Below are 142,374 nucleotides of genomic sequence, written 5' to 3' on the forward strand. Positions count from 1 at the left end.
AAGCATAATCGGACTCGGTAGGCTTATTCTGCCGGATGGACGCAATCGGCCAGGGGGCTACATGACGACCGCCTCGGAAATCGGCAATACCGACAGCCGGTGGGATGAGTAAATGGGAAAAGGACCCCACCTAGAGGCAGAGCCGGATTAAATAAATGGACTACACTAGGCAGACTGTATTTTTTGGGCCCCCCTCCATCGATAACCTAACCTAACCCTAACACTTACCAAAGTTACTAATAAAAGTTAATTCACATTTTACATAGCGTAGTCTTTGGTTACAAGTTGGTTATTTGTACGCCAAAATAAGTCATGTGTTGTATATTAAACAGTCTATCAGACTATTTTTTGATTTTTATTATTTATACGTTATTACACGGCTCTATTAAATGCTATTAAATTATCCTTATCTTATCCATTGCCAGTGTCATTGTTAAGGCAGTAGTCCCAGTAAATCACCAATAGGTGTCACGGTGTCAGCATTGCTATGTAAACAGAGCAAAAAAGATAAATGTAGTAAGCTATTGCATTTTGCAGAAAATCTTAATTAAATGTGTTGATTAAATTGAAAAGTTAAATAAGTAGTCAAATATACAAAGACTAATAAAATATGCAGTCAGAGAAAGTGTGCTGTAGTGGTAAAGATGTTTATTTTCATGGACAAGCATCACCTATCTTCAATTTTCCAACACTCTCATTTAGCATGCTCCACTCAGGGATAATCTTCAGCCTTCCAGCACCACAGGCCTCCATTGCAGTAGAAACACATCTTGACAGCATCATCACGATCTTGTGGAGAAATAATAAAATGTATATATAAGCTGAAAGACAGCTGTTTGAATATACCGGTACTTGGTTTGTTCCTCATATTTCATTTCATTATAGTAGAAAGTATAGCCCTATATTATGCATTTCATTTATATGCATTCACTTTACTTATTAAGATTTAGATTTTTAAATGGAAAACTTACATTTACAGATGCTTTCTCCTGAGTTTTGATGAGGCAAAGTCCTCTATAATGTCTTCAAAATCCAGGGAGGTTGTAAATCTATTCTCAATTGCCAACAGGGTAAAGGCATTCTGTTTTTTTTCTGTTACTGTTGCTCTCCGGTATGTTTTCACTCGTTTCATCGTAGAAAATGACGGCGCTGATGTTGACGGCGCCACAGCGTCTTCCGCTGTCTTCACAGCTGTCGGACGGCTGCCCGACAGAAACTTCTGTAAAGCCCCCCGCTGTTTCTTCTTTTGTTCCTCTTCATTTTTTTCTTTTTATGTTTTGCCGCACCCGAAAGCATCTTGAATGTTAGCCTACACAAGAAACGACCTGCCTGCTAGCTTTATTGTTCCGCTTAGTCTTGACCCGCTGACCTCCTCTCGGACTTAACTGATTGGCGTTAATGTGACGTAACGTTAAGATAAACAACGTCACTATTTTTAGTTAATTAATATATATTGATATATTATCACTGAAATAAATAGTAGGCAGGACATTTGTATTGGCTATTTCATTTATTTTTTTTTATTTTTTATTTTTTTTATTTTTTTTACTTCTGTCTGGGCCCCCCCCCGCCGATCAGGCCCTAGGCACGTGCCTAGTTTGCCTTTGGGTTAATCCGGCTCTGCCTAGAGGTAAGGGGGCAATGCAGTCTGCCTGACAGAACAAATGTCACAAATACATAGGGGTATTCGGAACAATATCAACAAAATAATTTACAAGATATATGGGGAGGTCTGACAGTATCATTAAACATTGATAATAAGTTTGAAATGTACTCATGTGAAGAGAGAGGAGTTAAAACACGTCTTCATTAATTATAGCGCCCCCTAGAGGTCAATGGTCACCAAATTCATTGAGTGTCCCCATAATGATGTTATGGGTCTAGGTATCAAGTTTGGTTATGATTTGTCCAAGGGATACTGAGATATTGGCGTTTTTCCAGTTTGGCGGCTTCGCGGTTGAATATCATTGGCTGTCGCGGATATTTGTGCAAGTTATAATATACTAGCTATACGGGGAGGTCTGATAGTATCACCAGACATTGAAAATAAGTTGTAAATGTACTCATGTGAAGGGAAAGAGGTCAAAACACATGGACATTAATAACAGCGCCCCCTACAGGTCAAAGGTCACCAAATTAAATCAGTGTCACCTTTATGAGGCCATGGGTCTATATACCAAGTCTGGTTATGATATGTCAAAGGGATGCTGAGAAATCGGCTCACTTCCTGTTTGGCGGCTTCGCCGCCAAATTTGATTGGCTTTAGCGGGCAAACGGTTTGAATTTGACAAATCTATTCGATGTTTTTCATCAAGGATGGCCAGAAGATCATGTGTGCCAAGTTTCGAGATGATTGGACAAGATTTGTGATAGGAGTAGCATTTTGAAGGTTTTTGACATAAACCAAGATGGCGGACATATACGTCATGGCGCAATGACGTCATAGGGTTTGTTGAACTGGGCTTGGTTCAAGGAATCCAATGATACCTGGTTTGTGAAAATTGGTCGAATAGGTCAAAAGTTATGAACATGAATGCATGCCCAACTTTGACCTGTTGGTGGCGCTAGAGCTGTTGGGCTAGCGACCTTAGATTGGCTTAATGGGCTAATGGGGCAGTCCTGAACAAGTGTGCCAAATTTCACAACTTTTCGCCAAGCGGTTCTATGGGCTGCCATTGACTCCAATGGCAGCATAATAATAATAATAATAAATATAGCTGCGAGCAGCAATGTGGGTGTCAAGCATAATCGGACTCGGTAGGCTTATTCTGCCGGATGGACGCAATCGGCCAGGGGGCTACATGACGACCGCCTCGGAAATCGGCAATACCGACAGCCGGTGGGATGAGTAAATGGGAAAAGGACCCCACCTAGAGGTAAGGGGGCAATGCAGTCTGCCTGACAGAACAAATGTCACAAATACATAGGGGTATTCGGAACAATATCAACAAAATAATTTACAAGATATATGGGGAGGTCTGACAGTATCATTAAACAGTGATAATAAGTTTGAAATGTACTCATGTGAAGAGAGAGGAGTTAAAACACGTCTTCATTAATTATAGCGCCCCCTAGAGGTCAATGGTCACCAAATTCATTGAGTGTCCCCATAATGATGTTATGGGTCTATGTATCAAGTTTGGTTATGATTTGTCGAAGGGATACTGAGATATTGGCGTTTTTCCAGTTTGGCGGCTTCGCGGTTGAATATCATTGGCTGTCGCGGATATTTGTGCAAGTTATAATATACTAGCTATACGGGGAGGTCTGATAGTATCACCAGACATTGAAAATAAGTTGTAAATGTACTCATGTGAAGAGAAAGAGGTCAAAACACATGGACATTAATAACAGCGCCCCCTACAGGTCAAAGGTCACCAAATTAAATCAGTGTCACCTTTATGAGGCCATGGGTCTATATACCAAGTCTGGTTATGATATGTCAAAGGGATGCTGAGAAATCGGCTCACTTCCTGTTTGGCGGCTTCGCCGCCAAATTTGATTGGCTTTAGCGGGCAAACGGTTTTGAATTTGACAAATCTATTCGATGTTTTTCATCAAGGATGGCCAGAAGATCATGTGTGCCAAGTTTCAAGATGATTGGACAAGATTTGTGATAGGAGTAGCATTTTGAAGGTTTTTGACATAAACCAAGATGGCGGACATATACGTCATTGCGCAATGACGTCATAGGGTTTGTTGAACTGGGCTTGGTTCAAGGAATCCAATGATACCTGGTTTGTGAAAATTGGTCGAATAGGTCAAAAGTTATGAACATGAATGCATGCCCAACTTTGACCTGTTGGTGGCGCTAGAGCTGTTGGGCTAGCGACCTTAGATTGGCTTAATGGGCTAATGGGGCAGTCCTGAACAAGTGTGCCAAATTTCACAACTTTTCGCCAAGCGGTTCTATGGGCTGCCATTGACTCCAATGGCAGCATAATAATAATAATAATAATAAGAATTCGTACAATAACAATAGGTTGTCTCGCAACATAGTTGCTTGACACCCAATAATAATAAGAATTCGTACAATAACAATAGGTTGTCTCGCAACATAGTTGCTTGACACCCAAATATAGCTGCGAGCAGCAATGTGGGTGTCAAGCATAATCGGACTCGGTAGGCTTATTCTGCCGGATGGACGCAATCGGCCAGGGGGCTACATGACGACCGCCTCGGAAATCGGCAATACCGACAGCCGGTGGGATGAGTAAATGGGAAAAGGACCCCACCTAGAGGTAAGGGGGCAATGCAGTCTGCCTGACAGAACAAATGTCACAAATACATAGGGGTATTCGGAACAATATCAACAAAATAATTTACAAGATATATGGGGAGGTCTGACAGTATCATTAAACATTGATAATAAGTTTGAAATGTACTCATGTGAAGAGAGAGGAGTTAAAACACGTCTTCATTAATTATAGCGCCCCCTAGAGGTCAATGGTCACCAAATTCATTGAGTGTCCCCATAATGATGTTATGGGTCTATGTATCAAGTTTGGTTATGATTTGTCCAAGGGATACTGAGATATTGGCGTTTTTCCAGTTTGGCGGCTTCGCGGTTGAATATCATTGGCTGTCGCGGATATTTGTGCAAGTTATAATATACTAGCTATACGGGGAGGTCTGATAGTATCACCAGACATTGAAAATAAGTTGTAAATGTACTCATGTGAAGAGAAAGAGGTCAAAACACATGGACATTAATAACAGCGCCCCCTACAGGTCAAAGGTCACCAAATTAAATCAGTGTCACCTTTATGAGGCCATGGGTCTATATACCAAGTCTGGTTATGATATGTCAAAGGGATGCTGAGAAATCGGCTCACTTCCTGTTTGGCGGCTTCGCCGCCAAATTTGATTGGCTTTAGCGGGCAAACGGTTTTGAATTTGACAAATCTATTCGATGTTTTTCATCAAGGATGGCCAGAAGATCATGTGTGCCAAGTTTCAAGATGATTGGACAAGATTTGTGATAGGAGTAGCATTTTGAAGGTTTTTGACATAAACCAAGATGGCGGACATTTACGTCATGGCGCAATGACGTCATAGGGTTTGTTGAACTGGGCTTGGTTCAAGGAATCCAATGATACCTGGTTTGTGAAAATTGGTCGAATAGGTCAAAAGTTATGAACATGAATGCATGCCCAACTTTGACCTGTTGGTGGCGCTAGAGCTGTTGGGCTAGCGACCTTAGATTGGCTTAATGGGCTAATGGGGCAGTCCTGAACAAGTGTGCCAAATTTCACAACTTTTCGCCAAGCGGTTCTATGGGCTGCCATTGACTCCAATGGCAGCATAATAATAATAATAATAATAAGAATTCGTACAATAACAATAGGTTGTCTCGCAACATAGTTGCTTGACACCCAATAAATATAGCTGCGAGCAGCAATGTGGGTGTCAAGCATAATCGGACTCGGTAGGCTTATTCTGCCGGATGGACGCAATCGGCCAGGGGGCTACATGACGACCGCCTCGGAAATCGGCAATACCGACAGCCGGTGGGATGAGTAAATGGGAAAAGGACCCCACCTAGAGGTAAGGGGGCAATGCAGTCTGCCTGACAGAACAAATGTCACAAATACATAGGGGTATTCGGAACAATATCAACAAAATAATTTACAAGATATATGGGGAGGTCTGACAGTATCATTAAACATTGATAATAAGTTTGAAATGTACTCATGTGAAGAGAGAGGAGTTAAAACACGTCTTCATTAATTATAGCGCCCCCTAGAGGTCAATGGTCACCAAATTCATTGAGTGTCCCCATAATGATGTTATGGGTCTATGTATCAAGTTTGGTTATGATTTGTCCAAGGGATACTGAGATATTGGCGTTTTTCCAATTTGGCGGCTTCGCGGTTGAATATCATTGGCTGTCGCGGATATTTGTGCAAGTTATAATATACTAGCTATACGGGGAGGTCTGATAGTATCACCAGACATTGAAAATAAGTTGTAAATGTACTCATGTGAAGAGAAAGAGGTCAAAACACATGGACATTAATAACAGCGCCCCCTACAGGTCAAAGGTCACCAAATTAAATCAGTGTCACCTTTATGAGGCCATGGGTCTATATACCAAGTCTGGTTATGATATGTCAAAGGGATGCTGAGAAATCGGCTCACTTCCTGTTTGGCGGCTTTGCCGCCAAATTTGATTGGCTTTAGCGGGCAAACGGTTTTGAATTTGACAAATCTATTCGATGTTTTTCATCAAGGATGGCCAGAAGATCATGTGTGCCAAGTTTCGAGATGATTGGACAAGATTTGTGATAGGAGTAGCATTTTGAAGGTTTTTGACATAAACCAAGATGGCGGACATATACGTCATGGCGAAAAATGACGTCATAGGATGTGTTAAACTGGGCTTGGTTCAAGGAATCCAATGATACCTGGTTTGTGAAAATTGGTCGAATAGGTCAAAAGTTATGAACATGAATGCATGCCCAACTTTGACCTGTTGGTGGCGCTAGAGCTGTTGGGCTAGCGACCTTAGATTGGCTTAATGGGCTAATGGGGCAGTCCTGAACAAGTGTGCCAAATTTCACAACTTTTCGCCAAGCGGTTCTATGGGCTGCCATTGACTCCAATGGCAGCATAATAATAATAATAATAATAAGAATTCGTACAATAACAATAGGTTGTCTCGCAACATAGTTGCTTGACACCCAATAAGAATTCGTACAATGACAATAGGTTGTCTCGCAACATAGTTGCTTGACACCCAATAATAGGAATTCGTACAAAAACAATAGGTTGTCTCGCAACATAGTTGCTTGACACCCAATAATAATAGGAATTCATACAAAAACAATAGGTTGTCTCGCAACATAGTTGCTTGACACCCAATAATAATAGGAATTCGTACAATAACAATAGGTTGTCTCGCAACATAGTTGCTTGACACCCAATAATAATAGGAATTCGTACAAAAACAATAGGTTGTCTCGCAACATAGTTGCTTGACACCCAATAATAGGAATTCGTACGAAAACAATAGGTTGTCTCGCAACATAGTTGCTTGACACCCAATAATAATAGGAATTCGTACAAAAACAATAGGTTGTCTCGCAACATAGTTGCTTGACACCCAATAATAGGAATTCGTACAAAAACAATAGGTTGTCTCGCAACATAGTTGCTTGACACCCAATAATAATCCTTACAAAAACAATAGGGATCCAACCTGTTGGCTTGGACCCCTAATAAAAAAAATCCTTACAAAAACAATAGGGATCCAACCTGTTGGCTTGGACCCCTAATAAAAAAAATCCTTACAAAAACAATAGGGATCCAACCTGTTGGCTTGGACCCCTAAAAATCTTTACAAAAACAATAGGGATCCAACCTGTTGGCTTGGACCCCTAATAAAAAGAAAAATCTTTGCAAAAACAATAGGGATCCAACCTGTTGGCTTGGACCCCTAACTAGAACTGCAAGCAGTTATGCAGGGGTCCAAGAAGTGTGCATTTCGTCGGCACAACGCGAAGCATGTGTTCAAAAATTGAGAAACAGCGTATGCCAAAAGATGCAGCTGACTCCAGTGAATCTGTGGATATAAAGGTTTTGACTGTGGGAGCTTCGGTGTGGGAGTTATAGCCCAAAACGCGTTTTCAGAACATTCCATTGGCCAGTTAGGAGATATATTATTTCGTCGTTTATTTGCGACCCCTTGTGGCGAAATTTTCCAAGGACAATTTTCCTTTGCCAAATAACTCCCGCCCACATTAATAATTCTTGGCCATATTTTTTATATAGACTCGGGTTTGCCCCTTGATGGTTTCCTTTGAGTTTGAAGAACATTCCTTGGGCCAATAAGAAGATATACAATTTCCTCGTTTATTGCGCCCCCTAATGGCGAAATATTCCGAAAATTTTATTGAACGACATTAAGGTTAGCACCAACATGTCTGTAAAATTCGACGGACATCGGACTCGTTCCGATGTCTACTTTTGGATTTTTCTGGATTTTTGATTTTCCGGATCTAATTTAGCTAATATACCAATATTCAAAACGCTACCGTTTCGTCGTCGACGGTCGGATCAAAAAACTGTCCGATAATTTCTTTGCGTGTGCGTCTGAAGATGTCGTGTGCAAAGGTTGGTGTTGATTGGTCAAAAAATGTGGGAGGAGTAGGGAAAAAACTGTTTTGCGGTTTTCGCGATTTTGCGAAAAATATTCATGGACGCAAATGGGCGTGGCCTATGCCAAAAGATGCAGCAGACTCCAGTGAATATGTGTGTACAAGTTTTTGGACTCTGGGAGGTTCGGTGTGGGAGTTATAGCCCTAAACGCGTATTCCTTGGTATAGCGCCACCTAGTGGCCGGCGTGTCTGGATTTTGTCGTCTGCCTAGAACTCAGGGACCTGGATCTAGTCATGCAATTGGCATGTCGGCACCATTTACGGTTTGGGCTGTGGGCCCACTTCTAGGGGGGAATAATAACTAGAACTGCAAGCAGTTATGCAGGGGTCCAAGAAGTGTGCATTTCGCCGGCACAACGCGACAAGAAATGTGCATTTCGCCGGCACAACGCGGAGCATGTGTTCAAAACGCTACCCTGAACCTGTGGATACAAAGGATTTGACTGTGGTAGGAGTAGCGAGAAGTCAGTGTAGCGTTTTCGCGGCGAAATTTTGTAGAAGATATACAATTTCCTCGTTTATTGCGCCCCCTAATGGCGAAATTTTCCAAATTTTTGGTCGAACGTCATTAAGGTTAGCACCAACATGTGTGTAGAATTTGGACTCGATCCGATGTCTAATTTTGGATTTTTTTGGATTTTTCATTTTCCACGTCTAATTTAGCTAATATACCAATATTCCAAGAGCTACCGTTTCGTTGTCGAAGGTTGGATCAAAAAAGTGTTCGAATTTTATTTTTTGTGTGCGTCTGACGATGTCGTGTGCAAAGTTTGGTGTTGATCGGGCGAGAAATGTGGGAGGAGTAGCGAAAAAACAGTTTTGCGGTTTTCGCGATTTAGCGAAAAATATTCATGGACGCAAATGGGCGTGGCCTAGGCCAAAAGATGCAGCAGACTCCAGTGCATCTGTGCGTACAAGTTTTTGGACTCTGGGAGGTTCGGTGTGGGAGTTATAGCCCCAAACGTGATTTTCTTGTTATAGCGCCACCTAGTGGCCGGCATGTCTGGATTTTGTCGTCTGCGTAGTGTTCACGTACCTGGATCTAGTCATGCAATTGGCATGTCTGCACCATTTACAATAGGGATCCAACCTGTTGGCTTGGACCCCTAATAATCCTTACAAAAACAATAGGGATCCAACCTGTTGGCTTGGACCCCTAAAAATCCTTACAAAAACAATAGGGATCCAACCTGTTGGCTTGGACCCCTAACAAGAAGTGTGCATTTCGCCGGCACAACGCGAAGCATGTGTTCAAAACGCTACCCTGAACCTGTGGATACAAAGGATTTGACTTGTATGAGTAGCGAGAAGTCAGTGTAGCGTTTTCGCGGCGAAATTTTGTAGAAGATATACAATTTCCTCGTTTATTGCGCCCCCTTTGGCGAAATTTTCCGAAATTTTTATCGAACGTCATTAAGGTTAGCACCAACATGTGTGTAGAATTTGGACTCGATCCGATGTCTAATTTTGGATTTTTTTGGATTTTTAATTTTCCACGTCTAATTTAGCTAATAAACAAATATTCAAAACTCTACCGTTTCGTCGTCGAAGGTCGGATCAAAAAACTGTCTAAGATTTCTTTGCGTGTGCGTCTGAAGATGCCGTGTGCAAAGTTTGGTGTTGATTGGTCAAGAAATGTGGGAGGAGTAGCGAAAATACAGTTTTGCAGTCTTCGCGATTTAGCGAAAAATATTCATGGACGCAAATGGGCGTGGCCTAGGCCAAAAGATGCAGCAGACTCCAGTGCATCTGTGTGTACAAGTTATTGGACTCTGGGTGGTTCGGTGTGGGAGTTATAGCCCCAAACGCGTATTTCTTGGTATAGCGCCACCTAGTGACCGGCGTGTCTGGATTTGGTTATCTGAGTAGCGGTGCCGTACCTGGATCTAGTCATGCAATTGGCGCGTGTGCACCATTTACGGTTTGGGCTGTGGTCCCACTTTCAAGCCAGTAAGTATAATAATCCTTACAAAAACAATAGGGATCCAACCTGTTGGCTTGGACCCCTAATAATCCTTACAAAAACAATAGGGATCCAACCTGTTGGCTTGGACCCCTAATAATCCTTACAAAAACAATAGGGATCCAACCTGTTGGCTTGGACCCCTAATAATAGGAAAAATCCTTACAAAAACAATAGGGATCCAACCTGTTGGCTTGGACCCCTAATAATCCTTACAAAAACAATAGGGATCCAACCTGTTGGCTTGGACCCCTAATAAAAAAAATTCTTACAAAAGCAATAGGGATCCAACCTGTTGGCTTGGACCCCTAACTAGAACTGCAAGCAGTTATGCAGGGGTCCAAGAAGTGTGCATTTCGCCGGCACAACGCGACAAGAAATGTGCGTTTCGCCGGCACAACGCGAAGCATGTGTTCAAAACGCTACCCTGAACCTGTGGATACAAAGGATTTGACTGTGGTAGGAGTAGCGAGAAGTCAGTGTAGCGTTTTCGCGGCGAAATTTTGTAGAAGATATACAATTTCCTCGTTTATTGCGCCCCCTTTGGCGAAATTTTCCGAAATTTTTATCGAACGTCATTAAGGTTAGCACCAACATGTGTGTAGAATTTGGACTCGATCCGATGTCTAATTTTGGATTTTTTTGGATTTTTAATTTTCCACGTCTAATTTAGCTAATAAACAAATATTCAAAACTCTACCGTTTCGTCGTCGAAGGTCGGATCAAAAAACTGTCTAAGATTTCTTTGCGTGTGCGTCTGAAGATGCCGTGTGCAAAGTTTGGTGTTGATTGGTCAAGAAATGTGGGAGGAGTAGCGAAAATACAGTTTTGCAGTCTTCGCGATTTAGCGAAAAATATTCATGGACGCAAATGGGCGTGGCCTAGGCCAAAAGATGCAGCAGACTCCAGTGCATCTGTGTGTACAAGTTATTGGACTCTGGGTGGTTCGGTGTGGGAGTTATAGCCCCAAACGCGTATTTCTTGGTATAGCGCCACCTAGTGACCGGCGTGTCTGGATTTGGTTATCTGAGTAGCGGTGCCGTACCTGGATCTAGTCATGCAATTGGCGCGTGTGCACCATTTACGGTTTGGGCTGTGGTCCCACTTTCAAGCCAGTAAGTATAATAATCCTTACAAAAACAATAGGGATCCAACCTGTTGGCTTGGACCCCTAATAATCCTTACAAAAACAATAGGGATCCAACCTGTTGGCTTGGACCCCTAATAATCCTTACAAAAACAATAGGGATCCAACCTGTTGGCTTGGACCCCTAATAATAGGAAAAATCCTTACAAAAACAATAGGGATCCAACCTGTTGGCTTGGACCCCTAATAATCCTTACAAAAACAATAGGGATCCAACCTGTTGGCTTGGACCCCTAATAAAAAAAATTCTTACAAAAGCAATAGGGATCCAACCTGTTGGCTTGGACCCCTAACTAGAACTGCAAGCAGTTATGCAGGGGTCCAAGAAGTGTGCATTTCGCCGGCACAACGCGACAAGAAATGTGCGTTTCGCCGGCACAACGCGAAGCATGTGTTCAAAACGCTACCCTGAACCTGTGGATACAAAGGATTTGACTGTGGTAGGAGTAGCGAGAAGTCAGTGTAGCGTTTTCGCGGCGAAATTTTGTAGAAGATATACAATTTCCTCGTTTAGTGCGCCCCCTAATGGCGAAATTTTCCGAAATTTTTATCGAACGTCATTAAGGTTAGCACCAACATGTGTGTAGAATTTGGACTCGATCCGATCTCTAATTTTGGATTTTTTGGGATTTTTAATTTTCCACGTCTAATTTAGCTAATAATTAAATATTCAAAACTCTAACGTTTCGTCGTCGAAGGTCGGATCAAAAAACTGTCTATGTTTTCTTTGCGTGTGCGTTTGAAGATGCCGTGTGCAAAGTTTGGTGTTGATTGATCAAGAAATGTGGGAGGAGTAGCGAAAATACAGTTTTGCTGTTTTCGCGATTTAGCGAAAAATATTCATTGACGCAAATGGGCGGGGCCTAGGCCAAAAGATGCAGCAGACTCCAGTGCATCTGTGTGTACAAGTTTTTGGACTCTGGGAGGCTCGGTGTGGGAGTTATAGCCCCAAACGCGTATTCCTTGGTATAGCGCCACCTAGTGGCCGGCGTGTCTGGATTTGGTTATCTGAGTAGCGGTGCCGTACCTGGATCTAGTCATGCAATTGGCGCGTGTGCACCATTTATGGTTTGGGCTGTTGTATCACTTTCACCGCGGGAAGTATAAAAATCCTTACAAAAACAATAGGGATCCAACCTGTTGGCTTGGACCCCTAATAAGAATCCTTACAAAAACAATAGGGATCCAACCTGTTGGCTTGGACCCCTAATTAAAAACGTATTCGGAAAATATAGAGAAACTGAGAGAATTGGAAAAGATCACCACAATTCGGCTGACTTAGATACACAAAAGAAAACTAGAACTGCAAGCAGTTATGCAGGGGTCCAAGAAGTGTGCATTTCGCCGGCACAACACGACAAGAAATGTGCGTTTCACCGGCACAACGCGAAGCATGTGTTCAAAACGCTACCCTGAACGCTACCCTGAACCTGTGGATACAAAGGATTTGACTGTGGTTGGAGTAGCGAGAAGTCAGTGTAGCGTTTTTGCGGCGAAATTTTGTAGAAGATATACAATTTCCTCGTTTATTGCGCCCCCTAACGGCGAAATTGTCCGAAAGCACCATTAAGGTTAGCACCAACATGTGTGTAGAAGTTGGACTCGATCCGATTTCTAATTTTGGATTTTTTGGGATTTTAATTTTCCACGTCTAATTTAGCTAATAAACAAATATTCAAAACTCTACCGTTTCGTCGTCGAAGGTCGGATCAAAAAACTGTTGATGATTTCTTTGCGTGTGCGTCTGAAGATGCCCTGTGCAAAGTTTGGTGTTGATTGGTCCAGAAATGTGGGAGGAGTAGCGAAAAAACAGTTTTGCGGTTTTCGCGATGCAGCGAAAAATATTCATGGACGCAAATGGGCGTGGCCTAGGCCAAAAGATGCAGCAGACTCCAGTGCATCTGTGTGTACAAGTTTTTGGACTCTGGGAGGTTCGGTGTGGGAGTTATAGCCCCAAACGCGATTTTCTTGTTATAGCGCCACCTAGTGGCCGGCATGTCTGGATTTTGTCGTCTGCCGTCACCTCACGGACCTGGATCTAGTCATGTAATTGGCTTCTGTGCACCATTTACGGTTTGGGCTGTAGTACCACTTCTAACGAAGGAAGTATAAAACTAGAACTGCAAGCAGTTATGCAGGGGTCCAAGAAGTGTGCATTTCGCCGGCACAACGCGACAAGAAATGTAAGTTTCGCCGGCACAACGCGAAGCATGTGTTCAAAACGCTACCCTGAACCTGTGGATACAAAGGATTTGACTGTGGTAGGAGTAGCGAGAAGTCAGTGTAGCGTTTTCGCGGCAACATTTTGTAGAAGAAATACAATTTCCTCGTTTATTGCGCCCCCTAATGGCGAAATTTTCCGAAATTTTTATCGTACGACATTAAGGTTATCTACAACATGTGTGTACAATTTGGACTCGTTCCGATGTCTAATTTTGGATTTCTTTGGATTTTTGATAACTGCTTGCAGTTCTAGTTGATTTTCCACGTCTAATTTAGCTCATAAACCAATATTCAAAACGCTACCGTTTCGTCGTCGAAGGTCGGATCAAAAAACTGTCTATAATTTCTTTGCGTGTGCGTCTGAAGATGCCGTGTGCAAAGTTTGGTGTTGATTGGTCAAGAAATGTGGGAGGAGTAGCGAAAAAACTGTTTTGCGGTTTTCGCGATTTTGCGAAAAATATTCATTGACGCAAATGGGCGTGGCCTAGGCCAAAAGATGCAGCAGACTCCAGTGCATATGTGGGTACAAGTTTTTGGACTCTGGGAGGTTCGGTGTGGGAGTTATAGCCCCAAACGCGTATTCGTTGGTATAGCGCCACCTAGTGGCCGGCGTGTCTGGATTTAGTCGTCTGCCGTCACCTCACGTACCTGGATCTAGTCATGCAATTGGCGTGTGTGCACCATTTACGGTTTGGGCTGTGGTACCACTTCTAGCTGGGAATAATAATAATCCTTACAAAAACTAGAACTGCAAGCAGTTATGCAGGGGTCCAAGAAGTGTGCATTTCGCCGGCACAACGCGACAAGAAATGTGCATTTCGCCGGCACAACGCGGAGCATGTGTTCAAAACGCTACCCTGAACCTGTGGATACAAAGGATTTGACTGTGGTAGGAGTAGCGAGAAGTCAGTGTAGCGTTTTCGCGGCGAAATTTTGTAGAAGATATACAATTTCCTCGTTTATTGCGCCCCCTAATGGCGAAATTTTCCAAATTTTTTATCGAACGTCATTAAGGTTAGCACCAACATGTGTGTAGAATTTGGACTCGATCCGATGTCTAATTTTGGATTTTTTTGGATTTTTCATTTTCCACGTCTAATTTAGCTAATATACCAATATTCCAAGAGCTACCGTTTCGTTGTCGAAGGTCGGATCAAAAAAGTGTTCGAATTTTATTTTTTGTGTGCGTCTGACGATGTCGTGTGCAAAGTTTGGTGTTGATCGGGCGAGAAATGTGGGAGGAGTAGCGAAAAAACAGTTTTGCGGTTTTCGCGATTTAGCGAAAAATATTCATTGACGCAAATGGGCGTGGCCTAGGCCAAAAGATGCAGCAGACTCCAGTGCATCTGTGTGTACAAGTTTTTGGACTCTGGGAGGTTCGGTGTGGGAGTTATAGCCCCAAACGCGTATTCCTTGGTATAGCGCCACCTAGTGGCCGGCATGTCTGGATTTGGTCGTCTGCCGTCACCTCACGTACCTGGATCTAGTCATGCAATTGGCGTGTGTGCACCATTTACGGTTTGGGCTGTGGTATCACTTCTAGCTGGGAATAATAAAAATCCTTACAAAAACAATAGGGATCCAACCTGTTGGCTTGGACCCCTAACAATAGGGATCCAACCTGTTGGCTTGGACCCCTAAAAATCCTTACAAAAACAATAGGGATCCAACCTGTTGGCTTGGACCCCTAATTAAGCTTGTAAAATTAGAGATAGAAAAGCATCTAACAGAGGAGATAGAACGGAAGATGCTCTTCTATAAGCAAAGTTACTATGAGATAGGCCCGAGAGCCACTAAACTATTGGCGAGACGGACCCGCAAGCAACTCGCAACCAGTCAAATACATAAAATTAGGGACCCCCTTACGAACAGGTTAATAACAGAGCCAGAGGAAATAGAAAAAACATTCCAGAGATACTATGAGGAATTATATACACAGCCAGAGTCTGCACCAAGAGAGGAGATCAAGTCCTTTTTAAACACACTAGACCTACCAAAGATTGGACAGACACAGAACGATTCCCTAACGAGGGAAATTTCAATAGAGGAGGTGGTGGAGGCCATAAACAGATTAAAAAACGCGAAAGCGGCTGGGGGTGACGGCTACGTGGGAGAATGGTATAAGGCATTCAAAGACGAACTGTCTCCGCTGTTAGTTAAATCCTTTAATTGGACATTACAAAAAGGCAAAATACCACCATCATGGACAGAAGCAGTAATAACAGTCATACCTAAGCCGGGGAAAGATAGGGAAATATGCGGAAATAATAGACCAATATCGCTACTAAATTTGGATTACAAGTATACATCTATCATTGCGAGACGACTGCACGCCTTTACACGGGATTTGATCGACGAGGATCATACAGGATTTGTGAACAGGCGACAGACGCACGATAACATTAGGAGGACACTGCATATTATAGATCAGGCAAACAAACAGAAAAGAGGCACGATACTGGTTAGCGTAGATGCCGAAAAGGTTTGACCGGGTAAATTGGACTTTCCTTTTCACAGTGCTAGAGAAGTTCGGATTCAATGAGAAATCAATACAGATTATCCGGACGCTATATCAACGACCTACAGCTCGAATTAAAATAAATAGAAGCCTATCTAACAAGTTCGATCTACAGAGATCAACCAGACAAGGATGCTGTTTGTCACCAACCCTGTTCGCTTACTTTATTGAACCATTAGCCCAAGCCATACGCGAAAATAGAAGAATCCAAGGAGTGACAGTGGGCGGAGTAGAGCATAAAGTCGGCCTCTTTGCAGATTACGTCATTGCATTCCTTGAACGGCCTAGTGAGTCGTTGCCAGAATTTCTAGATTTCTTGAACACATAGGGACAACTATCAGGATACAAGATAAATATCACTAAAACCCAAATACTCACCATCAATTATACACCACCAAGGGAGATTAAAGAAAAATTCAATTTAAACTGGAATCTAAAGAAAATAAACTACTTAGGAGTAGAAGTGACTAGAAACATACCAGGACTATATAAGGCGAATTATGATAGAATTAACCGAGAATTATTAAAAGATATACATGGATGGACCACCCTAACATTGGATTTTAGCTCAAGGATTGAATTAATAAGAATGAATGTACTACCCAGACTTTTATATTTGTTCCAAGCATTACCGATAGAGATACCTCAAACGCAATTCGTAACATGGGACAGGATGATATCTAGATTTATATGGGGGGGGAAGAGACCAAGTATGAGATTCAGAACCCTCCAACTAAAGTTGGCCTGAGTCTGCCCAACCTGAGAGAACACTTCCACGCGGCCCAGCTAAGATATGTACATTGTTGGTGTAAACTAGATTATGAAGCAAAATGGAAAGAAATGGAAAAATCATTTGGAATGTGTCCGATACAGAGTATTATAGGAGATAGAGAAACATTTAAGAAGGTTAGCAATCAAATGGATTCGATCACAAAATTTACCTTGGAATTATGATTAAATTACTTAGACATAATAAGGCGGAGAAGGATGCAAATGTATTAAAATGGGTGGCTTTTGATAGCAGTTTTAAATCAGATGGGCAGCGTGGGGGACTCAGACAGTGGGCGGACAAGGGCATTACGGCATGGTGCACACTGGTGAAAAAGGGGAAGATAATGAGTTTTCAAGACTTGAAAACGACATATGGCCTGGATTGGCGGGATTTTTACAAATATCTACAGATACGGGATTATTATGGGAAACGGATTGGACAGGAGCTCTCACTAGAAATGAACCAGGTGGTACAAGTATTGGTTGATACATATAAAGGGAACCGGGTCAGGACTATAACTACATTATATAAGGCATTAATGGATGACAAAAGCACAACAGGATATATTAAAGAAAAATGGGAAAGAGAATTTGACATGGAAATACCTGACGATGAATGGGATAATATGTGGGAAAAACATAAGACAACAACCTGTTCACGAGCCTGGAGCCTGGGATACGAATTTCCTATGAACCATGAGCTGATGTATCTGTATATTTACTCAGAGGATATTGTACATGATGGAGACTCATATCTATTCAAGATACTTATGGTTGCTGGGAAAAAGGTAATTACAAGGAAATGGGGGGGTGATGATCTACCCACTCAGACCCATTGGGTGGACACAGTGGGGGAAATATATATGATGGAAAGACTGACACACAGGCTACGGCTGACAGGACCACAGATGGACAGTAAATGGAGGAAGTGGACCCTATGGCAGTTGACACAGAATTGACATGACAGCAGGTTTTTCTTTTCTTTTCCTTGTTTTTTGTTTTCTATTATTTATTTTATTCATTGTTTAATTTTCAATTATGGTCGTCGATGTTGTTGATGACTTGTATTTGCGTTCTTATTGATGAATAAAAAGAAAATTGTAAAAAAAAAAAAAAATCATCTTGCATATCTGTGGAAACACCCAAATATAAGCTTATCTCCACCATCAAAAATTAAAGAAACATCATGTTTCCTCTATACTACATAGATCAACTTACTTCAACAACAATGACACCACAGCTGCAACCATCCCTTTGCACTGGGTGGGGCATCACTCCTCCTTTCCACTTCACATCCACCCAGTCAGTTTTCCCTGAAGAAATGTGATACTTTTCTTTAAGTGCTACCAAAACATTGTCCATCCACAGATACAATTTAGCAAAGTTTGTATTCAATTATAAGGTATATGGAAATATCTTCAAAACACCACAGCTGCCATTGTAGAATAAAAGTAAACATGATTGACATTTTAATGTTTAGAATCCTAGCTTGAATATTTACTGTAGTCTCTGAGCCGCATGGGTAGAGTCCTCAAGCTCAGAAGATGCTGGTGAGGGATCCATTTGGTACACAGTACCAGACTTTGCATGAATGTACTGAGAAAAAAGAGAGGGTATTCTTTAACTAGAGATGCAATTCCCAGAAATAGCAGGGAGAGTGCATGCAAAGCAAGAAAAAAGGTGATGGTTCAAAGTCAACTTAGAATCAAAGTTTCCCTATGCAATTTCACAGTCGCCAAATGAGTTGAGTGGATGAAATAATAAGCCAAGTACAGTTTCGGAAAAATACTGTATTGAGAAGTTGATGAGTATCCATCGCTGCATGTGGCGATCGATACACATGCAAACCAAATTTACCCACGGGTATGAATAAAGCAACCTTGACCTTGACCTTGATACTCGCCGCAATACTTTATTTCACTATGTGAAAACCCACATTTGAATGAATGAATATTAATGAATCAACATACCAGCATGTTCCAGTGATTTTTGTTCACGTGGACAAATGACAGGATTCCGTCAAAGTTATCAAAGTTTACCTACAGCATGAAAAAAACAATGTTTCATGATGATTTTATGAACATGTTAGTTAGCTGTCCACCTATGATAAGTATAGTTAAGCAATAGATCACGACAGGCTGTGGTATGTGCTCATTATACCACTGTTAAGGGGTGTTGTTCGGCCCGACGCGCAGCGGAGGGCCGGCGACCCCCTTTGGCCATCTAATTGTAATAATGATTATGTCATCATGTCAAAAAGAGGTGGATTTTCTGTGTATGTTAAGTTTTCATGACAAAGTTCATGACAAGAGTCATGTCACTCTTATGTAGATACCTTCAAATAAAGTGTTACCTTCTCATCACAGTTATTTCATGCACTGTAGTAATTACCCATCACGCAACGCACCGTAAAATGCACAAACATACACTGAACATATTACCTTAGGTTAAGTGGGGCGACGTGTAGTAGCTCTGTCACCAAATAAAAGTACACCTGCGGTGTAATAATCCATTAAGTAAATGGTTTCCACCACGTTGTACGTGAAGGCACTGAGATGCATCAATCCCTGAATTATCTGATAAACACAACATAATGTTTGATTAGCATTAGCACACAGCATCACCATATGAACACAAACTAGTTTCTTTGGCCATTGAAATTAATAACGAAGTTATGGCCTACTGTTGGCTTATCATGAGATCAACACTGGCTTCATCTCAGTGGTTTTCCATGTACAACAGAAAGAAAGACAGGTAATAACAAAGAGGGATAGTATGTCCGTCTATCTGCCTGCCTGCCTGTCTGTGTGTGTGCGTGTTGTGATATCCTTAAAGGGCAACTTCACCCATTTCACATAAGCTTTGTATTTTTAGAACCCCCCGCATGTTTTTGAATGGTCTAGCATCATTCCCTTATTTTCTGGAGAGACTGGAGAGATCCGTATCGATCTCCAACACTTCCTGTTTTCAATGACGCAATATGACGATTTTTGCGTAAAAGAAAATAGGAAGTGTAAGAGGGGATGATTCTCGTAAGACTACAACCACTAGTGGGCACTAGTGGGTCCCACCCCCTAGAGGGGGGTGGGACCCACTGACGCTACAGACCTATTAGAGCAGTGCCAGTGGGTGGGACACCAGCAGAAACTAACATCCACAGCGTCTGAAGCTAAGATAACAGAGGCTGTTGATAAAACTGAAATACATTGGCGGAGGGTACTGGATCTGACATAGAAGATGGCTCCATGCAAAAGTTCACCATTTCGAAAGAAATACAAACGAGGACTACCGTATTTTCCGCATTATAAGGCACACCGGATTATAAGGCGCACCTTTAATGAATGGCCTATTTTAGAACTGTTTTCATATATAGGGCGCACCGGATTATAAAGCGCATAGAATAGAAGATACTGCAGTCAAACGTTTGACTGGGGTTGCGTTATGCATCGACTAGACCAAGCTGTGCTAAAGGGAATGTCAACAAAACAGTCAGATAAAGTCAAACTTTATTAAGCGTTCTGACAACTCCGGTCACTCCCATGGTAACGATGTTCAAACGTTAATGTGCAATATCTCTTAACAATAAGCTCACTTTTCAGTTCATTCCCCGTCTACGAATCCCTCGAATTCTTGTGTGTCCAAATTGAACAGTTGGGCGAGTACGGCATCCAACATGCCCGGATCCCTCTCGTCATTATCTGAGTCAGTGTCGCTGCTGTTGCCTGGCAGTTCAGTGATTATTCCTGCCTTCGTGAAAGCTTGGACCACAGTTGAGACTGTTATATCAGCCCAGGCATCCACGATCCATTGGCAGATAGTGGCGTAAGTCGCCTGGCGCTGTCTTGGTGACTTGGTGACGTGATGTTCGCCTTCTTGGCCCCGTCCACACGAAGCCGATTTTTTGGGTGAAACCGCATATTGCTACGGCCACACCAAACGCGTGTAACGTGCCTAACTTGACGCTTGATCATTGTGTGTCACAAAAATGGTTCAACGCGCCAACGCGCCTGTGGCTGCGCTGGATTTAGGAGTCCGTGGTAGGAAACCCAAACGCCGCCGTGTTTGGGTGCATGATAGAGTTTAGATCGGGTTAGATTAAATAATCTCGGATATAAATAACAATAATCGGGTTAAATAACTTCACATGGTGTGTCTGGTGTGTTTCCAGCATTCGTAGTGTTGATGAACCAGAGACGCTGTCCATGCAAGTGAATGGAGCGTTCCCTCTTCGTCATAACTATCAAACCAAACATCCTGATGATCAACGTGATGAAAGTATAATGCACATTTCTCGCTAAAAATGTTTACATAAACGCATTTAATGGCGTAACTATGTTACTATTTCCACCCAGAATAAAGAAAGATGTCGGCCGTATGCTTCTGTGCAAGCGTCACTACTCTCTGCCAGTGACGTCGGGTCAAGCTCCACGCTGATTTGTTCCATTAGTAGATGGAACAAGGAGGTGTCCGATAGGCGGAGATGATCAGCGGGAGTGGCCGCCAGCGAAGCTGTGCATGGTGGGAGTTGTTGTCTTCAATCCACAAGCGCCAAAAAGTCACTTTCTGCCTTTTCTCGGTCAAGACGGCACCAAATTAGAATTTTATTTTATTATTCGACTACATATAGGACCCAATTTCAATACATATTCATGCCTCCACCGGTGAAATGCTCCTTTAAGTGCCAAAGTATCACCACAGTTTTAATGTACTTCAACTGATGTCTTTATTCCAACTGTGGACAAACGCAGACAACAAGCTCTTGGCTAAACTTCTTGCTCTGCCTATTGTTCTGTACTAGCTTGTTTCTTCGCTCCAGAACGTTAGCCCCCTTTATAGGATATATTAATGCTTGCATGTTAATGCTTTTTCACATTGACATTATTACGTGTGTGTGTGTGTGTGTGTGTGTGTGTGTGTGTGTGTGTGTGTGTGTGTGTGTGTGTGTGTGTGTCTGTGTCTGTGTCTGTGTCTGTGTCTGTGTCTGTGTGTCTGTGTGAGTTAATGGAGGTCTTCAGTCCTCCAAATACATCAGTTTGAAGAACTACAAATTGAAAGACAGATAGACTAGCAGTGAGAGGAAGAGCTTTTAATATGCCTACCTCTCCTGTCAACCACAGGTGGGGTCGTAGACACCGTAGATCAGTGTGGTGGATGAAGAGGCTCCGACCCTTCACTTGGGATGGCAGGGTTGCAACAATTATCTCTGTTCCCCTCTTTTTCCACAGCAATTTTAACTGAAAGTCAGAATTAACATTGAAATCCATGTAGCAATTAAGGTCTATGATCTATGGTTTAAGTGTACGATGTGAAATGTGAGGTTCTATTAGTAATTATATTGCATCCTCATTGTCTCTACCTAGGCCCTAGGGCAATGAGGAGGAAAAAAACCATTTTCATTTCATGTCCTTTATCTTACACCTGTCATTTAAAAAAACGTCACATTACTTACTTGTGCATCTTCAACCCGTTGATTCTGCTCCACTTTTATGATCTTCTTGGTTTTGGTCTTGGTCTTGGGGTTTGGAAGGTTTTTTGGAGGATTGAAATATTTTGACTTGTGCTTTGAACTGCCAGAAGAGGTGTCCCTCTTACACCATTGCTCTTCTGGGTCATCTTCCAGCTTAACAGAGCTTTGAAGGTTTCTCTCAAGTACATCAATTGGCAGGCTTTGTTGAATCACGTGTTCAACATACCTCCCCTGCACTGAGGCAAACATTTTAGAGACAAACTCTGCAGGTCTAAGGTATTTTCTTTTACACAGAATGGTGTGTATCACCAACCTAAACCATAGTTCGACATGGCAGTTGGTTTCCCGTGTTTTGCAGCATGTTCCTCTTTTGATAGATCCTTTAGAGTGCCTTGATAGATCAGCGAGTAATACACCACTCCACAAGGGAAAGATGCCCATGTATGTCTTAAGCAAGACATTAATTATACCTGGGCAGTGGTAGTTGTTGTTTTTGTCTGCTGCTTCATCAGACAGGACGTCACATGTGGCTTGCTCCCTTCTTTGGTCAAAAGCCTGCATGAATGGGGACCTTGCAAGAATGCCATTGGAAGGGTCACTGGAATCACAGATCCTGCTCCCCTCTTGTGTTTCTTCAATATACATGTCTTGACTCTGCAAAATGCAGCCATTCAGGTACCTTTCACTGGTATTGATTGAGTCTGTGTGCTGTTCTGCATCAAACAGCACACACATGTGGTAGAAAACATCAAGCGCTTCTGGCAAGCTTGTACAGTTCAGCAGGTATGCAAAACTGTATGTTGCATACTCCTTTATGCCTCTGTCACTGGTTGTTCTCCCAAAGGCCTGGGAGACTGCCTTAAGTATATGTGCAGAGCACAAATGGAGCACAGTGAATTTTGGAATGTCTTTGAGTTGTCCCGACACAATTTGGAATGCTCTGCAAAGGTATGCAGAGACATCCTCTTGGTTAAAAGAGATGAGCACACTGTTCATCAACGCCCAGCTGTAATCTGTCTCTATTTGTGCAATTTTTCTCCCGGTAATGTGGGACAGCCTCCTATTGAACTCCATAAGCCAGTGGGATATTGATGGAACACTATGGCTGTTAGTCACGAACTCCGCGACTGGCAAAGGCGGCTTGTCCTTGCCCATTCCAGGCAGAACCAGGGCATAGTAGAGCACTCTTTTGGACTGATGGGGTACTTTCTGAACTACCCCACCTGTTGCATCAAGGTATAGGGTAGTGGGCATGGGTCCTCTCAAATGTTCAGCCAAAATTTGCAGGTCCGCATCAGTGTATAAGTGGGTTGCAAAAGGGTCAATCTGGAGGAGCTGCAGATAGCAGTTCGATGATGCATGCCGAGTTTGCCGACCACTCTCTCTGATAATCCTCTGAGTGAGCATTAGCTCCAACAATTGGTCATTGTGAAGCCTTGCAACGCTTCTGATCTCGTAAGATATGATTTTTAAGACGTCTTTTGTGAGGCTTCTGGTTATATTACCAGCCATGATCTCCTCCACAGGTGTGTTTTTCAGCAATTTGTAATAGCAGTTGCTCACACCACTTTTTACAGCTTTTGCTATTTTTCCTCTCCTGAGGTATCTTGCAGGCCTACATTTTCTCTGTGACTTAAGGTGTCTGACTTCCCCAAACCGTGTCACCATGACAGTAATCTTTTTTGCGTTGGATTTTGGTGGGCCTTTCCTGGTGAAAGTGTAAACCGCCTCACAACCTTCAAACGTGCACTTGGCTGTGGCGCGGAGGTATGGTGAATTTTTTTTCCGGCTGTCACGTGTTCTAATATTTTGGTATTTAAAGGCTAATGTGCACGATGGGTTGCTTTTCCTAAATTCAGTTGTCTTTTTCCTTTTTCCGGCTTTATTTTTATCCAATTTTTTCTTGCGACCTTAAATTTGAATTATTTTGGCCCGACTATGCACGTCCTGTACGTGTCCTCTTTATCATTTTTTTTTGTGTGCTCTTCTCCCTTTGTCTCCGAAATTTGTTTTTCTTCACTGTCACTTTCTGTGAGTGGTGATGGTTGATTTGTAATTTTGTCATCTCCTTCATTTGTGTTATCACTTTCTTCTCCAGAGTCAACAGCTGTTTTTACCTTTCTCCTTCTTGTCTTTGTCGCTGAAATTTGTTCTTCACTGTCACTTTCTATGAGTTCTTGAACTGTTGGTGATGGTTGATTTGTAATTTTGTCATCTCCTTCATTTGTGTCATCACTTTCTTCTCCAGAGTCAACAGCTGTTTTTACTTTTCTCCTTCTTGTCTTTGTCGCTGAAATTTGTTCTTCACTGTCACTTTCTGTGAGTTCTTGAACTGTTGGTGATGGTTGATTTGTAATTTTGTCATCTCCTTCATTTGTGTCATCACTTTCTTCTCCAGAGTCAACAGCTGTTTTTACTTTTCTCCTTCTTGTCTTTGTCGCTGAAATTTGTTCTTCTTCACTGTCACTTTCTGTGAGTTCTTGAACTGTTGGTGATGGTTGATTTGTAATTTTGTCGTCCCCTTCATGTGTGTCATCATCTTCTTCACCAGACTCAACAGCTGTTTTTGCCTTTCTTTCCTTTGTCTCCCTTGCCTCCGAACTTTCTTCATTTTCACTCTCATTTTCCTTGTTTCCGTCAACTGTCTCCCTCTCATTTTCCTCTCTCCCTTAATATAATAATATAATAGTAACGTTATTGATATATTAAAAGTTTCAATGTCATTCATCTACAAAAATACAAAAACAATATACAACAATATGTTAGTTTTCACCTACTACTGTAGGTGAAAACTAAATCCTGTTAGATACAGTAGCATCACGGTAAGCATCCCTTAACTATGAGGGGCCACCTGGGACAGAATTCATACTTGGTCTTACACACACTATTATAATCTTGCATATACACCACTATACTCATACACACACCCTATTATACTCCTTTTACATGCATGTATGAGAGTGTATAGTCGTGTATGTGAGAGGATAGTAGTGTATGTGAGAGAGTATAGTAGTGTATGTGAGAGAGTATAGTCGTGTATGTGAGAGAGTATATTTGGGTATGTGAGAGAGAATAGTAGTGTATGTGAGAGAGAATAGTAGTGTATGTTGTGTGTTTGAATGTGTATGGTTGAATGAAACGGACAGAGGTGGGACAAAGTCACTGTTTGGCAAGACCCAAGTAAGTCCCAAGTCTTAGTAGTCAAGTCCGAGTCGAGTCCTAAGTCAAGACAGGGAAAGGCAAGTCCAGTCCAAGTCAAAGTCACACCAAAGCAAGTCCAAGTCTAAGTCCCAAACTTTTCAAGTCTTGAACAAGTCACCATGTATTTTTCTTAATAATGTCATTATTAGACTATTGATCATAATTTCAACATATCACTTTAATGTACAGTGTCACAATGCTCTCGATTTTGTCGGCGGCGGCGGGGGGGGGGGGGGGGGGGCGTATATGAACATGTGACTGCATACAAATGTGTCCACAGACATGGTGACTAATGTATGATAATAAGCATTATTGGCCCTAAACTCTAATATTCAGAAACAACATTTCCTCAAAAGGCTATTGGCTTAAGCAAGACCAGTAGAGGCATATACTTTTAAACGTTGCAAACGTTGAAACGTGCAAAAACATAATTATATATTCACGTGGCATTCAGTCCAATTTCAAAAATATATCTGTGGAATTCACTGACCAAGTGTTTCTTTCTGTTCAATAGATAGAATTTTATCAATCCCCTGTAGGAGAATCTGAAGGCTCTACTTAACCACTCCCCCTACTCACTTCAACCAATGTAAAGTGGACAGCACTGAGTATGGGAGGGTGTAGCCTAACTGCTTTGTGAACGACCCAGAGAAACGCAACGCAAATTCAATGTGAACATGTATGAGGCTTTAATAAAATCCCGGACGATTTTGATATTCCGCCACACATAAAGCGTCTCAAAAGAGGGCATGTCCTGGCAAAAGAGGACGGCTGGTTACCCTATGTACGTGAAACCCATTTGATACCTACCTGTCCCAGTGTTAGGTAGCGGCGCAAATTGGTGGGCGCTATCCTGGTAATTTCTCTGCGTGAGAAATACGACGCCATGGGTTGAATTGCGTGTATCTCACGCCAAATGCGTGAGACTTGAGAGCCCATTTCTTATCAATAGTTATAATATGTTCATTGTTTCTGTCTTCAAATGGGATCCTTCTCTGTGCATTAATTATTAATGAGACTGTTCTGACCCCTTAGTTATGCTGCGTTCGCACCAAAAAATTATTTGTTTGTTTCCTCGCGTGGTCGAGTTTGAGAGAGGCTTCCTCTTGTGACAGACAATTCATTCTAAACCCGTCTCTACGTGTTGTGGAAGTACCAGAGACGTCAGAAAAATCGAAGCAGTCGTTTAGGATTCATAATATCATCCGTTCTATAAAATATTCGAATCTAGAACACTCCGAGAGCTCCGTCAGGAGTCCAGGTCCTCTATATCTAAATAATATAAGATGATATAATATAATATATTAATATCTTTATAATATAATATTGTAGCGTCACAGGCTTTGGGAGATGGGGGCGGGCCTTAGCACGCGCGGGGGGGGGGGGGGGGGGGAGCTCTCGTGGGGATTCGGCTTCGCCGGATTTGTTGTGGTTACCGGCGTTGTCGTGGTTACCGTTGGTCTTGTGTGTGTTCCAACGGTTTATTAGCGGTGGTATCTAATAAATCGCTGTCTAAGCACAATTACAATTGAACCACGACATGGAGGAAAAAGGGATCGTTGACGTTTGCAGACTCCCAGAGCTCCTCCGGCGAATGCGCACAGAGCTTTTGGCCGTTATATTATATATTATATCATACAAATATCTATATATTATATAATCTTAATTTATTTAGATATAGAGCTCCAGGATCCCCCGCCGGAACTCACGGAGTGCTCTAGATTAGAATAACGGTTGATACTATGAATCCTAAACGACTGCATAGGTGTTTCTGACGTCTCTGGTACTTCCACAACACGTAGAGACTGGCAGTGGTTGAGAATGAATTTGCGGTCACAAGAGGAATTGTTGAGAATAAAAAATGTAGATTGCCGAGACTACTGTAATGAATTAATGCCCTTAAATATGACTACTTTAATGCCTTTGAATATATAATGTTCGTTTCCCTGGGTAAAGGGACATTAGCACCCCTATCGCCTTTTGACAATTACATCAGGGAGGAAGGTCCTCCCTCAGCCTCCGTTGACTCCCATTCATTTCCCAGAAAGTACTGGCGGCCGGTGAATAACATGGGCTTCAATGGGAGAGAGGAGGTGTGAGTGGGTGTGACCTTACAGGCGTCTGATTCGCGCAAAAATCTAGTCGCGCTGCGCTATGAACCAATCAGCAGGATCCCTGGCTGGTGAGCAGCGTTGCCAGATTGGGCAGATTTCCCACCAAATTTGGCTACTTTTAACCGCTTTAGGCTGGGAAAAATATCATTGGGCGGGAAATGTACCCAATCTGGCAACGCTGTCGATAACAAACAAACTCGCTCTGCCTGCATTGCCGCTCAGTCTAACCCGGGGATTCCACCGGATGCGTTACGGCAACGTTACGGCTGCGGCACGTCTTGGCCGCGACTTTGCCCTGCTTGCATTTCCACCGGGCGCGTTACGGCAGTGCAACGCTGCCTTGCGAGCCAGCCGTATTCACGCGAGATCACGAGATCCCGCGATAATCCTAAACCTAATGTACTCACCTTCCACTCCCAAAACTACTGCAATTAAATGCCAGGCTTTGTCCTTTCTGACATTGTTCTTATAAAAAGGATGATTTGAGACCCTTTGATTGATTGACTGCTGACCTGGTGCCACCGGTCATGACGTAATAATGTTGGTGTTTTATTTATTGTGTTTTATTTTGAAAATTGAGCGGAATGCTCTATGGCTTTTACTTTTTCACTTCCTGCCCTGATCGATCTGCTCTGTTGAAATTGGCGCGGTTCAGCAGCGGCTCGCGGCAAAAATAGGAATGCTACGGAATGATAGCGCTGCGGCGCGGCACGCCGCGGCACGCCGCTCCTGGGACGCTGCTGAGACGTTCCGCAGCCGCGCCCGGTGGAAATGGTCTCATTGATTAGAGTGGAACCTATCTGCTGCGGTGACCGCGGCCAAGACGTGCCGCTACCGTAACGTTGCCGTAACGCGTCCGGTGGAATCAGGCCGTAAGAGACGCAAAGCAGGTGAAATCATCTGAAGGATAACGAGATTCTAACATTTGCGAATAAAGTGTGCAATGGAAACATTGGAAACAGAGGACATTATTCATGTTTAATTACACAAAGCATTCCATTCATTGAGTTAGCGACCAAAGGAAAAGGTAGACCACTTCGCAAAATCGAGATCACCAAAAGTAATGGCAACGTCAGTGTTGTGGGTGCTACATGGTTTGCTAGGTACTCATGGCTTACTGGTAGCATTACTACCAATCGACTGTATTGCTGGCCCTGTTTGCTAATGAATAATGGCAAATCTCCAACGTGGGCTGTTCATGGTTTCCCTGATGTGAAAAATCTTGATAGGGCAACCAAACACCACGACCAGTGTCAAGTTCACGTTGGTGCTGCTATGCGACTTTCCTTGCTAGGCACCATGCCTATAGATCAGGTTGAATCTGGAATAATGTTCTCGTTCTTTTACTAGTTTGCGCGCGAGAGGCTGTTTTGCGTGCGCAAAGGGAATTTGCGCTCGCTCAGAGATCATTTGAGCGCTCGCAGTTAATATCTACGCATATGGAATAATATAATACGCCCGAATGCATCTTTTATCACATTAGTGAATTATGACACTAATGTGTCGCCATACAAAACACCCTGAAAAAACTTGAGTCTCACATTCTTATGCCACCATACACCAACAGTGCAAGCAGGCCAATGGCAACCAAGCGCGCGGTCCTTCCTCCCTCACTTTAAAAACGACCAGCCGCCACTGGTATACACGTGTGTGTGTGTGTGTGTGTGTGTGTGTGTGTGTGTGTGTGTGTGTGTGTGTGTGTGTGTGTGTGTGTGTGTGTGTGTGTGTGTGTGTGTGTGTGTATATGAGTATACTGGTGTATATGCGAGATTCAACCCGGTATCACGCGATTGCGTGCTCCTGCGCACGAACGTTAATCTATTGAAGCGTGTTCCCGAGCACGATAGTCCGACTTTTTGCGTGTTACACAAAACGAAATGTAAACCAATGCATTCTGAATGGGAGTGTTCTAAGACAATTAACGTGCTCCACAAAACGGTACGAGAGAGAGAGAAAGAGAGAGCGGGAGGGACAGAGAGAGAGAGAGAGAGCGAGAGAGAGGCTTCAGAAAGGGTGTGCGCAGATAGTACAGTGCACCCTAGTTATGTTTATGCCAAAACCTATATATATAATTAGGCTGTGGAAATTGCAATAAGTTAAGAACACAACTTCGCACGTTGAGCACACAGCCGTGTGACTCGTTTATTTTGTAAAAAAGAAAACCGGAAAACAAAGCGTGCTGAAGGTAAACAAATCCAGCATGGTCTGTGACGTCATGAGACGCACGTAATCCTTAGGGACCGCGATCCCTGAACCACCAAGAACGTAAATGACATGCAGTAAACAACAACACAATTGAAAGAACAACACATAACGAAATACTGTAGGTGAATTATGTTACGGTCACTACAAGGCTATAATTATATTATTTAGCGTGTAATGAGACAATCTATAGCCAAATTGTCGAAGATGCCCGAGAATCTTCGGGGATATCAGCATGGGAAATCGGCGAATCAGACCCATGAAGGGGGGGGGGGGGGGGGGGGACACGTTAGTTGAAGGGGGGGGGGGGGGGGGGGGGGGGGGGGGACACGTTTGTTGAGGGGGGGGAGACACGTTTGTAGGGGGGGGGCACGCTCGACAACGAGAGTTGGTTTTTATTGAACGCTCGACAACGAGAGTTGGTTTTTATTGAACGAGACTTCAACACGGAACAGCTGCACGAAACGATGGTCACGTCACTCTCGGTGACGGTGTCGACAATAATGAACACACGAACAATGTTAATAGAACAACACACAACCGCATAAAATCCCGAACCCATTAACCCCACTTAATCCTAACAACAAAACAAGTTAACAAAAGGCCCATTTGTCAACTGAGAACCCCAATTCCCAGAATCCCCCGCGGCTCCGGAACACGGCGTAGCTTATATTAATCTTTATTATCTGAATGGGAAATGCAATATTTTAGGACAGATACACCATTAAACGCGTTTCTAATGACATTTCTAGCGAGAAATGTACATTTTCCTTACATAATCTTCAGTCAGTGAATGTGTATGATCTTTATTAATCTTTATTATCTGAATGGGAAATGCAATATTTTAGGACAGATACACCATTAAACGCGTTTCTAATGACTTTACAAACGTGTCTCCCCCCCCCTCAACAAACGTGTCCCCCCCCCCCCCTTCAACTAACGTGTCCCCCCCCCCCCCTCCCTACAATCGTGTGTCCCCCCCCCCCCCCCCTCAACAAACGTGTCTCCCCCCCCCCCCCCCCTCCCCGGTCAACAACAGTCTCCCCCCCCCCCCCCTAAACAATCGTATCCACAATTTGCCGCGAAAGCCGTGAAACCCAAACCCCGAAACCCGCCTCCACAGCGGCACACGTGGATACTGTAGGTATAACACGCTATTTTTTACGTTGAAATGCTACGTATCCAGTATTCATGGAAACGTACACCGTGGACGTTTTTTCTTGCCGACTGGGTTGGACACTAAGATAAAAGCAGAAATAGTCCTAATTGGCCCTCATCACTTCAGTGTGGATAATACTGTTGCTTATTTAAAATGATCATCAAACTTTAACTTTAAGAAGTAAGTTATTACTGTAGATTTCCATGTACTTTGGACATGGAAATTATTATTATTATTATTATTATTATAAATGAAAAGATTAAATTGGGTGAAATAGGTCAAGTTGAATGAGGTACTGTATAAGAATCCATAATGGATCCATACTTTTCTATGTACTCTGCGGGTGTGGTCACATTCTGTAATTATTTTCACTTTTTCGTTTAACAGTAAAAGAACATGGGAGCCGACGTGGGAGCCAAAGTCAGCCATTGCAGTTAAAAAAAGAAATGGAGTCTGAGGAAGAGACGGGGTGCAAGAGAACAGGGACACAGTGAAAGAGAACAGGGAGACGAGGTGCAAGGGGCCAGGGGGACAGGGAGAAAGAGGACAGGGGAACAGGGAGAAAGAGGACAGGGGGACAGGGTGCAAGGGGACAGGGTGCCTTGTTATGTAAAGGTAATCTTTGTAAATACAATTGTTTCAAAAATATTTGGTGTATCATGTTTAAAGTGAAATACTTTCATTGCATCACAATATGCCAGATGGGATACAGAAAGCAATCCTAAAGGAATCCCATTTTGCTGCAGTTCAATGTTGCCGCTGTATACAGCATTATGTAAAAAGGTCAATGTATTTCTCAAACCTCGCTAAGATCTGGCTACTTGCTTTCAGGTTATCTGGTAAACTTATCACTTATTGTAATGTAATATACCATGGAATGATATTTTTGGACCTATACACAGGATTGATTTAACCATTGTGCCATAATCCAAGATGAGCTTTCACAGAGGCATAATTCAGAAATTAGAATGATAATGAATCCCTGAAAATGAATAACATCTGTCATAAATAAACAGCGGGGGGGGGGGGGGAAACACGTTTGTTTATAAGGGGGGGGGGGATATTTCCAACACTTCCAAACCGGAAGTGTTCCAATACCCGTACTTCCATGAGTATACTTAAAGGAAGTATACTATATTGTACTATCTGAGTACGGATAGGTACTCAGATAGTACAGTGCCGTGTTCCAATACCCGTACTGTCCGCACTTACTAGCCAAAATTTGAGTACACAGTACGTTCCAATTCAGATCCGGCGAAAAAAAGTATACTTCAAGGACCTGGATGCCGTACTCAAAACGGGCTAATCGTGAAGTGTGGATCGAAGGACACTCCCCGTACTCAACGGCAGCCATCTTAGCTACGTAGCGGAAGAGGCGGAGCCAGGCTGAGCCAAAGTCGGCGCATTTTCCACATAGCCTGCATTAATAAAGTAATTTTGTAGTTTTTATAGTTTTTATAGCTTTTTATAGCTGCTAGGCGTAAAGAGTTCACCGTTCAAAGCGGGATGTTTATTGCTGGGGAGGAGCCACGGCGGTGTCACGTTAAAATTGTACCGGGGGCGAAAATTGTACCGGCCTACGTCATCGTTTGTTTACATCCTGACAACCTGACAACCTGCCCTGCAACAGACGACGCGATGCAGAAAACATGTTTCCAAACGACGAAATAACATAATACAGATAGCGGATCGCTATCTGTATTATGATAGATAGCGATAACACTTGTTTTTACTTTATATTTGTATTGTATTTAATTGTTTAATCGAAACAATAAAAAAATTTGCCCGCAAAACGGGCGATCGCGTCAAATGACGCGTCAAATCACGTAGGAAGGTTCTCGAACATTCTAGACTATGAAACCTGCTTAAAACACTCAGTTTACTAGCTGAATTCGATTAAACAATTCAATAAAATACAAATATAAAGTAAAAACAAGTGTTTTCTAGCGATCCGTTATCTGTATTATGTTTCAAGAACCCTCCTACGTCATTTGACGCGATCGCCCGTTTCGCGGGCAAAACATTTGTCATTTGACGCGATCGCCCGTTTCGCGGGCAATTTTTTTTATTGTTTCGATTAAACAATTAAATACAATACAAATATAAAGTAAAAACAAGTGTTATCGCTATCTATCATAATACAGATAGCGATCCGCTATCTGTATTATTTTATTTCGTCGTTTGGAAACATGTTTTCTGCATCGCGTCGTCTTTTGCTGGGCAGGTTGTCAGGATGTAAACAAACGATGACGTAGGCCGGTACAATTTTCGCCCCCGGTACAATTTTAACGTGACAGCGACAGTCGTGATCGTCATTTCCGGTAAGTGCACCACAGAGTTCTCGATTTGGAACAGCGCTCACACTATCCGTAAGTTTATAGGGGGGGGGGGGGGATATTTCCAACACTTCCAAACCGGAAGCAGGCTTTTGTTAACTTGTTTTGTTGTTAGGTTTAAGTGGGGTGAATGGGTTCGGGATGTTATGTGGTTGTGTGTTGTTCTATTAACATCTTCATTGTTCATGTGTTCATTGTTGTCGACACCGTCACCGAGAGTGACGTGTCCATTGTTCACGGCAGCTGTTAGGTCACGTGTTGAAGTCTCGTTCAACAAAACCAACTCTCGTTGTCGAACGTGTCCCCCCCCTTAAGAAACGTGTCCCCCCACCTCAAGAAACGTGTTCCCCCCCTCAACAAACGTGTCTCCCCCCCCCAACTAACGTGTCCCCTCCCCCTACAAACGTGTCCCCCCCCCCCCCCCCCCTCAACAAACGTGTCTGCCCCCCCCCCCCCCCCCTCCCCGGTCACTAACAGTCTACCTCCCCCCCCCCCCCCCCCTCAACAATCGTGTCCACAATCTGGCGCGAATCCCGTGAAACCCAAACCCTGAAACCTATGGAGGTAGATTTGTGTCTTTATTATGCAATCAAAAATAATAGGTTTGAGAGCAAAACTTTCCACACTGCAATCAAAAAATAGATTTGAGAGCAAAACTATCGACACTGCAATCAAAAAATGTTTTATTGCAAGATAAATTAATGTGATAAAAATAATATTAATGGGAATCCAAAAGTTTTGTTTGCAAACCCAAAAGTTTTGTTTGCAAATCCAAAAGTTTTGTTTTCGAATCCAAAAGTTTTGTTTGCGAATCAAAAAGGCAAGGCAAGGCAAGGCAAGGCAACTTTATTTATATAGCACTTTTCATACACAAGGCAGACTCAAAATGCTTCACATATAAACATTGTTATACAATAAAATAAAATAATAGATAAGTAAAAGAAAACATATGCAAAGAAATTAGTAAAATAGAAAGTTAAAAAGGCTTTTTAGTAAGTAAAATTGAAAGTGCAATGTATTTAAGAGAAAATTAAATTGAAAGTTATTTAAGATCAGATCAACAGACTCTCTGGAACCCAAGTCGGGACTACAACCCGACCTAAAGGACAATCTAATACAATATTCTAGGACTCTAGCCCAGAACCAAAGGCAAACAACAAACAAATATTCAGTTTTCACTTCGTCAAGCTCTTAATGACACAACTTCATTACTCAGCAAATGTCATGTATTTTTCTGGTAAAAATAGAAAATAAAAGTTAAAAAGGCATTTTAGTAAAATAAAGGTAAAGTATTTAAGATTTAGCAGAAAGCTAAAGCAAACATAAAAGTCTTCAATCTTGTTTTGAAGGTGCTCAGAGTTGGGGCAAGTCTTAAATCCTCAGGGAGTTTATTCCAGCTATTTGTTGCATAGTAACTAAATCCTGCTTTCCCATGTTTCGTGTTTACTCTGGGGATAATTAACAGATTGGTCTCAGAAGATCTTAGTGTTCTAGAAGGCTTATGTAATGGAAGCATATCAGTTAAATATTTTGGGCCTATACCATGTAGGGATTTATAGGTTAGCAACATGATTTTAAAATCAATTCTCTGACCTACAGGAAGCCAATGCAACGATTTAAGAATTGGTTTAATATGTTCAAATTTTTTGCTCTTTGTTAAAACTCTAGCAGCAGCATTCTGAACAAGCTGAAGCTTCCTTAGAGTTTGTTTTGGGAGACCTGTAAGGAGACCATTGCAGTAATCAAGCTTACTAGTGATAAAGGCATGTACAAGTTTTTGTAAGTCTTCGGTGGACATGAGCCCTCTAAGTCTTGCTACATTTTTAAGGTGATAATATGCAGATTTTGTAACTGATTTGATGTGACTTTCGAAATGTAAATCAGAATCCATGATAACCCCTAGGTTTCTGGCTTTGATTGAGGTTTTCAGGGACAGAGAGTGAAGGTGTTGGGTTACTTTAAGCCTTTCCGTTTTAGCACCAAATACAATTATCTCTGTTTTATCCTCATTTAGCTGAAGGAAATTTCGGCACATCCAGTCTTTCACTTGCTCAATGCACTGGCACAGCAGATCTATGGGCCGATAGTCATTTGGTGATAGCGATACATAGATTTGCGTGTCATCAGCATAGCAATGATGGTCAATATTGTTATTATGCATGATTTGCCCTAGTGGGAGCATGTAGATGTTGAATAAAGAGGGTCCTAAGATCGAACCTTGTGGGACTCCACACATCACTGATTCTGATGCAAAGTCGCCGATGGAAACAAAGTAGTTCCTATTTTGTAGGTAGGATCTGAACCAATTTAAGACTGTGCCTGAAAGCCCCACCCAGTTTTCTAACCTGTCCAAAAGTATTGTATGGTCTACAGTGTCGAATGCAGCACTGAGGTCTAGTAGCATTAGTATTGAGGTTTTGCCAGAGTCTGTGTTAAGACGGATGTCGTTTACAACTTTAATGAGGGCGGTCTCAGTGCTGTGCAGGGGTCGAAATCCTGATTGGAAGGTGTCATAACAACCAGTTGATGCCAGGAAGTGATTAAGTTGCTGGAGGACAACTTTCTCAATGATTTTACTTATGAAGGGCAGATTTGATATTGGTCTGTAGTTGTTAATAATAGAGGTATCTAGGCTCCGCTTTTTTAAAAGGGGTTTAATAACTGCAGTTTTCAGGGCTTTTGGGAAGTTGCCTGACTGGAGAGAGTTGTTAACTATCTGCAATATGTCTATTGCTAGGCAGTCAAAAACATTCTTAAAGAGGTTGGTAGGTAAAGAATCAAGGCAACAGGTGGATGGCTTTAGTTGTGTAACAATTTCCACAAGAGTTTTAGAGTCAATAACATTAAAGCATGCCATCCCTGCCACGTTACTTTTGCCTGAACAGGGTGGTAGTCCAACATTTTTGTTTGAAGTGGAGATATTGATGGCGCGTCTGATGCCTTCAATTTTATCAGTATAAAAAGCTGCAAACTCATTGCATTTCTGCGTGGAATGGAGATCAGGTGGAATTTGTGTTGGGGGGTTGGTCAGTCTGTCAACAGTTGCAAATAGGGTTTTTGCATTATTATTATTGGATTTAATGATATTGGAGAAAAATGTTTCTCTAGCACTTTTTAAGTCTGAATTGTAGGCACGGAGGCTCTCTTTGTAGATATCATGGTGAATATGAAGTTTTGTTTTACGCCAGATGCGTTCAACCTTCCTGCATTCTTTTTTCTGTGCTGTTACAGAAGCAGCTTTTCTCCAGGGTGCCTTTTGCTTTCCAGAAATCGTTTTAACCTTGTAAGGTGCAATGACATCCATGACTTTCAAAATTTTCAAATTAAAGTTTTCTACAAGATCATCAGCAGAACATGGGTTGAGAGGTGGTAGTAAGGAGATGGCCTTTCTAAAAAGTACATACGATTCTTCATTGATAAACCGTTTTTTGACAGTATTTGATTTTGTCTGTATGTTGGGAATAAAAGATATATTAAAGAAAACACAAAAGTGGTCAGACAAGGAAGGATCAGTCACAGAGAGATCAGAAACATTGAGGCCCTTTGTGATAACCAGGTCTAGAGTGTGGCCCTTACAATGAGTAGTCTCTTTCACATGTTGGGACAGTTCAAATGTGTCCAAAATGGTAAAAAGTTTTTTTGCACACTTGTCATTCAAATCATCAGTATGAAAATTGAAGTCACCAGTTATAACTAGACAGTCAAAGTCTGTGGAGATGCTAGACAATAATTCTGTGAATTCATCGAAAAGATTTGCAGAGTATGTGGGTGGCCTGTAAATAATTAATAGGAGAACTCTGGGGGAGCATTTCAATACAGCACAAAGGTATTCGAATGATGGAAAATCACCAAATAACATCTGTTTCCCCTGAAAATCATTTTTAAATATAACAGCAACCCCTCCACCTCTTTTTCCAGATCTACATGCATCAAAAAAGTTATAGTTGGGAGGAGCTGTCTCTATCAGAACGGTTGCACTGTTATTTTGTTCTAGCCATGTTTCAGTTAAAAACATAAAATCCAGTTTAGAGGTGGTAATAAAATCATTAACTAAAAATGATTATTATTAAGATTGTTATTGTTATTAAGAGACCTAACATTAAGTAGATCCATCAAGATGGTGTTGTTGATAGGCTTTAAGGTTGTTTTTGGTTTGGAGGAAATATGTATGAGATTTGTGAGGTTAGCAGTGTGTCTAAGTTTCCCTTTGTTTACTCTCTTAGTGGTTACAGCAGGAATGCAAAAGTTGCCATGTTTTGACATAGGCAACCTTGGGTTCAGCAGATTATGCGAAACGTCCTTTATACTTTGTCTACGGCTGAACCCTTTTTTGTCTCAGTAATACTCAGGACTACTATCAGTACAGGGGGCGGGGGGCTGGGGCGCCCTCCACTTTGGTGTTATCAGCCTGTGGGAATGACCTGGCGATGCTATCATTGACACAGATGCAAGTTTGATGCCTACATATTCCTGTTTCTTAAATTCAGCTGGAAAATCGCAAAGGGAGGAGACAGTGGAGCTGGAGTTGTTGTGGCTATGGGAGAGATGAGGAGGGGGGTGGCCGTTCCTCGCCAAGCCAGCATCGGCGATGGGGGAGGGCACGGTGTCCATGGTGTCGGGCAGGCTGTTGTCTCTCTTCAAGGTCTTTGGTCTGTAATGCAGAGGAGGGGGGTGGCCGTTCCTCGTCAAGCCAGCATCAGCGATTGGGGAAGGCACAGTGTTGATGGCGTCGGGCGGGCTGTTGTCTCTCTTCAAGGTCTGTGGGCTGTCTGCTATCTGTGTGTCAGATAGTGGCAGAGTAGATGTGTGGGGGAGGCTGTAGTCTCGCTTCTTCTCAAACAGTGCTCTGATTGTGGCCTGTGCGTCAGACCATGGCAAGATTGTGGCCTGTGCGTAAAGCGAGAAGAGAAAAAAAGCTTTGTTTGCGAATCCTAAAGTTTTGCTTGCGAATCCAAAAGCTTTGCTTGCTGTTGAGCTGAATCTCGTGGGTGGGACCTACGCCGAAAGATGTAAGACACGTCTCTATTGGCCAGTCTCGATCGGAGTGACAGCTTGGCAACATCCAAAAAGCCGCTGCCCCCCAACCGCCTCCAGAAGCAGATTGTCGGCCTGACGGACAGGGTGTTCGTTTGTGCCTCTCAATCCGCGGCGGCGGTCAACAACATCGCCCTGCTCTCCTCTGCCATGGTCTCCTTGTCGGCTGACAGGGAGGCCTACGGGATTTTCAGGGCTCGCAAGCGCGCGCACGGGACAAGCCCATAAGGCAAAGCCTAGACGGCGTAGCCTACATGAAATAGAACTCCCTCTCTCGTTACTAACTGTGGATGTTGCCAAGCTGTCACTCCGATCGAGACTGGCCAATAGAGACGTGTCTTACATCTTTCGGCGTAGGTCCCGCCCACGAGATTCAGCTCAACAGCAAGCAAAGCTTTTGGATTCGCAAGCAAAACTTTAGGATTCGCAAACAAAGCTTTTTGATTCGCAAACAAAACTTTTGGATTCGCAAACAAATCTTTTGGATTTGCAAACAAAACTTTTGGGTTTGCAAACAAAACTTTTGGATTCCCATTAATATTTTTTTTATCACATTAATTTATCTTGCAATAAAACATTTTTTGATTGCAGTGTCGATAGTTTTGCTCTCAAATCTATTTTTTGATTGCAGTGTGGAAAGTTTTGCTCTCAAACCTATTTTTTGATTGCAGTGTGGAAAGTTTTGCTCTCAAACCTATTATTTTTGATTGCATAATAAAGACACAAATCTACCTCCATAGAAACCCGCCTCCACAGCGGCACGCGTGGATAATGTAGGTATAACTCGCTGTTTTTACGTTGAAATGCTACGTATCCAGTGTTCATGGAAACGTACACCGTCAACGTTTTTTCTTGGCGACTGGGTTGCTTATCCAACAGCTATTAATAAAGATAATAAAAATAATTATATTTGTTTTACCTTGATAGGTGTCTGCTGTCTGGGAGCTAATTGGTATTGACCTGACCGGACCTCTCCCAAAAACTGTGGATGGCTTCCAGTACATTTTAACAGCCACAGATTACTTCTCAAAATGGGTTGAGGCTTTCCCATTCAAGAAAAAAACTGCAGCTGAAGTGGGGCGCCACATCTGCTCAATTATTTATACACATTTTTGTCCCAAAATAATCGTATCTGACCAGGGAAGAGAGTTTGTTAGTGAAGTATGTGCGTTTTAATAATGCTATTGTAGTAAATACAATTCAGGAATTATTCCTTTCTGCTTGGAATGTATTTTTTTTTTACATTAACTGATTTTATTTCAGCTCAACACCAGACTTTGCAGTATTTTGGCTATTCAAAGTAGTGTGACAGCTGCCTATCATCCCAAAACCAATGGTCTGGATGAGAACACATTGTTAAACATAACTATTTATTATTATACTACTTTATTTTAGTCGACATTTGTTCAGTGTTCAGAAGTTATTTATTTAGTTTAATTGATTTTTTATTTTTTTTTGGTGTTTATGTTTTTTTACATTATGTACATTGCACATACTGTACCGCTAAAACCTTCAATATACGTTATAAAACAGCATCAACAGTGTACAGGGTGAGTAGTGGTGTAAAATAACGTGATTCTGCAGGGGGAGCATTATTTGATAGAGGCGATTGGTCTATCCACATACGGTACTCCTGAAATCTTCAATAAAGACGTTATAAACAAGCATTATTTGATAGAGGCGGTTTGTCTATCCACATAGGCTACTTTACCCCTGCTATCTTAAATAAAGACGTTATAAACAAGCATCAAAATATGCTCCCCATATTCTTACAATGGGTGAGTTGTGGTTTAAAATAATGTGATTCTGCAGTGGGAGCATTATTTGATAGAGGCAATTGGTCTATCCACATAGGCTACTTTACCCCTTCTATCTTAAATAAAGACGTTATAAGCAAGCATCAAAATATGCTCCCCATATTCTTACAGTGTACATAGGGTGAGTTGTGTTTTAAAATAATGTGATTCTGCAGTGGGAGCATTATTTGACAGGCGATTGGTCTATCCACGCTTTACCCCTGCTATCTTAATTAAAGACGTTATAAACAAGCATCAAAATATGCTCCCCATATTCTTACAGTGTACATAGGGTGAGTAGTGGTGTAAATCACATGATTTTGCTGTGGGAGCATTATTTGATAGAGGCAATTGTTCTACAGATCACACGCGCCTTACGTCCCGCTTGTGACTTAAGGTAGCATTTTCTGATGGGTAGCATGATTTGATAGACTCCGTTATCGAGTCGCACTATGGTAGCAAAATCTGATAAGGGAACAGAAATTGGCAGAACACTGGCAAAATACAAAACCTCGGCAGTCATGAAGCGGAATTATGAATCAGGAAGCCATAAAGGAAAGAAGAGAAAGGAAGAGGAAGATAAGAAAAAACAAGAAGGAAAGTGATAAATTACACTGGATAAAAGAGCTCAACTTGTCAGCAGGTAGGCTAGCAAAAAAATAATTATGTTAGTATAGCTACCTGCCTGACGGCCAATGCTGCGTGTAACAAACTAAAACAGTTCAAATAGTGCAACTTTTTTTCGAACGGATGGAATATGGTTACATACGTTTATTAACGTTATAAGGAAGACGCAGATCAGATTCAGATTCAGATTCAGACTTTGTTGTCATTGTGCAAACTTGTACAATGAAATTGGGGTGGTGCTCAATACCCATAGTGCAAAATAAAGCACTGCAAAAAGCAAAAATACAAAGACAAACAACAGCAATAGGCACAATAAATATAAATATGCAGACATAACATATAAGTGTATTTTTTTAAATAAATAAATATGGTAGAGGATTTCACATGTCCATTGGGGGGGGGGGGTGTCAGGCGTTAAGTAGACAAACTGCCCAGGGGTAGAAGCCAAGTGCCCCTGACTGCAGCCCGCAGATCGAGGAGGAGCTAAATGTGGGCGGGGTTAAACGTTTAACCCCGCCCACATTTAAGGAAAATTCCGCGCAGCATCATGGACTCGGGAGAACGTATTTCCGTCCATGATACTGCGCGCTTTTCTGCCTAGAGGTAAGTTGCCGCTCTCTGTTCGTGTACATTATACACTAATGTATGGATAGACCAACAAGTTGATCATTAAAATATTCATGGAAGTAACATGCATAGGCCTCATGTTTATGTCATGAGGTCGTTTGAAAAATAGCATTTAGCAGTGTTTTTAAGCTTTTTTTAACGCCATGCCCTCGGGCGTGGCGTCCACATATGAGGACAATTAAATAAACTCCTATATTTTGCTTATCATGGTAATATTCTCCAAACCACATTGGTAAGATATGTTTTGTGAAACATTGAAACCTGATTTAAATTGTGCTTTTCCCCTCCAGATTTGCCTGCACATTGCACCACGACATTGCACCACATAACACACACATTACGAACCCAACAGTTCTTTTAAGAACTCCTCTCTGAAACGGTATTGGGCCATACTCTAGGGTAGAAACACACAGAAATATAGCGCATCTGTCTTTGTCTGACTGACTGACTGATGGTCTGTCTGTCTGTCTGACTGTCTGTCTGTCTGACGGACCGTCTGTGTCCTTATTTTCTCAGGTCAGGTAGGTTCACTGCAATGCTTAAAAAAAAATCATATTTCATATCCGGGTTTATAAAAACTGTTACTAATGCGCTATATTTGTGTGTGTTTCTACCCTAGAGTATGGCCCAATCCCGTTTCTTTGCTCACTGTCTCAACCCTAACCCTCATTGCTACCCCTCATTGCTACCCCTCATTGCTACCCCTCATTGCTACCCCTAACCGATCCCCTACCAAATGGGACAACCCTACCCTGTGACGTCATCATGGCCTCCCCGTGCCCCCTAGCAGATAACCAGACCCCTGGTAATGTTACAAGAGACAGACTGGCTGCCATTGTCTCGGGCAACGAGCAAGACACATTGTAAAGATGTTTAACCTGAAATGGTATTTATATTTTGTAATTGGCATGTTTAAATAACGTATAAAAAAAAATAAAAAAAATGAATACTATTTGTCCCTCATAATATACCTTTATTTTGAATGTCACTTAGCTACATGTTAAAGGTGGTATTAGGGTGCACTCACACTAGGCCATCTGGCCGTGGCCGTTGGCCGTTTTCACACCGTGCTCAAATGGCCCCATTGTTCTCTGGCCTGCACTCACACTAGGCCACCTGGCCGTGGCCGTTGGCCGTCGCAGCTGTGGCCTGGCCACGGAAGGCTCTTGTACATACGTCATCACGTCGTAACACGTCATCACCAAGCGTCCGCTGCATGGACCATAATAAAGTCTGCCGCCAGTCAGAGTTTTAACAACAATGGACAACAACACAGAGAACACACCAACAGTTGAACTGCTTGACGCGATGTTTACCGTTTAATGGGAAAGAAGGCTCGTCGCTTTTATTATGTCCGTGGTCGTCGCATTGACTATACGTCATCCAGCTCAGGTTGCGTAGCCGTGCGTGTGCGCGTGTCGGCTCATTAGCATCTGTACCGTAGCGGCCCGTGCCGTAGCAGCACACCTCTCCCAAGTGGCCAAATTGGCCCGGCCTGGCCAGACTGGCCACACTCACACTGGCAGATTTGAGCATGGTTAGGCCACGGCCACGGCCAGATGGCCTAGTGTGAGTGCACCCTTAGATAATAATCGGTTATGAACAAGAACACTTTAGAAGAAACACTTTATTTAAATAAGAAACACTGAACCACACATCTAAAAATACACACACACGCATCTAAAAATACACACACACGCACACCTAAAAATACACACACACACACGCACACACACTCTCTCTCTCAGCTTTTGAGAGAATGGTGGAGAATCACATCTTCTCAACCATTCCGCCAACTTTGCCTCGCTCTCCTCATGCCTTGCCTGCTCCCTGGCACTCTCCTCTTGGAAGGGGTGTCTGGGGTGGTGGAAGAGGTGCCTGGGGTGGAGGAGCATGAGGGAGAGGTGGGGGGGGGGGGGCTGGTGGCAGTGGACTCAACGAAGTCCTGAAAGAAAACGAATAAGAAGGAATTAGGAATTATATGCCAGAACGGGTTGATATGGCCATATGTTATGTACAATATATAATAGCTATGTACACAATATAGTACTGCCAAAAAATACATTGATTAACCATGTAATATTACTAATATAATATATTAGTATATATAATAATACTTATAGAATATTACTAATATAATACAATATATTAGTATATATAATATTACTTATATAATATTACTAATATAATATAATATATTAGTATAAATCTTATTTTTAACCTGGAGTCACTAGAACATGGAAGATCTGGATATCATACGACATGATATGCAGCCCGGTCTGCAGAGCCCGGTCGACGGCCGGGCTGCAGAGCCCGGTCGATGGCCGGGCTGCCGGCCGAGAACCGGGGTCGAGCGGCCCGCGAAAGTCGGCCTCGCGATCTTCCGCGAAAGTCGGCCGCGGACTTTCGCGATCTTCCGAGAGTCCACGGCCGGGCTTCGAAGAATATTACTAATATAATATAATATATTAGTATAAATCTTATTTTTAACCTGGAGTCACTAGAACATGGAAGATCTGGATATAATACGACATGATATGCAGCCCGGTCTGCAGCCAGGTCGACGGCCGGGCTGCAGAGCCCGGTCGACAGCCGGGCTGCAGAGCCCGGTCGACGGCCGGGCTGCCGGCCGAGAACCGGGGTCGGGCGGCCCGCGAAAGTCGGCCTCGCGATCTTCCGCGAAAGTCGGCCGCGGACTTTCGCGATCTTCCGAGAGTCCACGGCCGGGCTTCGAAGCCCGCGGCCGGGCTGCAGAGTATAATTAATAAAATAATTACTAGTTAATTACAGAGAAAACACTTACATTTGGGTTTTTCCAATCCTGTCGCATCTTTTCGCCCTCCATCTTGTCTAGGATATTTCTTGATTTTCAGTTTTCTCGCAAGGTATTGTGGGAGCAAGTCAGAACTGAAGCGCTTTGAGGGTGCCCATGGAAAATCTCAATTTTGAGGGAATGTTAGCCCTCCCCCTTACCCCTCAAGCTATCTTAAAGTGGTATTGGGACGTTGCTCCACGGCGCGTGAACGCGCAACAGCGAGGGTTAGGGTTGAGATTTTCTATGTAGCAAATTAATGAGATTGGGCCTAAGTCTGAGAGAAATAAAGAAGGTAATCAATAAATCATTCACTTGAATTCTAGTATGATAAGGCATAATAACAGGATTTGAATATCAACATTTAATGCATAGCCTTACTCTTTGTATAGTGCATTCCATTTTGATATTGGAATTCTGCATTGACAATGATCAAAATGAATGTAATGAAATACATTCATTTATTCATTCTTTGTTTCCGTTTGTTACATACATACAGCTGTTTTGATTGACCTTGTGTTGCCTTCGTACATGTGCGTGCGTGCGTGTGTGTGTGTGTGTGTGTGTGTATGTGCGTGACAGTCCCACTGCGGTACCCCCCGCTACATGGAGCCCTACATCCTGGGCTGGAGGCCTCTCATGCTCTCCATGGTCAAGCTCAGGCTGATGTACTTCCTCTTCCTGAGGCCATCCCTGATGACGTCAATGTGGTAAAAAAGATAAAAAATTTCAGCGTCAATTTCAGATGGTAAAAGTTATGTTTTAGCAGATGTTTAAGAGATGCTGTGCCTTTTAATGTTTATTCTTTTCCCCTCTGATATATAGAGACACATTAGTGTTATTTTGGATGGTGATACACCAAAAATTTATAACATCACCAACAGTGAACTGTTCCACTGTCCCTTCTGTCAATTTGTGGGTGCAAAATATAAGGTTGACAACCATGTAAAAGGCCATTCGTCACTGAAACACAAAGGTGCTTATCTAAATTATTAAACAAATGAATTAATTTGTATTTTTTCACAAGTATGAATCTTACTTCCTTAATTCCTCTCTTACAGAGTTCACAATAATAAAGTGTGGATTGAGTTGTCGGACGGCAACACATTTTCACTGTTGCTATTGTGCAGCAACACTTCTAAATCGAATGCAATTGGTAAGGCACCTTCAAATACACCAGGAGGAGTTAAAAGCTGCAGCCCCTACACAGCACTTTGTGGCCCCCGCTCAGCTCCCTCAGCTCCCTGTGGCCCCCGCTCTGCTCCCTGTGGCCCCCGCTCAGCTCCCTCAGCTCCCTGTGGCCCCCGCTCTGCTCCCTGTGGCCCCCGCTCAGCTCCCTCAGCTCCCTGTGGCCCCCGCTCTGCTCCCTGTGGCCCCCGCTCTGCTCCCTGTGGCCCCCGCTCAGCTCCCTCAGCTCCCCGTGGCCCCCTCTCTGCTCCCTGTGGCCCCCGCTCAGCTCCCTCAGCTCCCCGTGGCCCCCTCTCTGCTCCCTGTGGCCCCCGCTCAGCTCCCTCAGCTCCCCGTGGCCCCCGCTCTGCTCCCTTTGGCCCCCGCTCAGCTCCCTCAGCTCCCTGTGGCCCCCTCTCTGCTCCCTGTGGCCCCCGCTCTGCTCCCTGTGGCCCCCGCTCAGCTCCCTGTGGCCCCCTCTCTGCTCCCTGTGGCCCCCGCTCAGCTCCCTCAGCTCCCCGTGGCCCCCTCTCTGCTCCCTGTGGCCCCCGCTCAGCTCCCTCAGCTCCCCGTGGCCCCCGCTCTGCTCCCTTTGGCCCCCGCTCAGCTCCCTCAGCTCCCTGTGGCCCCCTCTCTGCTCCCTGTGGCCCCCGCTCTGCTCCCTGTGGCCCCCGCTCTGCTCCCTGTGGCCCCCGCTCAGCTCCCTCAGCTCCCTGTGGCCCCCGCTCTGCTCCCTGTGGCCCCCGCTCAGCTCCCTCAGCTCCCTGTGGCCCCCGCTCTGCTCCCTGTGGCCCCCGCTCAGCTCCCTCAGCTCCCTGTGGCCCCCGCTCTGCTCCCTGTGGCCCCCGCTCTGCTCCCTGTGGCCCCCGCTCAGCTCCCTCAGCTCCCCGTGGCCCCCTCTCTGCTCCCTGTGGCCCCCGCTCAGCTCCCTCAGCTCCCCGTGGCCCCCACTCTGCTCCCTTTGGCCCCCGCTCAGCTCCCTCAGCTCCCTGTGGCCCCCTCTCTGCTCCCTGTGGCCCCCGCTCTGCTCCCTGTGGCCCCCGCTCAGCTCCCTGTGGCCCCCTCTCTGCTCCCTGTGGCCCCCGCTCAGCTCCCTCAGCTCCCCGTGGCCCCCTCTCTGCTCCCTGTGGCCCCCGCTCAGCTCCCTCAGCTCCCCGTGGCCCCCGCTCTGCTCCCTTTGGCCCCCGCTCAGCTCCCTCAGCTCCCTGTGGCCCCCTCTCTGCTCCCTGTGGCCCCCGCTCTGCTCCCTGTGGCCCCCGCTCTGCTCCCTGTGGCCCCCGCTCAGCTCCCTCAGCTCCCCGTGGCCCCCTCTCTGCTTCCCGTGGCCCCCGCTCAGCTCCCTCAGCTCCCTGTGGCCCCCAATCAGCACACATTGGCTCCTGGAGAAAGTTCCACGGCCACTAAAGCAAGTGAGCTAAATAAATTCTGTTGTCCTCATTGTAAGTTGATGCTAAACAAAAGGAACTTCAAAATACACTGCAGGAGAAAACACACCAACCTCCTTGAGAGGATAACGAAGGACAGATTTTTGGCCTGTCAGTGTATTGATGGTACACATGGTGTGTTTGCAGTGGAAAAATCTTTTTGTGGTCCTGCAACACCCATATATGTCATCAAGAATATTTGGGGGCCAGCACAGAAGATCATTTGTGAGGTCGACCAGTGTCGTTTGAATGCTGACTTTGCTCAAAGGAGCGGGATGTTGCCTTTCGAGTGCCACCACATCCAGTCATTATTGTATTGCCCACGCACTGACGGTCAAACCGTGACACTACCAGGTGAGGCCTTGGAAAGAATGGTGGAAAACAAGTGGTTTGGTGAGGAGCGTAAGGTCGGCCTCTTGCGTTGCCAAAAAAATGCTGATGCTGAGGGTGTGCCTCTGTCAGTGCACCTGACTGTAGGTGGTCCACCATCTAAATTTCATGTATCCGTTTATGAAAAAAAGGTTACATACTACAGCAGGTTGGGGAGAGTTATTGTGGCATATGATGCAAAGCAAAACACCTGGCATTGTCCCTGCTCTAAAGCGAGACAATCCTGTATCCATAAAGCTGTTGCTAAATGGCATCTGTTTGTGACAAAGAGGGAGCTTTTTAGGAAGGTGAAGAGCACAGAGGAAGAGACACTTAATCTTACAGAGATCATCACAGTCCAATACGACAGCGACTCTAAAGAGGACAGTTATCCACCAGATGACAGAGAAATTGCAAGGATGCTTAAATACCTCCTCAACAACAAAAAGATCCCGGCAAATATACCCCAGGCTCTCATAGAGCAGTCGAGAGAGGGGAGAAGAGACGACAGCTTTCCTAAGCACCTTATCCCAAGAGAAAAAAAGTGTGTAGAATGTGAATACACACTCTGTGAACATCTGATAACAGCGAAAGGCAAGATCCTGACAAGCACAGGTGTAGTTGAAGGTTGGTACCATCACAGGTCTTTCTATTGTATTCTTATCAGTTAATGGGTGACATAATTTATATGTACGTGAGAAACAGAAAAAAATGTTTCTACTAATCTCAAATGACATACAAGCAATAATCATGATCTTTGGTTGGACAGTGTTTTTAGGAATATCAACATACAGGAAATCATGCCTGAACTGCGGCATGATTTACAGATACCAGGAGTGGGAGGAGGGTATCCACAACTTTGATGACCACATCATCCTGTCTCTGCACTTGTGCCTGATGGTCAGGAATGCACTACAGGTACTCTCTCCCTCTGCCTGTCTGTCTCTCTCCCTCTGTCTGTCTGTCTGTCTGTCTGTCTGTCTGTCTGTCTGTCTGTCTGTCTGTCTGTCTGTCTGTCTGTCTGTCTGTGTCTGTGTGTCTATCTCTCTCTCTCTCTCTCTCTCTCTCTCTCTCTCTCTCTCTCTCTCTCTCTCTCTCTCTCTCTCTCTCTCTCTCTCTCTCTCTCTCTCTCTCTCTACATACACACCCATACATACACACATACACACACACGAAAGAATTTGGGGAGAATAATAATGTCAACGGGTCAGGACTTAGATATGCTTTGCTACCGCAAGCACACTAATAATAAGATATCCTTGCCTGTTCCTCTTTTATTAAAATATATTCATTACAGATCATTTCTGTAAAATAGATGACGATTGCAGATGCAACTCTTACAAAATACATTCGTTTTATTTTGAAATGTTATAACATTGGAACACTGTTATTCATAATTTTCCAGACCCATACAGCTATCAGTAAAGTGATAGAAATTATAGAGACAACGGAAAAGGTGTCCTTTCCAAACAAGGAAAGAGTTCTGCAGGCATACCTCCACTTTGAGGCCCTTACCGACCATGAGTACATGTACAGTTGTGTGTCATGTGGAAACAACCCAGCAGTTGTTGTTATGGACCTCCACAAAAAAGGCGTTTTCAATATGCCAGGTGAGTTATGCTATTATTTCACATATTTTAGCTTCATTGTTTGTATAGGACCTCATCTGTCTCTGAATTGTGTAAGATCATATTGCCCATGCCCTTGAATATAGCTGCATCAAATGCCGTGTTCGGAGTGTTTTTTTAGGGATTGAGCTATGAATAACAAACTATTGTTTTAACAGTGAGTGACATCCCAAGCCCACCTGAAGGCTATGATGGTAATGTTGACATGGACCATTTCTGGAACACTGTGGCCACAGAAATGCTCAGTCGGGGATTAATTCCATGTAAGTCTTGTCAAAAGACAGAACAGCTAAAGAACAGTTGGAGAGAGAGTAAAGTATAATAAAATGTGTTTAATGTTGTGATAATAATAGTTAAACTCATCACATTTGTACACAAAGATGGACGGAAGAACCCTTTCGTTGTGCCCCCGAGCTATCATCACTGGGCCCCCTGGATTGGCCCACACACCCGGAGGTCAAATTCTGTGATGAACACAGAATTTGAAAAATTGCAAAGCCCCAAAGCAGATGGAGATGCTAACTTTAATGATGACGAAAAAATGAATGAGGAGCGGCTCACAGATGAGCTTGTGAACTTAAAGGTGAATGAGTTGATGAAATATGCCAAATCCACTTCTTTATGCTAACAAAAAATATGTTTATGCTATATTAACAATATCAACTTCATTGCATGTTCACGACAGGTACAGGAGGTCAGGGCACTGTGCAAACAGTGTGGTGTTGATGATAAGGGGTCCAAGATAGACATGGTTATGAGACTGTCTGACAAAATGTCTAATAGAGTCACCTACAACAAGGTGTTTGAGAAAGTGTGGGGTGCTTCTGGTAAGTGAAATGATATGGAATGTTGAAGATAATTTCACTTTGTTATGCATTGTTGTGTTAAAGAAATTATCATTATGTAGTAGGTTAGCTATACATGCTCCCAATGTCAGTTATTACTTTTTTTTTCTGTTTCACAGGTGGCTGGGCAGTTATCACTTGCCCATGTGGGGTTGTGTTTTCAGTAAAATTCAACCTTAGAGCAGAGAGTCCACGTGACTTTGTGGATCTCTTGCTGTCCTGGAAACTTCTCCCCAATGTGGCTGTGTATGATTATGCCAGGGGTCTGGCACTGCATGCCAACCGCAGGCAGCCAGGAATATTTGCCCCTTTTCAGGGAAGGTTACTGGATCTCACCCCAGAGAACGTGAAGCAGGCCTCAGAGGGAAAGGTCCATGTCAACTTGCCTTGGCTGAAATTAAAAAAAAAGCCAGCTGACAAAGATGGTCACCCTCTCACTGGATCCTCACAGCATTTTGCTTTGAACGATGTGTTCCACCAGGGGAACAGCAAAGACCAGTGTGAGGTTCTAAGAAAGCTGGAGCTTGTGCCTGAACTTGCTGGTCTTATTAACAGCCAGTGTGCGGAGCAGCTGTTTTCAGGGATGAGAAAAAACAACTACTTTTTAAATCAGACAACCCCATCAACACACATTTTTCTACAAAGAAACATTCTCCACCATTACAACATGGCAAGGAACCAAAAAATCAAAAATCAGTACAGCAAGATTGTTCCTCCAGATGTTTCATTGCAGTTTGACAGCTATGGAAGGGTTGTTTTAGGTATGGGATTGAATAATTATGCACATTTGTCGTCTTCATCTACTTCAGACAATGAAGTTTGTTGCTATTTTTCCTATAGCTCACTCCCCATCAGCTGCGATGTCAATTGGGTCATATGGGAACGAACAAGAAGACTCTCAAGAGTATGAGTCAGAAGTTGAAATGCAGTGTGACAGTCATGGAATGGTAGGTATGGGATTGAATATTTATGCACATTTGTCGTCTTCATCTACTTTAGACAATAAAGTTTGTTGCATGTTTTTCCTATAGCTCACTCCCAATCAACCGTGATGTCAACTGGGACATCAGGGAAAGAACAAGAGGAGTCTCAAGAGTGTGAGTCATGGCTCTATTTTGCACCTCATTCAAATGAGAAATGTGACATTTCACACTTAATTTCATTTTTCGGTTGCTTTCTACACTAGTAAATGATGACAGTGAGCAGAGACCTCATGGAGACTTCCCTAGTCTCCACAAGTTTTCAGCCCACAGAGCATGCTGGGGACAGAAACTCCAAGACAGCCAAGAACAACTGGTAAAGTTAACCATTGTGCCACTGTGGTTATCTATGCATGTCACTCATATAATCATACATGTATAAAGACTTTGTTTTCTTCCACTAGCTGTCTCATGTCTTGGATGAGACCAAAAGTCACACTCAGCACCTTGCAATGGTGAATAACATCATCCTGACCCGCTTTGACTTTTGGACTCTGGGTTTGCAGCGGGACATGGAGGGAACGGTAGGCATAGAGAATGTGCTGTGCTGATATGGTTTATGTAATATTTTTCAAAATCTTCCAATAATTTGTGTTTATGCGTTCTACTAGATCCTGAACTCTTGTCTCAAAATGATTGAGAAGGTAGTGAATCTCCTGTGAAATATTTAATTAAAAATTATTGGATAGTCTAGTTCAATAGTCAATATATTTTGACAGTAAGAGATTTAGCAAACTTTCTCTGTTATAGAGAGTAGAGAACCTGTTTGCTGCAGACAGCTATGTCATTTCCACTTGGTTCCTACCATCATCGAGGAACGCCATGGATCACCTTCCGGTAATTTGTTTAAAAGTTTTGCTTTATTGAGTGAAGTTTGAGCATTTAATATTCAGCTATTGTTGTCTTTTTACAGGATAATGCAGCCAGTCTACAGTGGATTATTCTCCCAGTGTCCGTACCTGGACATTGGACACTCTGTGTAAATACCTTTTATATTTTCTTCCTTTCTTTTCTTTACACAACAAGTCGCTCATTGCTGATTTAATGTTTTTCGATAATAATTAAATGCATGTCAGCTCTGTTGGGATTCCAGGAACATTACACAACTCACTGCAACTGGTTATATTTGAATTTGAATATTTAACAGATACTGAGGCCACAGGCTAGGGAGATTTTCTTCCTAGATTTCCTCTGGGGCAGCGGTTGGAGAGATGAGAGTAGAACCAGTCTATTCAGGTTTTTAGGGCACCTCGCATAATCCTTTCTGGACAGTGGTAGTTCTGTTTTAAACCACTTGTCCTTTTGTTTGTTTTAATCGATGGTTCTGTTTTTATTTGATCTAAAATAATCCATTCCATATTCCAACTACAGTATTTTGATTCCTTAAACAGATGGAAACAGAACTATTTATCTTTTTTGAGACAGGCAGTTCTTTTTAAGCCCGTTATGAAAACTTTTTTATTTGAAGTTCCAACCTCTTCCTTATTCAGTTCAGGCTTTGTTCCAAGCGTTTATGCATACTTTTCAAACAAAAGTTAATTGAAGTTGAGTTACTTTTATTTACTTCGCTTATTATTTGACAGACACGTTGCTCAAAGCCTCTCTTCTGGCCCCTGGAGAGAGCTTGGTGTGAATGATGTCCAGGTAAGACATTACATAATAGCATTTGCTTGCCATACTTTATTAAAATACATTGTTCACACCTCAGGGCCTAACAAAGCAAGGGTGCTCCAACAACTGTGGCGTGTTTGTTTTGATGGTAAGACCTAATCAGTGTGTTATAGCATTGCTGTTGTCTGTAAAAATGTTTGCTTGCTACATTAAAACCACATTAATTTGTATTGAAAAAAAATTATCCTTGGGAACACGCCTGACATTATATTAACCAGTACCTCTTGAATTTCAGTACACTCTGTACATTGTAATGGGGGCCAATTGTGATTTCAGAGAGGTATGTGTAAATCGTGACACATTATGCTTAGTGTACAAGGTGTTATTTATTTTTACAACATATTAACATCTTCCTGCATTTCCTTCTTCAAAGGAAAACATGCTGCAAATTAGGAGATGGTGGTGTCTCGCTCTCCTGCAGAACTTCCCCATGCCGTAAGAGCCATGAATATCACACTCTTGAATCAAATGACAAAAAAAACAGTTTTACGCGCTGCCAACAGACCGACGTGAATGTTTTCATAGTTACTGTATGTTGTCATAAAATCACTAAGGTCTGAGGAAGACCGATTGCAGGACAGAAAACGGCGACGAGTGCAAGGAGGGCTACAGGTGAGAGGTCATGTGATTAATTAGTCTTGTAGTCAACTATTGCTAGACTAAAGCGTAATCCCTCCACTTATTTAAATTATCTGTTTCACATCTTGCATTGTTATTGTGCTTATAAGAACCACAATCTGTTTCCTTTCTAGACGCTGGGAAATTGACGGACCTGGAAACCGGGAACAGGGTTGCTTGCTATGGGCCAGATACTTGATAACACCTTGATACTTGCCTTTGTCAAACATTTATGGAAGCTTTTTTTTTTTCTCCTTTACAGATCAAAATTTTTTGCCTGGGGTGAAAATAAAAATCAATGATGCAAAGTCTTCTGTCTTTGGTTTATTTGACATGGCTAATATAATTGAGTGTACGAAATAATATGTGTCTATACTAAAAAAGACATTTGAAATGACAAGTTAAAAGTAGGAATGTCTAAGTCTATCAAATGCATGAACTTCTTTCCATATTACCGGTAAGTCATCGTGCTGTGCGCTGTGCTGTATTGATGTTTGAGAATGTGCTGCCGGATCTCCGCCACCAGATGGCGCCCGAGAGGGTAAAACCATGGGTTAAACGTTTAGACCCACCCACATTTAGCTCCTCCTCGATCTGCGGGCTGCAGTCAAGCAGGCCCGGCGCCACGGGGGGGCGTGAGGGTCCCCTCACACGACAATCCCTGCTCTGTTTAGACGTAACGCGTAAGCACGTAAGATACATAACCCCCCCTTGCGCGGTAAAATATCCCCCCTTACGTGCTTAAGTGCGTCGCCAAAATTCCTGACTATGCGACTAAAACACTACGGCACTACGCAGCTCAAAATACTATTCCTGACACTCCTCTGCCCCGCTGTGTTCGCTCTGGCTGTGGTAGCTCCGCACTGTTTCGGCCCGTGGCAAAGCGGGTCATCGTCGCTGCTGTCCAAGGCATTTTGAGACGCAGCATTTATTTAATGCTCATATGACCTAGTGCTGAAAAAAAGTTATATGAAAAAGTGTGAGGGGAGCGGTGGTGCGCTAAACTTGTTCTGTGAGCAGCTGGATGTGAACCATGGTGTGAACACAACGATCGATTTTCAACTGTGCGCGCATGCACTGGTGTAATTGAGCTGCGCTGCTATATATCTTTTTTATCAATGTAGCGAGTTGCGAGTCTAGTCCAGGCTGAGTTTTTTTTTCCAGCACCCCCTGCTGAGAATACGTTCCCGCGGCTATGACTATAAATATAAACAAGCCAGCGATTTCCACTTCCACGCCCACAGATTCGTTCGTTGCTCCCCCTACTGTTCTGGCGGAGAATCCCCTTGCAACACGCGCAATCCTTAAGGAACCTTAAAGGAACCGTAAATCAAAACTTGTCTAAAACAAGTCCCTTGTGTAAATTACGTGCTTACGTCTCTGCGTCTAAAACGACCCTAAATTGGCCTTCAGTGGAAAGGAATATGAAGTATGTTAAAAAATAATTTATTTCACCTGCCAAACCGTATTTAATCTTATTTGACCCTACTCATTTTAATACAACTTCTTAGAAACAGTTTAGCCTACCGGTATTTGCAAAATAAATGTAATTGGTTATTGGGGTAGCTAGAATGAAGTTCCAAAATTTTCCCACGCGGCAAAGCGTGGGAAAATAGTCGTAGCTCTGCTACTGTGCTCTAGCTACTGACACTACTGTACTAGCCTAAGCTATACTGTTAATTTAAAAATGGATATCCGAAATTGGATGAGGAAAGGTGTTTCGGCATCTGCATCAGCATCATCAAGATCTACAAAATCAACTGACAGAGACACGCCACCACCTGTAGCAGAGCCGAGTCAGCTGCCTGCATCGTCGCTCACTTCTGGGATCCCTGCTAAAGTAAGAGCTGTTGACGGTAGTGCTAATGAGAGACTTCAACTTAGCGACCTTGGCCATCTGAGTCCCGCTCAGCCAGTAGGCTACTTAAGCAGTTCCCAAAAAGGAAATTAACCCAAAGCGACTGCTTCCGACTGATTCTAGGCTCTTGGTACAGGGGAAGGGAATGGCTGGAATATTCATTCGAAGCCGATGCTACATTTTGTTTTCCCTGTCGGAAATTTGGTGGCAGCGATTCGACTTTCACAACTGTGGGCTATACCAATTGGAAACATGCTAAAGACAAAACTAAGGGTTTTGCCAGACATGCGAACAGCAAAGAACATCTATCAGGTGTGGCTGCGTGGAAAGAGGGAGAGTTGCGATGTTCAACAGGCAGCGAAATTTCAACCCTGATCAATTCTGATCAACTCTCACGAAACCGTGTGTATGTGGCTGGGATTATGGACACAATTACATTCCTTGCATTGAATGAATTGCCATTGAGGGGTTCAATTGATGCCATAGACAGCAGTAATGAAAAGGGATGTGGACTTTTCCTGTCGCTATTTGGCTACACGTTGAGACAGAATGAGGAATTGTATCGTGCTGACAGTACCATCCCCAGAAATGCTACCTACACGTCTCTTGACATACAGAATGAAATAATTGAACTGATGGCTACGATGCTGACAGAGGAAATCGTCAGGGATGTCTGGGGCCGCGAATGTGTATTGACATTTAAAGGGAGAGGCGAAGAAGAGAAGCTCTGAATACTAGACCCCGAATATAAGACGACCCGACTTTTTCTGACCTATTTCGAGGGGATGAAAGGCCGTCTTATATTCGGACCAATACGGGTAATCAAAATTAACGCGTTAATTTGACAGCCCTACATAATCTATACATGATAAAAGTAACGAAACAACTTAATATCAGTAGTTTGTGGATTAAAAAAAACACTGCGAGTAACGCCCCCTCTCCACATTTCGTCGCCCCCTGATTGTTTTCAAGCTGGCGCCGGGCCTGGGTAGAAGGTATTCCTCAGCCTGTTTGTCCGGTGTAAGTTCCATATTGGCTCGGCTACCAGATCGGCTCGGGGTCCGTCGTCTGCTGATTACGTCACACAATACGCTATCTACAGCAATAAGGTCTTTTATGGCTTAAATTAAAGAGCCTGTAATGATCTTTCATTTTGAACATAGACCATTCCCAACCTATCTGTATGGATAGTTTTCTTCTAAAAACAAAACATCCCTCGGAATCATCTTGGCTGTTAAGATAAGCCGTCCGTGTAGCCAGATTGGGCACATTTTCAGCCTGATTTGGCTACTTTGAATCACGTTAGGCTGGAAAAACGGGATAGATGCCCAATCTGGCAACACAAACCGAAACTAGACAGACCTACTCGCGCTCACACATGTGCTCGCTGTGGTTGCTATGACGACAGCCAGAGCTACAGCACAAAACAGCCAATCACAACTGTCCCTTAGCAGCCAATCACAATGTAGCCTACGCCCATTCAAGCGTACAGCCAATGATATTGTGTAACGTAATCAGCAGACGACGGACCCCGAGCCGATCTGGTAGCCGAGCCAATATGGTACTTACACCGGCTCCCAAGGGACCTGTATCTCCTACCTGAAGGGAGGAGTTGGAAGACGCCATGGCCGGGGTGTGATGGGTCACTCATAATTATTTTTGCCCTATTCAGCCCCCAGGGGGTGGCAATGTCCTCCAGGGGCAGGGGGCAGCCGATGATTTTTCCTGCCGTCTTAATAACCCCCTGCAGGGTTTTCCTGTCTTTGGCTGTGCAGTTTGCGTAACACACCGTAATGCCATACACCAGTACACTTTCAACAGCAGAGTGGTAAAAGGTCTGCAGCAGCTTTGTCCCCACCTGGCATTTCCTCAGCAGTCTTAGAAAAAATAGCCTCTGCTGAGCTTTTCCGACCACCACAGCCGTGTTGGTGTGCCAGGTTAGGTCCTTACTGACCTGCATCCCCTGAAACTTGAAGGAGAAGACCCTCTCCACGCAGACCCCGTCTATCTGGAGAGGGGTGAGGTCACCTCTCGTCCCGCTCCAGTCAAATATCATCTCCTTGGTTTTGCTGGCGTTCAGCAAAAGGTTATTAGCCGAACACCAGGCTGTGAGCCTCTGGACTTCCTCCCTGTATGCTGTCTCGTTACCGTTGGAGATGAGACCCATCACTGTAGTGTCATCCGAAAATTTGACGATGACATTTGAGTGATGGGCGGGGACGCAGTCATGCATGTAAAGAGAATACAGGAAGGGGCTCAGCACACAGCCCTGAGGGGAGCCCGAGTGTCAGGGTGGAGACGTCCTTGTTCCGTCTGTGGACGGTCCGTCAGGAAGCTGTAAATCCATTTACAGGTTGGGGCAGGGAAATCCAGGTCAGTCAGCTTCCTGATGAGATCTCTTCCAGAATCACTATTTATCGTATTTAATGACATGATATTGCTATAGCTTTGTAATAGGTTTTGATGAAAGTGGCATAGTATCTCTGCTATACTAACTATTCCACCGTGATAATCTATTTACCAAATGGGTGAAAACCACACGATAATTTTCGTCCATCAAAGCAGACTGGAATATTCATGTCTAGTTGTATTCATGCACGCTTAAATGCCATGTTAAGCTACAAGCAGCGACGGACTGGACGGTCTGGCATTCGGGCAGATGCCAGAGGGGCTGCGGCCTCTCGTGGGCAAGCCAATCATGCTTGTCGGGTTCGCGCGGCCGCTTCGTCGCAGCGTGGCCCCAGCCGCCCCACATTATCTCTTGGCCCACTATCACGTATCTATAGTGTTAAACAGCTTCAAATTAGCCATTTGTCTCTAAATCCCCATTCATGCTATATAATAGGAAATGAATCAGTATTTATACCAGACATGAGTGTCTATATACTACAGTCATGGTTGCCCTTAATATTTACATCGGTCTACATTATTTTGTTGCCTTATTCAATCAGATGTTTAAAAAGTGCAGTGTTAGAAATTGAAATACAACAAATCTGCCTGTATTTTTAATTGTATTATTGGTTTACAAAAGTTATATGAATATGAACTATGAATCAAGGAATTAAGCGACAGAACGGAGGAGTGGAGAAAAAGAGAGAGAAATCCAGGAAATGACTGTTGGCTGACAGTGAAAAATGCGCGAAACTGACTGATTTGTTCTTTAAGCAGCCAAGTGCAGCTTTAGCTAGTAGCACCAGCGCTAGCACTAATGTTCAAGACACTGAGCAAACAGACCAGGGGCCGGGAGTAAGACAGGAGGACAGTGAGGAACAGTGAGGACAGTCAGTCTTTATGCATATTAAAGTTAGAGAGTTCATCACCAATGGGGCTACAAAAGTGTGTGTTATTTCCATGCATGCATGCATGTGAAGTTATATCTGTGTGTTGCGGGCACGCGCGTGCGTGCGCATCCCCGTGTGGGCCGCTGGTGGGTGAAAATGCCGGGGCCGTTTTTTAATCCCAGTCCGTCACTGGCTACAAGTAGGTCAATGTATAGCATTGGCTTGGGATGCCAAACATTTTTTATTTGAACTTAAACTGTATGGCTATGCTGTGGTTCCTGGGGGGGGGCGCCATGTCCATTTTGCTTGGGGCCCCGAAATTCCTTGAAACTGCCCTGTGTGTGTGTGTGTGTGTGTGTGTGTGTGTGTGTGTGTGTGTGTGTGTGTGTGTGTGTGTGTGTGTGTGTGTGTGTGTGTGTGTGTGTGTGTGTGTGTGTGTGTGTGTGGGGGGGGGGTGGGGGGGGTGTGTGTGTGGGTGTGTGTGTGTGTGTGTGTGTATAGAAGAGAATAAGAGTTTGAACCTAATCAACCATAAAACATCTCCTTCCCTCCGTACTCCGTTTCTCATAGCGCATTTTACTAAATGTTACATAGTATCTACTGCAACTTCAAAAGGATAATATATCATTAAACGATTGGAAATTGCTTTGCTGTCGTGTAATTAGAAATATGAAATATACTAATTGTATTTGTGTTGCATTGTATAAATACATATTATCATTGTATTGGTTGTTGTTCTTCATAATGTAATCTTTATTTAATACAGGCATGTTTGAGAACACTTTGTTTGTGGTCCTCTATGAGCGCCAGTCGCATTGATTGTTGTTAGCAACGAAGCTAAGCGCTAAATGTTGTGGTCGTAACATTTTCAGAGTTAATAGAAGGAATCTCTGATTGCAAACATGAATTTAGAGTTACTCGGTAAGCTATGTATATATGTGTTTTATAACATGTTGGGATGTGTCTGTGTCTGTTTCTCATCGATTACTGCGAAGTTAGCTATTCTAACCCATTAGCTACCTAGCTCCATACATGGATAATCAGGCCAACGATGACTTTAAAACGTCCGTTGCCTTTTAATTCATTAAACAGAACGCGTACTATCAACAGCTTCTTATTTATGGATGTGTATTTTAATTGCAACCATTTACTCTGAAAGGTTTACTCTAATGAAGGCTAATTTGCTTCCTTCCATACTGGGCTGATTGCTGATTTCTGTCTGAAGAATCGTTTGGTCAGAACTACCCTGAGGTAAGTCATCACAAGGATTCTGTACTGGACTTACTAACGTCATCACCAGGACTCTGTAGTAGTCCAACTAACGTCATACCTAGTCTCTGTAGTCGACCCATTAACGTCATACCCAGTCTCTGTAGTAGACGCATTAACGTCATCACCCGGACTCTGTACTGGACCGACTAACGTAATCACTGGGACTCTGTACTGGACCGACTAACGTAATCACCAGGACTCTATAGTAGACACACTAACGTCATACCCAGTCTCTGTAGTAGACAAACTAACGTAATCCCCAGGACTCTGTAGTGGACCGTCTAACGTCATCACCAGGACTCTGTAGTGGACCGTCTAACGTCATCACCAGGACTCTGTAGTGGACCGTCTAACGTCATCACCAGGACTCTGTATTGGACCGACCAACGTCATCACCAGGACTCTGTAGGGGACCCACTTACGTCATCACCATGACTATGTAGTGGACCGACTAACGTCATCACCAGGACTCTGTAGGGGACCCTCTTACGTCATCACCACGACTCTGTAGTGGACTGACTAACATAGTCCACGAGCCTCCTTATGACCCCACAGTACTCCGTACCCACCTGTGCTGTTGTACCAACCCTGCGTGTCGCATCTCCATCACCACTAAGTGATGAGCTTAGCCGTAAAGTGTTGCCATCTGGATTTATTCTTTCATCATTCATCGTCTTCTAGTATTTATACCTGTGACTAATTTCCAGCCGTGTTTTAAGTGAACATGCACATTACATACTCAGTGGATAAAAAAGTTGTCCCATGTCGGCTCAGATAAGGATATCCATGCCGAGTGCGCATATTAAAAACAAATACAATTAGCATTTTATCTCACGATGGGATCCCCATGTGACTGCACATTAGAATGTCGTTGATTGATTTGGGTGATTTGTCTTCACTTTAACTCATTCAGTCGTGTTTAATACTTTTGACAGGAGGCAGATGGCACCCTCGACTGTATCAGTATGGCCCTCACCTGCACCTTCAACCGCTGGGGAACCCTGCTGGCGGTGGGCTGCAACGACGGGCGCATCGTCATCTGGGACTTCCTCACGCGAGGCATCGCTAAGATCATCAGTGCCCACATACACCCCGTGTGCTCCTTATGGTAAAATACAGCAGACACAACTGTAGCTAGACTATTGTTTGTTACTTGTCACTTGGGAAATATGCGTATGCTCAAGCTCAATTTCGAGGACTGCCTGAAGCGCAAGCTACAGTTGATCAAATTAATTAGCGAGGGTGTTTGACACACACGTACGTGTGCCTGTGCGCGTCTTGCCCTTCTTAGTCTTACACAGTTGTTCTCTACCTACAGCTGGAGTCGAGATGGCCACAAGCTGGTCAGCGCCTCAACCGACAATATCGTGTCTCAGTGGGACGTCCTGACGGGGGACTGCGACCAGAGATTCCGGTTTCCATCGCCAATTCTAAAACTCCAGTATCATCCAAGAGACCTGTAAGTGGAGCAACATGTTCGATGACTCATCAATTATTATAGACGATGATATCTTCATTCAGACAGCACATGTTTGGAATACTTTCAGTGCCGTCGTTGTGTACGAGCAAGGTCGTACATGAATTGCTTCACACACTGGTGTTACAGTATAAGTATCCGAGAAGCATAACCCTCTTGGAAGCAGCAATCAACATCAACCAAAACTGCATAGATAACTATGTTCACACTAATTTGAGACTTATTACCAGGTTGTGGAGGGGGTTCAATGGCTCTTGAAAGGGATAAGTGTTTAGTTTTTTATGTGTATTTCCGTTACACATGCTGTCTGTGTTTCAGGGACAAAGTTCTGGTCTGTCCCATGAAGTCGGCCCCAGTGTTGTTGACGCTGTCAGATTCCAAACACGTGGTCCTGCCTGTGGACGACGACTCAGACCTCAACGTGGTGGCCGCCTTTGACAGACGGGGAGAGTTCATCTACACTGGAAACGCCAAGGGAAAGGTCAGTGCTATTGCTGTCATCTTCAGCATTGTTTACTAGCATAGTTTCTGAAGCTGTCCTCGGTTCTCAACACTCACTCTATGCACTCAACTCAACGTATCCAAAACCTGTAGTGCTATATTGACGCCCCTTTTATGCTCTTAATAGATTTTGGGATAAAACAGAGTTTTTATCACCAGGGTGAGTGATGGGTTTATGGAGGACAGTGAGGAAATGAAAAGTGCAGGTCATAATTAAATGATCTTCAAGATTTGGAGAACAAAATTGATAGAAATATGTTTGGAACCCCCAAGTAAGTGTTGGGGGTTTGTTCTCCAAATCTTCTGCGTAGATCCTGGTCCTGAACACTAACACCCAGGAGCTGGTAGCCTCCTTCAGGGTCACCACAGGCACCAGCAACACAACCGCCATCAAGTCCATTGAGTTTGCACGCAAGGGCAGGTAAAGTAGAAGTGACCTTCCTCAACTAAAGACCTATATATATATATATTAGTGCTGTCAGTCAAACACGTTATTAACGGCGTTAACCCAAACCAATTTTAACGGCGTTAATCTTTTTATCGTGCGATTAACGCATTTTTTTTATTTTTCTATTTTTTTTTTTCTATTTTTTTTTTTTAAGCACTATAGGCTTTTTGTTTGTATCGTCCTGTTTTGATCAGTATATGCCAATATACTTGTTATCATTAAAAAAACATTTGCACAAGGCAAGGCGATGCACTTCTCCATGTTGATAAGAGCATTAAAATGAGAAAAATTAATGGGACAAAGAAATCAAGGGATTTTTAGAATAGGAAATTGTTTGCGATTAATCGTGAGTTAACTATGGCATTATTGCGATTCATCACGATTAAATATTTTAATCGCTTGACAGCACTAATATATATATATAGCACAGGGCCGTACTGGTTGTTGTATAACACTAACCCCTGTGAATAGAGCTAACATTGAGTGGACCTTTCTCTGCTCCGATGCTGATTCTCCCGTGTTCCCTCCTTTGGTCTGTGCTGCAGTTGTTTCCTCATCAACACGGCGGACCGGATCATCAGGGTGTACGACGGCAGGGAGATCCTCACGTGTGGCAAGGATGGGGAGCCGGAGCCCCTGCAGAAGCTCCAGGATCTGGTCAACAGGTGATCAGTGGCCCCCAACATCACCCCCGGTCGTATTCTACAAACGCAAGCAGGCCTCATTAAATCATGTGGTTCAATTGTATTTGTATAGCCCTTAATCACCGTTACAGTCTCAAAGGGCTTAACAGGCCAAATATTTATGACACCACAAAAACTCCCTTAACTAGCAAAACATTTTAAATCAGTTCTGGCCGGTTAACCATAAAGAGAATCCAGGCATTCAGTTGCAGTCACTGCACTGCACTGAACCGACAGAATAGTGAATTAGAGGGGAAAGTGCCTACTGGAATTATAGACTGCTGCTAATATAGTAACAGCACAGACAAGCACAAACAGGCACGCATCGATGCAATCAGAAACAGAAACATTATCATGATCAGACAGACACTGACACACATCATCCACGTATTGGATGCTGATGTCGGTATCCTGCCCGACATCAGCATCGTCACTAACCCTTCATCACTCACCCGTCTGTGATCAGAACTCCCTGGAAGCGCTGCTGCTTCTCTGGAGACGGAGAGTACATTGTGGCCGGCTCCGCCCGGCAGCATGCGCTGTACATCTGGGAGAAGAGCATCGGCAACCTGGTGAAGATCCTGCACGGGACCAGGGGGGAGCTGCTGCTGGACGTGGCGGTAAGGACCTCCCACTTTTATCATAGTGCTGCCTGAGAGACGCTCTTCAGTCCATGTATAGAGCCCGCATGGGTACATACCTCACACATGTGGAAGGTCTATTTGATCCCTTATAGATGTGCTATAGATGTAAACACATCAACGCTCATTGCTCAGTGGTCCCTTTGGATGAGGAGGTATATGGTGTAGTTTGACCTCAACGGTTTAGATATTGAGATGAGGTGCAGCAGTAAACACCCAGACAACTGGTGAATGTTGAACGAGTGCAGGCACAACATTTGAACTTGTTTGGTTAGTATTTTGCAGTCATATTGTTTTACCCGGTATGAACTTTGACCCCTCTCTAGTGGCATCCTGTGCGACCAATCATCACCTCCATCTCCAGTGGCGTTGTGTCCATCTGGGCCCAGAACCAAGTGGTAAGGGAACTCTACTAATCCAGTCGGATCTGGTTGATTCCGGTGAAATGCCGCCATCACCTGATCACCATTTGCTTCTCCTGGTTAAAGGAAAACTGGAGTGCCTTCGCCCCGGACTTCAAAGAGCTGGACGAGAACGTGGAGTACGAGGAGAGGGAGTCTGAGTTTGACATTGAAGACGAGGACAAGAGTGAACCGGAGCAGACGGGTGGGCACACTTTGCATATCAGTACGGTGGGCTGCTACTGCTGCTCAGTGTGTTTTTGATTTGGCTCTGTTGGTGTGTTTCAGGTGGAGATGCTGCGGAAGATGAGGAGGTGGATGTCACCACTGTGGACCCCATTATTGCATTTTGCAGCAGGTCAGTGACTTCAATGTGATAATCAATTATTCATGTCTCGTATAACAAATGGGTATTCAAGCTTTCTTTTTTCTTCCGTTGTCTTATTTGTATTGGCCAATACTAGCTTTACAACATGTTGTCTGCATCAGCCTGATCTAAAAACAGGTCTCATGAGGAACACCATTGATGACCTGTTAATTAGGGGGGCACATTTAAAGACAGGGTGGCTGGTGTGTGAGTGACTCCCATCTAGGGCTGCAACTAACGATTATTTTAATAATCGATTAATCGGTCGATCATTTTTTCGATGAATCGGATAAAAAAAGAAACACTTGTAATCGCCAAATCTTTATCCAAAAACTGAACATTACTTCAAATTCATAGTGCAGACTGAAGTGTAAAAACGTCCGGTTGTGTGATTACTACCGCTGCTTTGAATGACTGTCGATGCACGCGGTGCCGACTCCGAGCCCGTCTGCACAACGTCTGCAGCAGCAGCAGCTGACAGTTTTCGGTTGGACTAGACGGATACTGAGTTGAAGGAGTTTTTTTATACACACTTATAAACACTTTTATATAGTCCAGTGTTAAGATATGACCAAAATACAAGCTGTGGTCGCTCACACTAAAGCTCGCTGTGGGCGTGCATGAACCATGAACCAACCTGTCGGCGGCTGGCTGTAAACAGTGCCGCGCCTACGAGTGACCTAAAAATCGCGCGACACAACGAATCGATGACCAAATTAGTGGCCAATGCTTTTAGTAATCAAAATCGATTTGTTGTTGCTGCCCTACTCCCCTCGCAGAGTCAGTTATTCAAACCTAGGCAACATCCTGTCCATCTTTATTTTAAGTTTATCGGCTATAGTTTACCAAACAGAAAGTTGACTCTCCAAAGTGTATCCCACACGGCGGTCCTCATTTCCTGCCCAATCCTCCAGTTGCTTGCTACAGATGCAACAGGCCAAGAAAGACCACGACTAGATGAATGCTTTGTTTCCATTTAATACATATAATTTCTGAGTGTCATGAGGGTGCAGCTGGCCAGGGGGAGTTACCCCGCCTTCGACCTTCTAAGATAGTGAACCAGCAGGAGTCTCCAGACTGAAGTGAAATATATAGCAGAACAGCGCTGTCGGGACCGTGTGCAAAATCCTTGTTTACTGTAAACAAGGATTTTATTTTAACAAGGATTTTTACATTTAAAAATTGTAATACAATTTTTAAATGTATTGGATATTCAACCGATCTTCATGCTCCGAATTACAGGGATCGTACACGGGTTACTAAAGACACGATCACTGCGATGAGTCCAGAGTGTTTACCAAAGAGTAGGATCGGTACTGCTCTATTAAACCTGGCATTGGGCGATAGGCAGGAGGATTCAGTCCCAATCTGCTACATCACCAGTAGAGGGCACCAGATCCCATTCACGGCCCCTTTAAACATTTAGGAGAGGCCAGACAGATCTGCAGAGGGAAACCAAAGGGAAGTTAGTGACATCAGGAGGGCTCAAAACTCTTTTGGAAATGGAACAATGAAAACCTTTTTTTTTTTTCGATCCCAGCCACCAGCGCAGCGAAAATGTAATCAAAGCTGGTTTGCCTCCTTCTGTGCAGTGATGAGGAGCTTGAGGACTACAAAGCCTTGCTGTACCTGCCAATCGCCCCAGAGGTGGAGGACCCAGAGGAGAACCCTTTCGGACCCCCACCCGAGGCCTCTGGTCAGGTGACCCCCACAGAGGAGGGCCTGGGGACGGGCGACAAGAAGCAGCGGCAGCCCTCGGCCGATGGAGGGCCGGCTAAGAAGAAGGCCCGCACCACGACCATAGAGCTGCAGGGAGTGCCCAGTGACGGTAAGAGATAGGGCTTGGTATTGCCAGGTACCTCACAATTAAATTAAATTCCATATTGATCCAATTGCTTCGATATCGATTTAATAATCGAGTAGATGACAAAAATACCTAAATATTATTACATATACCTATTTGTATTGGTTTAGAATAAAAAAAGTAACGATCATAAGATGGACTAATGTGAAAGTGTATACCTGTAGTGCTTTTTATGGAAATAATTGATAAAAAAAAAAATCTGAATCGAGAACAAATAAATTGCAGTGCATTGATGAATTGATATTTTTACCCAACCCTAGTAAGAGACCTGAGTCTCCTTAATCCTCCTTAATCCCTAAAGGAGATGATTGTAACTGCCCGAGGTAGTGTTCGCAGTTAGCCAAATATACGCACTTCCAGATCCCTGCCCGTGATCCAGATCTCTGTTCCATGACCAGACGATGCTGAAGCTAATTAAAGTGAACCGTTGCCGTCACCCGGTCGTGAGCTAGTCTGCTGTCTTTAGACTCATCTTCAGCCTGACCAGTGAGACATCATGAAGCCCAACTACAGCATAGAGAGGATACAGACCTGGGGCCGTATTCACAAAGGATCTTAGGGCTAAAAGTAGGTCCTAACTGGCGAATTAAGGAGTAACTCCTAAAAATAATGGGCGTGTCACTCTTAAATTTAGGACTCCTAACTTTATTCACTAAGAGCAATTCACAAAGTATTTTAGGCCTAAAAGTAGCACCTAAGTCTAGGAGAGCTTAAAAGTCCTCAAGAGGACTCCTAACTCAGTAAGACCTATTCACAAAGAATCGTAAAATGCCTGCGAGACGAAATGTTAGGGTATTAAACTTGTTGTGGAGTAGTGCGCGATGCATTAACATCCCCGACTAACAGGAATAATCAGATTAGTCCCGAAATAAAATGTTTGGCCACACTACGTTATTTAGCAACAGGGGAAATGCAACTTTGCAATGCCGACGATTTAAAAATATCGCAACCATTTAATGGTGTGCGGTCTGAGGCAGCTTTTTGAGATGTACCAGGTGTCACTTGCTGGGTGACAGTGACTATCCATGCAAGACGCGGCTCTAGACACCGTGGCTCTAGACACCCTACCTCAATCCACAACCGGTCGTGTATGTTTGTGTGCTCTAGCATATATGGAAGAAATCAGTAAACAATAATAAATATGGATTCAACAAATAAAAGGCATCAAAGAGCCAATACGATGTGTTTTAGGCATAGGACTAAGCGTAATCTGCGTAATCACTTACATCAGTGGTTTTCAAACTGGGGCGCGCCCCCCCTGGGGGGCGCCAGAGTTCTTCAGGGGGGGGGCGCGACGTGAGAAAAAAATAAACCCGAAAAAAAACCTGAAAGTCGATGATTCGAATCATCAGTCGTTCTTCTTCAACTGTAGAAGTAACATAACTAAATACATTTTCAATCATTTATCTTCGTGCAAACCATTTAACAAATCTACACACTTGTATCTTCAATAATATCTAAACAGAATTTCGATATCATTTAGAATTTCTTCAGAATCACAGTTTTAGTTTCATGCCGCTTCGTTTTCAGCTGTTTTCATTGAAGACGTCTGGCCATTCTGATACACCTACTTCTAGACATCGTAACTCATTCCTTTTTCAACCGTTTACCATCGTTCAAACCATTAAACAAATCTACACACTTGTATCTTCAATACTATCGAAACTGAATTTTGATAGCATTTATACTTTTTTCAGAATCACAGTTTGTTTCAAACCGGCATCGTTTTCAGTTGCTTATAATAATTTAGGTCACCATAGCAACGCCGGTAAACAAACCCCGCCGAATAGTCGAATCTCTGGACTGAAAAGGCAGATCTGATTCGACTCAGAGTCGGGGACAGCCCTAGAAAATAATATTGCTGGCTAACTTTCGCAAAATGGATCGGTTTTTAGTATCTAAAGCTACAGTGAGTAAGGAGACAGAGTCTGGGGCAAGCAAAAAAAGAAGAAAGTATGACCATGAATATTTAAACTTGGGATTTTCATGGACTGGATCTGAAGATGCTCCACTGCCACAGTGTGTGGTTTGCAAAGAGGTGCTAGCTAATGACGGTATGAGACCATGTCGACTCCGGCGTCATATTGAGACCAAGCACCCAAGTCTGGTGACCAAGCCCCGGGAGTTTTTTGATAGGAAGCCAAATGAACTGCGGTCACAGTAGAAAGTAATCCAGGGGGGGGGGGGCTCCGCTGAAATTTCTTCTCTGAGGGGGGGCTCACTCTCTCACACTTTGAAAACCCCTGATTTACATGTTATACTTTAATGTGGTGGAGAGAGGAATTGGGCAGATGAAACGTCGGTTTCATGTCCTCCACGGCGAAATACGCCTCACCCCAGAGAGGGCAAGCACAGTAATCACTGTATGTGCCATTCTACACAACCTCTGCAAGCGGAGGAACATTCCACAGCCAGACGCTGATGATGATGATGATGATGATGGCGATCAACATGACAAGGAATTTGGCCGTGTGGTACCGAGTGGACAGGCATTTAGGAATCACTTTGAAAACACATTTTAGGTAAACACCTTGGCACAAATCAGTCAACACTTAGGTAGTTCATAACATTTATTTTATTTTACATTTTACATATTTTTATTGTTTGCTTTCTCTCTCTCTTGAACGTGCAGGCTACAACGTCATTATCGTGGTCTGCACAAAATTGTCATCACGCGTGTATTCTGCTAACTGCACTATAACTACTTAATAGGAATTCATTTCTAGCCTAGGCTATTTCCTTGTTTTTCGGTGATTCAGTGGGCTCGTCTGAACAACCAATCACCGAACTGACCGCTTCTAAACTCGTGCACGAGAATTGACGTAATCCATAGCGACGGCACGTCACTCTTAGTTCACTCTTTGTGATTTATCCTTAGTAAGAGTAGGTCTCAGCGGCTTTGTGAATAACTTTTAAGAAAAAACTCCTACGTAAAATGTTTTAGCGCGAGTTAGGAGCACTCATAGCGGTAAGATAAAATGCTTTGTGAATACGGCTCCTGGACCAGCACTAGTGCTGAGCTACAACGGTCTGCACTGGTAGATGGCTGAAGGAGTGACTTCTACATCCATGGGAGCCATTGGTCTGACCTGCACTCTGTTGCTCTGTGTTCCCCTCTCAGAGGTGCACCCCCTGCTGGGCGTGAAAGGGGACGGCAAGTCCAAGAAGAAGACGGCGGGACGGCCCAAAGGCTCCAAAGGTAAAGAGAAAGACTTCTCCTTCAGGCCCAAGGCCTACCGTGCGGTGGACCGGGGGGGCGATCGGCCCGTCCCCTCCGCTGAGGCTCCGTCTGGGACGGGGGCTGCAGGAGGAGGAGGAGGAGGGACGAAGGGCAGAGTGGAAGGAGGCGTGGCCGGGGGTCAGGACGCTGCTGCCCACAGTGAGTCCCAGAACTAGTCCCGCTCATTGGCTCCCCTAGTGGCGGTGTCACGTTAAAATTGTACCGGGGGCGAAAGTTGTACCGGCCTACGTCATCGTTTGTTTACATCCTGACAACCTGACAACCTGCCCTGCAACAGACGACGCGATGCAGAAAACATGTTTCCAAACGACGAAATAACATAATACAGATAGCGGATCGCTATCTGAATTATGATATATAGCGATAACACTTGTATTTGTATTGTATTTAATTGTTTAATCGAAACAATAAAGAAACTTGACCGCGAAACGGGCGATCGCGTCAAATGACGCGTCAAATCACGTAGGAAGGTTCTTGAACATTCTAGACTATGAAACCTGCTTAAAACACTCAGTTTACTAGCTAAATTCGATTAAACAATTCAATACAATGCAAATATAAAGTAAAAACAAGTGTTTTCTAGCGATCCGTTATCTGTATTATGTTTCATTAACCCTCCTACGTCATTTGACGCGATCGCCCGTTTCGCGGGCAAAACATTTGTCATTTGACGCGATCGCCCGTTTCGCGGGCAATTTTTTTTATTGTTTCGATTAAACAATTAAATACAATACAAATATAAAGTAAAAACAAGTGTTATCGCTATCCATCATAATACAGATAGCGATCCGCTATCTGTATTATGTTATTTCGTCGTTTGGAAACATGTTTTCTGCATCGCGTCGTCTGTTGCAGGGCAGGTTGTCAGGATGTAAACAAACGATGACGTAGGCCGGTACAATTTTCGCCCCCGGTACAATTTTAACGTGACAGCGGCCCACAGAGCAACACTTTATAAGGGTCGTGCTGGCGCCTAAAAACAGAGCCCAAAGAATCTCATGTGTTCGTAAGAGTCGGCTAGAGAGAGCCCTCGATTGACATCAGCGTTGTCCTTTAAAGAGGCCGTCTGGGCATCCCCGGTAACCATGACAACAGTCATTGTCAATCCCAGTTATTGAGTCACTGATTGATGCTAAGGCTAATGTGCGTACTTTCATCATTAATATATGTGCTATTGTGGAATATTTTAATTCCAGATTATTGCTGTATAATACTATGCACAGTACTTTGTCTCATTCTGTCCATCCTTTTGTAGAGTTAATTTTAGATGTTGTTGCTTCATAAATTAAATAACCTCCTTTGAATGAGTGGTAGCTGGCTATACTTTTGTGGCTAGTTTCTGTCTATTTCCTGCTTGGCCTTTGACCCTCCTTCTCCTGCCTCGCTCCTCCCTGGGTTTGTGATGTTTTTATTATTATTATTATTATTATTATTATTATTATTATGTGCTTTAGTGGAACTTTCTGTGCTTTCAATATAAGCAAAGGTTGCCTTTATCTCACGTACTACTATATATCTCTGACGTACAGCTACTACTAAATCTATACATCTCTGACATACTACTACATCTATATATCTCTGACATACTACTACATCTATATATCTCTGACATACTACTACATCTATATATCTCTGACGTACTACTACCGTATCTAAATATCAATTACAAATGTGCACCTTATCCCATATGATTTTTTGGCTGTGGCAGTTCAAGTTCAACTTTATTCATTTTCTAATTACTTTTATTTTATCTGAAGTATAAGAGTGGTATTATGGCAGCTGTGTGTTTTTTAACCAGGATTTAACCAGTATCAATATTGGCAGTTAATAATAAACATGCTTCTGTTTATTAATATAAAGAAATAGCAACTTTTCAGATTTCCACAGGTTGCTTTTAATTAATGCACTTCTGCTGCTCTGGTTTATCGTCTGTATTTCATGTTCTAGCTTGTGAATATAGGTCTTGGCAGGAGATGAATAGTCTTATAAAGTGTTGCCACTGCAAATTCAATTGAATAAAAAAAGATATCTAACATAGACTCGAGTGGGGAAATGTATTTTTGGGTAGAATGTTAACTTAACAGCATTATTTTTTATTTTACTTTGCAGGGAGTCTGGTTTCACAGTCATACAAACAACATGATATTGGCGGTATGGATTGATCTTTGCACCAAAAGATCTGGAAAAACTACAGGCTGAACCATAGAGCTCCTCTCTACGTTTAGCCTTCAAACCCCCGGAAAACACAATTTAACTTTTTAGAAAAATCCTGTGAATAAAGTAAAAATAATTCTTAATTTGATTTCTGTTGAGCTGTGTGTGCGATCTCTTAATCTCTTTTATTGATAAGATAATCTGAACAGCCATTGTCCTTTTTGTACGTTTTTTTATAAGTATATATTAAAGCTGTGGTTATTATTTTGCTCTTGTGTGTAGTTTTGTTTAATCAAACTTAAAGGTCCTTGATTATTTTTGTAGTGTTAGCTCTGTGGCTAGTGTTAGCATTGGGCTAGCAATCCTTCTGACGCTGCTTCAATGACGTTATTCACCAAGCATAACAGGTGAATAACACGTTAAAACACATCAGATAAGCTCTAAACTGGAGATGTTAGAAACAAATTAGAGTAAAAACTAGTGTCAGAGATGTTAACTCGGATGCTAACTATTGTCGAAGCTGCTAGCATTGGGTTCTAAACCGGGTACAGCTCACGGGGGGGTGGGGGGGCAGACTCTGAACAGGGTATCAACCCCCCCTGCCCGCATCGAGCGGGAGCCTACGCCTGCAGCTCCAGACCAGAGGACTCCTCTGGTCTCTCTAGGGGGTCCTGATGGGCCCAGGGTCGACCTCGATGTCCCCAGCACGTCCCCCCAACGATCCAAAGGCCCCCTCAGTCCCCTCAGTCTGGTGATACCTCGGGCCGACCCAGACCGTCCCGAACCCTGCATTTCTTCATGTGGTCTGCAATTGATGAATACAATACAAGGACCGTGGATTCAATTCAAGGTCCATACTGCACTTTTGTTCCTGAATAGAGAGGTCATCCTTCACGGTGCCGTCGTCGTTACGCTAGGTTTGAGTGTACAGGTACATTACCGCTATAGTAATAATGCACATTACACTAGGTATGAGTACTGTACATACCGCTATAGTAATAATGCACATTACACTAGGGGTGAGTACTGTACATACCGCTATAGTAATAATGCACATTACACTAGGTGTGAGTACTGTACATACCGTACATACCGCTATAGTAGTGGTGCACATTACCCTAGGTGTGAGTACTGTACATACCGCTATAGTAATAATGCACATTACACTAGGGGTGAGTACTGTACATACCGCTATAGTAGTAATGCACAATACCCTAGGTGTGAGTACTGTACATGCGACAATAGTATTGCACGTTACCCTAGGTGTGAGTGTAGGGTACAAACCACTATAGTAGTGGTGCATGTTACCGTGGGTTGGTACAAAACTCTATAGTAGTAGTGCATCTCCAAAGAATCCAACACGGAATGCTAGATTTCATTAAACCTCTTTTATTAGAGCAGCTGCGACAAAATCCAAAATATTTTAAAATATTGTCCTCTATAACAATGTATTCTGGCTTTGAAAGTGTGCTTCAACCTGTCTCGTGTTTGTGTGTAAAGGAGGGCTGTGTACCAGGTGTGTGTTGTATGGCCCCTGGTGCATCGCATCAATCCACCAGTAACGATGGCTTAGCACAGAAGGTCTGTCGTATTTGAAAGCAAACTATTCAACTATGTACATGAAACTACTAAGAAAGGAGGTGAAACAAGGAGCATTAGTATTTCAAAGAGATAACTTCACATTGGTACATTATATATATATATATATATATATATATATATATATATATATATATATATATATATGTATATATATATACATACATAAACATATGTGTATATACATTTATGTATATATGTATATATATTATGTATATATATATGTGTGTGTGTGTGTGTGTGTGTGTGTGTGTGTGTACTCTACATATAGCTTGTATTTAACTGCGATAAACCAACATTATCCATTAACCTCATTAATCAGTGAGCATCCAAAACAAAACACTGTTGAATCTCTTTGCTAACATTCTGGATAGTAAAACAAATCAAATATGCACTTGGTACAATGACACCAGTAAAGTCAATAACAAATTATGTATAGTTCACACTTTAAAACAAAGTTTCTTACCTTTTTTGCTAATTGTTTTTCTGCTTTCAGAAAGTTATAAAAGTATAACTTACTAAATTTAAATTGCTAAATATAAAACAACACAGTTAATCATTCCATCTAAAGTCAGAACGGGGCTCCTTTTGGCGATTCAATAAAAATGTTACACTATTTTAAATAAGGTGATATGAAAAATATCTATAGTTATGAGAAGCTTCCATATCTACAGGTGTTTTTTCTTACTATTTTTTTCTCAGTGGCATCATGAGTTTTATTTGGGTAAACTGATTCGTATCACCATAAGATGGAACCTGACTTCAAGGGTGAATACTTTGTGTAAGGAGTTATGAACTACTGAGGTACTATTGCACATCCCAAACAGCTTTCTGAATGTGCAGGCCTTTTTAGAATGTAAACAAGCCCATCGTCTGAGATAATCCAACATGAGGAAAGGCAGTAAAGTCCAGTCATGTAGGGGTTCTGTAAACACGCTGCAGATTGTAGGGTCAAAGGGCCTGGCTCATGGTAGAAAGAAAGTCAACTTAGAAAAGGTCATGAAGAAGCAGCACATCTTGTAATATTTACAACACCAACTTAAGCAATATTTTGATTGTAGACAGTAAAACCTGCATCTTTTCATTTTGATCACACTTTTACTTTTCTCTTCCCGCCATATGCACCAAAAGCTTCATTAGTGAACGAAGACGTATAGCTCAGACAATTAGGCCACTTGGCATTGCTCTTGAGAATCCAATTATAGAATATATGGATTTATTTATTTATTCATCAAATGTGTGAAATATATGTAGAATAAACCATACGACATCAAGTTGCACAATACCCTAACATACAACACTTTCATTAAAAAATAGGGGTAGACCCTTATTGATTTGTTATAATCTATAGTGTCCAGTGGCGGTTCTACGTCCAGTTACGCCCCGGGCAAGACTATCTTCAAGCGGGGGGGGGGGGGGGGGGGGGGGGTAGTAGTCGTGAACCTACGGGCTTCAGTGGGGGTTTCATTCCGTCTGCTTTCATTCCATCTGCGCACGGCACCTTCTCAACGAGCAGGAGCGCCTGCAGCCAATTCCCCACAGTGATATGATAGATAATAGAAAACCGCTTCGCAGCCCAGATTATTATTTATTTATTTACTTGGTCGTTCCGCCCCCCACGTGGCTTGAAAAAGTGCCGCCCGGGTGGCCCGTGTCTAAAACCGCCACTGATAGTGTCTCACTACTAAGGGTGCTGTACAGATCATAACCAAAATCCTGAAAACACACACACACACACACCGGTACCCACACCCACAGATGCTAGGCTAAACTGAGCGGTTACCGTTAGACGGTAGTGACAGTCAGCAGGTTGCTGGGACAGACTTTGCTTTCCCTGCTGTCCATTCTGATTCCATGAGACAACAGCTCCTCTACAGTGGTCCAATCGTCGTACAGTTTCCTGTTCCGAAGATGATTCAACTTCCTCTGGCTGAGTTCAAGAACAGTGTTGCACCGCCCCTCCACAAAGAACTGGTCTTCGTCACATACTTGGTTCTCTGTGCTCCGGTCCTCCCCCACAGTGACTCCCCTGTTGTACTGTCCCTCTCTCATTGGTGCGCCCCTCGCCCGCTGCTGCTGCTGCTGCCTTTGCTCACGGGCAATAAGCAGATGTTCCCTCCTTTCTGTGCGGCTCCAGTACCGACCCTGGAGCATTTCTGTATTGGTCTCCTCATCGGTGCTCATGCCGCCACGCTCATCAGCGAGCCGTGAAGCCCTGTTCCTTAGTAACTGGTTTCTTGAGAGCCGAGTGTTTTGGTTTGTGTTGGTGATGTGGGTTGAGTGTGCGTGGGGATTGGATGTAGAGATTGTATTTGGCTTTTCATTGTCAGCCCACTGCGGCATGGATCCAGGCCCCGGGTTAGAGTGCAATTCAAGGGTGCTGTAGAGACCTGCACCACACCCACCGCCCTGAGACAATCGACTGGCTGGCTTCGGCCATGTTTCATTGATGTCCCCTGGCTGGGGAGGCAGACTCAGGGTGTGGAAACAGTGTGGGTCACTCTTGCTGTCTCCAACAAACTCCCGTTTTCTCTCTTCATCCTGGACCCGGTCTGCTTGCAGATCCTTGTCTTTCTCTGGGTCATTCTGCAGGCTGGCTTCTCGTGGTCTGGCTCTTCTGATTCTTTCTTCTTTGGGGACCACTAGCTCAGTTTTAATGCTTCTTTCCCGCGGCTGAGGCCAGTCATGGGGGGGTAAATGGGTGCTATAGAAGGGGCCGTGTGTCCCCTGGGGATGGCTCACAGCGGTCGGATGGGGATGGGGGTGGGGAGATAGAGCATGACTGGCATGGTTCAACGTTAATACACTTGGAGATGTTTCCCTTTGCTCCGGGGCCTGGGGTCCCACGGTCTCCCCGCTGTCAAGCGTTGCTGCGGTGTAGGAGGGGGACGCCGGATGGCTGGCCCGGCGGCGGTACTCGTGGGGGGCCGGACGATAGTGCAGGGTACGACTTCTCCTCAGAATCCCAACTGAGTTTGAGGCCTGATGCTGTTTCCCGAGCACCATCGGCCTGTGGTGGCTGGAAGGGGTACTGCACGTGGAAAGAATGGGCATCCCCATGGAGGTGTGGCCGTGTGATGGGTTGAAGAGGGCCCCGCTGCTGGAACTGTGACGGTTCAAACAGGGCTGGTCTTCTTTGCGAAATTGGACAGATGATACCCTGGAAATAAAGAACAGGTTAAGGACATCCACTATGTACTAGTTGTCAAACTAAGCTCTAATGCATCCATTCAGTCTTTCTTATGATAGCGTTTACCTGGAGAGACCGCAGGGGGAGAAGCCCATGGCTGGGTCACTGCTGTGCCCTACTCCCGCCCGGGGGTTCGGGAGCAGGGGCTGCATGGCCAGCGCTTCAGGAATGGCCTCCAGCAGCTCGCGGTGGCTCTTGGGACAGCTGTCGCGTCGCTCCCTCTTCTCGCAGGGCTCTGCCGGGTGGTGGAGCCGGGCGTTGTACAGCCGCATCCGCTTCTCCAGCAGCCTCTGGAAGCGCCGGAACTCCCCGGTGCTCACGCTGCAGAAGCCAGAGTCACTGAGCTCCGAGGACATGTAGGACTCTGAGGACGGAGAGCCGCGGCCGAAGCCGTGTCCCGCACATCCGCCCTGGACATAGCCCCTGCTGTATTGGTGGCATTCGTCCAGGCCTCCCTCCTCGGTCTCCAGCCCGGAGAGATCCCCCTGGTGGAGGGAGCCGTCTGTCCAGCCGAGGCCGCTGTCCAGCTCATGGTGAAGGGGGAGGTAGCCATGGGGATTCTCAGCCATGATGCTGCTGTCTTCCATCTGCTGTGGGAGTAGTAGTCGTTAACAACCCCATCTCAAACAAGGACAGGAGAAGGAGGACAGGTATGCACGCAGAGCTACCTGGGTGTAGAAGCTGCTGGGTTCTGCAGGGTTGTTGCAGCAGCCTAGCAAGCAGCTGGAGTTGTTTGGGTCTCTACTGGTTAAGTCTTTATCCTAAGAGAACCAATGATAGGAAAAGAGGTTGAGGAAAACTCCAGAAAATTTCTTAATTTCTATCTTCCAGCAAGCACTGGACATATTGACATAATAATTGCAGAACTTCCAGCTGCATCACTCAATATTTAAAGTCAGTAATTCCCAAAAAGATATGATTTTGTTTCAAAGAGTTGGTTTGTGTCCTATGATCTAAAACACAGCAGCAGTATGCCATTGTGTCGCTGTTACTAGAATAAACAAGAATTTAGGAAAAACATAGAATCCTCAATTTTTGCCATCCTCCTTCAACCAGCTTTAAAGGTTATACACTGCTGCTCCTTGAGAACATAAATTTTTCTGAATCACCTGGTAGCCAACAGGCCCCATGTCAATGGTGTCCTGCGGGGCGGTCGGTAGGTACTCATACATCCCCTCATCACAACGGTCCTGTTGGACCACGAGATGTCTCCAATGGCGCCTGGGTGAAATAGGGGCCGACAGAAGGTAAGGAAGAACTGAAGGCACCAAGCATCAAATCAAAACCTTCAGCAGGACAATAACATATGAATCCATATGAATGACAACACAATTAAACAAGGAGACAGGATGTGTGTCCTGACCTGTCCTGGGAGGCAGGGCTCCCCCTGGGGTCCGAGGCAGGGGGTCTCGGTGCCTTGAGGGGGAGGCTGAGGTTCTGCAGGCTGAGAGGGAGGGTCTCCCAGGAACGGCCATCGCCATGTGTGTTGCCATTCTGTCGAAAATGCCTCCGTGGCTTGATCTGCATTGTGATTGGCTGCTCATAGGCTGCCAGAATGCGCAGGGCATCTTGTTTGCTAAGCTGGGACACGTGCCTCCCACTCACCTGCGACACAGAGGGAGAGGCCGAGAGTATAGTGATGTCATCACACTGTTTAGGTCGGTTTCGTGAGCGGACATGTTCCAGTCACGACACAATGCTGCCTCAAGTAACATGACTTAGGAGAATAGGCTTATTATTGGTTATCAAATTATGCTTCACCAAGGTAATTAAAATGTATATGAGAGAGAGAGAGAGAGAGAGAGAGAGAGAGAGAGAGAGAGAGAGAGAGAGAGAGAGAGAGAGAGAGAGAGAGGCATAGAGAGAGAGAGGGAGAGCGAGAGGAAGAGCTGGGGAGATTGAGAGGCAGAGAGAGAGAGAACTCAAGATGCAAGTGACTGCACAGTGTGCTCAAAACACAAAATGGCCCCTGTGAGGAAAATCCAGGGTAGGTGGAGGAGGCAAATGTTAAAGCCAAGATTCAGCCAACCTCCTCAGCCTGTGTGTGGTAGTGATAAGGAGATGGTAGGAAATGGCGGGAGTTATATCGTCTCGGCTATAATTAATGCATGTTATGTAAGGGTTATTATTATCCCTTCAACTATGCGCAGTCCCTCTCTACTTACAAACACAAACACACACACACACACACACACCCACACACACACACACACACGCACACACGCACGCACACGCGCACACACACACACACACACACACACACACACACACACACACACATACACACACACACACACACACACACACACACACACACACACACACACACACACACACACACACACACACACACACAAACACACACACACTCAAAAATGAAAACGTGTTGTTAATAAATCGCTGTATCTTGTTTGGTCAAATCACACCTAGGCCTACATACGTCACAGTGGGATTGGTACCAGACGTCTCCCTGTGAATGACATCCAGCCGTGATGGACATCAAGCCGTGATTGCGGTAATGGGGGTCTCGTGCACATAACTACAGTATTTGAAGCATGCAGCCCACTGAGCATCCGCAGCATGCAGAGCAACACTCACCTCCGGTTCTCCTTCGATCCATGGTCCAGAAAAACGACAGCCCATCACTCCAGATGGTGTCCCCTCTTCTAGCTCCAGTGTCTCTCAGTCAAAAATATGAATCCGGCAGAATGGGGCTCGTAAAGGAGTATCCGATGCTTTTAAAGATCGGAATATATGTCCATCGGAATCTACGGTAATCATTTTCGCCTTTCCAGCGTAGGCCTACTATTCGTCGCTGTTTGCGATCCCCTCCTCCGCGTCATCCTCAGATGAAGGTTTCCCTCTTGCCTCTTCCTCTCCTCCCCCCCCCCCCCCCCCCCCCCCCCATCACCAGCACGGCGCTCCAGGGGGGGACGCGTCACAAGCGCCGGACCTTCTCGAGTCTTGGCTCACACTTCATCCAAGATTTCAAAATTGTGACTGTTTTTATTGAATTTGTGTCAGACTTTGGCGAGACGAAAAGCTCATTGATTTAATGATCAATCTCAGATGATCCCTCATTTATTCTGGTCCCCACCCTAATGTGTTCCGGTCCCTGTCATGTGTTCTGGTCCCCGTCATGGGTTCTGGTCCCCACCGTCATGTGTTCTGGTCCCACACCGTCGTGTGTTCTGGTCCCCGTCATGTGTTCTGGTCCCCGTCGTGTGTTCTGGTCCCCGTCATGTGTTCTGGTCCCCATCATGGGTCTGGTTCCTACCGTCATTCTGGTCTCACACCGTCATGTGTTCTGGTCCCCGTCATGTGTTCTGGTCCCCTTCGTGTGTTCTGGTCACCGTCATGTGTTCTGGTCCCATACCGTCATGTGTTCTGATCCCCCTCATGTGTTCTGGTCCCGTCATGTGTTCTGGTCCCCACGGTTATGTGTTCTGGTCACCGTCATGTGTTCTGGTCACCGTCATGTGTTCTGGTCACCGTCATGTGTTCTGGTCACCGTCATGTGTTGTTCTGGTCCCCGTCATGTGTTCTGGTCACCGTGTTCTGGTCCCCACGGTCATGTGTTCTGGTCCCCTCATGTGTTCTGGTCCCCTCATGTGTTCTGGTCCCCACGGTCATGTGTTCTGGTCCCCACGGTCATGTGTTCTGGTCCCCTCATCAAATCACGGTTGGACAGGTTCACTGCTGACGTGCAGAAATGTTTTCAATCACTAAAACATAACATAACAGATAACACCCATTAGCCAATCGCGTGTTACATGTTCATGGCTCAAACACCCCTCCCCTCCTCAGCAGCAGCCAGTATACGTTCCCTTGGCAACTCAAGAGTTTGAGTTTCAGCCTGCAGGTGCATTTAAACTTTGAAGTGATTTAGTTGGCCCTCACCGTGAAGTGAAAAGGTGAGTTTTATCTACACAAACCATCAGATTTTTCTTTTACAAAATATCTAAATCTGATTTGAATTGGCAACCATAGAAGGGACTTATTGAGTCGCCTGCTGACCTTCTAAGGTAGGACCATTAGTTCCTGTCCCAGTCAAAATAGGCTATGTTCTGAGGATGTCACTGACCTAACTGACACCAGCCCTCCTCTTGTGTGTTTATTTATAACCTTGGTTTGATGGTATCCACGGACACTGTCTTGTTATGGCACAGTACAGCCTTCAGCGCAGTGCTGTGACATGCCTCACATTAAGGCCCAGCAGGGGGCGTTTTAAGCAGCTTCAGGTTGGAAGCGGCATGTGAAGGACTCACTACAGAAGAAGAGCATCATACCCACAGCCTCCACCGCCCCGCTACCATAGCAACCGGAATAACTAAAATGGCGCCGCTTGCTGTATGCATGAAGTCCATATTACTTATTATTATTATTCTATCAAACGCATCTTCCATCGATGGGAATTCTTCAAGTTACAACTCCAGTGTCGAGTTTAACATTGACGGGAATTTTAAAGAAGAACTTCTCAATTCATCAACGACAGAGTACGAGCTTTCAGAAATCACGTCAACCCCCGGGTACACGATAACACAACCTCCAGGGACCGATGTCCCTACTCCAGGGACCGATGTCTCACCTCCAGGGACCGATGTCTCACCTCCAGGGACCGATGTCCCGTTAACAGTCCCTGAGCCGCTCCCGCTGTCCGGACGGCTTCCTACCGGGGTCCCCCAAGGTAACGATATAGCCACAAACCTGCTTCAACACAGCTGGTCCTTTCGGGATGGCGCCGGTGTCAAGTATTCTGGTCGTACACTATTTATACTAACATGTGGTCAGTTGGTAGGCTTTACTCTCTAACATGTGTGTCAGTTGGCAGACTGTTCTCACTAACATCTGTGTCAGTTGGTAGGCTGTTCTCACTAACATGTGGTCAGTTGGCAGGCTGTTCTCACTAACATGTGGTCAGTTGGTAGGCTGTTCTCCCTAGCATGTTGTCAGTTGGCAGGCTGTTCTCACTAACATGTGGTCAGTTGGTAGGCTGTTCTCTCCCTAACATCTGTGTCAGTTGCCAGGCTGTTCTCACTAACGTGTTTGGTCAGTTTGTAAGCTGGTCTCACTAACAGCTGTGTCAGTTAGCAGGATTTTCTCACTAACATGTGTGGGTTGGTATTCTTTTCTCACTAACATGTGTCAGTTAGCAGGCTTTTCTCACTAAGATGTGTCAGTGGGCAGGCTGTTCTCACTAACATGTGTGCCAGTTGGCAGGCTGTGTCCTTGTGACAAGCAGAGGGACGCATGTGACCTGAACTGCTGCTGTGACCCGCAGTGCGGTGGGGAGGCGGCCCTCTTCACCCACTGCTCCATCAGCACCGTCAGGCAAGTCCGACCTCCTTCAGTCCATCACTGGTCTGCACTCTGCTGGCCTCGTCCTCCTCATCACCCCCCAGTTTTACCTGCTGTGGTTCATTCTTTACATAATGCACAACCTCCAATGAGGTTTAAGGAGTTTACAACGCTGTTAAAATGGTTGGTTAATTGATATGTATTCCAACTAAGCTCGCTGTGTAACTCTCCTGTCCCCTTACCTTCATCTTTCTGTCTCTACAGTGGCAATCAGCAGCTATGCCAGCACGACGTTGTGCACTATTCTTTAGGGAAAACTGGAGAGGGCTTCTCCACACAGGATACCTTCACCCAGAAGTATGTTAATGCTGACATCTTCTGTATTCACTCACAGAACAGTAAGTTTACCAAGCCACCCTAGGATGCAGCTTCCTGTTACTTCCATACTTCTCACTGGTTTTTGCAATTCTTTCCAGAGATATATTTTTTCCCAGGAAAGATATTTATATTTGTTGTTAAATTGTAATTGATTGTTTTATAATTATGTGATATATTATCAAAGCATTATGATTGAACATGTAGCAATATAACAGGATTTGTGGGCCTGTTGAACATCAGGCTTGTGTTAAAATTTGCTCTTGGTTGTGAACATCAGGTTATGACCAGAGATCACTGACATCATCATTCGGCTCCACTAGCTGATGCACTCTTTGTATTTCAGTTCAATGGCCGACCCTGCCTGTGTTTTGTCTCTATTCCTCCTCTAGATGTTGAGAGTCTGTCCTACTCGCTGCCTGCCGTTCCAACCGACACAAACTTTGATTCCCTCTTCAAGGCGTTTGAGGACCTCCCCTCTAGCTCGGGGAGCGACCCCGTCTCCCCCGTCTCCCCCGTCTCCCCCGTCTCCCCCGTCTCCCCCGGTTACCAGGTGGATCTTTATTTAGGCTGTGAATTTCAAAGAAATAGCTTATTTGATTTATTACATCAAAGGTTTAAAATTCTCTGTTTTTTGTAGTATGGTGATGTGATAGACACTTTAGGAGAAAATGGAGAGCGGGGAATCCTGCAGTTTCCTGCTGCTGCTGTTAATACAAATTGCTTGGACACAAATCCTGCTGGTAAGTATCTTCCCAATGGTCTTTACTCTGGGCCCAAACAATGGATAAGGCTAGAAATGGGTGTGAAATGTTGCTTTCACCATTATAACTTGTGTGTCCCGTACAAGATACTTAAAAGTCTTTAATCTTTGAGGGCATCCTTTGTGGGAGCCTTGTGTCTAGCAAGATGGAGTGAATTTAGTGCCGATATTACGACACGTATTTTAAACATCCACAGATGTAAATAATGTTTTGTGATGTGAAAAAAACAAAACTCTACGCTTGTAAATTACGATTTGTGATCACACCAAATCATATTCTAATCTGTGAATATATATCGACAAATGCATGATGTCCTGTATTTTTAAAAAAATATTTTTAAGACCAATTTTTGAAAGTTGCATCCTTTTTAGAGGGAGTAACACAGGAAGGTATGGGAGATAGAGGGAGGACATGCAGTAAGGACTGGGCCTTAATGGTACGCGCTTTACCCGCTGAGCGCCCGTTGTCCTGTTTTTTAAATGTGAACCTTTTTTGCAAGGTGCGGATCTGCTTTCGCCAATTTGTCGATCACATCCTGTGGAAACTAACTGCTGTGGAGACACAAAGGGTTTTGGCACTATTTTGGACTATGGAAATAAAAACCCACAATTGTATCCACCAATAAAAATCCAGGGTTGTTATAGCCAACCACAACAACAGAATTATGATTTACTCTCCACAAGTCTTAATTTACAACTGAAAATGGAGGTTTTTACGTCCCACACTGTTAAGGGTACGGAACGTGCAGAACACAGGAAGGCAGAGACGGGGTAAAGGGAATGGGGTTTATTGGTAGGCAGGCGAGTAGTCAGACAGGCAAGGGGGTCCGGTAACAGGCGGGGTATCAGACAGTCAGGGGCTTGGCGACAGGCGGGTAGTCAGGCAGGCAGGGGTCCGGTAACGAGCAGGCAGTCAGGCAGGCAAGGACTCGACAACAGGCGGGTAGTCAGGCAGGCAGGGGTTCGATGGCGGGGGGAGTACTAGAGAGGAAGAGAGGTGGTTATCAAGGGGACAGGCTAGAGACAGAGTTTCGAGAATGCTGGTAGGACCGATACTGACTAGGTAGACGTAACAACGAACTGGCGCCGGCTGGCGGGAGATCCCCGGCTGAAGTAGGGAATGGTTTGTAGGGGTTGTAGTAGGGGTAAGTCATATCGGGGTTGCTTGTGTTCTTCTGCAGCTTTCCTGAAGCAGCAGGTCAGCCGTTGCACCATCAGCATGGTGGTGGATAGAGACTGCAGCAAGCTGCAGGCCCTCCACATGATCACCTACACAGGCCTACGCGTCCTCTCTGTGAGTCCTCACTCAGTCTGTCTTATGTACACCTACACAGGCCTCCACATCCTCTCTGTCAGACCTCACTCTGTCTATCTTTACTGGGAATTAGCATTATCTGATGGGAGTGAAAATTATTCAGCACATACAATTCATTTAAGGGAACTTGAGAAAAGATTAAACAGTTGCCGTGTCCATATATTACATATCCATTTAGGGCATTTATCAGAAGCTTTTATCCAAAGCATCTTACAAAAAGTACATTTGTCAAAAAAAGAGAAACAATTTATCGCTGTCGATATAGTAAGGATGTTCATAGAAACAAGTGAAAAAAAAGATAGCTAGGATAAGACGCTACAAAATACTAAGTTCTATTTATAAACTCAAGTATGTACAATGTAAAATAAGTGCGTACATTAATTGCCAGGATGTACATCAGACAATATGTGTATAAGAGGAGTGGGGGGGGGACGACGACGACGACCTCATTGTCTCTGTCCTGGAAAGCGTGTCTCTTCACCGTCTTCATTGGTGGCTTTCTCAGTAGCGTGCCAGAAGGACATGAGGTCCGTCCATTCACCAGTCCTGTCTGCTTCCCATCCCATAATATGACCCCACCACTAAATCCTTCTCATTAACTAATTCCAAAACAACTAATTGAAATCTTGGCATTCATTAACGAAATATTAATACAATTATTCTTTTCTTTTCTTTTTTATCAGGGGAAGAATGAAAATGCTACAGTAAGTAATATGCCCTTTCCTCTTTACTCCATAGCACAGTAATAAACAGTGAGGCTTGCTCAGTTGGAATGTTATTTAGCAGTAAAATCACAAAGTAGTAGTTCAACAATCCTCCGTGTTGCACATGTGAAGAACAGGCCAATAAACAGAGAACAGGGAGCTGCACTGTCCCTTGAATAATACATCTGCCGGTGACTGTAGAATCCATCTATACTGAACTATATGTGGCCTTGTTTTGAGGTGGTTGCCGTGGTCCTGACGTCAGCCAATCTCAATTCTTTAGAGGAGACTCTGTCTCCTGTGGAGCTCGGCCCGGCAATGAGCCTCGAGCCCACCCTGGTCAACTCCACCCTCTGTCTCAACGTGGTGCAGCAGGTGGGTCGCTGAGCACAAGTATACAACCCCAGCCTCTGTCTGTCTATAACCCCACCCTCAGTCTGTCTATAACCCCACCCTCTGTCTGTTTATAACCCCACCCTCTGTCTATAACCCCACCCTCTGTCTATAACACCACCCTCAGTCCGTCTATAAACCCACCCTCTGTCTGTCTATAACCCCACCCCCACCCTCTGTCTATAACCCCACCCTCTGTCTATAACCCCACCCTCTGTCTGTCTATAACCCCACCCCCACCCTCTGTCTATAACCCCACCCTCAGTCTGTCTATAACCCCACCCTCTGTCTGTCTATAACCCCACCCTCTGTCTATAACCCCACCCTCAGTCTGTCTATAACCCCACCCTCTGTCTGTCTATAACCCCACCCTCTGTCTATAACCCCACCCTCTGTCTGTCTATAACCCCACCCTCTGTCTGTCTATAACACCACCCTCTGTCTGTCTATAACCCCACCCTCTGTCTGTCTATAACCCCACCCTCTGTCTGTCTATAACCCCACCCTCTGTCTATAACCCCACCCTCTGTCTATAACCCCACCCTCTGTCTATAACCCCACCCTCTGTCTGTCTATAACCCCACCCTCTGTCTGTCTATAACCCCACCCTCTGTCTATAACCCCACCCTCTGTCTGTCTATAACCCCACCCTCTGTCTGTCTATAACACCACCCTCTGTCTGTCTATAACCCCACCCTCTGTCTATAACCCCACCCTCTGTCTATAACCCCACCCTCTGTCTGTCTATAACCCCACCCTCTGTCTGTCTATAACCCCACCCTCTGTCTGTCTATAACCCTTACCCTCTGTCTATAACTCCACCCTCTCTGTCTGTATATAACCCCACCCTACACTACATAATGTAGATATGTATATGATGATGGATGAAACGTGCTGTGTTTGTTCCACCAGGTTTCTCTGGTTGTGAAGTACAACCCTGCAGGAGAAATAGTGAATGTCTCCGCCGCTCTGGTGCTGGGGCCTGTGAGCGGAACCGCACTCTCACTGGAGCTGCAGTTTGGGATTACATTTGTCCAGGTGCTGAACTGAGTCTTTTAAGCAAAATGAATTGAACTAAAAAGTATGAATGGGATGGGATATGGAGGCAGTGTTGTCATTATCAATGTTATCCTTCTCACCACTGCTTTATGTAATGGCAGTTGGTAGTACCATTCTACAAAGGTGTTAAGCCCAAGGCCCACAGCCGTGTCAGACAGACTTGAGTGAGGCAAGCTCACATTGACCTGTTGTGTGGTCACATGACATCAATGCTAGCCTTTATTCCATCAGGACTGATTGTATGGCAGGAAGTCTGTTCTTGGAACTTTAAATAATGTAACTTAACCCACCTGTAGGAAGAAGACGGCCAAGAAGGGACAGTCCAACGCAGTGGGAATCCTGGTTATGTGACTGGGCTCCCAGTAATATCTGGGACGAAAACAGCAAAATATCCTTTACTGGTGTCCAGTGCATCTTATTATATTATATATACTGGAAGCATTCATATTTCAGACCTTTTCCTATGTTACAGCCTTATTATGATACCCACAAATTAGGTGAGTGCTGCATGCAGCGCTCAACTATTGTTCTTCATAAGTTTTATTATTTTTCTTTCTTTCTTTCTTTCTTTCTTTCTTTCTTTCTTTCTTTCTTTCTATCTTTCCTTTCTTTCTTTCTTTCTTTCTTTTCTTTCTTTCTTTCTTTCTTTCTTTCTTTCTTTCTTTCTTTCTTTCTTTCTTTCTTTCTTTCTTTCTTTCTTTCTTTCTTTCTTTCTCTCTACAAACTTTGGGACCTATCTCCTTCCTCAATTGCTCACCTAGAGACTCCATTCAAATTTTAAAAATATTCAGAATAGCTTGGAATCACGCGCTTCTTTTCGGATTTTTCATATATTTTATACTTTTTAAGATATTCTACTTTTAAAATGCAGTGTAGGGAGAAGGATAAAGCCATGCAAGCCAATCAGAATCCTCTGAATCAACAACAACGAATAACACGAGCGACTTGTTCCTTTCAAAACAACAGTTTAATTCATTTTGGCTGTATTCACATCTAGCGTTTTTTGTAATAGGGAAAAGTTGAGCCGACCGTTTTTTCAACAAAAAGAAAAGCTGGTAGCGTTTTTTTGCCCTAAAAGCGCCGAGAGCGTTTTTTCTATCGCCTAGCAACGAACCCATTCTAGACCCGACGTTACTCGCCTACTATGTATCCAGGATAGAGCCCATTAGACATGTCGTAGATCTCGACATGTTCTGTAATTACAGCTATTAATCGCTCCGACGGCACTTGCTCGAGTGGTTTGTCTTCCATTGTTTCTTATTTTGACAGTTGAGAGATTCCTTCGTCACGAAGTGTCAATGTTCCGCTTCTGATTGGTCAGTTGCCCAAAAGACGCCTGACGTCGGCCGCTTTCTTCCTGAAAGTTGAACTTTTTTCAACGCTCCGTATGGCAGAAAAAAACGCTGGGAGAGGCGTTTAAAAAACGGCCGTGACTTTTTACAGAAACCCTCTGCTCCATAGGAATATAATGTAAAACAAGCGCTGGCAGATTTTAAAAAAGCTAGATGTGAACACGGCCTTAAACAGTTGAAGTACCATAGGCGGCTCTGCCGTCCTCCCATTTACTTCCATGTTAAAAAATTATATTTTAAAAGTAGAATATCTTAAGTATAAGAAATAAAAAAAAAAATGAAAAGAAGCGCGCGATTCCAAGCTATTCTGAATATTTTAAAATTTGAATGGAGTCTCTCGCTGAAATTGAGGAAGGAGATAGGTCCCAACGTTTGTAGAGAATAATAAAGCAAGAAAGAAAGAATAAAACTTATGAAGAACAATAGTTGAGCGCTGCATTCAGCACTCACCTAATAAAACCAACCTTTCATTGCATTGCATTTTCAGGGACATGCTGTGTCTCAGCAGCAGTGTTATATTCCTGGTAGTGGGCGAGTAGGCTACGGCAGCAGCGGACTGATACCTAGGTTAAATTCCGCTGCTGCTGAAATAGTAGTCCTTCAAAATGCGATGATTCATGCAATGCGAGGTTAGTTTTATTTCTGGCATTATTCTATCAACACAGACATTTACATCTATAGCCTGACGTTATAAAAGATTTACCTCGGGTGTACTGTGGAGTGGGTAAGACTGTTTTATTAGCAGGCTAGTATTGCCCGTTGCCGTGCGCTAGCCTAGCACGAGCGAACTCTACAACTAGAAGGACTGAATAAAATGTGTTGAAAACTGTCTCCAATGATAAAGAACACCAAGGCTAACTTGGGAATCAGGCCCTATGTCCAAAATTCCAAACTACCCCTTTAAGCATTTTCTGGCGCATAATGTGACGCTTGAGAACCTAAAACCCTGTTTCTCCCAGTTGACACGACAACACATAACCGGCATTATCAGAAATCTCCACTTTTGTCGTAGTTTTTAGAAATAATCGTTTTCTGTGATCAAAACAGGTGTTTCGTGTGAACGAGATGCAGAACTGCATGGAAATATCTGCGTTTTCCCTTCGTGTAAACGGGGCCTAAGACGTAACTAAATCAATTTTCAACTGTTTATCTTCGTGAAAACCATTCAACAAATCTACGCACTTGTATCTTCAATAATATCTAAACGGAATTTCGATATAATTTAATCTTTCTTCAGAATCCTAGTCTTAGTTTCATAACGGTGTGGGTGTCGGATTGATCGACTCGGGGTCCTAAATGTTTAATAATGACGCACTTCCTGTAAACGCTGTCTTTTAAATGCGCATGCGCGTTCCATTCATTCCCATGTTATTCCCAAGTATTAACGATCTCCTTTTGTTTTCTAATCTATGATGAATAATAATCGAATGTAGGGCTGCAACTAACGATTGTTTTAATAATCGATTAACCTGTCGATTATTTTTCCGATTAATCGATGAATCGGATAAAAAAAAGAAACATTTGTAATTGCCGCATCTTTATTCAAAAACTGAACATTACTTCAAATTCACAGTGCAGACTGAAGTCTAAAAACACCAGGTTATTGCTCCAACATCCCGGAACTACTAAAAGTAATATTAAATAATAAAAAAATTAAAAGAACATAACTGGGATAACACAAAAAAAAACATACAATGTGTGATATACTTTTAAATGTATATAAGGGATGCCCATGGTTAACCGGTCAAACCTATTGATACCATTTTCGAGACTCCTTGAAATAGAACTTGTAATATTGCTTTAATTGCTGATAAGATGATGATAGCTCAAGAAAGGACATTAAACAAGTCATAATTCTATCTTTACTATCTATTTTATATTACTGGGAAATCAAGTTTTCACCAAAATCTCAATTATTATTATTTGACACTGTTTGTGACCATTGGTCAGTTTTTTTTTTTAAGCTCACTAGCTCTATATCCTGCCGATTTAACATGGATTTAAAAACGGCATTCTATTTTTAACTAACATTCTACACCGTCCGGTTGTGTGATTACTACCGCTGCTTTGAATGACTGTTGATGCACGTGGTGCCGTCTCCGAGCCCGTCTGAAGCAGCAGCAGCTGACAGAGTTTTCGGTTGGACTAGACGGATACTGAGTTGAAGGAGTTTTTTTAACCCAAAGACAACCCAACAACACTTTTATGTAGGCCTACAGTCCAGTGTTAAGATATGACCAAAATACAAGCTGTGGTTGCTCACACTAAAGCTCGCTGTAGGCGTGCATGAACCATGAACCAACCGGTCGGCGGCTGGCTGTAAACAGTGCTGCGCCTACGAGTAACTTATTAATCACGCGACACAACGAATCGATGACCAAATTCGTTGCCAATGCTTTTAGTAATCGATTTTTATCGATTTCGTTGTTGCAGCCCTAATCGAATGTACAAATTATTGTTGCCTATACTTGGGTTACATATAAAAGAAGAATCGGTTAACTCCATTCACTGAATGGGGCGATCCACTTTATTTCCAGCGCTCCCAACACAGAGTCAAAACAGCGACCCACACGCAGACACTTCCGTTCTCCTCCTACAGAATAAGAGTCCCTAACAGGAGCTGGGGACTATGCATTCATCAGTGCTTTTAGACGTGTTTCCAATGTTTTTTTTTTTTTTAGAAAGAACGGCCTGCGTTCAATGACATCAAAACCAAAACGGATTGAGCCTTCGTTTTAAGTCCATGATTGAGCCCCGTTTATAAACAACCCTTCCGGGTTTTTTATGTTCCGCTTCTGATTGGTCAGTTGCCCAAAAGACGCCTGACGTCGGCCGCTTTCTTCCTGAAAGTTGAACTTTTTTCAACGCTCCGTATGGCAGAAAAAAACGCTGGGAGAGGCGTTTAAAAAAACGGCCGTGACTTTTTACAGAAACCCTCTGCTCCATAGGAATATAATGTAAAACAAGCGCTGGCAGATTTAAAAAAAGCTAGATGTGAACACGGCCTTAAACAGTTGAAGTACCATAGGCGGCTCTGCTGTCCTCCCATTTACTTCCATGTTAAAAAATTATATTTTAAAAGTAGAATATCTTAAGTATAAGAAATAAAAAAAAAATGAAAAGAAGCGCGCGATTCCAAGCTATTCTGAATATTTTAAAATTTGAATGGAGTCTCTCGCTGAAATTGAGGAAGGAGATAGGTCCCAACGTTTGTAGAGAATAATAAAGCAAGAAAGAAAGAATAAAACTTATGAAGAACAATAGTTGAGCGCTGCATTCAGCACTCACCTAATAAAACCAACCTTTCATTGCATTGCATTTTCAGGGACATGCTGTGTCTCAGCAGCAGTGTTATATTCCTGGTAGTGGGCGAGTAGGCTACGGCAGCAGCGGACTGATACCTAGGTTAAATTCCGCTGCTGCTGAAATAGTAGTCCTTCAAAATGCGATGATTCATGCAATGCGAGGTTAGTTTTATTTCTGGCATTATTCTATCAACGCAGACATTTACATCTATAGCCTGACATTATAAAAGATTTACCTCGGGTGTACTGTGGAGTGGGTAAGACTGTTTTATTAGCAGGCTAGTATTGCCCGTTGCCGTGCGCTAGCCTAGCACGAGCGAACTCTACAACTAGAAGGACTGAATAAAATGTGTTGAAAAAAGCCTTCGTTTTAAGTCCATGATTGAGCCCCGTTTATAAACAACCCTTCCGGGTTTTGTCTGTTGGCTTGTGTCGATACGTCAAGTGTCGATACGTCATCTGTAAGCGCAGGACCCCGAGTCGATCTGGCAGCCGAGTCAATCCGGTACCCACAACGGCTTCGTTTTCAGTTGGTCTCATTGATTTATGTTGACGCTGCAGCGTGAGGACGTTCAGCAGTGTTGCCAGATTGAGCCGTTTTTCCCGCCAGATTTGGCTACTTTTGGAGGACGTTCAGGCAGTGTTGCGAGTTTGGGCTGTTTTTCCCGCTCTATTGGGCTACTTTTAATCACGCACCGGCTCGCTATTCACTTAAAGACACGCGCGCGCGTGCGCGCACACACACAATCTCACACACACACACACACACACACACACACACACACACACACACACACACACACACACACACACACACACACACACACACACACACACACACACACACACACACACACACACACACACACACACCAGTGCAGTTCATTTTACATTTCTGCATTTTTAGCAATACTTTGCGCTTTTAGTTAAGCTTCACTTGATTTGTTTCCAACCATTTACATTTTCTTAAATGGTGTGCATGTTTACCTTGTTTACTCCATTTAGACTTTTGCATTTTTGTTCTAGTTTGCAAACAGTATCCCATAATGTAAGTGTGTGTATGTATTGTTAGATCCGTCTACTATACCGCCTCATGGATCAACCTTTCTTGACACTATGTATATGTCTCATAGAGTACCTTGTGGAGCACCACGTCAGAGAGCCTTAACAGATCTCCACAGGGCTCGTACAGAGCAGCGACCCCCGAGGAACCCTGTCCATACTGCAGGGGGGCCGGGAGCAGGACTGTCTGCGTGGGCCCCATGCCCGCTCCCCCGTGTTGTTTGCTCAGGCCATGGTGTCCGGCTGCACGCTAAAGTACGTCCATCATCCCCTCTTACCTGCGGTTCTCCCACGCCGATAGGACAACCTGTAGATTGACGTTCATATGTCTTCTATGCCTAGGTTGGAGGAGGGAGCCAACTGCACACTGGTTTCTGACATGCTCCTGGAAGTCCTGAGAGGCTCAGCCAAGATGCAGTATGTGGCTGCTTTTGGAACAAGCACTCTGGATGGTTCACTGGACTGGGTTCCCCTGGAAACCGTGCTTATGTCTGGGGTGAGAATAGATTCTGTGAAGTTCTTAGAAACATATGTTACTAGTAAATTATGTTTCAGTTTCCCCCAAATAGCTGTAAAAGTCAAAAATCAACATTGAACAAGGTGTTGGATTCTTCACGTTGGCAACCATCAGCCATGTATTTTCAAAGCCTGACATTAGTCCCTCTTTACCTGAAGGTATATTGGAATATTAATACAATATGTGTTATAAGGACAAATAATAAAGAGACACAGAAACACAGAAAACGTGCTTTGATAAATACATATATTATATAATAACAACTAATTAACCTATGTATATGTCCAGTGTTTCCGCTAGAAGAAATTGGTGCCGGTCATGTGACCGGGAAGGTTTCATTTTACAGGTCAAATTGGAAAAAAAACGGTCGGATATTGTCCGTGTTTATTGCACTTAAAAAAATTGATGTGTGTGTGATCATATTTTGATTCGCCATGGTTGTTAAATACCGGTGCTCAGCAAAGCTTGCCGCCGGCTTTCGTTAGCTTGCCCCCGTTTAGTTCATAAACCTACGGTAGTCTATAGGGGAGCGTGTCTATGTTCCCCTCTTTGTATGAGACTGGGGAACATAGGACCCTTTCTTTTATAAAAAGGGTCCTATGTTCCCTGCTTTTCCAAAAAAAGTTGCCTATGTTCCCCGATATGTATGTGACCGGGGAACATGGGACCCTTTTTTTAAAAAGGGTTCTATGTTCCCCGGTCTGTTACTTTTTCCACCATTACTGCCAAATTCCGGCGGAGATAACTACCATTGCATGTCTTTACCTTTTGTGGAAGAGGGAGAGACGTCGGAGAACCTGACGCAGTATATTCATACGCCGGTAAACAAACCCCGAGAAGCCCAATCCCTACGAGAGCTCCCCGCGCTACGGCCATCCGGAGGCGCACAGAGCTTTTGGCCGTGATATTTATACAATTATATTATATACTATTATATAAAGAGCTCCGGCAGTCGCAAACGGCAACAATCACTTTCTCCTCCATGCTGCAGTTCACCCCAGACTGCACTGCACTGAGTTGGCCGGTTGAACACTGATTGGCTGTTACGTTAGACATGTCACTCTGTTGAACGCCGATTGGCTGTCATTACGCGAATGCCGCGTCAAAGTTTAAATATTTTTAAAGATTGATAGATTGCGGGGAACATAGGACCCTTTTCTGGGAAAGGGGTCCTATGTTCCCCGCTTTTCCCAAAAAGGGTCCTATGCTCCCCGGTATGTATGGCTACAGGGGAACATAGGACCCTTTTTGGGGAAAACCGGGAACATAGGACCTGCTCAATTTTATTTCTGATCAATGGTTGAATCTCCTCGTGACTGAATGTTTGTATACAGCGCGCATGCTGTATGAGCGCAGGGTTGATGCGCTCCACTTTTTTCTGTGGAGAACCAGCGCCTTGAACATTAAGCATAAAACAAAACCGGATTGTTTTTGCCCGTTTCGGCTCCGTGTGGACGGGGCCTAATTTATTATTTCATCATTCTGACCGGAGACATTTAGAATTTTCGGTCCTCCTCATTTTTTTCCGGTCAAAGACCGGTAATTACCGGACAACGGGAACTCTGTATATGTCTATACACTACATTATCAAAGTGATGACATCGGGATCTAAAAACCTGAAATAACCCAGAGGGATCTGTGAGGGGTGTGGTCTAAAGACTCAAGACTGTAGGGGTGTGGCCTGTTTCTCTGCCCCCCCTGCTGTTTTGTGTAGTTTGTACTTCTCCAAAACACCTTAAATGCGCACCGTTGCCGCCACATGACCAGGAGGGGAAATTAGTTGGAAATTCCATTTTCAGATGCATAATGCACACCTCGATAACCCTTCAACACAGTAAATTTTGGATTTATGTGGTAGATCACTTGAATTACATTTCAAGAATACTGTTCATGGAAAAACAATTACCATGTGTTTTGAATTGCCTTAAAAACAAGGCAAAGTCCTATTGACCCTTTACCAGAAATACATTACCAGAGTGTTCCTTGTGAAAGTGTTTCCCGCCTCATGTATGTTTCCATGTGTGTCTGTGCAGGAAGCTCAGAGTTGCATCATCCCACTGTCTCATCACCTAGAAATTCAATGGACCAAATATGGATCTCTCGAGAACGCTCAAGCCCGAATTGTCAGCATTAAAGAGTTCATACACAACAACTCCAGCAACATGGTGAGAATGATCAGTTGTTTTATTTGTTTGTAGGGAAGCTCTGCATGAAATAGTGACAACTTGATGATAACATTCATGTTGGATGTCCAGGGTAATTTGAAATATAACAAACAAAGCAACAGCATTTTGTACAAACAGAAGCACCCTGGCCAACCCAACGCAACCAATCAGGACAACAATAACTAATTGCCTCTAACTTGTGCCTTCCCCATATCCCCCCCCCACCCAGGCCTTGCTCTTTGGAGGAAGCACTTCTGTCACGGTCACCAGCTCAGTGAGCTTTGTGTCCGTTTCCACCCCTTCAGAGCCAGGGTTCCAAGCTCCACCCACCATCGACGCCAAGCTGCCTTTTGAATTCTTCTTTCCTTTCACATGATGCAAGCAGTTTGGTTCGGCTAAGCAGCGTACGAGCAGTCTCAGTAGGAAATCTGTTACATTGTTGTTTCAGGACTTTATTTCATATCGGTCAAAGATATCAGCTTAGCTATATTGATTGACAGTGAATAAAGTTCTAAATGTTGAGAATACATCTAGAAAGGCAGATGAAATGAATAACCACTGCATAAGGTTTGAACTACTAGAATTCAAATTCTATGCCATTTTGTCTCAGAAGGGCACAGAGTCTGTTGTTCTCTTGCTCCTGGGGATAAATGGAGGAGGGTAGTCTTTAGTATTGCACTGTTTGAAGGTTAATGAGATAGTTTAATCTGTTCAAAAGGACCCACCATCTTATCACTGCGTTCCTGCAGCTCAGTAGATCTTTGGACCAGATGATCGTAACTCTCCTTTAGTTTATGAAGTCGATGGTCAGCACGGGTCTTCAGGGAGACCAGGATTCCTGGAAAAGAGCGTAACACGTTAGTGTGAGGCCTGCTGTACACAGACACACCGTGGATATGATTTGGTCATTTTTGGTTTTGTTTCTGAATGAAATGTATATATTGTTTAATGTTCGATGCGGTCCAAATCTTTTTTTATCTGCGGGAAAATAAAGCTGAGAGGATCTTCTGGTATCATCTCTTTGTTTCCTCACCGTTTATGATCCTGGCCACCCGCCAAAGCCGCAGGAGAATGAGGAAGCCCACCCCGTCTAAAACATCCTCGCGAGCCACGAAGACAATGTCCAGGACAAACGACACCATCACCACCACGCCGTCAAACACCTCAAACTTGTGCTGGAAGAACTCCAGCCGGTAAGCGTATAGCTTGCCAACCAGCTCAATCATAAAGAACGTCAGCAGCGCCAGACTCAGGTAGTGGAACACCTTAGGAGAGAGCAGTGTGTGAGGTATGCCAAGGTCCAAGATATAGGCTTCATAGTCTTTAAAACTGGCTGTTTATCTCTTCACAAAAATACACCTTTTCTTTGGGCATTCTTACCTCAGGCAGAACATGATGCTCTTCCAGTTTTATGATGGCCAGATCTATCAGCACCTCGCCCATAACAAATATGGCATCCAAGACTACCAAACACACAACCACCACCTGAAGACAAAATGTTTCAAGCAAGTCATGCTCATAGCGTGTACAACAAACAGCTGATTGCAAGTGCATGTTGCTGGCCATTTGAAGGCAAGCAAACAGGAAGGAAAAAAAACATGATGCACCAGTTTGATCAAAGCTTGTTCTCATGATCAGCTTGTTGTTTTCACCCTTTTCCACCTGCCTGCTAAATGTCAGGTTTGCCCTATTTTAAGGCTTGACACAGGGATCCACACGCACTGGAGTATGTGTGGTTGATGGCTGGTTAAGCAGCCTCACCCAGCCCCAAAGTCTTATCAGCCTAACTCTGTAGCTAAAGGTTATGCTATTAACTTTGTGATGAAGACATAGCAATTATCTTCCTCATCCAATCATTATACCATAGCAAACAGAAGCAAACTAGAGCAGATGTGTTTAGACCACGCCCTACAGCCCTAAATCTTAACCCACTGTGTATATTAACCAGTCCCTACAACCCTGAGTCTTTACCCACTGACTATTAACCAGCCCTACAACCCTGAGTCTTTACCCACTGACTCTATTAACCAGCCCTACAGCCCTGAGTCTTCACCCACTGACTCTATTAACCAGCCCTACAGCCCTGAGTCTTTACCCACTGACTCTATTAACCAGCCCTACAGCCCTGAGTCTTTACCCACTGACTCTATTAACCAGCCCTACAACCCTGAGTCTTTACCCACTGACTCTATTAACCAGCCCTACAGCCCTGAGTCTTTACCCACTGACTCTATTAACCAGCCCTACAGCCCTGAGTCTTTACCCACTGACTCTATTAACCAGCCCTACAGCCCTGAGTCTTTACCCACTGACTCTATTAACCAGCCCTACAGCCCTGAGTCTTTACCCACTGACTCTATTAACCAGCCCTACAGCCCTGAGTCTTTACCCACTGACTATTAACCAGGCCTACAGCCCTGAGTCTCTACTCACTGACTCTATTAACCAGCCCTACAGCCCTGAGTCTTTACCCACTGACTCTATTAACCAGCCCTACAGCCCTGAGTCTTTACCCACTGACTCTATTAACCAGCCCTACAGCCCTGAGTCTTCACCCACATATAAACCAGGCCCTACACTGACTTTATGATCTGACTTAGAGATAGATTAGCATACTCTTTATGCTTTCCTTGAAAATAGATTTGCTAGGTGTGCAGTGGATATATCCCTCTAAACGTTGTGGTTATTTTGTATTTTCCGATCCTTTTGTCCTTCACTTTAATATCCTTATTTCAGCATTGACCAAAACCAAAACCATCAGTTGTGGGGCCAATAGGCCGCTATATAATGAGGCCTGTTCTGGTCCCATTCCCACCTCTCTCAGGGCAGAGGGGCTCAGCATAACATGCGTCCACGGGTCGTTTGGTATGCAGTGTCAGATGGTTGTTCCACATCTAAAATGCTGTACCTGAAACCGGGTAGAGCAGTAGAGCTGCTGAAGGGCCTCCCTGAAGCCCGGGCGGGGGGGAGGCTGGCCTGGGGAGGGACTCACTTCCTCACTGTCCTCCTCCAACTGTTCCCAAGTACCTGGTTCTGTCTTCTCATCCCCCACAGCAGTGAAGTGCCTCAGGTACCAAGACATGACGCTCTGGGAGGTGGTCCTACCTTCTCCTCAGACACAACCATGGATATATATATATATATATATATATATATATATATATGGATGTATACAGCTTAAGTGGACTTTCAAATAAAGACCTCCCTAGCTGAAATAATTATCTTGTTTTATTTTTATTTAGTATTTTTATTTCAACTGCTTCAGATTCAATAAAAAAACGGAATAACTAATGGATGCATAAAGAATGTGCATCCACACATTCAAACATGATTGATCATTCGTTATTTATCAGGTACATATTATTGGGCACACGCAGATCAATGTTGCAAAGTTCTTAGTTCAATCACATGAAGGTCTACTTACTTTATTGAAGTGAATAGGATGTCTTGTGTGTTGAGGATACTTAAGCTGACGCTGCTCTGCAATTCTGATGAACTTGGGTCAATATTATGACTTCTCCTTTCACATGTTGAAAACGGACATGTTGAAAGAAGGATGAAATATCCTTTTCAAATTTTGTAACAATTCTAAAGAAACGTATTAGTAAACATGATTGTGAAGCAAGGAGAGCAGTCTGCAGTCTACAAGCAATCGATCACATGACCCTGTCCTATTAGTGACACAAGGCTGCATGTGTCAATGTATATAGACTTTCATCATTTATCAAAAACTCGTTTTCATTCCACTCGTTTGGGTTACTGTGATGTGAACTCGTGATAATGTGCACTAGTTTTTTTTTGCAAATTCAGCATTTTCTTTTCAAAACACTATATTTATAAGTAAGTATGCATATAAATCATACAGTCGTTCAACACAGGATTGAGGATTAAATGCGAGTTACCTTGTTTGGTTTTCTCTAACTTGTTATCAAGTCCACTCAGTCAGTCCGTTGCATTCTTTAACTCCTCCTCTGCTTCCAGGCCGTTTCCTACGGAAGTCATTCCTCCGAATGTCCACATTATGTTCCTCCTGCTGTATCTCGCTCTTTTAACAAGATCCATGTCGACACCGAGAGAGAACCCAACTCAACCACATACCCTCCCACTAACCGAACCTGAGCTCCACAGACAGCCCAGTAGGGCCGAGCCCCGTGACTGACCAACGACGTACATCGCGACCTACGTGAATGACCAACGACGTGAGTCGCGAACTACGTCGCTGCCTCTGGTCGCTGTGCTGGAAGCCGGGCTGCTGGCGGAAGACTCAACAGCTCATAGCTAGCCTGGTGCGGGTCAGAATCGCCCCTTATCCAAATCAGAATCCGTCCAGGAGGTCCACGGGACCCAGAACACTCGCCCCCTAGGCCCCAGAACCTTGGCCCTCTCTGGCCCCAGAACACTCGCCCCGTCGGGCTCCTGAACCCTCGCCGGGTAGCAGGAGTGGGGTCCGCGCTGGGTTATCCTTGGATGACTCCCTTGGGGTTTCCCTTCATGGCGACGGGTCGAACGTGTTTTACTTTGATGCTTCTCTTTCTTGCCTTTTAACACTTATTCGCATTTATTTATGTACGTTTTTATTTAAGTATTTTACTTGTTTATTCTGGTTGGAGTTTTATCCTGTGGTGCCAAATGTGTTTATGGTTTTTTGTATATATATTTGGTTATTTATTTAATTTTACCATTTTCCCTTTTTTTTTTTACCCTTCTTTCTAATGTCTCCTTTTTACTACATGTGTGGACTTTTCTTGCGTTTACCTGCATTTAAGGAATATATATGCAAACAAAAATTCTCAGACGCACATAATTGCAACAGTTATCTTATATCGTTGTATTGTTCATTAAATTGAATATGCTAGTTCACAGGAGTCAAAGCAAAGGTGGGAAGGCATATGTTCCCCTCCTGGAAGCGCTGGGAACAAACGTGATCCGAGGGGGCGGCAAAGCGAGACACGCGTGACGATGCGTTGCTGTGGTGAAGTCGTTTTATTTACAAGAACGGAATGCAAAAGATATCAAATACATTCGACTATGTTGTTTTAACGACTTATTCTAGTGAAGATAATGCATGTAGCTATAAAATCCAAGTAATAAGCTCCTCATCCAATGCTTGATTTAGGGACCTACGTAATATCCCGTTGGAAATGTCGCTGCAAAAAAATAAAGTAAACTTTGGACGCCAACTTCGTTTACCGTTACCTAGTGTTTTTATCACATTGGTAATTGCGACATCACCTGCCTGAACCAGAGGCTGCGTCACCTACAGCTGACGACACTACCTGTCCAGACCAGTAGAGGGCGGTATTGCCCACATCTCACCTGTCCTAAAGTCCCTTCATTGGCCCGTCAGTTCTAGTCGAATATATTTTAAAATCCTTTTATTGGTGTCCATAACACTCAATGGATTGGCGACTAAATACTTGTTTCATGCCAAACTCTTGGCATGAGAAAGTATCATTTAAATCCACAAACAACATAAGTGTAATCCGGGGCATATAAAGACTGGGACCAGAAAATAATTACTTTCTCTCCATTGAAACCCATTCATATTTTACGATCTCATAGGTCCCATGGGCTCTAATGGAAGGGGCGTGACTTCGCCACTCGATAGGTAGGCACATAGATATATATATATATGTATATTAAGCTATATTAATATATCTATATATATCTATGTTTTGCACGAAAGGCGCTATATAAATAAAGTAAAATGTTATATTAATAAGTGTCCGGGAGAGGGCGGTCGTGTCCAGGTTTTCAGGAAGCAGTGTGATCAGAAGAAGAAGAAGAATTAACATTGTTGACGTCTTGCGTAAACACACTTGGTCAAGTGTAGCTTAATGTAGTAAATGTTGAAGGTAAAGTGAAGTTAAGTCCGGTTCACTAGACGTTACTAGACACACACTACGCGGTGGTTGTAGTGGACTAAAGGGTGAGGTAAGAACCAGTGAGAAGGAGACAGCTGCTGGTTCCTCTAGGAGCACAATGTTTGGTCGAGGTTCGTTGTGTAAACATTAGTTAGATTATCCTTCAAGGAGTGGATGTAGTGGTGAGGACGTGTTCAGTAGCAGTGTTTCTAGAAGTATGACTGGTAAGAAGCAGTAGAGGGGACACAATGGGCGCAGCGGGGAGTGAGCCCTGCATCTACGACAAGCTGTCGGAGAGCATCCACATCCTCCGGCAGTCCGGCTACCGCTACGGGATGTCCGAGGGGGAGATCGAGAAGTTCATCAAGCAGGTCCTGGAGACCAATGAGCCCAGGAGAGACCCTCACCAATTCCCGGTCCTGCGAGCCACCCTGAAGGTTTGCTTCATATTGTTGAAGAAGGCTTGTTAGTCTGCTGATTGACACTGATGGACAAAGTGATGCTCTATCTCTATATATAATATATACATATGTATAAATATTTCAGAGATATATTGTCTTCAGTTACAGTATTATCAGCAGCAGCCAAACATGCTGAGCTGATTGAACTTGATACTTATGGATCAGCCCTGTCTCTTTCGGCCTATGTCTTTTTTTAAGGGTTATTTATAACTTAAGTTCTTGCCTGCTGAAATGTACTGCAGGAAGAAGCAGGCGGTAAACCTTCATTACGACACTTCTACAGCCAGGAGGAAGCAGCCTGCATGTACTTCTCAACCCCGTTTAACTGCTCTGTCCTCTCCAGTTCATTGTGGCGGTGGGGTTTCTTCTGCTGGTGGTGCTGGCCTTCACCTACCCTCAGAGCGACCCTCAGCTGGGGCTTGCCTCCCTGGGCTGCAGCAACTGGTCATCACCGCTCAGCCACGTCCGCTTGTTGTCTCTGCCCATTGCCAAGAAGTACAACCTCCAAGGTGTGCAGCTCTTCTGTAATCGACCCGTTGGATAGATGTTGTGATGTTTCATGTTATCAAGTTAAGTTTGAAAGGCATATGTGTATCTTTATTCCATTAAAGGGCAGCAAAAGGCGGTTGAATGTCGTTCAAAACTATAAACCTTTTTCTAAAACGTTGTCAGACACAGTGTAAAAGTAGGCTTGTGGTTGCAACATGAACACATTTCAAGTAGGAGCCTGAAACTGTTGTGTCCTCCTCTTCCATTGGAGGTTTCCATGAGTGGTGGAGTGCTGGGACACTGCGACAGAACCTCGTCAACTGCTCGGCCTGCTCGGAGATCTCCTCTGTGCTGGAGGTCCCAGAGACCCTAAAGGAGACGGTTGCGTTACGCAGGGGCCCGCAGCTGGTCCTACTCAAGGTAAACAACCACACCAAGCATGTCGGCTTCAGGTCCATCTAGAGTCAACATTCCCCATTGATTGGGAAAAGGTGTTTGGTGTTATTAGTCAATTTGTTGTTAAGGTATGTAATGCTGGAAATCCTGCAAGAATTTAAGCCTGTCCAATGATTCCATTAAATTATTGGATGGCCTACTTGTCTGTCTTCATTTCTCCTCGGCTACCTCTGCGTGCTCTGATAATGACTGCTAGCGCATAACCAGAGTCTTCCACATGGCTTCCACACTAGGCAGAACTAATGCTAAACCTAGCAACTAGTAACATGTTTAGTGGCTTTGGAGGGAGGCCTGAAGGAAGGGGCGGGGCTTTTGCTGTTCGATGCTCTCAAAAACAAAATGACGAGCTGGTTTCTCCAGATGGCCTAGCTTGACTTAATGTGTGAAGAACTTAACCCATTCACTCGGCTGCTTTTCAAACACTCCCACACGCGCATTGGGGACATGGCAACCAGCCAACCCTCTTGTGGTCTCTCCCCCTCGCTGGTCTGCCAGGGCGGGCCGTCCCTGAGCCTGCAGCGGGAGCAGCTGGAGGAGCTCTACTCGGCCCACTCTGAGTCCATGTCTGTCCTGCTGGAGGAGGACGGCGCCCACACCACCGAGGACGGCTTTCCCCAGGGCCCGGCCAACTTCACCTTGCTCTGGTCTCTCTTTCTCACTGTCTCTCCATCTTCATATAATGTTTACAACACTGCTCTGGTCTCTGTCTCTCCATCTTCCTATCATTTATCCAACACTGTTCTCTGCCTGAGAACAGGCCATAATCTAACATGACAGTGATCTGAAAATCGTTCATGTTTCTAAAGTGGCAAATGTGAAATATTATAATAACCATTAATATTAATTCATAATATATTAATTAATTATTTTATGTTTAACCAACTCAAATATTTCTTAGATTTGATGCTTAATCATTACCATTATAAAGCATTGGAGTGTCTAGAAAACCTGTATGAATGAAATGTATTATTAGGGGTCCAAGCCAACAGGTTGGATCCCTATTGTTTTTGTAAGGATTATTATTATTATTTCATACGCCTTAGAAGTGGTACCACAGCCCAAACCGTAAATGGTGCACACGCGCCAATTTCATGACTAGATCCAGAATCGGCACCGCTACTCAGATAACAAAATCCAGACACGCCGGTCCCTAGGTGGCGCTATACCAAGGAATACGCGTTTGGGGCTATAACTCCCACATCGAACCTCCCACAGTCCACAAACTTGTACACACAGATGCACTGGAGTCTGCTGCATCTTTTGGCCTAGGCCACGCCCATTTGCGTCAATGAATATTTTTTGCTAAATCGGGAAAACCGCAAAACTGTTTTTTCCCTACTCCTCCCACATTTCTTGACCAATCGACACCAAACTTTGCACACGACATCTTCAGACGCACACGCAAAGAAATCGTCGGACTGTTTTTTGATCCGACCTTCGACGACGAAACGGTAGCGTTTTGAATATTGGTTTATGAGCAAAATTAGACGTGGAAAATCCAAAATCCAAAAAAATAAAAAATTAGACATCGGATCGAGTCCAATTTGTACAGACATGTTGGTGCTAACCTTAATGTCGTTCGATAAAAATTTCGGACAATTTCGCCATTAGGGGGCGCAATAAACGAGGAAATTGTATATCTTCTACAAAATTTCGCCATCAGGGGCCGCCATAAACGAGGGAATTGTTCATCTCCTAACTGGCCAAAGGAATGTTCTGAAAACGCGTTTGGGGATATAACTCCAGCACCGAATCTCTCACAGTCAAAACCTTTATATTCACAGGTTCACGGTAGCGTTTTGAACACATGCTTCGCGTTGTGCCGGCGAAATGCACATTTCTTGGACCCCTGCATAACTGCTTGCAGTTCTAGTTGTTATTGTTGGTGTGCTGCTGGTCACTGTGCCTGCCTCTGTATGAGACTATCAGATCTTAGACCGCTCCCAGCTCCCTCCGAGCAATCAGGGCATCGCGCACCTGATAGGTCTCAGGGAATCCTTGTTGCCTGTCAAGTGAGATTGCAATGCAATGGTGGAGAAATTAAGGGATGGAGGAATCTGGGAGGGATTTTATGTTATTTTCACAATCTTTCTCTCTTCTCCCTCACAACATTCAACTCGTATCTACAGCATGTTAAGTTGGAGTAAGAATTTGTGTGTTTGTTTTATGCTCTGATCACCAATGTCTGGCTTGTTTCTCCTGGGGACCCTGAAGGCGGTTCAGCTATGCCACCAGGGAGAAGGTTCTGCGCTGGTTGTTCCCCAAGGCAGAGCTCTGCCCCCTGCTGGACAGTGCGGGCACTACTCTGCAACGCTGCCTGGTCAGCCACAGCCCCAACTCTCAGAGCAGGGTGAGCTTTGGGGCCGACATGTTGGAAGGGAAAAACCTGTGGTACAACCTAGCAAAAAATATACTAAATATTAATCTATGAATAAATGAAGTCCTCCTTGCCCAGAAAGTAGAGACCTTATACTGTAGTAGAGTCTATACTATAAGTACAACATTGACGTTATATTGTGACCGGTAGACAGTGTGGTGTGTAACTCGTTACAAAGTAAGTAAATCGTTAATAAAGTAACATAAATACTTTTGCATGAAGAAAGTAAAGTTACGCGTAACTACTGAAAAAAATATGGTAATGAAACTTAGTTCCTTTTTCAATTCTGCGCAATGTTACTTTTTCCATGGACCGATTTGACAGCCATACTGCCTTCTCAGGCAGTATGCTATTGTGCGAGCAGGCAGGCGTGAGGCAAGCGCACCTGCATGCTTGCGCATTAGTCCCTTCACGAGCTCTCATTCCACACCGTGTGAGACAGAAGCTGGTAGCGTGAAACTGTCTCTGCATCTCATCCACAGACATTGTTTCCGCAGGCATTTTCCAAAGCCAGTCCTCACGACCACAGAGGCCAGCGGTGTAACAAGATAACAAACGCCGTCACTGTTTACCTGTGTAAGGGCATGGTTCCTTTTCAAAATGTCGATGGAAAGGTCTTGAAAGAGATGGTCAAAACACTCGATCCCAGGAACGCGTTACCTGCCCAGCCAAATTGAGATGCCAAAACTATACGGAAAGGTCCGCGAGCAAGTGGAGAAAGAAATCCATACTATTAAACATCAGTGTCTTTCGGAGAGTAACTTGAGAAAAGATTTTGCATTTTCTTTCATGCAGTTTGGCTGTCTAACTAATATTTTACCCCTTTAGAAGCATTTATATCGAAATTAGAAGATACAATTAACATACCGTGATATAATACCGTTACCGTCTAGGCCTCAAATCATACCGTGATATACATTTTAGTCCATACCGTACAGCCCTAGCTGGAGCCCTGGCTGCGCTATGAACCGATAAGCAGGAGCCCTGGTTGTGGAGCAGGGAGGGGTTATCCCCTCAAGTCTAGGCTCCGAGAACCAACAAACCTGCCCAGTCGTATGCCTCGTTTCCACCGGGCGGTGCCCTACTGTTCGGTGCGGTACACTGCGGCTCTGTTTACTTACATTGGCGTTCTTGTAGCCCGCTGCCGGGCTATGGAGCCCGCTGCCGGGCTGTGGAGCCCGCTGCCGGGCAGGGCTGCCCGCGGCCGTTTGTTATCTCGTTCCACTGCTGGCTTTTGTGGTCGTGAGGACTGGCTTTGGATGATACCTGCGGAAGCGATGTCTGTGGAAGAGATGCAGAGGCAGTTTCACGCTACCAGCGTCTGTCTCGTACGGTGTAGAATGAGAGCTCGTTAAGGGACTAATGCGCAAGCAGGCAGGCGCGCTTGCCTCAAGCCTGCCTGCTCACGCAATAGCATACTGCCTGAGAAGGCAGTATCGCTGTCAAATCTGTCCCTGGGAAAAGTAACGTTGCGCCGAATGAAAGAAGAACTACGTTTCGTTACCATATTTTTTCAGTAGTTGCGTGTAACTTTACCTTTCACATGAAAAAGTAGTAATGTTACTGTATCAACGTGTTACTTACTTTGTAACGTGTTACACACAACACTGTCTACCGGTCACGCGGTAACGTCAAAATCCATACCGTAGCTCAAATTCACACCGGTGTACGGTCTATACCGTTGGTACCGTACACCCCTAGCTCCAGCCTATTCGTGAATAGACAGCCGGGCAGCTCGGCCGTGGAGCCCGCGAGGAGGATTGACAATGAAGTCCCTCAAGCTTAATTGGCTTTACACCATGACCAACATTCTGAAACATCCATTAACATCCACATTTGCCTCAAACAATGTTAGGCTTACAGCCTATGTAAATAGTTGTGAAATAATGTTCTTCTTGTTCTTTTAATTGTTTGTTACTCTGACCGTTCTGTTTGATATTGTGGAAAGGATGTTAGTGAATGATTCAGAGCATGATGCCTTTTTAAATGGCATCACTTTTGGCATCATGGTCTTCAGCTACAAACAATTGTAGCTGAAAATAAACATAAATAAAAAACACCCTGAAACAACTTGAGTCTCATTGTTATGCCACCATACGCCACTAACAGTGCAAGCAGGCCAAAGGCAACCAAGCGCGCAATCCTTCCTCCCTCACTTTAAAAAACACCAGCCGCGACTGGGTTACATATAAAATATAACCTGCCACCCGGATAAGCGGTTTGAAAATTAGGAGAGGAACATCAATATCAGGTAAAACAGAGTTTCGGTCGCTCAAAGGGTAGATGATAGCTCTGAGTAGCAGCGGGCCTATACATGTGGGTCTCTAGCTTACCATCGAAGCCCACGTAGGTCACCTAGCTTAGCTGCACCATTTCAGCATGTGACTCAGAGCGCTGAAAAATACCTGGGGTATAGGAAGGAGGTGTTTCTGTTGAGGAGCCATGTTTAATTAGATCCCCTCATCCCCTTGGTCTCTGAACCATGTGGTCCCCTCTGTGTTCAGGGGGTCGGGGTGCTGGGGTGGCTGGTGGTGGGAGAGGGGCTGCCGTCTCTACGCGTGCTCCCAGTGCATCGCTGTAGGAAACACTGCGGCTCATTCCACATCTGGCTCCAGCCTGGGAACATCGGTCAGTCCTCCTACCCCTGGAGCCCACTCTCTCTCTCTCGTGGTTCCCCATGTCAAGGCTGGGGTTATTTCTTGCTATGTTTTAGTTATTGCCAAGCTATCTTCAACAGTAACGATAGGTAACCTCAGAGGCAACGCCATATCTGATGCCAAACAACATTAATTTGAGTTAATTAGTCCTGGTTTGCACAGAAAGCCTCTCTGAAGTGTCGCTTGTCTCCCCTTCCTCCGTCTAGTGTATGCTGATCCACGCTACTGGCAGATGGAGCTCTTTCCAGGGAGCGGACAGAACATAGTCTGTGATGGTTCTGCTTTCTAAGGTGTGCGTCCGGGGGGCGTCTCCCAGGCTTTCATACTGAAGCTCTCTCACCGACTCTACTATTCAATCTGCGATGTTTTCTTCAGACCTTTGTTCATCATAAGCACTTCACTGTTCCAAAAAGTACGTTCAAAATATATTTTGAACATGTGATTGTATATAATTGTAAATAATAATTTTAATTCAGGACATTACCCGAGCACAGAAATTAGATATGTGCTTTGATGTTTAAATAAAGCTTTGAATGGTTTGTGTGGGGAGCATACAGTGAGATGCGGTCATTTAACCCAAACACAGAGCAGGTCCTAGTAAGCATAGGTGTGCCTTGAAGAGGGAACAACTGTCCGTGGTTAATGACACACGCCATATAGCCCAGGATGAGGTCTCAACCTGTGAGGTTAGGGTTACTTTTAGGCGCTTTCAACTGTAACATACACACAGATAGTTAATTATTTCTGAAGCGCGCTAGATTTGTTCCCATACCAAACTAACCTTTTCTCCTGATCAGATGTAACAAACACAGGTCTGTGGTACAGGAAACCCCCGATTTAAGGCTTATTTTATTTTGGCGGTCACGACAGGGAAGAACATGGATATGTTCAGCATGGAGCTGCTGGCGCCCTGCTGCAGTTGAACACTGGCCAGTGGCACATGGGACATTATTAATTGGTATCAGAGACAAGAACGGGATTCTTACACTGTCACCTCCACACTAACAAACATGTGTTTACTACAAAGGATCCTCTCTAAGGCAAGCGAACAATGAGAATGGTTTTATCATGGGTCCCCTTTTTGCTTTTGTACATGGTTGTGCCACCCTAGTGCTCTGTCCTTCCTGTTCCTCAGCACACACTTGGCCGTCTGCAGACGCCTCGGGACAGCCCACCTAGCTTGGGGGGAGGGGGGGTTTGGGTTCCTACCAGCTCTGATATTGAGATGAAAACTGCCTTCAAAACAATAAATGGCCTTTACAACCTGATCCGCACATTGTAACACATTACAACACATGTCGACATACCAGGATCTGTTCCTAGCACTACTGGCCATCAAACTTGGTGTATGGGTGTGAGTGTGTGTATATGAAGGTAGTTGGTTCCTTAAATGTGTTTCTTGAAAAAAATATTGCTTTGGTGTGTAAGATGAGTAAATTGTCAATGAGGTTAATTAAAATTTTGAGTAGCCAATCTGTCAGCATTAATGTCAATATAATCAAAATAAATAAGAAAATTATCACTAAAGAAAATTGTGTTGATTGTCTTTCCCTTTGGATAAAGTAATTGTGTAAAGTGTTACAGGTCATTCAATGACCTGTAAAGTGCTGCACTAACAGATCAAATCTATTGGTGTGGCTCAGCTGTCATTGAACTGCCATGTTTGTCATAAATGATCATCACTTTTATGTTTTTTGAGTACACCCGGCCGAGGGGCATTCCATCAAAGTCGCTAACGAACGCAGCGCTTAGTTGATTAACCCCGGTTAAAGCCAACTTCCACTTGAGGCTAAAGCCATCCCATCAACGCAGTTCAGCCGCGCCTCGATCAGGTTAGTTCAAGGCCGGCTTGGTATATATCGTTAACTTGTATATATCGTTATATAACTAAAAAAGGGAACACCGTACGATTAATAAATACAGGAGGGCTATCTGGCAAAAAATGTACGATCTGTTGAATGCATAAGTAGGATTAAGCGTAACATATTTTAATTGAAAGTCGTACATATTGAGCGCGTGTAATATATATCTCGTGAGCGAGCGTAATCCAGGCTTACCACTCAAGTAAGCCTGACAGTTAGCCTGCTACCGACCAGTTAGTTAGGTCGGATGAGTTGCCATGGTTACTTAGCGGATTCCCATAAATCAGGTAAATGGTACGCAACTCTAGCTGAAAGTAGCGAGGCTAAGCGAAATAACCCCGGATTTGCATTAAGCTTGGTTGATGGAATACCCCTCAGGGCTGTTAAACCGTGTATGTTTTCATACATATACGGTTTATGCATGCATCTCATCTCAAAGTGATGCAGTATTAAAATTGCCTTTCTCAATCTGTTCTTTAACCAACAGAGGGCGATAGCTTGCTTTTTATATGTCGGGTTCAAAACGTTGCCACCACACTGATCTCTTTAAGACTTGTAACTGCATTGTTAGGGTGACATATCACACGCCAATGCCTGCAACCCCCCAGTGGAGGGCAGAGAGAGACGGCTCTGAAGCATGAGGCTACTGCTGGTTCTTGGCTCCTTGTTGGTTCAGTGGCCCCTCAGGAACCCAATCGACAGGGCATTTCTTGGCTCTGCTTGTTAATGTTGAGTAAAACAAATGTTTATTCAAGAGAGGAAGCGACACACTGGGTTATTTTGCAGGCTTTGTTGGTGTTTTCCGTGTCTTTAAAGAGTCAACAACAGCCAGACAGAACTGTTCCTGGTCTTGGCTGTGCGACCAGAACATCCAACACGGCTCCATCCCTCCCCAGCTGAGTGGTGATCCGGTTCAGTTCCACCTTCTGTCCCATTGAATGAGCTGGCAACTGATGAAACGTATGCCAATTGGTTCTATAGCTGGCAATTAAAGAGCCTAACACGTGGCCTTCAACCAGCCTGTCCTGCTAATCACCACCACAACATGAGGACCAGATCATCTCCCACAATCTTCAGATATCAAACTAGATCTTTCAATTTTTTGGTGAAGAAAAAGGTATAGACTACTACAGAGCTATTATTTGATTGTCATTTATTAAAAATGAAAGCCCATCAGTTTGTTGGTAACATGTTCTGTGCGAACATGGTTGACTGTCTCTGTATGAGCCGCTACAGATTTGAGACTGCCTCTGTGGGCCTAGATCTAAGACCGTCTCTATAAAGCACTATAGATCTGAGACTGCCTCTATGAGCCACTAAAGATCTGAGACTGCATCTATGAGCCACTGTAGATCAGAGACTGCCTCTATGAGCCACTATAGATCTGAGAGTGCCTCTACGAGCCACTATAGATCCGAGCCTGCCTCTGAATAAACAACTATAGATCTGAGACTGCCTCTATGAGTCACTATAGATCTGAGACTGACTCTATTAGCTTCTATAGATCTGAGACTGCCTCTTTGAGCCGCTAAAGATCTGAGACTGCCTCTACGAGCCACTGTAGATCTGAGACTGCCTCTATGAGCCTCTGTAGATCTGAGACTGCCCCTATTAGCCTCTATAGATCTGAGACTGCCTCTATGAGCCTCTGTAGATCTGGGACTGCCTTCGGTTCCGAATAAGGGCATCTTTTCCCTGATTGGTTTCAGGGAAATCACGCATGTCCATCACAGATGCTTCTCAATGGCAGAGAAACCGTGGAAAGGCGGGATCTAGGGTTTAGTTTAAAAACATGCTCCTGCTCTCTTCTCTTTAGGACTCTCCTATCTCTTTTGAATAGCAGTTAAATCTCTTTTTTTGAGGGCTGTGTCATGTGCGGAAAATATAGAGCAGTTTAGTATTATTCATGTATTCTATTGGAAAGTATTAACAATGTGCCTCAAGCCACAACAATGTCACTACTTCTCTCACATTTCAAATAATAAAGTTGCATAAAATTTCCTCCCCAAACAACACAAAATTCCCATAGCCAAAATGATTAGCAAGTCCCTTTATAAGAAGATTATAAAAAAAACCTCAACCCACCTTAATCGTAATCGAAAATTCGTGCTGATCTCGATATGCTAAATAATTGACTTATAACAACAGGATATTAAAGTTACAAAGTAACTTCAAACATGAATAGGCAGGCCTATGTAATATTAAATATTAAATTAATAATAAATCTGATGCTACAAAGACCGATAAACAACCATGCACTGCCCCGCTGCCCAGCCTTCCCCCCGCCCAGCGTTGTCAAGGCAACCATAAGGACCCCTTATTGTCCTATGATTTTGTAGGGAGGCCCGCCAAGGGTTTGTTTTGGTCGCACGGGCTGAAGCCGTGATAATGGAGAGGGAGTTCATAGCTCCACTTTCTGTGCACCAAGAATACTTTCCAACAGGCCAAGTGCAGGCTCACGGGAGCAGAAGAGGTGTGTGGGCCTCAGTAGTATTGTGCTCCATGTTGATACCGCCTGTCAGGGAACCATTCCCACACCAGACAGCCCGCTTCTTCCATGGCTCTACAGGGATTGTATCTTAGCAACGCTCTTGGGTGGACAGCTATTGATATGCAAAGAGAGGGCTGAGGGAGGGGAGATGTGAACAATGCAAACCTTATTGCAGTCTGGCTTTCCCTTTCTTTGGCTAGGAAAAGGCTAATCTAAGTAGGAGGACAACTATTTCTACTCACAGAGCCACTGTCCAACTCATAGCCTCATCATACCGCCCTGCTGGTCAGTATGTATGTATGGTTGAATCTTCCCTTTCTGCCCCTAGAAAATATGTCTGTGGAATTATAAAGTGAATGGCAATCTCTCATAGATATTAAGATTGTATGTGATTTTTATTTAAAGAAAGAAGGCTAGAATATTAATCATTAAAAGTATCTATAATGTGTGGAAGAGTTGATGAATATCAATCCATTCATACATTTAAGGTTGCAAGTTTATTAATGTTTCCAATTCATGAAATTATATTTAATTAATTATATGAAATATATGTATATGATTTATTCATATACCCTTCGAACACAAGGTCATTTACAGGCCCTGCATCAGCAGGATCACATGGAGCCATTTAAAGGAGGTTAAAGACATGAGGAACTGAACGGGAAAATAACCAGATTGGTAAATCAACTGGAGGGTCAAATATTACACATGGGGCAAATGTTTTGAGCCCTTATTCAAAATATACAGCATTGAGGCACGTGGAGAATGACAACTACTTCCGAACCCTCAGACCACTCAGATATACACTTTGGTCCTAAATCGTTATACAATTAGTAGCCTTATATTCTGTGCTAAATTCTTCGGCATACATCAGGGATCTCAACACTGGATGCAGGTCTGATATCTCAGTCTGACGCCAGAGGCAGGGGGGCGGGGGATCTGTCTGGTACACCTGGACCATGCAGGAGTAGTCCAGGCCTAAGGGTTTGCTTGGCATCTTTTCATGCAGACGTCCTTGTTCATATCTTCAGGGGGACTTTTAGTGGATATTGTATTTGTCAATTTCATACCGTATCCTTTTCTTTGCAACAGGACGAAGAAGCGCTGAGTGGTTTAATAATAACAAACATTTACGAAAGCGTGAACTTTCATATCTGAACACATCCTCTTTAAAGGAATGTGGCCCTGCCTGGTGTCGCCATGCCGCTGATTCAATACTGGTCCTAGTTGTGATGAACTGCATCACAACCTGCACTGAGAAGACCTGGGGATATGGAATCATAAACTAATTTGGTCTTTTAGTATTAGGTAGTGATATTTGCAGCAGCAAAGGATCTCAGACACAGAGAACCAATAGACAGCTTGTTTATTTCTGTTCCAGATACAGTACATACTACAGTTAGGAGCTGAGGACTCACTGGACATCTGTCAACGACTTATCAAAAATAATCGGAATAATAAAAAAGAAAACCCTTGTTTCATTCAACAAGTTAAAGGATTCAAACGCAGAGATCACCTTACTGGCTTGAAGTATATCTCAGCCACTCTACATTCTCTCAGAAGAAAATACAGAATATACAGAATACAATAAAAAACACACCAAATAATTTCACATCTTTTGTACTGAGTGTAACAAGTCAGAGGGAGGAGGGAGACGAAGGAGTCCCGTTCTGGTGAGCGCTGGAACAAGGCGGTCAGCAGGAGGTCACCTTGGCCACCGCGGGGGGGCTCTCCATCTTCCTCTTGCAGGGGGCTTCCTGCTTCTCTGAGAGGGGGGTCAGCAATGGCATGTCCAGGTCCTTATTGGAGGACGGTGTGGAGCCCAGGGAGGAGGGCGAGGGCGAGGAGAGGGGGCGATGAGCGGGGACGGCGGCTGGGGGGAGGGGCGGCGAGGAGGCGGCCCCGTCGTTGAGGCACTCCTCACAGCAGCAGCAACAGCAGTTGACGAAGGCCTGGCCCAGCGGGCCGCACAGACACAGCAGCAGCACCGGTGTGACGGCGCTGCGGACGAACAGGAGGAGCTGGCCCACCAGCTCCAGCAGGGCCCTGGGGGCCGGGCTCATGGGGACGGGGACGTAGGCCAGGGTGATGTTACAGGCGTTCTCCGGCAGGTTGCACACGGCGTACACCACGGCGAAGGCCGTCACCGCCGACGCGTGCCTCCGCTCCCGTCTCAGGTGCTGGCGAGTCTTAAGGGAGGAGGACGAGGAGCCGGAGCAGGGCGTGAGGGAGCGCTCCCCGGGCGCCCGCCCCCCCAGGGGGGGCTGCTGCTGCTGTGCGGCGATGCGGCGCGTCACCAGGGTGCAGCCTAGGGTGAAGAGCAGCGGCAGGCAGAAGTAGCAGCCAAAGTACCACCACATGCGGGCCTCGTGGTAGGTCAGCACCAGGGAGTACAGGGTCTCGGGGAGCTCCGTGGAGGGCAGGCGGACACACATGTCCACCAAGAAAGCGCTGCTCTGCAGTTTGGACGCGGCCACGGAGGTGGGGGTGTCCTGAGGGTCCGAGCTGGAGGGGCCATTGTAGGGTGCAGCCGCTGAGCCGGGGATGTGTTCCTGAGTGAGCTGCCACAGCAGCAGCTCAGGGGTGGCCAGCACCATGGAGCCCACCCAGATGACGGACAGCTTGGCCAGGATGGACTGACAGGGCTCCACCTCAGACGTCTGGAGCCTCCTGGGGTTGGTGGTGGCGTAGAACCGGTCGATGCTCAGGGCACACAGGCTGAAGGTTGCCACGCCCAGGGAGGTGACCTGGAGGAGGAGAGCGAGGGGGGTGGGGGGGCAGACATAAGAACGAGGCGATGAAGGGAGGCAGGTCACACCACTGCATTGACACTGAAGCTCCAATGGGTCAAGCAGAAATATTGGGAATGCGTTTCAAATAAAACAATCACACTTAAAACAAAGAGCTGTGCATTATTAGGTCTCGTTATAATAATAACTCTGAAAAACTACACAAACTTTTTTCTATGTCGACTATACATAAAAACACTGTTAATAATATTCACCTCCAGATAGGGGACGATGCGACAGGACAGGTCCCCCATCAGCCGGGTGGTGGTGAGCTCGTTGAACACCACCACAGGCAGGCAGAAGAACAGCACCACGAAGTCCCACAGGGCCAGGCTTGCCAGGATGCTGTTCCACGTCGTTTTCAGGTAGTAATTGTGCCACACGGTGCACATCAAGGTCAGGTTTCCCACGATGCCCACCGCGAAGAGGACGAGGGCCAGCAGCATCACGGCGTAGGCCCCGTAGGAGCGCTCGGTGACGGGGTACAGGCGGTTCTGGGTCACCACCGTCTCCCTGGTAGAGGAGTTTCTGGAGTCTTGAGGTGGACCGTGAGGCGGGCCGTGAAGCGGACCATGAGGGGGACCCTGAGGGGTGGTGAAATAACCGTGGGGGTCGGAAGGTCTCGCCTGTCTGTAGTTATTGAGGACAGGTGGTTCACGCTTTTTAAAGACCCCGTCCTTTGCTCCTCGGACGGGTCTTCTCCTGGGGACTTGCTTCGAGAAGGAATCAGCCGAGATGGTCTCATCCGCAAACTTGACTTGACCTATTTGACTTGAAGTTAAATAGGATTGTTTTCTTCCTTCCTCGTGCACAGAGTCCGCTGAGGCCCCGAGGGACCCGGTTCCACTGGTCAGGACTACGAGCAAGAGAAACAAACTCAAGTTGAACTCCATAACTTATTCTCCGACTATCCAAACAACAGTTGTCTCAGAATAGCAGTCTATGTTTCCCAACGACCTCCGGCACAGCACACATTAGGCCATTTCTGGCTCCGGACACAGTAGATGAGTTCTCTCGGTGTGGAAGTTCCTCACAAGTGTCCGTGGTCCTCGTTCCTCTTCTATTTGAAGAGCGTCCATGTGACGCCTGGCTCGGGATGGTGCCGAGGATGAGGCCCAAGGCGCCCCCTGGTGGGCTTATGTCGAAGGGTTCGCATATCACAGTTACATTTCGTTAGAAAGGGTATCTGAAAAACCTAGTAATCCATGTAAAAATCGTAACTGCTGGTTCACTGTTGACCGCAGGACATCAGTCCAGGTCCCCACCTAAGATCCCGGACCCCCCCCCCCCCTCCCAGGTGTCCTGGGGTCTCCTCCTCCTCTTCAATCTGATTCTTCTCCAAAGTGTGACTATAGACCAAAATCTCTGAATTTCCACACTGATGCTGGAGGATGGATGTTTTTATAACTAGTAATATCAGAGTATTTTCATCGTGGTTTATTTAACACTATACTAGGAACGTTGTTAGAGGACAGCACATTGGACACCTGACTAGCTCTGAGACGAGGCCCAGTCTGATGAATCTACACCTGTGTGTCATGTTTTAAAAAGACAATGTTACGTTTTCATCAAGTTTGCTGCATAATAGGCTGGGGCTTTACATTGAGTGTGTTAACACTGATTTCAAAAGGCGGCAGAATAGGCAATATAGCAAAACATAAGGCTTTGGTGAAGTGGTCTCTCACTTAGAAAATAGTTAGTGCAACATGAGCTTTGTTCAAAAATCCTTTCATGTTTACTACTTGTCTATTATTGAAACAGTGGTTACTAGGCCCACTTGATATGGATTAGTTAATAAAGAAGCCTCTCTCTTTAAACAGAGCTACCCATACACCGAGCTGCTCTGCTAACACATATGGCTAGGAGCTAATGCTCTTTAACACATAGGCCATAGGTAAGAAAAACGGTCATATTGTTGGAATTGGAAATCTATAAGATTATGTAGGCTATTTTTAAAGGCTTTGTTTTTAAATATTGTAGTTACACGTATCCCACCACCTGATGGCATCACAACACAACTGTAAAATGTGGATCGCTTCTGCTTCATATTAACATTAACACAGTATGAGCACAAATATTTGGGTTTTCAACCATGAGTAGAGTGCTTCATCAGAAATTTAACAAAATATTATTATTATTATTATTATTATATAACTGTCATTATTCATAATTCCCAACATCTTACAAAAAATACAATTTATTTTGGTGTATATTTGTATAAGGTACAAACTATAACCAGGTGTTTACATTTAGATTGATATTCTTATTTCAAGTGTTTTCACTAAAGTGAAAGTAAGGATCTTTTTACAAATCAAACATCATTGTGTCCTTTCCACCATGTCCATTAAAGGGATTGAAAAGTCACAAGTAAATGATTACTTATTATTTGAATGACTCCATATCCATTAAACTGAGCAGCATCTTTTAAGGTGGCTGATTATTATGGTGCTTGTTTTCAAACACCTTTGAGTGTGGTTAGTGTGTGTGTGTGTGTGTGTGTGTGTGTGTGTGTGTGTGTGTGTGTGTGTGTGTGTGTGTGTGTGTGTGTGTGTGTGTGTGTGTGTGTGTGTGTGTGTGTGTGTGTGTGTGTGTGTGTGTGTGTGTGTCACACACTCCAATGCCTAAGAGCATATTGACCACAGACAAAATGGTTTCCCATATAAATCAGTGATGCAAGTCAAAATGTTTCTAGCTGTTATAAGACCATCTAAGCGAATGACTGGTATGTAATGGCTCAGTCTGAATAGTCACATTCTTAGCAAGTTTTCTGGAAAACTTATAAACCTGTCTGTCCAAATGCTTCAATGAAACCACACTTTCCCAATTTCCTCTTTCATCAATGTTACCATACTGGCTGATTAAGTTTGGTTGCCAAGGATTTGGTTACGAAGACATAAAGCCAGTTATGCTCTTAGCGATAATGAGGCTCATTTTAATAAATAGTCATAGAAGCTGAAGTCTAGTTGGAGCATGTTTGAGAAATGTATGGCCTCATAGTAACAGCCACAATGAATACGTAATACATAAGTTAAAGTAATAATAATAATAATTGATCCGTTTTTTATAGCGCTTTTCAAAGTACTCAGTAGGCCTATGAGTAGCTACAACTCTGTGAAAGGTTTATTTTTTTTGGCTAGGGACTTTTCCCCTTAAGTGAGGGGTACAGGATCAACCTTTAAGCTAAGCTCAGGAGCGTTGCCAGGCCTACTCTCCAGCCGGGCCAACAGCTCTCCAGCCAGGCCAGCAGCTCTCTATGAAGGCTTCTCCATCCAAAAAGGGTACTGCCAAATGTCTTTCTAGCTTTCACAATTCATCATCATCAAACACGGGGGATGATCCAGGTCATCAGAACGCTGTAGATGAATAATGATTTGGAGCGGTGCTAGAGGTTGTATCAAGGGGGTATGAGGCGCTAAATGCACAGGTAATATTATAGAGAAAGAGATGTTCGAGATGCCGGTGTGAGCTCTCATTGGAAAAACGACCCACCGAAGTTCCAGTTAAGACACACCCCTTTGAATGAGACTAAAAGGTGTTGCATTACCAAAAGGGTCAAAGGTTTCCTCCCTGTTGAATGTTGGTGTATTTTAGTGTCTCTCTTTGTTCACATTTCTTTGGAAAGTCTTTGAATCTCAAGCAGGAGAAGTAGCCTACACAAATCTGTTGCACCCGATATAAATAGCCCTAGGCGGTGTTCCGATATCCATACTCCCATGAGTACACTTTAACATAGTAAACTATCCGCACTCATCGAATTCTCCGTGGTGCACTTACCGGAAATCACGATTGTGACTGCCACCGCCGCACCGCGGCTCGTCACCCGCCATAAACATTCTCCTTGAACCCTTTACGCCTAGCAGCTATAAAAAAGCATGCTCAAAGTTTGGACCATTTTTTATTACACCATCCGGGTCCTTTCAGTACATTTCTTTTCACCCCGATCATAATTGGAATGCCCTACGTACTTGAGCTAAGTATAATAAGTACGGGAAGTATGGATATCCTACAGTGAAGCGGATGCAGGGACTACAGGGACCATAGAACATGTCCCAGTCAACAAGCCACAGATGACTGCCCTGTTTCAGAATCAAGTGCATTGTTATGGTGCTGGTTAGCTGGAGTGGCCAAAAAGAGGCAAAACACAAGACCTTATGGGCCAAAGTAGCACCAGAACCCCCCTGATTCCCCATCATCAAACAATGAGGATTTTGATTCAATTGAATTATGTATCAATATTAACTGTGGATTTTAGTGGCCCGAGGCTTCAAAGATTGTACTGATGGTATGTGACCCTAAACCTTTTCTAAACCTTACTTGGAATAGCAAATAGCTTATTATTTTGATAAAAAGTGTGTATTACACTTCTAATTAAAAAGGCATGAATTATTTTAGAAATGGATAATAAGGTGGGTGCTGCATGCAGCGCTCAACTATAGTTCTTCTTAAAGGTCCCATGGCATGAAAATCTCACTTTTTGAGGTTTTTCTATGATTAATATGAGTTCCCCTAGCCTGCCTATCGTCCCCCAGTGGCTAAGGGTGCACTCACACTAGACCATCTGGCCGTGGCCGTTGGCCGTTTTCACACCTAACCGTGGTCAACTGGCCCCCTTGTTCTCTGGCCTGCACTCACACTAGGCCATGTGGCCGTGGCCGTTGGCCGTCGCCCGTCGCAACTGTGGCCTGGCCACGGTAGGCTCTTGTATATACGTCATCACGTCGTAACACGTCATCACCAAGCGTCCGCTGCATGGACCATAATAAAGTCTGCCGCCAGTCAGAGTTTTAACAACAATGGACAACAAGTCTGTTGCTTATCGTCTGCCCAAATGGCTAACAGACACTCGACTTCTCTATGGGACCAACGTGAACCAACAGTTGAACTGCTTGACGCCATGTTTACTGTTTAATGGGAAAGAAGGCTCGTGGCCTTTATTATGTCCATGGTCGTCGCATGGACTATACGTCATCCAGCTCAGGTTGTGTAGCCGTGCGTGTGCGCGTGTCGGCTCATTAGCATCTGTACCGTGGCAGCCCGTACCGTAGCAGCACACCTCTCCCAAGTGGCCAAGTTGGTCTGGCCTGGCCAGACTGGCCGCACTCACAATGGCAGATTTGAGCACGGTTAGGTGTGAAAACGGCCACTGCCACGGCCAGATGGCCTAGTGTGAGTGCACCCTGAAACCTGCGTTTGTTGTAAAACAAGCACTAGGTATCCTGCTCGCCTTTGAAAAAATGGAAACTCAGGTGCGCTGATTTGGAATGTGGCCCCATATGTCGTCATAAGGGGCAAAGTTACCTCCCATTCTCTGCCTTGCCCGCCCAGAGAATTTGGCCCGCCAATGAGACAATGAGCTACGGCCGTGCGAGCGCCACATGTGTGTGTGTGTGTGTGATTACGCACACTGTAACGCAATTGTTGTACACTTCTTGGTTATTTGGATAACCGTCTGTTGGTGTTATGGAGCATAACCTTTGACGTCTCTGGTATTTCCACAACAAAACTGTAGTTGGGGTTATCTCAGCCAGGAAGGAAGGAATTGGGGGAACGGAACGTTGGCTTTGACTCCCTGAAGTACATGAACTGTGACATGGAGGAGGAAAGGAAAGGGATTGTCTCCCTCCGGAGTCCTGCTGTCCGCCGCCCGCTGCCGCAAAGCACCACTGCCCGGCAGCGGGCAGTGGGCAGCGAGCGGTTCAGTCTACTTCAGATTGTTGTGGAAGTTGAAGAACCAGAGACGTCGGAGAACCTGACGCAGTCGTTTGTGATTCATAATATCGTCTGGAGGCGCACACAACTTTTGGCCGTGAAAATATTACATATAATATGTATTATATGTATTATATGATATAGATATATGATATTATTTAGATATAGAGCTCCAGGACTGTAACGCAAGTGTTGTACACTTTGTTACTTGGACAACCGTTCTGCTGTTGGTATTATGGCGCATAACACATCAGACTCTCGTCTCTGGTATTCCCACAACGAGACTCGTAGTGGGGGTTATCTCAGCCATGGTTGAGAAGGAATTGGGGGAAAGGAACTTTGGCTTTGACTCCCTGAAGTAGGCTACATGAACCACGACATGGAGGAGAAAGGGATTGTTACCCGCGATTGTCTCCCTCTTGAGCCCCGCTGGTGCCTAAGAGCTGCCCGCTGCCGAGGCGGTGGTCCCTCGGCAGCAAGAAGAGGGGCTCAAGCGGGAAACAACCGCGGGCAACAATCCCTTTCCCTCCATGTCGTGGCTCAGTCTGCTTCAGATTGATGTGGACATGGTAGAACCAGAGATGTCGGAGAACCCAACGCTGTCGTTTGAGATTCATAATAGCGCCTGGAGGCACACACAGCTTTTGGCCGCTGTAATATATTTAATATGATATAGATATCTGTTGTGGTAACCCGGTGCCCGGCCGGCGGCGCAGCCCCGTCCCGGCCTCGCGCTGCGGCCTTCTCTCCCGCTGTGGCGGCGGCGTGCCTTGCAGCGGCGGCGTCCCTTGCGGCGGCGGCGGCGTCCCTTGCGGCGGCGGCGGCGTCTCTCGCGGCGGCGGCGACGTCTGTCCCGACCGGGTTCGGCATACCGACTGGGTGGGGTACTTCACCGGGGGGTCTGTAGTGGATTCTTCCTGTGCCTGCATTCTCCACCATATGTGGTAACCCGGTGCTCGGTTGGGCCGGGTTCCACGGACAAAACACGCTTGGCATTGGGGTTTTAGCCATTGCAGGCATTTATTTAACAATCAACTTAAACAATCAAACCATGAAGGAGACGCGGTCTCTAGGGCCTCCATGGGCCTCTAGGCTCTCTCGCTGCCACGAGCACTTCCTTCCTGCTCCCGTGCCGTGCAGTGCCGTTCTGCCGTCTGTCCTCGACCTCCTTTAAGATGGCTCCTCTGCCACCGGCCAGGTGTCCACCAATCACCCTGATTGGGGAAGCGAAAGGGATGCTCTCCGTCGCCGGCTGGTGGGTGGGGGTGGTATACCCCGTCCTTCACGGTCCCTCTGGCCTGTCCAGGCCGAGGTTTACGGGCGGGATGCCACACTATGTATAATATGATATTATTTAGATATAGAGCTCCAGGACTCCCGCCAGAGCACCCGGAGTGTTACAGAACACGGCCAAAGGTTGTGTCCGCCTCACCTTTTCGATACATCCACTGTAAACAGAGCACATGATACCGTGGCCGCAAGCTGCTCAAGGCCACTATCCCAACCTCCTCCTTGACCCGCCTCTCTCCTCATTTGCATTAAAGCTACAGACACCGGAATGGCGCGTTTGGGGAAACCTCAATGTGCGACTGGCTCGTCATTGGCTGTAATTCTGCACCAAGGCTGAATTTCGGGAACGTCTTCAAATACTGTGTTAGGGGCCCACTAATATCTATATTAAAGCATCCATAAAGTAGCATGCCATGGGACTTTTAAGTTTTTTTCTTTCTTCCTTCTTCAATTTTTCACCTAGAGACCATTCCAATTTTAAAATCTTCAAATTAGCTTGAAATCGTGTGCTTCTTTTCAGATTTTTTAAATATTTCATACTCTTTAAGATATTCTAACCCTTAAATACTATTTTTTTTAAATGGAAGTCAATGGAAGGACGGCAGAGCCGTCCGCCCATTATCTGACACTTTCTCATTAGCATTACTCGCCTAATGCAAATTTGTCAAATATTTTCAAATATTTCCAACCTCACTTCACACAACCTCACTGCAGGAAATGCATTTTCTAGTTAAGACACGTGTTTTAACTGAAAGCCCTGATGCCCTGGTATGTGGCCTTTGTGCCATTAAACACAGCGGCCCGCTGAAGTTCCAGTGGCCCTGCCCCTACGATGGGCGCATTCCGACTGAGGGACTTCTTGGAAAGCAGCTCAGTGTTTTGGCTACGCCCACTCACTTAGTTCCCCATGGCTTCCGTTTCCATACAGGAACCTTTGTAGCGGCTCCCCAACAGAGTTCAAATGTGACGTAATTTGTTGTGCGTGACTTTTTTTCTTAAAGGTTTGGTATGGGATTTGCGAAAGACCAGCAGATTTTGAAAATAAACAACTAAAATGGTCCTACCCCCTCTCCTTCAACGCTGACTCTGACTACACCCATTCCAAGTACATGGACGCGCAATCATTCACGAGCGAACACAGATGTGCGAGAGCGAGCCATTAGCTAGTTAGCTAGCTCCAGTAGCTACCGTAGGATAACAACAAACAGAAGCTTGCTCTGGGTCACGAGCTTTGAGTATGTGCATGAAGGGGTCGCACGGGGAGCGGGGGAGGGGGAGGGGGAGTGCAGTACGACCGTTTGATTGACGTACTTACTGTCCAATTCCACTCGGTGGGTCTGGAAATCATTGGCTGGAGTTTTTGGAGCACTGCCCGTTCCACAGATGATTGCCTTGTTTAATTTTCATGTCAGTACTTCTAACTCAGTTGCTGTAAGTGGGTTATGATAAGGATTTCAAGTAATTTGGCAAAAATGGCCAAAAAAGAGAATTCCATACCCAACCTTTAAGCGATTATTAACAGTTTTATATGTTGTGGCTGTGACGAGTTCTACTCACGTCATCTCAAGCTCCTACCCCGAGGCAGAGGCCGTTTCTCAATTCGCGTACTTGTGCGTGCTCGTGTGCTCGTGGACTCGTGAAACGTCATCAGTCGTTGCCCGAGCACTGTTCCAATTCGAAGCAAGCATCAAGCGAGTACTGTCGTAAAACCCGGAAGTGTTCTTGATGCGTGCTCGATCTCGCCGTTTCACCAAGCATGCATCGGAGGTGGCTCGTGTGTGCTTGCAATCGCTATAAATCCCAGGATGCATTTCGCACTCGCAGCAGTACGATGGCGGACAATATGGAGAAGACGCACAACTGTAGCTTAAGTTACTCTTAACTTATATATATTTATATAATATAATAATAATAATAATATAAGATAATATATAAATATATAGAAAGTCGTGTGTGTATAGCTTATACACATGACAGGACACGCATATCTTTTCAATTTTTATTCATTCAGAATATTTACATACTATTTGAAAATGAAAGAGGCTGGGATTTTGTTTTATATCATTTGTTTATATTGTTCAGTAGTATATGCCTAAAGGAGGCCGTAGCACAGTTAACGGACGAGCAGAGGTGGTGACGTCATCGAGTCCGCTGCTGTCCCAATCGCAGGTACGTACTCGCGTGCTCGCAAGTATGTGCTTGAAGTACAGACTTGCCAAGTACGTGCTTGCAAGTCATCGAGTCCGTAGTACGCGTGCTAGGAATTGAGAAACAGCCAGATACTACCTGAGCCGCTAACTGAGCCGCTAAACAGGGAAGTTGGGCGGATCCTCTCTCACAAGCCACACCCATAGCGGCTCACTGGAGGGACAAACCCCTGAGTCGGAACGCGACTGAGGGACTCCAGGGCGGATTGACACATAAATACAAAGGATTATACAGGACACGAACCCACTGCCCCCATGGAGACGGCTCGCTGCCCACTGCCCGCTGCCGGGCAGTGGTGCTTTGCGGCAGCGGGCGGCGGACAGCAGGACTCCGGAGGGAGACAATCCCTTTCCTTTCCTCCTCCATATATGATAATAATTCATTGTCAGTAGTCGTAACGCAATACTAAAACTTAGAGACCCAACGATTACTGACCATGGGTACAATTAGCAGCGCCCCCTCTGCAGAGACCACTTTACAGAGAGATGGCCCATGATGCAGAGGCTGATCTGTAGTGAGAGACTTGCTGGGCCCTCTGCCGAGATACATGCCTCCTCAGGTTCCCTCAGTGCCAGCTATCGACCCTGGGCGAGTACCATACCATAGCCCTAGCGGAGTTATGGCTTGGATTAAATGATCATGTTTCACATATGTAGTAAAACTTGTAGAAACTTCCTCTAAATATCAACAATGTTGACATTTTGGCCACTGGCACCAATGTAAGAGAACAATTTCATCATTACAGAGGTCGACATGTCTTTTTTTGCCCATTCCCTTTTGTTAATTTTTATAGAGGATTGAACAGTTGCTCTGATTTCCCTGTTGATAATGTCCACTACTCTGTCATATTGGCTGATTTAGAGGCGATTATTGGGAATCGGAAAGCTTCCCCCCCCTGTACGCTCTGAACAGTCCTCTGCTGTTGCTGCTACTTATGTGGTTATTTCAGGTGACAACTGTCTTTTTGAAGTGGCACATGGTGTGTTGTTTCTACGACTGTTTGTAGTGTGTTGTTTCTACAACTGTGCTTTCACAGAAAAACAACAACATAGGTCTTTCAAGACCGGCTGGTGTGACCTCCCTCTGGCGCCTTCAATTTGGAAACAACTTTGTAGACATCTGCTGTATAACAGTGACAGTTTTGATGGAAATGGGAGGTTTTCTGTGTCACACTCTTTGTACAGTGTGACACACAGCGCATCCATGTTTCTTCTTTATAAAATTTGAACCAGGACCAAGACTTACCAAACACACAGATAGACACATCCATGATAAGACTTGATAGACCCACCAGCCTAGATAAACTGAGGAGGCCGACTGGTCATATGACCTCAGATTTATTGATTACTAAAGTATTATACATTATTAAAAGAGAGAGAGAGACATTCTTTGAGTGCCTTTTGCAGGTTTGGTAGACCTTGCAAGACGGGCATCCCCACACTCTATGATTGTAGAGCTGCTGCATTTGGTGTAACCTTGTAATTGATGAAGATTGAACAGATTACCATCAAAGGGGTGTTGAGGCTGGATACCGACAGCCGGATGGAGGGATTGGTGAGGGAGAATACCATAATTGTAAGCATTGAAGGTACAGTACTTCAACATTTCCCAGAGGCCAACACTGGTGTAGAATCTGCCAGGATTTACCAGTGTCCACAGCACTGTGTGGTCCACATCATCCAGTATCAGGGCCCACAGCACTGTTTGCTTTATGAGGTTTTCTAACATTAATATGAGTTCCCCTAGCCTGCCTATGGTCCCCTAGTAGCTAGAAATGGCTTCAGGTGTAAAACGAGCACTAGGTATCCTGCTCCCCCTTTGAAAAACGAAAGCTCAGATGCTCCGATGGCCCCATATGTCGTCATAAGCCAAGTTACCTCCTCTATCTCTGCCTTGCCCGCCCAGAGAATTTGGCCCTTCAATGAGACGATGAGCTACAACCGTGCGTGCGCCACGTGTGTGTGTGTGTGTGTGTGTGTGTGTGTGTGTGTGTGTGTGTGTGTGTGTGTGTGTGTGTGTGTGTGTGTGTGTGTGTGTGTCTGTGAACACACACACTGTAACACAAGTGTTGTAAACTTCTTTGTTATTTGGATAACCGTTCTGCTGTTGGTGTTATGGCGAATTACACATCGGGTTCTCTGACGTCTCTGGTATTTCCGCATCGAGACTCGTAGTGGGGGTTATCTCAGCCATGGTTGAGAAGGAATTGGAGGAAAATAACTTTGGCTTTGGCTGCCTGAAGTGATGAACCACGACATGGAGGAGAAAGGGATTGTTTCCCGGGATTGTCTCCCGCCAGAGCCCGGAGCACCACCGCCCGCTGCCGAGGCACCACCGCCCCGGGGCACCACCGCCCCGAGCCGGTGGTGACCCTAAAGGGTGTCTTTGATTTAATATTGGAACCTATTCCACTAGTAAGAATTCCACTAATTGACCTTCTTGTCCGCCCCTAATCTTTAAAACTACGACAATAAAATTTATTTTGAAACGGTTTATACGTATTAAGTGATTGTGCTTTCCCCCGGCTCCCTCACAGTGCTAATTGGGGATGGTGAACGTAATGACATCCAGGGTTCCCAGTATTTACCAGTATACACTTGACCTTTTAGGTTTATCAAAGAAAATGTTTGGTTCACTTTACATTTGAACATAAATACTTATGTATACCCCATGTATTGTTTAAGCACACGCTGAAGGAATACTGATATACTGTTGCACTATAGAATATAATAACAAAATGGAAATCTTCTCACATCTATTTTTACAATTTCACAACTTGCCCTTCCTTACAATCGAACAAGGGTATCTCTTTTCATCTAGCCTTTCAACGTAGAGCGGTTATAAGCCATGGCTGAGCTTTGTTCCACAGGTGACATCAAAGACAATGACAAACGATGTGTTGCTTGCTTCTATCCATCTTACAAAAGATCAAGGTTTCAAAATGTCAAAGTTAACCTGAAAGATAATTGCTAATAATACCATCTTTTATGTGAAACCTGCTCTACCCACTGAGCTACTTCCACCAATGACAAGTGGAATTGAAGGATTCTCTGTCTGTCTGTCTGTCTGTCTGTCTGTCTGTCTGTCTGTCTGTCTGTCTGTCTGTCTGTCTGTCTGTCTGTCTGTCTGTCTGTCTGTCTGTCTGTCTGTCTGTCTGTCTGTCTGTCTGTCTGTCTGTCTGTCTGTCTGTCTGTCTGTCTGTCTGTTCTGTCTGTCTGTTCGTCTGTCTGTCTGTCTGTCTGTCTGTCTGTCTGTCTGTCTGTCTGTCTGTCTGTCTGTCTGTCTGTCTGTCTGTCTGTCTGTCTCCATACCCTTCAATGTTCTTATTGGTCAGTTTGTCCGAATGCCTCCCAAACAGGCATCCTGCTGAGAAGAAGAAGAGCGGTTCTCAAGCGGTTTTCAGCCATACCAATCGGCCGGTTCCCAAGGCCTTGTGTACGGGCGCTGCTCTGCTATATAGTAGAAATAAACACAGGCTTCTCTGATGAAGCCCAAATCACAGACCATGAAATCCATAAACCAGCCCTTTGTAGTACAGGAGGAACAGACCATAATGAAGAGGAGGAGTTTGTGGCACAAGGGCGAGGTTGAATAGTGTTACACAAACAATTGTGCATCACTTACAAAAAGAGTTAAGCAAGCTGCAGGTTCGTGGAAGGTAACATAGAGGCCACAGCTCTGAGAAAGTGCGGGCGTGTGGGTGTCTGGTATATCGTGTTAGATGATGCAGATACATATTTGTGCCTTACTTCAAGTTCAACATGTTATGCACCGCTTGCGGCCAGTCCGATGTATGAGACTGACTCTTGGTACAAGCTCACATTTCGAAAACTTTCAAACTAGCTGGTCTATTCGAGTCAACCATTGTCCATTGCCAGGAAATTGACACCTGGTATTTCATTGCATTTCGACTCCATTGTTCTAAGCATGCCTCAGTTGCATTGCTGGGTTGTTTCCAAGATTTGTCACACTTTCATTTCAATAATATAGAGAGTATAAATAATTGTCTGTTAAAGACTTTTTCGTTTTAATGGAATTAGATTGATTGATCTGGTAAGACTCTCTGGAGACTCTTCAGGTCTCCATAAAGTCTACAATTAGAGGCAGTAATAAAAGTTACTGAACAGTATGTTCTCAAATACAAATGATCTAGAAGGTTTACTACCTGGAAAGTGTCAAGAATTGGACGTTAACAAAAAGCATAAATAAGGCCAAAAAAAGGCTTTCAATGAAGATAGGGTTTGCTATATATAGTCAGTTACTGTATTGAAGTGGTTTAGCCTAAATATAAAAATGTGTAGATATTACAGATTTTCTCAGTCACTTTGGCACATTTCTCAGATTAGAATTTAAATTCTCAAAACAACCTGCTCAGTCTTCACATCATTGTGTCACTTGTGCACATCAAAAAAGCAGTTTCTAATTTTTGAATAAGCTGCAAATGCTTTGGTACATTCATGCAAATGATTATGTACAATTCTCTGCTCTTTCCTACATTATCAATGGTTTATGTCATGTTGATCCAAATGTATTATAATGGGTCTCTATTGAATAGTCTCACCCCCCAGAAAGTTTAGGCATTATTTCATTGCATAAGTCTTTACATGGTTGAACAAGTTGTCGCAATATGTCAAGCACAACACAATGTTACATCGTCTGACAATTGAAGGACAAGGAATTGGACAGGGTCACCAGCCAGAGAGAAGAAGAAGAGGAAGAGAAGTGAGGCTGTGTGAGAATGAGAATTTGTGGCAAAACAGACAGGAATGTCAGGAGGTGTAGGAAGACTGCACTGTCATTCCTACAGCACTGCATGTACAGTTTTCCCTAAGGAGATTGTCCTACGTTGACATTTCTAAATTAGTTTTTTGTTTTTTTATTTGCGCAATGCAGTGCTGTCTTTTACTTTCTACATCGCAATGACATGGTCTGTCAACAAATCAATGTAAACTTCATATGTAGCAGAGACTGTAAGAGGATACAGTAGATATTATGATATATATGTATGATGCGCATGATAAACAAAATATTAGTTGAAGAAATAAAGATATTTGTTGAAGATATTAATAATTAAATTATGTATATATATATATATATATATATATATATGATAATAATTCATTGCATTTAAATAATATAACACCGCACACTTTATTGCCCTTGATTGCCCCATAAATGGCTATTATACTCTTAGGTCTTGAGGTTTTTATGGTTGTTTCCTGTAACTGTGAAATGATGCCCAGCCTTTCACCTGAGGTTAACGATCAACCTAGAAATAGTGCAACACATTGTCAAATGCCCTCCCTTTTACCAATTAACCAAGCAAGATATTTTTCCTCACTTTATTACTATTTTAATTTTGTTTTATAATAATAATAACACTATTATATATTATATAATAATACATTTTTATGAAGCACCTCAACAACCCTTTGAAAGGAGTTTGACAAAATAATTGAACAATAATCCCTTCATACGCCAAATGTGTGCCTCTAATATATTTCTCATATCTACATCTACTATACAGAATGAAACAACACCAAAGCGGTTCCCCTGGAAACAAAATGCAGCAGTTCAGCTTCCAGTTTCATTCAAGGGTACAAAATTGAAAACTTCTCACATCCACATTTTGACTTGGCCCCTCCTTACAACTGTAAAATGGTATCTCTTTTCATCTAGCCATTAAACGCCACATGGAGAGCGATATTATTGTGGACCTGAGAACGACTACACATTGTCAACACACACCATCCTGTCTCATTCAAACATTGAGGAACAGGTGTTTGTTTTCAGCATGTAGAATGACGTGTAACATGCAGCAGGAAGAGGGCATAAAACAAGGGACCAGGAACCTTGTCTGTGGTCATGGGACGAGGGCTGTCAAAGTATAAATTGCATGCATCCAGGCATCTGGAAACCTGAAAACTTGTTCACATTCCCAACCTCAAATAACTACGGTGCAAGGCAATGAACAGAGCTCTAATTGTTGAGTTAAAGAGATAGATGTCGGACATTATTAAGTGATTATTCAGAGGCCGATGCTGTACTCATACAGTTCATCACAATGCCCACTTCCTCTTCTCCCCTGAAAAGATAGTACCATTGAAAATGTTTCTGGTGAACATTGACCACCACAAGGGGTAAAAAACACTTAGTCACGATGGATCACCACATGCTTACCACAAGTTAAACAGCATTACACCACCTGAGTCAAATCTGAGTAAGAGTACTGTATTGCTCCCAAGAGGTATGCATGCGAGCGACGTCAAGAAGGAGTGTGACGATGGAGCGTCTTACGACTTGCCCGGTCCACTGGCCATTGTGGTATGCATTTTAAATTTTAATACATACTCCCCTCGAATTCAATGGCTACTGCTGACGCCGGTGGCTGGGTTATAAAGTTCTTATCATCGAGCTTCCAGTAAACTGAACCATTGTAAACAGACTAGGCTTGGCTAGAATCATTGTTTTAAAGCTAATGATTAATCAACTCACAGATCTGATGTCATCGCCTCATTTGAGTTTTCCGCACCTTTGCTCGGATCTGTGTAATATTCCCTTGTGGGTTCTCTTCCATTTATAATCTCTCTTTAATACATTAGAACGAGTCTTTGTCGATATTCAGAGGGTGACTTTGGTAGTTTACTTCTCTGGCTGTGGCCTGATGAAATCAGGAGCCTTGGCAGGATGAGGTGCACCCGGATTGGGCGTGGCCCGCCGATCTGCGCCCTGGGAAATAGGATAAGCGCCTCATGTTACAGACATATTGCATCAATATATGGAAAGCATAATGACATGGGGATGTTAATCCTTTAAATAAATATACCCATGTCAAAAATACAGCTCCAAGTGGATTCTATGCTATGCTTGGCAGAACAATACAGTTAGGTCATGCCAATGAATACTCCTACCCCTCCTTTTCCCTCCTTTTACTGGCAAGCATCCCAAGACTTCCAGTAAGCTACGTGCTGGAGCACCATTCTGGTTCATTGCCAAATCCACCTGTTAGACAGGTATGTTGATCCAGGGAGGAGTGGCCCGTTTCAGCTCACTGAAGGGGGATTTGGTGTGTGTGTACAGTGCATGCTTGTTTATGTACGCATGTGGCATTTGTGTGTTTACTTACCTTATTTTTCTTATTTTTCTAGTTATTAACACATTATATGTCAACAATAAAATCTATTAATTAATCTGATTGTTAAAATCTGTAAATATTTCAAGCAGGGTCAAAGGTGGTAGGAGGGAAGGTCTAGAGTAAGTTCAAGGACCTGGCCGTCCTAATGCTGGACCTCTTACTGCAGACATCCCAATTCAGTAAGAACATGAAGAAGAGTCATTCTCTGTGACGAGTAATCGGTGGAGGGAAACTACAGTGTTGCTTAATCAGTACAGGCTTCTAACAGGGGCAGAGGAGGGGTCCAGCTCAACAGTGTGGGCTTACCTTCACCAGGGTTTTGGATCGGCCATTGAATCTCTTTGGATTGTTCAATCAGTGGTGGGTTATTCTTGAGATATCAAAATTGAATGAATCGAACATTGACTGCAGATAGTGAGGCTTCTGCAATGTGTTTGGAATGTGTGTATGTGAGTTTTACTTAAGAGATAATAGAACAACATGACAGCTGTGCAGTCTTTGCTTTTAGGGCCTCCGAACAGTAAACACATGCAACACGCGCAAGGTTTTTTAAAAAAACTTCTGGTCTTTATTGAATCTTTGGAAGTAAAGCAACAAAGCTTATATATGCTAGTATGTACACCGCAAAAAATCGGAACTATAAAACAATTAGTGAGGACACACATTAAGTGATACATTTCTACACATTATGTGATACCTTTATTCACCTTAAGTGATAGATTTATACAATAACATTATTTCGGGTTTCAGGACAGTTCCATCTCCAGTTCCACCAGGGAATATAAAAGCAGATTAAAACAGCTTGATTACGTATTCTCTAAAGAATAACACACGCTCGTACTTTATTAATCCCAGACTGCAAAGAAGAATAAAAGTAATACCCACATACCCAAATATTTTCCAAAATGAGTTGCAATACAAAATAAAAAGTCATCTCTCAGAATAATACATTCAAGCGAGAAACAATATCAATTGGGTGATAAACTCCATACAAATCACTTTCACATCTATCTGCATCCATTCAATATAATGAGTGCACAAACTCACAGTGTGGTGACTGTGGTGCAAGTCACAAATGCAAAAATAGAACAACACAACGGTCATAACGGTTCATAAAACCTACTAGAGCCAACAACAATGGCTTACATTGTCTGCAACACCTTCCCTGAGAGAAGTAAGTGTCATTCATATAAGGATAACTCAGCAACACCATGCCAGCTAAACTATGACTGGAGAGGCAACACATGAAGATCCAGGTCCCTCTCAACTTCACGTTATCATCATCCCCCTCGCCGCTGGGCTAGGAGGCCACGCTCCCCATTGGTTCAACCTGCCACCCGTTTGAATTCTTCCCGAATTTATAGACCAGCCGCCTGCCGTCGACCCGCTCCAGGATCTCCCTTTTGTAGTAATACCTGGGGAAGAGCGTTCAGCTGTTAACTCTAGGTCAGTTATTATTGGAAAGGCACCATGGAACTAAAAAAGAACAACAGAGGCCCTCTGAACACCGTTCTCCCTCTTTGATTTTGAAGGATTTTGGAGTTGCTTTTTGGGAGGAGGCGAGGACTGCTTACCTCATGGCCCTGCTGAGCTTCTCGTAGGTCATGCTACTGTTCTTTTTCTTCTGTCCCCACAACTGTGCGACAGCCTCAGACTTGAGGAACTTGAAGACCCCCTCCCGCCGGTCTTCCCATTTCATCAGGCCTGGGTTCTTCTCCTGGTGGACAAGGATGTCCCTGATGAACTCCCAAAGGTGGGTTCCACGGGGCGCTGCAGAGAGAGGCAATGTCAGACCGAACGCTCAAAGTATGTGTTTGTGTGCAAATGCAAGCAAAACCTTCGTCCAATGCAAAGGTCAGGCCAATCTGAAATAACCCAAACGGGTTAACAGTGTAGACCGCGTCCCTCAGAGCCACGAGCATCCTACCGTGTTTGGTTTTCTTTTGATTGTCAAAGAAGAAGCCTCCGCTGTCCCGGCTGAGCTTGGGTGGTCGCCCCCGCGGCCTCTTCCCTCGGAACTCATCCTTCTCTGGTTTGATGTCTTGCTCTGCTAGGGGGAGATGGAGAAACATTCTAAATTATACTTCTTGGCTTTTGTGGTACTAATACTCATCTGGCGACTTCAGACTTAGTCTTTTAATATGTTTACCATGTACCAAACAAAGAAAATACTTATATTTAAAAAATGGCACAGAACAGCATTTCTAATATAACATTAATTAAATCTCGAAGTACAATATCTTCTCCAACATTTTATATATATAGCAGTGGGTGCATACTTACTGGGGGAGTAGGCAAACTCCAGGTCCGAGTCACTGCTCCTTGACTCTGGGGAACTGGGGACCTGGATCCCACACACTCTGTATTCACTGTCGGAGAGGTCTGACAGGTCTGTTTCTCCCAAAGGGTCAATGGCCAGCGGACCGGGCAAGTCGTAAGACGCTCCATAGTCACACTCCTTCTTGACGTCACAAGCTGTTGACCAGAAGCAATGTTAGCTCGCTGGTATCAGAATGCGTCAATCATAGCATGCTATGGGAAAGGCACCTACCATTGTTGACTTTTAGGGTGCTCAGGAAAGGGTAGCTTAGGCTGTCCAAGAAGCCCTCTAGCAGTCGACATGTCTCATGAAGGTCTGATCCGGACGGGTAAGGTTGTTCTGGGAAATGAGAGCAGTCAGAAATATTGTCAGTTTTTTGCTTAACCACAAAACAAGGTAATGCTCCTTTAAATCTGAATTAAACGTTTGGAACTAGTGCTAGAAAATCATTTAGTAAAAATTAATAAAAAATTACCATATCTGGTTTTAGGGACATATTTGGAGAGGCTGTGATGGAGCTCTGAACCAAGATATGGCCCAAAATTCTGTAGCATCTGTCCCTCTGTCATGTGGCAGAGATGGCGTCCGTCCATAGTGCAGGTGGCCAGGCTCACATGGGATGCGTCAAACTTGAGTCTGTCTACGTGGTCACTGATGAAGTCTAAGACATGTTCTTCTGACCAATCCTGGGGATTACGCTGCTTGTACCCAGGATCTGAAGGGTGGAGAGACCAAAGGGGAAAGGTGGTTAAGTGTGCTGCTTAATAGTTGTGGAGATGAAGTCAAAACCACAATTATTGAAGGATTAAATGTCAGAATCTGGCTGCATTTTGTCATAAAGCTTATGTCATTAGCATAGCCAACACATCTACCTACCTATCCCTCGATAATTTGAAAGCTAAAGAGCTTTGCCTTGCCATGCTTGTTGGTATATGTTGTTGAGGTCAGACTAACAAAGCCCCGACTGTTTAAACAATGAGGTGGCATGGAGTCCTCTATCTGGTGATTATACCTGGTTAAATATTGTCCGGCTGGTAAATCATTGTGTCCAAAGGAGGTCAAAGCAAAGTTCAGCAAGTTAATGGCGTGGCTGTCTGAGTCTTGGTTTGTCAATAGAGTACTGTCTCCGCTACGTCCTTACTTGCTGATTTGTGGTTTCAGTCCTTTTGAAAGTTTGTTTCCCTAAAGCAAACAAACTTTACCCAAACTACAACTTCTCTAACATTTATAGAGATCAGGTTCCTCGTTGCAAGTAAATTATTTTTAAGAATGTATGTGATGATATGATTATTATATTTATATATCTTGTATAAATATAATATCTTTATTAATCTTGTGGTTATTATTCTGCCGTGACCTGGACTGGTCATATTTCTTACATTGAAACTCCTGAAATACCCCACAGGATAAACAAAGTGTTACTTGATCTCAATGGATCTTTTATCTATCTGATCTATCTCGCGTTGAGTAAACAGGATTAGTTACACACCAGAAAGCGCATGATCAAGCATGATGTACTTTCTGCTAACCTTAACAAACAACAGAGTTTTAAGAGTGAAACACACTGATGTGTGTGTGTGTGTCACCGTTCTGATGGGAGCTGTTTGTTACCTGCGGGCCCTGACTCGTCCCCCGGCGGGCTGCAGGGGTGGGCGGCGCAGTCAGGCTCCAAGTACTGCATGAAGGATGGCTCGTGCAGCGCGTCATCGGGGCTCTGGTACATTGTGAGGTTAGCGTGGGTGAGGACGCTGCTCAGACACGGGGACAACGACATGCTTTACCTGCAAGGGGAATGGCATGAGGTTGGAAAGAGTTCAGAAACACATACATCACTGAAGCATGAAAAAACGATCTGCATATATAGGAGATGGATAGATAAATAGATAGATACAATATATACCAATAATCGGGTAAAAATATAAATAAATAAACATAAATAGAGGCCACTATTGTTGACACAGAACACATTTCACCGCAGCATGTACCTGATTCAGGGCTAACCGCCGTCACAGACTGCAACACAAGATCCTAGATATTCCACAGTGGCTCTCTCTTTGTGTGATGTCAAAGTTTGGAAATGGTCTGAATATATATCCTCTTCTTCGTCCTACCTTCCTAGAATGGGGCCTCCTCTAAGAGCCAGATACGCACCTGTTGTTATATTTACCTGTGTGAATTTATACCCCCAGGAAGAAAAGAGGAGGGCTGTGGGTGTGTGCTTGTGTTGGTGTGAGTGTGTGTGTGTGTGTGTGTGTGTGTGTGTGTGTGTGTGTGTGTGTGTGTGTGTGTGTGTGTGTGTGTGTGTGTGTGTGTGTGTGTGTGTGTGTGTGTGTGTGTGTGTGTGTGTGTGTGTGTGTGTGTTCAGGGGATTTCCACACAACCCTCGGCCACTCCCTTTCCATTGCTCCATTCCTATTATCTCTCCCCTTCCAGAGAACTTGATTAACCAAACAAACCTGCCCTTTGCAAAGTCTCGTCCATCGTTCAGACAGGCAGTGCAAGTATCCAGCCCACGCACGCACATACACACACACACGCGGGCGCGCGCGCGCACTCACACTCTCACACACACACACACACATGCTCGCACAAACGAACAAAACATTTTTTCTGGTCCACAGGCACAGAGGACCGGTACAATAGGCTAGTGTCACCATAAGGGGGGGGATCTGGGACCCAGCAGGTGACACAAGCTGCTGGTTCTAAAAATAGGTTAGTGGCGCCTGGACCGTTGTGTCCACACTGAGGTATTCAGAAGGTATCACATCGTATCTTTTACTTTGTGGTTTAGATACGGCCAAGGCTGACACGGTGTTGGAGGGACGGTCCTGTTACTGTTGAGCTTGTAATGTGTGACCAGTAATCCACCTCGGATCAGATCACAGCAGAACCGACGGGAGCGCTCTGTATTCAGGCTCTGTTTGAGTCAGACAGACAGAACCGTTGAACCGGCTCAGTTGTTAACGGCAGCTCACGATCACCCTGCTGGCTGAAGAGCTGTCGGGCTGCACAACTGTGAGCCAGGACACACCACAGACACTGGACTGGACAGAGTGCTCTCAATCATAAGAGATCTGGCTAAAGGGACCCGGGGGCCGAGGGGGGACGGGAAAGACAGACAGACAGACAGACAGACAGACAGACAGACAGACAGACAGACAGACAGACAGACAGACAGACAGACAGACAGACAGACAGACAGACAGACAGACACAGACAGACAGACAGACAGACACAGACAGACAGACAGACAGACAGACAGACAGACAGACAGACAGACAGACAGACAGACGGACAGGCCAGGGTTCAGTAACAGGCTGGTAGGCTGAGGGTTCAGTAGTCTGAGGGTTCAGTAGTCTGAGGGTTCAGTACCAGGCTGGTAGTCTGAGGGTTCAGTAACAGGCTGGCAGTCTGAGGGTTCAGTAACAGGCTGGTAGTCTGAGGGTTCAGTACCAGGCTGGTAGTCTCTGAGGGTTCAGTAGTCTGAGGGTTCAGTACCAGGCTGGTAGTCTGAGGGTTCAGTACCAGGCTGGTAGTCTCTGAGGGTTCAGTAGTCTGAGGGTTCAGTACCAAGCTGGTAGTCTGAGGGTTCAGTAACAGGCTGGTAGGCTGAGGGTTCAGTAGTCTGAGGGTTCAGTACCAGGCTGGTAGTCTGAGGGTTCAGTACCAGGCTGGTAGTCTGAGGGTTCAGTAACAGGCTGGTAGTCTGAGGGGTCAGTAACAGGCTGGCAGTCTGAGGGTTCAGTAACAGGCTGGTAGTCTGAGGGTTCAGTAGTCTGAGGGTTCAGTACCAGTCTTGAGGCAAGGAGAGGGTTCATGTATGTGACCTTGAGGTGTGTTTGAGCTGTTGTGATTCTTGACCAAATAGTGGCCGGGTGCGTAGTTGACAAGTGATATTAGAACCAGAGTATCTGTATGTGTGTTCCTTGATGTTTTTGAAATCAGTTATCCAATCAACACATTGTCTGGGATCCAACAAACCTGCTGCGTTCTAGCAGAACTTCTGGGGGGAGATGGCACAGATTCCTGGACAGGAAACTACATCCTGCAGGGGGCGGAGCAATGCCGTGTGGGGTCGGCTTAGCTCAGGAGGTACAGCATTTGTCTTGTAACCGAAAGGTTGCTAGTTCGATCCCCAGCTCCTCCTAGCTGAGTGTTGATGTGTCCCTGAGCAAGACACTTAACCCTAACTGCTCCTGACGAGCTGGCTGTCGCCTTGCACGGTTGACTCTGCCGTCGGTTTGTCAATGTGTGTATTAACCGATGTAAGTCGCTTTGGATAAAAGCGTCTGCTAAATGCCCTAATTGTAATTGTGTTTGGTTGAGAAGATATTCACTCAAACAAAACTAATTTCAAAGGAGATCTCAATACTTGAGTGATCCGCCAGTGGCTTGCATGCAGCAACTCATCTTTTTATCACTGTATTTGTCAGGCTTTGAGTTTGCCTATAGAATAAGTGGTGAGCTTAGTGCTGGTTGTTAACACTATGGTACAGTGGTGGATATTTAAATTTCTTAAAGCGCACACTGACCAAGACAAAGGGAATGTTGAATGGTGGATCTAGTAGATGCGGTCCAGAAAGTTCATAAAGACAAAAATAAACTGTAACAAATGGAGAAAGTACATCCATAAGATAACACAAACCCAATGGAAGGACCTTTCAGACTAGTGAAGGACTAGTCTACTATGGACTCCAAGCATCCTCACAGTGTAGGGTTCAGCCTCCCTAGACGGGTAAGGTGCAGGCTCTGCTTTAAATCCTGACAGTCTACTCTCTTATCAACTCTCTACTATTCTTTATTCTCTCTTCTCTTTTGTCTCTTCTCTGCTCTCTACTATACTTTCTATTCTCTTCTCTACTCTCTACTCTCTTCTCTCTTTTCTACTTTCTACTCTCGTCCCTACTCTCTACTCTACTCTCTACTTTTCTCTTGTTCTACTCTCTTCTCTCTTTTCAACTTTCTACTCTCTTATCTACTCTCTTCTCTACTCTCTGCTATACTCTACTCTCTTTTCTTCTTCATACCCTCTTCTCTACTCCATACTCTACTTTCTTTTTTGTACTCTTTTCCCTGCTGACTTCTCTACTCTATACTCTGCTCTACACTCTCCCCTTTCTACTCTCTACTCTACACTCTCTTCTCTACTCTATTCTCTTTGTGATTTTCTTCTATACTTTCTTCTCTACTCTCTTCTCTACTTTATTTTCTACTCTCTTCTCTAATCTGTTCTCTACTCTCTCGTTCTAATTTAAAATGCGTTAATATTTCCACAAGCCCTTTGAATTAAATACATATTTAGTAATGATATTCTTATCATGTACCGAGATGCATTGACTCTGATAAAGCCAAACTAGCTGATAACATCATGAACAACAGATAGGCCGACAGGGCCTGAGAGCAGCAAGGTTTCAAGTGACAAGGTGAGCTCTGTTGCAGAGTATCAGGTTAACCTGATACACAGCTTGATCAACAGTGAACCGAAACTACTCTCGCTTTTAGAATGTTTGTTAGTTCAATAGAGTGTGCCGCCAGACTTCAGTAGAAGTACAAATGAAGCGGGCACTTTTTAATGTGTGATGTTGCATGTATTGTGCACATGTCATCAGGGTCCCTGGTGGTCTCCACCGAACCACTGAGGCCAGGTGGATTCATGAACTGCATTTTATCTGAGTGTCGTTGGAAATCCAATATTTGCAAGTCAAAAATGTGGGGGCATTAGCCACACTCCTAATGTTCTTGTTTCATTGGGGACAGGCACAGAGAGCGCCACCTAGTGAAACCAAAGTGAATGGGTTCATCTTAACCCAGCAGCTGGCTTAAAACTGGGCCATTGAAATGAATGGTGTGCTTGTGCGACACAATAACTTACTATGTTTTATAAATAACATATTTGAATATACTATACTTGTATAAGTCCCCCACACACACTTCTATTGTGGACCAGCCCCAAAGATCATCAGTATCAGCCACATCATCTAATGGTTCGGTCTGAAAGGTTATACCAAAAATATCTTTCTATTTTAGAAAAATAGAAATACCAAGGTAAATTTGCATGTAATGAAAATAGATCAACATCTTGTCGACCTTTGAGTCCAATCATGTAAACCAAATGACATGGTAAGAAGGTACCGGAGCGTTTTCCTCCAAAATGTCATAATCACTAATCACTCACATTCTTTCCTTGACAATGAATGGAGGAAACAACGATACGCTGCCAGGAATGTTACCCAGCAGGTTGGTTTTCGTCAAAGCGTTCGCTTTCATGGCCTACTGAGCTCTCACAAACAGAGAGGAGACATCAGCCTCATGGCCCTGAGAGCCTCTGTCCTCTCACAAACAGAGAATATGACATCAGCCTCATGGCCCTGTGCACCTCTGTCCCCTCACAGAGAGAAATTAGACATCAGCGGTATGGCCCTGAGAGCCTCTTCTCCCCTAACATCGCTGCTCATTAATAAATGGCAGGGAAGGCTAAACATCTGCTCAGCTGACCTGCTGAAAGCCATCGCCAAAACTATCAACACGCTAATAAAGTGTGCGTGTGTGTGTGTATCTGTATGTGTGTGTGTGTGTGTGTGTGTGTGTGTGTGTGTGTGTGTGTGTGTGTGTGTGTGTGTGTGTGTGTGTGTGTGTGTGTGTGTGTGTGTGTGTGTGTGTGTGTGTGTGTGTGTGTGAGAGTTCGAGCAGATACAGAGCAGAAATATAATCAGCTATTTATGGAACTTTGGATTTGGTGTAGAGTAATTTGCCACAGCAGGTGAAATTGTAATTCACACAAAAACACAAACACACGCACGCGCACACACACACACACGCACACACGCACACACACACACACACACACAGACCAAAACAGAAACAGAAACTGTTTGTTTGCTTGGTCTACTTGATAATGGTGTTATGCTGAACATTGACGACATTGGCATTCAATTTCAGGGATTCTCATTGATTGAAATGCCCTGATTAATGGACAACTGATTACCGGACCAACTGTCGGCTGGTTAAAAATAGCCTTCAGCGCGAATGACATCGCCTTGCTTGTGTGTGAATGACTAGAGAAAAGATAGAAGACACTGGCTCCATCTGGTGGTCAATCAGAACCATACTGATTAGTGTAACACATGACAGCCATGACAAGCAAGAATATAAATCACTTTATTAAAGTGATTTGTATGCTTGCTTGTCACAACGGAAAAGGGGAGTAGAAGTAAGCAGAATACATACATTGCACATTTGAAGCTCTTCTAGATGTATTTCAAGATAGTCAGCCCACTCCTCAACTAGCTTGTTTGAAATGCTTTTAAGGTAGGCCTATTGAAGTCCTAATTTATATTAAGTTCAAAATAGTGCTAATTGCAAGATGTTTTATTTCCAATGTGCAACATTGGGGGTTGGATATATTTTGTTTTTGTCTGTCACGGCCCGGCTCTTGGCCATAACAAATATGGAGACACACCAAGGTTTAAACTGAAAATTAACCATAATTTATTGACAGACAGAAAGGTTAACCAAAAATAATGGGTCTGGAGAGGGGGAGATCCATGGGCAGACTGGTGAGCCTTTTATCTGCCACCCTCTGATTGGTGTTGATTGGGCAGCTCCGCCCATCTGGAACCACCTGAGAGGAGAGACCTGGGGAGGAGCAGAGGATCTTGCCCAGGTTTCCCATAAGGCCGTCACAGTCCATCACAGCAACATCGTTTTTTTGTTAAAGATTAAAGGCCCACTATGCAACTTTTTTAGCCAAAATTACATTAAGTATGCAGGTTGAGAGTTATGCTGATGGTTCTGCATCCATTTCTGGGTCGATTGGTGGGTGTGTCATTTTCCCATGTGGCCTCTACAGTGAAAAAGCGCATATGCAACTTGATGTGTTCGGACCGAGCGCTTCTGAATGTGACGCGGCGGAAGTATCCTCGAAAATGTAGTCAGATTGTAGTTTCGAAAATGCTTTACGGCACAGACACACACCCAAACATGGCACCGGCTAGATATAAACAGCCAGTTGCGAGGCAATTGTTGCATTCATCATGGATCAATCGACTGATAAGGGACCCAAGAGGCGACTGTCGGTGGAACAAAAGAAGAATGGACCAGAAAAGAGATCAGACACGAGTGAAAGGGGAACTATGCAACTTTTTTGGCTTGATTTACCTTAATATAACAGGCTAGGAGTCATTGCGATGGTTCCATTATACATTTTTGTTCGATTGTTCGTTGTTTCAACTCCCCCTTGCGCATCTTGGCGGAGAAAATGAATATGTTTCTGCCGGTGACCCGCCGCCCACTCTCGCGGGAGTCTCGGGTCTCGCGAAGTAACGAATTGCTTTGCGGCACAGACCCCCAAACACGGAACCGGCTCGATATAAACACAAGTAACTAAGGGATTGTTTCATTCATCATAGATCAGCCGACTAAAAAGAGACAGAGAAACCCAATGTCGGAGGAACAGAAGAAGAGAAAAGGGAGACTGACCGACAGAGAGGCCAGACACGAGTAAACATTGGGCAAGCTTTTCAGGAATAGCGTGAACTGAAAGAAAAAGAAGACTGCAAATCAGACGCCGACTTGGCCGTGTTGCTTTTGAAATTGAAAGTACCCTTGGGTGAACTTTGTCCTCGTGGTATTCTTGATGTTGATAGTCTCTGTACAAATGTGTTTGCTCAACCATTTTGTTGTGAGCCCTGTAAAAATTGTTTTCTCGACCGTTTTGTTGTGAGCCCTGTATGTTTCTAGCTTGCTTGGTTGCAGCCATATAAACACCTTTGTTTCCATTGGTGTTTTGCTGTTCGTCTGTCTCGTCCCCCAGATACAGACTGAATCCCCGAAACCAGGTTCTTGTTTATTTAGATTATTATGTTGGCCAACACTCTCACACTGATTGTTCTGTTCAACCTAAGATAAACAATTATAATCTAGGATATAAATTCTCCCCGTCAACTATAAAAAGGATGGCTTTATGTTTATTGCAATACAAATACACCATTTTAAAAATGTATAACCTTGCATACACTTTATGAACATTTACTTCGGACATGGCTCCACGCATTCGCCGGCTTCTTTGAAAACAAATGCACATGGCTCGCGTAGAAGTGCATGGGGAAGGGTCGTCAACGAGTTGTTACGACAGTGTTGTAAAATATCTACTACGAAGCTGTAGGGGGCGCTGTGTAGAGAAATGTGCGTGCCAAAACCAAGAAAACAGCGAAGAAATTCCCGAAGTTGCATAGTGGGCCTTTAAAGGTTGGGTATGGGATTTGAGAAACGCCAGCAGATTTTGAAAATACACAACTCAAATGGTCCCACCCCCTCTCCTTCAACGCTGACTCTGACTCCACCCATTCCAAGTACCTGGACGCGCAATCATGCACGAGCGCGAACACAGATGCGCGAGAGCGAGCCAGGCTAGCGTAGGTTTTTGTTTAACAACATGGCATTACATTCAGCTGTAAGTTGCACCCAGTACCGCGGGAAGTAGGGGTGCTGGGGGTGCTGCAACACCCCCTGTCCGAGGCCCTGTCTTATCACAGAAAACGATCATTTCTAAAAACTCCGGCCAAAGTGGAGATTTCTGAAAACGCCGGTTATGTGTTGTCGTGTCAACGGGGAGAAACGGGATTTTAGGTTCTGAAGTGTCACATTATGCACCAGGAAATGCTTAAAGGAGCATTTCATCGGTGGATGCATGAATATGTATTGAATTTGGGTCCTATATGTAGTCGAATAATAAAATAAAATTCTAATTTGGTGCCGTCTTGACCGAGAAAAGGCAGAAAGTGACTTTTTGGCGCTTGTGGATTGAAGACAACAACTCCCACCATGCACAGCTTCGCTGGCGGCCACTCCCGCTGATCATCTCCGCCTATCGGACACCTCCTTGTTCCATCTACTAATGGAACAAATCAGCCTGGAGTTTGACCCGACGTCACTGGCAGAGAGTAGTGACGCTTGCACAGAAGCATACGGCCGACATCTTTCTTTATTCTGGGTGGAAATAGTAACATAGTTACGCCATTAAATGCGTTTATGTAAACATTTTTAGCGAGAAATGTGCATTATACTTTCAACACGTTGAATGTGAAGGATGTTTGGTTTGATAGTTAGGACGAAGAGGGAACG

General features: G+C 44.3%; 8 protein-coding genes and 1 long non-coding RNA gene across 14 annotated transcripts; 4 read left to right on the forward strand and 5 right to left on the reverse strand.

Annotated features, from left to right (window-relative positions):
- Positions 1 to 19,254: 19,254 nt before the first annotated feature.
- On the reverse strand, positions 19,255 to 22,497 carry LOC130402330 (uncharacterized). Its single transcript, XR_008903924.1, has 3 exons — positions 22,232 to 22,497; positions 21,882 to 22,016; positions 19,255 to 19,358 (listed from the first exon to the last, which is right to left on the reverse strand). It is a non-coding gene; the product is annotated as an uncharacterized LOC130402330 (long non-coding RNA).
- A 22,266-nt stretch (positions 22,498 to 44,763) lies between these two features.
- On the forward strand, positions 44,764 to 51,232 carry LOC130401495 (uncharacterized). Its single transcript, XM_056605303.1, has 12 exons — positions 44,764 to 44,867; positions 46,610 to 46,733; positions 46,769 to 47,744; positions 47,896 to 48,035; positions 48,523 to 48,727; positions 48,904 to 49,008; positions 49,126 to 49,328; positions 49,431 to 49,572; positions 49,710 to 50,351; positions 50,446 to 50,537; positions 50,975 to 51,094; positions 51,182 to 51,232. Exons 1-12 carry the CDS (start codon positions 44,764 to 44,766, stop codon positions 51,230 to 51,232), a joined length of 2,904 nt encoding a protein of 967 aa, XP_056461278.1.
- Positions 51,233 to 58,785: 7,553 nt separating this feature from the next.
- rbbp5 (retinoblastoma binding protein 5) lies at positions 58,786 to 71,590 on the forward strand. 2 transcript variants are annotated; one of them, XM_056605980.1, is made up of 14 exons: positions 58,786 to 58,919; positions 59,224 to 59,249; positions 60,206 to 60,378; positions 60,589 to 60,729; positions 61,066 to 61,228; positions 61,560 to 61,669; positions 62,242 to 62,361; positions 62,846 to 62,999; positions 63,347 to 63,418; positions 63,509 to 63,626; positions 63,710 to 63,779; positions 65,381 to 65,616; positions 68,774 to 69,031; positions 71,003 to 71,590. In XM_056605980.1, exons 1-14 carry the CDS (start codon positions 58,901 to 58,903, stop codon positions 71,053 to 71,055), a joined length of 1,713 nt encoding a protein of 570 aa, XP_056461955.1. In that variant the 5' UTR covers positions 58,786 to 58,900; the 3' UTR covers positions 71,056 to 71,590. The 2 variants fall into 2 exon arrangements, with proteins under 2 accessions (XP_056461955.1, XP_056461956.1); XM_056605981.1 differs by having other exon boundaries at positions 68,774 to 68,851; positions 71,003 to 71,588.
- Positions 71,591 to 74,431: 2,841 nt separating this feature from the next.
- On the reverse strand, positions 74,432 to 78,685 carry LOC130401496 (uncharacterized). Its single transcript, XM_056605305.1, has 7 exons — positions 78,435 to 78,685; positions 77,200 to 77,441; positions 76,946 to 77,057; positions 76,505 to 76,597; positions 75,903 to 76,426; positions 75,494 to 75,806; positions 74,432 to 75,319 (listed from the first exon to the last, which is right to left on the reverse strand). Exons 1-7 carry the CDS (start codon positions 78,477 to 78,479, stop codon positions 74,432 to 74,434), a joined length of 2,217 nt encoding a protein of 738 aa, XP_056461280.1. The 5' UTR covers positions 78,480 to 78,685.
- A 1,487-nt stretch (positions 78,686 to 80,172) lies between these two features.
- LOC130401497 (tectonic-1-like) lies at positions 80,173 to 95,258 on the forward strand. Its single transcript, XM_056605306.1, has 14 exons — positions 80,173 to 80,523; positions 81,050 to 81,167; positions 81,399 to 81,532; positions 81,902 to 82,062; positions 82,150 to 82,252; positions 83,454 to 83,866; positions 84,271 to 84,291; positions 84,532 to 84,666; positions 85,597 to 85,722; positions 86,040 to 86,131; positions 91,580 to 91,717; positions 91,805 to 91,958; positions 94,013 to 94,144; positions 94,374 to 95,258. The coding sequence occupies exons 1-14, from the start codon at positions 80,193 to 80,195 to the stop codon at positions 94,518 to 94,520; spliced, it is 2,205 nt and encodes a 734-aa protein (XP_056461281.1). The 5' UTR covers positions 80,173 to 80,192; the 3' UTR covers positions 94,521 to 95,258.
- hvcn1 (hydrogen voltage-gated channel 1) lies at positions 93,579 to 98,578 on the reverse strand. Of its 4 annotated transcripts, none has more exons than XM_056605959.1 (7): positions 98,047 to 98,578; positions 97,569 to 97,664; positions 97,053 to 97,249; positions 95,525 to 95,629; positions 95,178 to 95,409; positions 94,870 to 94,982; positions 93,579 to 94,784 (listed from the first exon to the last, which is right to left on the reverse strand). In XM_056605959.1, the coding sequence occupies exons 3-7, from the start codon at positions 97,224 to 97,226 to the stop codon at positions 94,722 to 94,724; spliced, it is 687 nt and encodes a 228-aa protein (XP_056461934.1). In that variant the 5' UTR covers positions 97,227 to 97,249; positions 97,569 to 97,664; positions 98,047 to 98,578; the 3' UTR covers positions 93,579 to 94,721. The 4 variants fall into 4 exon arrangements, with proteins under 4 accessions (XP_056461934.1, XP_056461932.1, XP_056461933.1 ...); XM_056605957.1 differs by having other exon boundaries at positions 93,580 to 94,784; positions 97,053 to 97,255; positions 98,047 to 98,447; XM_056605958.1 differs by having other exon boundaries at positions 93,582 to 94,784; positions 97,053 to 97,252; positions 97,569 to 97,661; positions 98,047 to 98,445.
- A 1,309-nt stretch (positions 98,579 to 99,887) lies between these two features.
- Positions 99,888 to 107,995, forward strand: c13h6orf89 (chromosome 13 C6orf89 homolog). Its single transcript, XM_056606446.1, has 7 exons — positions 99,888 to 100,445; positions 100,813 to 100,978; positions 101,230 to 101,378; positions 101,910 to 102,058; positions 103,629 to 103,764; positions 106,296 to 106,419; positions 106,655 to 107,995. Exons 1-7 carry the CDS (start codon positions 100,257 to 100,259, stop codon positions 106,735 to 106,737), a joined length of 996 nt encoding a protein of 331 aa, XP_056462421.1. The 5' UTR covers positions 99,888 to 100,256; the 3' UTR covers positions 106,738 to 107,995.
- Positions 107,996 to 112,495: 4,500 nt separating this feature from the next.
- gpr37l1a (G protein-coupled receptor 37 like 1a) lies at positions 112,496 to 114,735 on the reverse strand. Its single transcript, XM_056605307.1, has 2 exons — positions 113,806 to 114,735; positions 112,496 to 113,548 (listed from the first exon to the last, which is right to left on the reverse strand). The coding sequence occupies exons 1-2, from the start codon at positions 114,481 to 114,483 to the stop codon at positions 112,496 to 112,498; spliced, it is 1,731 nt and encodes a 576-aa protein (XP_056461282.1). The 5' UTR covers positions 114,484 to 114,735.
- A 15,728-nt stretch (positions 114,736 to 130,463) lies between these two features.
- On the reverse strand, positions 130,464 to 134,418 carry elf3 (E74-like factor 3 (ets domain transcription factor, epithelial-specific)). 2 transcript variants are annotated; one of them, XM_056605816.1, is made up of 8 exons: positions 134,238 to 134,414; positions 133,864 to 134,033; positions 132,728 to 132,967; positions 132,484 to 132,591; positions 132,216 to 132,407; positions 131,860 to 131,979; positions 131,507 to 131,702; positions 130,464 to 131,347 (listed from the first exon to the last, which is right to left on the reverse strand). In XM_056605816.1, exons 2-8 carry the CDS (start codon positions 134,024 to 134,026, stop codon positions 131,233 to 131,235), a joined length of 1,134 nt encoding a protein of 377 aa, XP_056461791.1. In that variant the 5' UTR covers positions 134,027 to 134,033; positions 134,238 to 134,414; the 3' UTR covers positions 130,464 to 131,232. The 2 variants fall into 2 exon arrangements, with proteins under 2 accessions (XP_056461791.1, XP_056461790.1); XM_056605815.1 differs by having other exon boundaries at positions 130,465 to 131,347; positions 131,860 to 131,982; positions 134,238 to 134,418.
- Between the last annotated feature and the right edge of the window lie 7,956 nt (positions 134,419 to 142,374).

This window comes from Gadus chalcogrammus, chromosome 13, assembly GCF_026213295.1.
Source record: "Gadus chalcogrammus isolate NIFS_2021 chromosome 13, NIFS_Gcha_1.0, whole genome shotgun sequence".
NCBI lineage: Eukaryota > Metazoa > Chordata > Actinopteri > Gadiformes > Gadidae > Gadus > Gadus chalcogrammus.

Bases quoted from the DNA above. Each gene is read 5' to 3' on its own strand.
- LOC130401495 (XM_056605303.1), top strand. From the start codon at position 44,764: ATGGAGCCCTACATCCTGGGCTGGAGGCCTCTCATGCTCTCCATGGTC. The intron at 48,728-48,903 runs GTGAGTTATGCT...TTGTTTTAACAG, and splicing joins AGGCGTTTTCAATATGCCAG to TGAGTGACATCCCAAGCCCA. The intron at 51,095-51,181 runs GTAGGCATAGAG...GCGTTCTACTAG, and splicing joins AGCGGGACATGGAGGGAACG to ATCCTGAACTCTTGTCTCAA.
- rbbp5 (XM_056605980.1), top strand. The intron at 63,627-63,709 runs GTGGGCACACTT...GGTGTGTTTCAG, and splicing joins GAGTGAACCGGAGCAGACGG to GTGGAGATGCTGCGGAAGAT. The intron at 63,780-65,380 runs GTCAGTGACTTC...CCTTCTGTGCAG, and splicing joins ATTATTGCATTTTGCAGCAG to TGATGAGGAGCTTGAGGACT.
- LOC130401496 (XM_056605305.1), bottom strand. From the start codon at position 78,479: ATGGGCTGTCGTTTTTCTGGACCATGGATCGAAGGAGAACCGGAG. The intron at 75,807-75,902 runs GTAAACGCTATC...CTTTATTTCCAG, and splicing joins TCCCCCTGCGGTCTCTCCAG to GGTATCATCTGTCCAATTTC. The intron at 75,320-75,493 runs GTGGGACCCCAG...GACTGGCCTCAG, and splicing joins CGCTTGACAGCGGGGAGACC to CCGCGGGAAAGAAGCATTAA.
- LOC130401497 (XM_056605306.1), top strand. From the start codon at position 80,193: ATGAAGTCCATATTACTTATTATTATTATTCTATCAAACGCATCTTCC. The intron at 81,533-81,901 runs GTAAGTTTACCA...TTCCTCCTCTAG, and splicing joins CTGTATTCACTCACAGAACA to ATGTTGAGAGTCTGTCCTAC. The intron at 86,132-91,579 runs ATATCCTTTACT...ACAGATCTCCAC, and splicing joins TCTGGGACGAAAACAGCAAA to AGGGCTCGTACAGAGCAGCG.
- hvcn1 (XM_056605959.1), bottom strand. From the start codon at position 97,226: ATGTCTTGGTACCTGAGGCACTTCACTGCTGTGGGGGATGAGAAGACA. The intron at 95,630-97,052 runs GTACAGCATTTT...TTTTGTCTTCAG, and splicing joins ACTGCTCTACCCGGTTTCAG to GTGGTGGTTGTGTGTTTGGT. The intron at 94,785-94,869 runs GTGGGTCCTTTT...ATTTATCCCCAG, and splicing joins AGGAACGCAGTGATAAGATG to GAGCAAGAGAACAACAGACT.
- c13h6orf89 (XM_056606446.1), top strand. From the start codon at position 100,257: ATGGGCGCAGCGGGGAGTGAGCCCTGCATCTACGACAAGCTGTCGGAG. The intron at 103,765-106,295 runs GTGAGCTTTGGG...CTCTGTGTTCAG, and splicing joins GCCCCAACTCTCAGAGCAGG to GGGGTCGGGGTGCTGGGGTG. The intron at 106,420-106,654 runs GTCAGTCCTCCT...TCCTCCGTCTAG, and splicing joins GCTCCAGCCTGGGAACATCG to TGTATGCTGATCCACGCTAC.
- gpr37l1a (XM_056605307.1), bottom strand. From the start codon at position 114,483: ATGGAGTTCAACTTGAGTTTGTTTCTCTTGCTCGTAGTCCTGACCAGT. The intron at 113,549-113,805 runs GTGAATATTATT...CTCCTCCTCCAG, and splicing joins GCATCGTCCCCTATCTGGAG to GTCACCTCCCTGGGCGTGGC.
- elf3 (XM_056605815.1), bottom strand. From the start codon at position 134,026: ATGTCGTTGTCCCCGTGTCTGAGCAGCGTCCTCACCCACGCTAACCTC. The intron at 132,968-133,863 runs GTAACAAACAGC...TCCACCCTTCAG, and splicing joins GGACGAGTCAGGGCCCGCAG to ATCCTGGGTACAAGCAGCGT. The intron at 132,592-132,727 runs GTAATTTTTTAT...CTCATTTCCCAG, and splicing joins TGTCCCTAAAACCAGATATG to AACAACCTTACCCGTCCGGA.